This window comes from Capra hircus, chromosome 9 (assembly GCF_001704415.2).
Source record: "Capra hircus breed San Clemente chromosome 9, ASM170441v1, whole genome shotgun sequence".
Lineage (NCBI taxonomy): Eukaryota > Metazoa > Chordata > Mammalia > Artiodactyla > Bovidae > Capra > Capra hircus.
In genome coordinates, this window is record NC_030816.1 from 11,347,887 (window position 1) to 11,492,065 (window position 144,179).

At 39.8% G+C, this 144,179-nt stretch overlaps 1 protein-coding gene across 1 annotated transcript; it reads right to left on the reverse strand.

Annotated features, from left to right (window-relative positions):
- RSPO3 (R-spondin 3) lies at nt 15,845-109,576 on the reverse strand. Its single transcript, XM_005684479.2, has 5 exons — nt 108,949-109,576; nt 70,611-70,802; nt 68,718-68,864; nt 62,750-62,947; nt 15,845-17,076 (listed from the first exon to the last, which is right to left on the reverse strand). Exons 1-5 carry the CDS (start codon nt 109,043-109,045, stop codon nt 16,889-16,891), a joined length of 822 nt encoding a protein of 273 aa, XP_005684536.1. The 5' UTR covers nt 109,046-109,576; the 3' UTR covers nt 15,845-16,888.

Below are 144,179 nucleotides of genomic sequence, written 5' to 3' on the forward strand. Positions count from 1 at the left end.
ATTTCTTCCTTGGAAAGCAGATCCAAGGAAAGGATAACTTGACTTTGTGTGGGTCCTGGTCTGAGTTCTCTTTCTCATCTACTAGAGGAGAGCTTTTCCATTGCTTTGCCTCTGTCCCTTTTCCATCTGTAGTTCCCTACCTCCCACTCTGTTCTCAACACACTGAGATCTGGGGCTTCCCTGGTGGTCCTGTGGTTAAGACTTCTGGCTTCTACTGTAGGGGCATGGGTTCTATCCTTGGTTGAGGAGCTAAGCTCCCCCATAGTATGCCCTGTGGCAAAAAAAGAATAAAAATAAAAATTTAAAAAACACACTGAGGTTTGAATTCTATTCGTATAATTTTGAGGAAACAAGTTCTGGCAAATCATGGCAACACAGGGTCTTTAGAATAATTGATTTTGTTGTAGTTTTTGATATCATCATACCTTCTTTTGATTCCCGCCTGTAACTTTTCTGTGTTGTCACTCTGTTTTTTATTTACCTCGCAGTCTTTCTTTTTCTCTGCGCATGTGTGCTAAGTCCCTTCAGACTTGTCCAACTCCTTGTGACCTTATGGGCCACAGCCTGCCAGGCTCCTCAGTCCATGGGATTCTCCAGGCAAGAATACTGAAGTGGGTTGCCATTTCCTCCTCTAGGGGATCTCTTAAAGATCGCTCAGTCGTGTCTGACTCTTTGTGACCCCATGGACTATATGATCCATGGAGTTCTCCAGGCCAGAATACTGGAGTGGGTAGCCTTTCCCTTCTCCAGGGGATCTTCCCAACCCAGGGACCGAACCCAGGTCTCCTGCATTACAGGTGGATTCTTTACCAGCTGAGCCACAAGGGAAGCCCTAAATATTGCTAAGTGTGTTCAATCTTTTTCCTTTTCTTTTAGTGTATTCTGCTCAGATCCACGCACCTATGCCCTCTGGTTTATCTATTAGATAATTACTTCTAATTCGATGTTTCATTTTACACACTCTAAAAGGGACTGACTTGTATTTCAGAATCCCTTGAGTTCATCCCCATTGAATGCTTCACACATTTCAACATCAACAAGGCAAGCAGGCAATCCACTTGTGCCTATGGCCAGTTCTCTGTGTAGTGATACCACTAACCTCAGACACACCAAGAGACACACGGATTCACTTCGCTTGCCAGCTTCCTCTTGTGGCTCCTACTTTCAAATGATGTCTCATATCTATTCTGTCTTCTCCTTCATCTTCTCTGTGCATTAATTCAGGCTCTGTGTATTTTTGAGTTCACTACATGCAGGTCAGGAAGCAACAGTTAGAACTGGACATGGAACAACAGACTGGTCCCAAATAGGAAAAGGAGTACATCAAGGCTGTATACTGTCACCCTGCTTATTTAACTTATATGCAGAGTACATCATGAGAAATGCTGGGCTGGAAGAAGCACAAGCTGGAATCAAGATTGCCAGGAGAAATATCAATAACCTCACATATGCAGATGACACCACCCTTATGGCAGAAAGTGAAGAGGAGCTAAAACGCCTCTTGATGAAAGAGGAGAGTGAAAAGTTGGCTTAAAGCTCAACATTCAGAAAACGAAGATCATGGCATCTGGTCCCATCACTTCATGGGAAATAGATGGGGAAACAGTGGAAACAGTGGCAGACTTTATTTTTGGGGGGCTCCAAAATCACTGCAGATGGTGACTGCAGCCATGAAATTAAAAGACGCTTACTCCTTGGAAGGAAAGTTATGACCAACCTAGATAGCATGTTGAAAAGCAGACACATTACTTTCCCAACAAAGGTCCGTCTAGTCAAGGCCATGGTTTTTCCAGTAGTCATGTATGGATGTGAGAGTTGGACTGTGAAGAAAGCTGAGCGTTGAAGAATGATGCTTTTGAACTGTGGTGTTGGAGACGACTCTTCAGAGTCCCGTGGACTGCAAGGAGATTCAACCAGTCCATTCTGAAGGAGATCAATCCTGGGAATTCTTTGGAAGGAATGATGCTAAAGCTGAAACTCCAGTACTTTGGCCACCTCATGCAAAGAGCTGACTCATTGGAAAAGACTCTGATGCTGGGAGGGATTGGGGGCAGGAGGAGAAGGGGACGACAGAGGATGAGATGGCTGGATGGATGGCATCACCGACTCAATGGACGTGAGTTTGAGTGAACTCCAGAGTTGGTGATGGACAGGGAGGCCTGGCATGCTGCGATTCATGGGGTCGCAAAGAGTCAGACACTACTGAGCGACTGAACTGAACTGAGGACAATTTTATTGCACATAATCAGTCACTCAGTAATATGTGACTATCTGACTTCATGGACTGTAGTCCACCAGGCTCCTCTGTCCATGGAATTTTCTAGGCAAGAATGCTGCAGTGGCTTGCCATTTCTACTCCAGGGGATCTTCCTGACTCAGAGATTGAACTGCTCGTCTGAGGTTTCTTTTGTTCATTCTTTTTAAAAATTCTGTCCTTCTTTGCCACCAAAGTCACCTTTGTAAGCCAACTAGAATGATTCTGTTGCCTTTCTCACAACCTTTCCCAGACTTGTCACTTTTCAGGATAAAGTTCCAAGTCTTTCACATAGCATATAGGGCCATTTGTCATCTGTTCCCTGCTCACACACCCACCAAATCTCTTGCCAGAGGACACAACAGGTACTCGGAGTTCCGCAAACAGCATATGTATGCTCTTTTATGCCAGAGTCTTCTCATGGCCTATGACTCTATCACTTCCTTCCTATCTTGTTTCACTGTCAAAGAACTACAGTAGTCTCCCCTTATTCATAGAGGGTGCATCTCAAGACCTCCAGTGGATGCCTGAAACTGCTGCTGCCGCCAAGTCACTTCAGTCGTGTCTGACTTTGTGTGACCCCATAGACGGCAGCCCACCAGGCTCCCCCGTCCCTGGGCTTCTCCAGGCAAGAACACTGGAGTGGGTTGCCATTTCCTTCTCCAATGCATGAAAGTGAAGTCGCTCAGTCGTGTCCAACTCTTCGCGACCCCATGAATTGCAGCCTACCAGGCTCCGCTGTCCATGGGATTTTCCAGGCAAGAGTATGCCTGTAACCGTAGATAGTATCAAATCCTATATATACTATGTTTTTTTTTCGTACACATACATACCTATGATAAAGTTTAATTTACACATTAGGCACAGTAAGAGCTTAACCATGATAACTTATAATAAAATCAAATAATTATAACAATATACTGTAATAAAAATTAAATGAATATGATTTTTCTCTCTCTTTCTCTCTGAATGTCTTAGTGTACAAACTTAATGCCTTTTAAAATCTTATCCAAGTACTAATCATTCACGGCACCTGTAACTTTTGCAGTTTGAGGGGTCACAGATAAAGCAGCATGAATTTATTTCTCCTTCTTCACAATTTCACAGATAGAAAACTTGCTCTTACCACAGAATTTAGCAACCTCAGCACACGATTTTTTTTTTCTTTCCTTATTGAGGACTTTTACCTTTTCACTTAAAGGAAGCATCTTTCAGGTTCTCTTTGACATATCTGAATGGCCAGCATCACTACTCTTGCGTTGTGGGGCTGTTATTAAGTAAAATGAGGGTGACTTGAATACAAGCACAAATATCATATGATATCACTTACGTGTGGAATCTTAAAAAAGAAAATGAGACAAATGAACTTACATACAAAACAGAAATAGACCTCAGACACAGAAAACAAACATGCTTGCCAAAGAGGAAAGTGAAGGAGGGATTAATTGTTTGGGATGAATATATACACACCACTATATATGAAATAGATGACCAACAAGTACCCACTGTATAGCAGAGCAAAACATACCCAGTATTTAATAATAATCTGTAAGGGAAAAGAATCTAAAAAAGAGTATATATATGTATAACTGAGTCACTTTCTTGTACATCTGAAAATACAACATTGTAAATCAACTATCCTTCAATTTTAAAAAAGTTAAAAAATAATATTTAGAAACACATTGCTGGACTCTACAAAGCAAAACAAAAAACCTTATTGCTAAAAAATGCTAACCATCACCTAGCAAAGCAAGGTGGTCACAAATCTTGCTTGTCAAAACCACACTATCTGTGAAACGCCATGAAGTAAAGTGCAAGAAAGTATGCTTGTATATAAAAACTTACATTTCAGAGTGATTTGGAAATTCTAAGTGTTTTAAACAAAGCACGTAAAAGATCTGATGATGACAGGGACAACTTACAGAGCACCCACCATGTGCCCAGCAAGTCACATCCTTTTTAAAATTTTATTTTAATTAATTTATTCTGCAATCCATACACTATGTTTCCTTTAATCCTGACAACAATTCTGCATAGTCTGGAATGATATACTCATTTTATACAAGAAGATACTGAGAATCAAAGAACTTCAGTTATTTTTCCAAGGTTGCACAGTCTGCCAGAAAGGGATTTAATTGCAGCTCTTTGAGTCTCCAAAGACTGTGTCCTTTCCACAAAATTTCACTTCATCAGGTAACTGCAGACTTATTTCCCAGTGTCCTCCAATGATTCCATCTAACTAGTCATCTTGGCTTTTTCTTCTGCAGCACATTTGGATTTTGTGCTTCATGATGCTGCCAAATGGGGGTCTACTGACTGGGAGAGAAACAGGAATTAGGAGTCACTGAGCAGGTCAGTCAAGGGAACTGGAGGAAGAGAGATGGAAAAATGGCGAACACTGTGGCACACCGCCTCACCCTTGCAGCCATGTTTGTACGTCCTCTTCCTTTCTGTTGAGCTCCGGGATATTTGTTTTTGCTTAAATATGCGTGACTTTGTGACATTTAAAATCTTGTAGAATGGAAAGCAAATGCTCTTTTTGGAACTTGCAATATGAATGTATCTTTATCTTGTTTGCTGTATTTTTGTTTGTTGAAAGAGAGGGAATGGTTAATCATCAAAACTGAGTAAGAATCTCTTACATGTATTACAACTTGTAGCCTCGGTAAATTTGACCTACTGCCCACATTTAACAGTTTCTGATAGAAGAGACTGTAATGTAAAATATCCTTCATGCAGCCTGGCTAAAACTGGCATTTTGGTTAATCAGAAAAAGAAAGAAAGAAAAAAAGCAATGAAATGTCTGATGACTTATTTCCCAGTGTTCTCCAGCAATTCCATGTAACTATCCATCTTGGCCGTTTCTTCTGAAGTACATTTGGATTGTCTCATGATACAGCCAAATGGTATCTTTTTTTAAAATAGGAAAACTGAGTTCCCCATTTTGCTGGTATAGTTTCAGCCACATGTGAAGAATGGAATAAATATGTGTCATCAGGAGCAGACTGTTAGCAGATGAGATGATGCCTCAAACCGTATCTCAGCAACATCCTTTGCCAAACTCTACTCCCTAAGGAAAGAGAAGCAAATGTACTTTTGAAAAACACTTACATGAGATTAAACATCCTTACATATTTGAGAAATATTTATCATCCTATTAGTAATGAACAGGTTTGTTTCATTATTGAAAAGAAAAATCAAGATTTGTGAACTAGGAAGAAAAAATAATTGAGGGTATATAAGCTTGGAATAATTGAACTGATTATTATTTACTATAAAATAGGCATGATGATTTTTTTGAGATATAAAAATTTACTTACAAATTACATATTTCTAGTGCTTTTCTTTCTTTGGCATTGGATGTACCACGCTTACTATGTCACCTACAAAAATTTTATGCGAGCATTACACAAAATAAGCGAGGTGACTCTGGGGCAAGTGTGCACACTTGAGTCCTTAAATTCACTAGAGAGACTCAAGCATTCTTTGTAATGATTTTGCATAGGAAGAGTGTCTGACCAGTTGCTGTCTCTATAAATATTAACCGAACTGAATCACTACCCACAAGTTGGATGCAGTTGAGAAGCAGATGGAACATGGTCTTTTCGCTTGTCATTGCAAGGAGAAATAATTTAATGTAATAACACTTTAGGATGAAAATGTTGAATTTTCCTAGTATAGTACATTGCAGATTTTAGTTTCCTAAGGCAAAAGGGGATTCTTTTCTTGTCTAACAATACCAATAATAATTGGAGCTAAATACCATTTTCATATCTAAATGAAGTGGCTTAATAAGTGAACACTGTTTCAAATAGTAGAAAACAAGAGAGTTAAAATGTCACTAAGCTTAGCTCAAAGACACAATTACAGACAGTATTCCCTTATCTGAGATTTTAAAGTAAAATCAGTACATCTTTGGCTTGTGTTTGGTTAATAATGGAAAACATTTCCTAAATTTTAAAAATGAAGTCCATACTTTAGTAATAGAACTAAGGAAAGTTAGCACTCTCTCTCACCCCATTCCCTCCAAAGCTTTTCCTCCAGATGTTATTTGGTATTTATTTTGCAGTGTTTATTATGACAGTTCAAGCCGTTTATGTTTTAAAGATGCATTGGTCAGTTTATTTATAGAGAGACAGCTTCTTGAAGTCAAGACAATTGACGTGGGTGTGGGTTAAAGCTACCCAGTGCTAGAAAGAATGGAGACGGCTGGTTTCCTCCAGTACGTTCTCTGTCATTTCTTTCATTATGGGGGTTCTGGAGTTTTCTTTTCTTTTTCTTATTTTTTTTCTCAGTCCCATAGGTTTTACGTGATATACCCTGGGAGGAAAAGCTGATTTCCTGGAGCTGTTATCCTGCACAGGAAATGAAAGAAACACAAGGCAGAAGGGGTGACTGGGCCTTCATACATTTGCTTACAATCTGGCTCCAGTCCAGGGTGAAACTGGAAGAGCTGGAGATTTTCCCAAGGCACCCAGGTTGGAGTGCAGTTCGTCTGTTTGGATAGCACCGCTGGTGCTTCTCGAACCAGGCTCAGGACTGGGGGGTGGGCAGTAGGTGGTTGTGAGTGTGCAGTAGGGCTGGATCAAGGCTGTGGAGGTTTCCTGTGCTGAACTATGCTGTAATCCTCTCCCTTTGTGTGTTGCAAAATAAAACGATATTAAATTGCAAAACCGGGATGAGAAAGTTCAACAAAGTTCTCATTTTTCTCATTGTGATTACTTCACTGACACTTTGACAATATTGAATGACATTAAAATTTTTTTGTAATGTAAAACAGCAATTTTTTTCCCCAAAGATTGCTTTTCCTTGCCTTTGCTTTCTTGAGTTCCTTAGAACTTTCCATTGGGAAGTCTAGATAGGAAATACATCTACTGACTGAGTTTGTGGGAGTGCAAGCTCAGGAAATGGCAACCCATTCCAGTGTTCTTGCCTGGAGAATCCCAGGGACGGGGGAGCCTGGTGGGCTGCTGTCTATGGGGTCGCACAGAGTCGGACACGACTGAAGCGACTTAGCAGCAGCAGCAGCAAGCTGAGGGCAGTGGCAAGTGGAAGCTGGGGGCGTGGCACCCAATGAAGTCTGGGGAAGCACTGAGGACCGTTATGGCTTAGGGCTGGTGTGGTGTCTTTAGAACGACAATGCAGTACTTTGTAGTAAGACTGAAGCTTTGTCTTGCAAATTAGAATGTATAGGGAATTTCACTTTTAATTATTTTCCTCTCCTTTAGCAGTATGTGTCTTTCCAAGCTTTAAGAAACAACTTAGCAATGAATTTGTTATCTCAATTCACTTTTAACTTAATATGTGAGTGTTGTACAGCGTTTCAAGTAACACAGGGAAAAGCAAGACAATATGCTACTTTTCTTTAAGGGTCTAAAATAATCTTACACAGGGTTAGCTCTCCACTTGAAATGCTACTCAAAGGTATATTTTATTTTTTTCAACCCTTTGAAGCACTGCTTAAATAGTACTTAGTTACGTTAGTTCAGTAGTGATTATTATAAAGAATTTTCCTTCAGAACTTAAATCACTCTGATTCTTTGTAAAGTTAGACTTCTGTATTTTCAAATTTTCTTGTTTTTTGGTATCAAAACTTATAAAGTTATATAACTACAAAGGCAATAATGTTTTCTTATCATTTTTACAAGCTGGAAAACATTAATATTTACAACAGATGCCAGGGATGGTAGAGCAATTATCGCAAAATAATATAAAGCTTTAACTTCTTCATATCTGGAGATGATACATTTTAAGAGAATATATAACTTATACACATGGAAATACTAAATCTAATTGGGTAGCCCTATTGGTCCCTCAAAGCACTGTTGCTGTTAGCTTTATAATACGGATGGCAGAATCTATCTTTTGATTATTTATTCATTTAAATGATGAGTCATAAGTGGATGGTGCTATTGTCTGAACGTGTCCCCTTCCAATTTCATGTCTTGAGATCTTAATGCTTGTTGTAATGGTATTAGGAGATAGGGTTATTACGTCATGTGGATGTAGCCCTCATGATTGGAATTAGTGCCCTTGTAAAAGAGGCTCCAGAGAGATCCTTGGCCTGTTCTACCACAAGAGGTCCCAACAAGAAGGTGCCATCTATTAACCAGAAAGTGGGCACTCAAAGGTGAGGTGAAAGTCATTAAGTCATGTCCGACTCTTTGCAACCCCATGGACTATACATGCAGTCCCTGGAATTCTCCAGGCCAGAATACTGGAATGGGTAGCCGTTCCCTTCTCCAAGTGATCTTCCCAATCCAGGGGTTGAACACAGGTCTTCACCATTGCAGCAGGTTCTTTACTAGCTGAGCCACCAGGGAAGCCCAAGAATACTGGAGTGGGTAGCCTATCCCTTCTCCAGAGGATCTTTCTGACCCAGGAATCGAATTGGGGTTTTCTGCATTGTAGGCAGATTCTTTACCAGCTGAGCTACCAGGAAAGCCTTAAGTGGGCTCTAACTAGATACCAAATCTTCTGGTGCTTTCATCTTGAGTTTCTAAACTCCAGAACTGTTATTTACAAGCTACCAGACTTAGTTATTTTGTTATGGCAGTCCAAATGGACTAAGGCAGATAGGAAATACATCTACTGATTAGTTTTGTAGAACTGTCCCACAGGTGACTATATCAAACCTGAAACAGCTGATGCTTTTCTACAGTCATTTCTCTTTAAACTTATTATTCCTTGTTAATTTAATTGCTTAAAAATTATCTAGTTGGCTGGTTGTTTTGAGGGGTGGAAAGGGTTGAGGCAATAAAATTGATATTGGCCCTGAATTTCATGTTGCTTCAGCCTAGAACAATGGCTATGACCAAACAATTTATTTTGAAGATGTGGAAAGGATAATTTTCATAATAAATTTGAAAAATCTGGAGACATGGAATAGCACATTCTAACGATCTCTTCCTTTCTATAAATAGTAGCATTTTGGATTTGGTTGGATCATATGGGATTCCAATTAAGCTGTATTCTCTTGACCCTTTCTTTCACATGTTGCATATTAAGCTATGCTTTAAATATTCCACAGTCAACAAGTGGAAATATTGGTTTACCACAATAATTCATTTCCCCTCTCCCACCCTGAAAATGTCAACATTTAAAGGAGACTAGGATGGCAATCAAGAAAGTTAGGATTTACTTGCATGAAAATGATTCACTTTTCTAAACTGACTCTGCTTGTCTATGTCTTTTTTGGAATCATAAACTATTCTCACTGCTGGTTTGGATAAAACTATAATCTATTTTCCTGTAGTGTATGGTGTGTTCTTGTTATGAGTCATAATCATTTTTTTCTATGGGAAAAAGATGAGTAGGGGCAAACTTCGTGATAAATAGGATCTGTTTCTAAACAGTTATCACATAAAGACAATCCCTAGGATGTTAAATACCAAGTGTTTTTATTTTTGTTTTTTCTAGTTTTTATTTTTATTTTTGTACTGTGTCTTTTTGACTCATGGCATGCAGGATCTTCCCCAACTGGGGATCCAATCCAAGCCCCTTGCAGTGGAAGCATGAAATCATAACCCCACTGGGCTGCCAGGGAATTCTTAGTTTCCTTTTGTTTTTATTTTATTAAACTACTGCTTTAAGAAGTGTAAAATAATGTCTTTCCTTAGTTTTACATTGAGCAGAGGAACTTATTAAACTATGTCTTCTCCAACTTATTCCAAGATTAATTTTTAAATCATTAGGTCATTTTTTCCCCTTCTCAAACTAGCCAACCAAAAAAAACAAACAATCAAGTGAAGTATAGTACCAAAGCAAGGGGAGAGGCCACAGTCCAGGATGACTGACATTGCCATCAGGAAGAGCCCAGTGCCCCATGCCCTAAGGCTAGGAATGTGGCTTTCTTTTTTTTTTTTTTTTGATAACATTCTTGGGCTGATAGCTCAGCTGGTAAAGAATCTACCTGCAATGCAAGGAACCCTGGTTTGACTCCTGGGTCAGGAAGATTTGCTGGGGAAGGGATAGACTACCCACTCCAGTATTCTGGCCTGGAGAATTCCATGGACTATATAGTTCATGGGGTCAGACACGACTGAGCAACTTTCACTTTCACTTGGGGAGAAGCAGTGAGGTAGTACATAGCTGTCTGTGAGTAGAGTTAAGGGCCCCCATTCTTCTGGAATCATACATTTTCTTCTATTTTCTTTTTTTCAAACCTTGAGGCTGTCATGGCCAGATGGTTGAGTGAGCTGTTGAAGAACCTTCTGCCTCTTGGGAGGTTGGAACTCGGCAAGAGTGTGGATGATCCAGGGACAGAGAGCGCACAGGGTAGCACCAATGCACTCAAAAACGTCTCCAGTGCAAAATTAAGATTTAGTGGGAACTCATGTTACTGTGTCTAGGCACCACAAATTTGACAAAATGAAGTGGTGTCCCCTTCCCCATTTTTGATGGAGCTCCAATGACAGCAGCTATAAGGAAACCAGAGTGAAATTGAAAGTTGCTCAGTAGTGTCTGACTCTCTGTGACTCCATGGACTGCAGCCCATCAGGCTCCTCTTTTCATCGGGTATTTCTGGGGAAGGATACTGGGGTGGTTTGCCATTTCCTTCTTCAGGGGATCTTCCCCACCCAGGGATCCAACTGGGGTCTCCTGCACGGCAGGCATTTTTTACCGACTGTGCTACCAGGGAAGCCCCAACAGAAAAATAAGCCAGAAGGAAGGCTGCGTGCTGCATTCTCAAATATGGGGTCTGTCAACTCAGGAATGAGTGCTTTTATTAATCCCTTCTTGGGAAGTACATGGATAATTTCCTCTAAAAATAGTCTCGAGTGTCTCAACAGTGTGAGGAGTGGAGAAAGGCAATCTGTTGCTTTAGCTAGTGACTGGCTAGCAACAATAGTAGCTTGTATATTTACTGTGCTTTGTAATTTCAAAGCACTTATTTTATTACAAAAGTAGGCGTCTCTGCAAAAATTTTAATGGGTTGTTAAGTGGGTTGAAAAACTCTATCTCTTGCTTCAAATCTACTTGTGATATGGAAACTTGATAGGGATAGCTAAAATAGTAACTGATGTTAATGGTACAAAAACCTTTCCAATAAGAATGTGCTAATTTTCTATTTTTAAAAGTAAAACTTAGTCTTTAATAGATTATTCAATATTTTTGATTGCTCAATATCATTTTGAACAATATTTTTCATTGCACAGACTGTAGATATAGAAGTATAAGGTATTTTTCAAACTATTTATGGCCATTAAATTCAGTCTTCTGCAATTATCATGTTGCCAGTTTTCCAGCTAATAAAATATTCTTACTGGTTGAGATTCTCTTACAAGTGTATTTTCACGACTATGGGGAATTCCCTGGTGGTCCAGTGTCTAAGACTCTGTGCTCTCAGTTCAGGGGACCTAGGTTTGATCCCTGGGCAGGTGACCAGATCCTACATGCAGCAGACTTGGTGCAGCCAAATAAATAAATAGTGACTATGAATAAAGCTATGGTCACTCTATTTGCCTCCATCTTTACTTCCCTCCATTCATTTCTTCTTTCTTTTCTTCATTTCTTAAAACCTACTTATATGATGGATATGCTGCTCTTTGAATTACTGGAGAGACAGGATGGGCAAGAAAAGACGTGTGGCAACTGAAACAGCGATACTGAATGTCTGAAGTAGCTAGGGGAAAGTGAGGACTCATCTGAAGGAAGCTGTTCTGGCATTTCCAATAGTGAGAAAGATCTGCTGATGCTTATTCTCATGTCATTTTAACTCTTGACAAGGACTCAAGGGAAAGATAATAGAATTGGCCAATATCCTGCTTACACCGAGAGAGAACTGGATTGAGAGTCATTACACAGTAATAAAGAACGGCTATAGCAATCCAGGACTTTCCCAAGGAGCCATACTTGCCATTCCTTTTGTATATGAATGCTGGTCTTCTTCTGAGGGCAAATAATTCTCATTTTTCCATTTCCCTCTGAGCACACTTGAATCCTCCCATCAAATCTTCTACTAGCCAGCCCATAGACTCTTTGGAGCCCCCATCCCACCCCCGCCCCCAACACACACACCTACAAATAGTCACATTTGAGTTCAGATTCAGAGTTGAGTCTTATCCTGGGCTAAGGCTTCTGTGATTTGACTTCTCTGCTTCTTCTTTATGAGCTACTAGTTCAGATTACAAGAAAATACTCTTATAATATGTTTATGGACTTCTTTGGAACTAAGAATAAACATGATTTTTTTTTTTTTTTGGTCACACTGTACAGCACGTGCAACTTCCCTGATTAGGGATCGAACACATGCCCTCAGCAGTGGAAGCATGGAGTCTTAACCACTGTATCACCAGGGAATTCCAAAGAGTTATGAGGCATGGGAAGGAGCAAGAGCAGAGCTGAAGTGACTTCCAGGCTTATTGATTACTGCTTCTGTGACTTTGGGTGCTTCTCTGTGCTCTAGTTTCCTCCTTTTAACAACAAATATATCAATAACCTGCTCACTGTGCTTTGGAGATAATTACATAATATAATTCAGTCAAAGGATAACTGGTTAGCATGAAGAAGGTACAGACAATTTGGGGGTTTTGTTTCTTTTTTCTAATAAATCAAGAGGTAAGAATATAATAAAAATGATCACACATCTACTAAGTTAGTGGCTTGAGAACAACCTGGAGGGGTTGGTCACTAGGTTGGTAACAACCTAGTTGGGGAGGGAGGTGAGAGGGATGTTCAAATGGGAGGGGACATGGGGAAACCTATGGCTGATTCATGTTGATGTTTGGTGAAAGCCAACACAATACTGTTAAGCAATTATACTTCAATTAAAAATAAATAGGTTAAAAAAGCAGGTGAAATGTTATTATTTGCAACAGAAAAAGTCTCAGTTGATCCTACTGCCATCTTTAGGTAATCTTATTCTTCAGTGGAGGATGAATTTATATTGGCTTCCAGACTAACTCTGTGTTATAAGAAGTAACATATCAGCTTAAGAAAGAGGCCTTGTCTCCCACTAATTTGCCCAGAAATAGTTGCAGCTGGACTGAGATAGAGTCTAGTCAGTTCCTCAGCGTCTTTATGCTCATTTATTTTAAAAAATGCATAATTTCAAGAATATGTGATTTCTTAATTTTAACAAATCCAAGACAACACCTGTGTTTACATTTTGGTTACTAATATTCATTTCATTTCCACTGAATCCTACAGATATACTTATTCCTGGAAATTATTACATTAATTTCCAGGAATAAGTAATTCCTTGATGCAATAATTTCAAGGAATTACTTATTCCTGAAAGTTAATGTAACAATTTCAAGGAATTACTTATTATGTAATATGAAATAATGTATTTATTATGTAATAATGTACTTTATTATTTATTATGGGTTCGATTATTATGAAATAATGTACTTATTATGTAATAATTTCAAGGAATAAGAAATTAATGTAATAATTTCAAGGACTAAGCACACTTATATGGATAATATCACATATTAATCAGGACAAAAATGGACTTATATGTGTGGCTTGTGGGATTAGTTATTTTTCTTGATATTTATTATGTACAGAATAATTATTATATTGAGTGGTGAAACTTCTAATTCTCATCTAAGAGCCTGTACATTTCCACTTTTTGGAAAAGCAAAGTTGGGGAACCCAGAAGGACACTGTCACTAATGAGGGGTTATTAAGGACATCACCTTGAACTAACACAAAGGACAAGGCTTCCCTGCCAATGGTTATCTCCAGACCATCTCTTTCATGCAACACATAAGAAATGAGGATGCAGAGCAGTTAAGTAGTTTGCCAGTCGTTAAGTAGTGCCAGCTATCTATGACTGGATAGAAAAAAGACCTCCTTTCTCTCATAAAGTAGAATTTGGAGACCAGAACAGGCGTGTGGATCAAACACAGATTTACTGCAGATTGCTGCATTCCCTTCATTTTCTTTGTATCTAGACTTTACCAGCCATCTGTCACCATTAACAGTTTACCAGATCTTAGAGACAGAATCAGAGCAGAAAGTTAATGCCTTCAGTGACTAATACAGGAATTTTATCAGAAGTCAAGCAGGAGATTTTCCCAAAGTTGAGTAGGCTGCTAGTTTGAAGATGATAATGATTTCACGTGCTTTAAAATCTAATTACGTGTGGATTAAGAACTGCAGTTAAAGTTGTTTTCTTTGTCTTCACTTCTATTTCACCCAATGAAAGTGAAAGTGAGGTCACTCAGTCGTGTCCGACTCTGCGACCCCGTGGACTGTAGCCCACCAGGCTCCGCTGTCCATGAGGCTCCGCTGTCCATGGGATTCTCCAGGCAAGAATACTAGAGTGGGTTGCCATTTCCTTCTCCAGGGGATCTTCCCAACCCAGGGATCGAACCCAGGTCTCCTGCATTGCAGGCAGATGCTTTAACCTCTGAGCCACCAGGGAAGCCCATTTCACCCAATATGTAACTATAATGCTGGTTTTCATTTTTTTTTCCTTTGTAATAATTCTACTTGTAATTATGCGCTGCATCAGAGATTTAGATTATCTCCCATTGTCTGGGGGCCACAGAGTAAAAGTCTGGAGTCAAAACACCTGGGAAGACATGATAATCATTTGCCACAGTTGTTGTGTCCTGGTTTATTTCACCTTTTCTCAGCATTGCATATGCAGGTGTAGACCTTCTCAGTCATTGCTTGTTGAAAGGATGAAGACAATGGTAAACACAGAGAGTACACAAAAATCATTTGGCCATATAGGCTTGACTAGATAAGATTGAGGACAAAGATGGTGATAGAAACCACCTCTAAGGTCTAGAAGATGGGACTATACTTCCACCTAACACAACTCTGTAAGGAAAATGTTTGTTTCTCCTTGGTGACATAAATTTTGTAGTTGAAGATTGGATTATTTTTATACATAACACATTTCACGTGGACCAGAAAAGAAAATACAGAATAAGAAGCAGGAACACATCACTCAGAAATTTTATATCTTGGAAGAGGAAAAGAGAATTAAGGCAAACGGCCCACATGAAGAGTATAGTTTGTGGAGAAAGAATGACCAGAAATTGGCAGCTAGAAACCAGACTCATTGCCAGCTCTTCAGAAAGCAGTGCTCTTTAGAGGGCTAGGAAGACTGGTGAACGGGTAGCTGTGTGTCCTTCCATTGCGACAGGAAGGTTATGGTGGGTCATGAGAGTCTGTGGCACCTGTCTCCTCTTGCCCCAGGCTGGCTGTGGCCTCTCTGAAATACTGGTGAAGCCTCCAGATAGGGTGACATCAGTTCCCCAAAGAGATCCAGAGACTGAAAAACATGCAGAAGAAAAGGCCAAATGTTCAAGACGCCGGAGGAACCGACATATAAGAAAAGATACAAATTTCGAAGCAAAAAAGGGGGAGTAATGAAATCATTTAGGGAGGCCCCTGTAGCTATAACTAGAATTTTTTTAATCACAATAAGAAAAATGGGATAAATATCTTCTAATACTTTATAAGTAAATTTCCATCAGCTCAGATAAGGCTGGACTCCAAAAGCAAACACCGAGAAATGTAATATGTTCTGAATTCCATAGGATACACAATCCTCTTTCTTATTTCAGGAATCTCTCAGAGTAACAACTTTTTAATAAAACAAACAATAAAATGAACAAAACTTTAAAAACTATCAACAAATATATTTATTGTGGTGGCTTTCCCCCCTATTAGATACACTTTGTTAGAAAGTAGTATCCCTTTTAGTTCCATGTGGACAATTAAGCAGGTAATAAGATTGTTTTTCCCCCTCCCAGTTGAGAGAGAAAGAAAACACATGACTTTGCAAACATGTTATATTTTCCTTGCTCTAGTTTTTGTTTTCTATGAAATCAGAATTTTCTTCTAATAAGTATGATTTTGTTTTTGGAAGTAAGTTACAGGTACATGTTTACAGACATATAACCCAAGGGGTAGCAGAGGCTGAACCACACAGTGCGGACATAGACTGGAGACCTGTTCCAGGTAATCACAACCCTTCACAGTTTTGTAAAGCACAAAAATCATCTCCAGCTCTATGGTTTAGTCCACATTTTGCCTTCCTCCAAGCCCATACAGTATATCAATTCTGAAAATATGTGCACTCTCATGCTTCTTGCAGAAGGACAAATGAGGGCAAGAGAACCAAGCTTAAAACAATTGTTTCCATGGTGATAATTCCTATGATTCCAAATGCCAGGCCCTAATATCTGAGCACTCCCTAGATTTCCTGGACAAAACAACACTGTCCTTTGAAAGGTGTTTCTCTCCTCTGATCTCTGGTTTCTTTTGAAGGGACACAGCATCTTTCAGTTTGCAGAGCTGTCATTTGCTTCTTTAAGCAATAGCTTGAAAACATGACTTTACAGGGAGAAGATGGTGCTTCTCAAGCTGTTATCATTAGGTTGTTACAGCTTCTAGCCTATTGATGATTATGTACAAAATTCCTTGTCTCTTAAAAATGCACAGAAGCACGTAAGATAACCATTCAAAAGCATCCCTTCTTTGGACTTTTGGCTCTTTGTTGTTAACTATGCTTGTATGAAGAATATAGCGACTATCTGGAATGTTGTTTAGACTGAGCAGTAACTGACACGTTGTCCATTTGTGGTCCTAACGGCTAGAGCACCTGTCCTGGGCATCTGGTGGAGATAGCAGCATTACGAGTTTACGACAATCTCACGGGACCCTCTAGTGTACAGTGCTGACGGATACCGATTTCTGTTGTTTATCTTGGACCTTTCGTTTCTTCTGCTGCTGTTTGTTTTCTCGTTGCTCTGGAGTTTCCCTGCTGGGCTCCAGACCTTTGTTATCAGGTATTGCATCTTTACTTTCTTCTTTATTAGGTTTTTTTCTCTTTCTCTCCCTTCCTTTTCTTCCTGAAATGAAAGGAGACACCTGTTAAAAAGCATTTAGTCATGTTCAGTTTCATTTTTCAAAGTTTTTAAAGACAAGTTGAATTTCTCTTAGGTTGCATACCACGCCCATAGATACGAAATTATCCCCTATTTAAATCATTCATCCAGTTAGTTTTATGAAGGCTGTTGTACTATACTTTAAGCAGTGCAAACATGAAACACATGCACATATGATGACATAATTAATACTTGATAGTTCTGAATTCCAGAAGGTTCTATTGCTGTCAGTTTGGTATGAGTATAATTTTACGTGATAGCTATTGGTGGATAATTAATATAAATTTTTGAATAGATTTCTGGTGGCTCAGATGGGACAGAATCTGCATGCAATGCAGAAGACCCAGGTTCTATCCCTAGGTCAGGAAGATCCCCTGGAGAAGGGAATGGCAACCCACTCCAGTATTCTTGCCTGGAGAATTCCATGGATAGAAGAGCATGGCAGGCTACACTCTATGGGGTTGTAAAGAGTCAGACAAAATTGAGAGATTAATACCTTCTTTCAAGAAACTTACTAATGTGTATATGTTATCTGACTCCTATAAGAGGTTCTATTTTGTTTTCAAAATTTTCCAAGTAGCAGTTACCTATTTGCATTCTGTCCCAAAGAAAGGCAATGTCAAAGAGGTTAAAACTACTGCACAGTTGCACTCATCTCACACGCTAGCGAAGTAATGTTCAAAATTCTCCAAGCCATGCTTCAACAGTACGTGAACCATGAACTTCCAGATGTTCAAGCTGGATTTAGAAAGGGCACAGATCAAATTGCCAGCATCCGTTGGATCATTGAAAAAGCAAGAAAGTTCCAGGAAAAACATCTACTTTTGCTTTATTGACTACGCCAAAGCCTTTGACTGTGTAGATCACAACAAATCGTGGAAAATTCTTCAAGAGATGGGAATACCAGACCACCTGACCTGCCTCCTGAGAAATCTGTATCCAAGTCAAGAAGCAACAGTTAAAACCAGACATGGAACAACAGACTGGTTCCAAATTGGGAAAGGAGTGCGTCAAAGCTGTATATTGTCACCCTGTTTATTGAACTCATATGCAGAGTACATCATGAGAAATGCTGGGCTGGATGAAGCACAAGCTGGAGTCAAGATTGCCAGGAGAAATATCAATAACCTCAGATATGCAGATGACACCACCCTTATGGCAGAAAGTGAAGAACTAAAGAGCCTCTTGGTGAAAGTGAAAAAGAAGAGTGAAAAAGTTGGCTTAAAACTCAACATTCAGAAAACTAAGATGATGACATCTAGTCCCATCACTTCATGGCAGATAGATGGGGAAACAATGGAAACAGAGAGAGACTTTATTTTGGGGGGCTCCAAAATCACTGCAGATGCTGAGTGCAGCCACGAACTTAAAAGACGCTTGCTCCTTGGAAGAAAAGTTATGACCAACCTAGACAGCATATTAAAAAGCAGAGACATTTCTTGCCAACAAAGGTCCATCTAGTCAAAGCTATGGTTTTTCCAGTAGTCATGTATGGATGTGAGAGTTGGACTATAAAGAAATGTTTGACTATGACTATGACTTAATAACCCTATGGTATTAGCCATGAGGGCAGGAACTTTCTCTCTCTCAACCAAATGAGTAGATGTTTATTGAAGTATACTGGATTCCATGAGAATCTTGACCTTGAACAGGGTTTGAAGCACAGATTTATTCAGATACACAGTGTGAAACATTTTAAAAAGTGGAATCAATACAACTTTAAAGGTTTTGATGCAGGAAGCATAGTGAAAGAAAGACTGGGGCCAGGACGAAGAAATGAATTTCATTCTATTGGCCTTGGGTAACTGTCGGCAGTTTTAGGAGAGAGTAATTCCATCAGTGGGCTTCCCAGGTGGTGTTAGTGGTAAAGAACCCACCTGCCAATGCAGGAGACATAAGAGAAGCAGGTTTGATCTCTGGGTCAGAATGATCCCCTGAGGATGGCATGGCAACCCACTCCAGTATTCTTGCCTGGAGAACCCCATGGACAGAGGAGCCTGTCAGGCTATGGTCCACAGGGTCACAAAGAGTCAGACAAGACTGAAATGACTTAGCATGCAATTTGATCAAAGTGCATGAGTCTGGCACCACATTAGATGAATTGTTTTTAAATTTCAAATTAGTATATTAGCTATATTTTATTATTATGTTAACATTTTACACATACAACCTACATTGTAAAGTAATTTTGGGGGCATGGTTTAGCAATCTCCATTAACACACATATCCCAGCGAAAAATTACTGATTCAAATCGATACAGTAAGTGAAAACTAAGAACCAAGTATACCTGGGTGTGGAAGAAATTCTGATTGGGTGTATCCCTACATACTGAGTCATGCAGAATCTGAAATTAGTTTCAGTCTACAAAAAGTCATTTTGAACAAAAGTATTTTCGAGAAATTATTTGCATGGGAGAACCAAAATATTTTCACATCCTGAAATAGGCTGCAAATATTGAATTCAGTGGTTTGGCTTTCCTTTTCTTGAGCTCTGGTTATGGAATTCTAGGAACCAACATTATTAATACTGTATATGTATGCTCAGCCAACACAGTCTCCTTCGATTTTATGCCACAGCTAGCTTTGTCTGAGACTATATTTATAAAGTCTTCCAGTTATGTTGTGAAAACTTGCCTGTTGGGCTCAACATAAAAATCTCCAAAGTTTGGACTTTAAAAGGAGAGTAAACAAAAATAAGAATTCAGACCACGTAAATCAAATATCATGCAAATTATTTGGGATATGTAGAGAACAAAAAATATTAGAGTTGACTATTACGTCTAGGGCTGACTAGTCGTATAAAGATTCATGAATTTCACCATTCTTTTCACTTAAGAGACTATTGCTGGATTGATAAGATTTCTATAGAAGAAATTCAGGGTGTTTTCCTTTTTTTCATGTTGGCTTTACACATTTTCAGTGCTGATATGAACTTGGTAACTAAGAGAAAACTGAAAAGCTAATTTATTGTCTTGCATGTGTACTATAATTTTCATAAATCTGTACAAACTGAAAGAGAGAGATGCTGGTTTTTGTGGTATGTGGTTGATTTTCCAAAGAACATGGCTGAAAAGGTTAGATTACATAATATTTCCATTTGAAGAGCATTTTGGAAGTGTTCAAGTTCATCTCTAAAAATATCATCAGTGAAAATCATTCCAAAGTTCCATAAAAACTACTGACCCTAAACAAAATGTTATTTTTATGGAAATCATCCAAAAGTTCAGTGTTTGACATTGTTCTCTTGATGATGGTCCAACATTTTACAGCTGTGATCCCAACCATAAAAAATATATAGTTTCTTTCTTGGTCATGGATTGATTTATATGTTTGCTAGCTACATGTGACAACATATTCAACTTACAGTGCATTTCTGCTTATTAGAAAACTGATATGATTGTTTCTTAACACAGGCAGAAACATTCTTGGAAGTGGCTTGAAACCAGTATTAGAGTTTTATTATCCAAGGAATAACTATTTAGTCTGGGTGGTGAGTGAAAGGGGAGGCTCTACTAAAGTAACAGGAAACTAGCATGTTGTACGTTGTTGTTGCCTAACAGAGGGCTCTTGCACAATAGAAAAATGAGATTATTATTTTTTACAGGCCATGTGTTAGTGGTTGGAAATGCTAACTATCCTTTTGCATAAGTAATATGTTTTCCTCTTGTCCAAGAAATAAAAATGCAGAAGAGTGTCTCTAGTCCATTAAAAATCACATGCAATTTGGGAAACCCTGTCAGGTTTTCATTAAAGCGGATTTCTTTTTCTATGCTGCTGACTTTTCATTGATGTGGGCAGGAGTTATTTTATACATTTTTTGGTGATTTTGCAAACTATGCATTCCAGCTATCAGAGTCTTACATATACATTTGTGCTTTGTCATTCACTGATTATGTGTGTGCATGCACCCACGTGCACCAGAATTGGGTTGTAGAGTGCTCCAATGATTAAAAGAATCTTCATCATGCTTCCATGTCCCAGCTATGAGGGCGGGGTTTGGATAGAAACCATCAAAAAGAAATTAGTCCTAGCAAAGAAGTGTAACGTTTAAGAACATTAAACACTACATTAGTCAGAAAAACATGGTGTTCAAATTCTAGATCTGCCACCAGCTAGTTGTGTGACTTTTGATAAGTTGGTATCTCTTGGGATTAATTGTCTGATATTTAGAATGGGGATAATCATTACCACTTGCTGAACTTTTTAAGGGTGCTTGTAAAGCACTTAGCATAGTACATGGTACATACTAATCATGGGAGAAATGAAGGCTACTGTTATTAACTCATTACACAAACAGTAATTAAGCCTCTATCCCTGCCAAGGAGTGTGTTAAAACCGGGAGATACAAGTGAGATATGGAGACAGATACAATAAATAAAGCCGCACACTAATGCACAAATAGTAGCGTGCACAAGATCTATTGGTTGCAGAACAAGGAAAGCATTGAACTCTGCCAATGGAGACCGAAAAAGACTCCCCGGACGGGGTGATGTTTAAGCTGAGCTTTAAAGAATTAATGAGAGTCCGCCAGGCTGATGAGGGAAAAAGGGCACAGCAGGCAGTGAACAATATGTCAATGGCATGAAGGCATGCAAGGACATGGTGAATCTGGGGAACTGAAGTAGACTTCCTTGGTTTGATCAGAGCCTATATATAGTGCATTACCCAGAGAAGCTGGAACGACAGACAGGACTCGATTGCCATTTTGGGAGTTTGTTCTGAGGACCAGTGGTACTGAAAACTGGAGAAGGGCAAGTGTCAGAATCTGAGAGCAAAGCAGAATTTGGGTGTTTCTGTGACTAGTTTAGAAAAGGCGATTTTCTATTTCAGAAACTTCTAAAAGTAATAAGAATCCATAAAGTGAGTATGGTGATGACTGGTATCATCACCATACCATTTGAGCCTTGACTTTGAAGAGTAGCTAAAATTTAGCCTAGATCTCTGTGAAGACCATATAGCCACATATTATTCAATGTTTGTTGCAAATCATAATTCAGTAGGCCAGTGACATTTTTGAGATTCTGAAGTTATTTTCTATAAATACAATACTGGAATGGGTTTCCATGCCCTCCTCCAGGAGATCTGCCCAACCCAAGGATCGAACCCCAGGTCTCCTGCATTGCAGGTGGATTCTTTACCGTCTGAGACACCAGGGAAGTCCATGAATACAATAGCGTATTGTCACTTATGTAAAGATCTCCTAGGGCCTTCTGCAAACCGGGTTTCCAAGCACAGATGACTTTGAAAAATAGATTCCTAGTGCCACTCCTGGAGATTATGAGTCAGTAGTTTTATGATGTGCCCAGGAATTAACAACATGTTCATTCCCAGTTGATTCTTCTGTGCAGCTACATTTAAGAACCATAACTAGAGATCAAAAGAAGTCCAATGTTCTCAAACATGTGCTTTCAAAAAGTTTATTTCATGTCACAGCATTGATAATTTAATTTCTTATACTTTCCCATGGATATCCGGTATGTTTTTTTGACTTACTGTAGCTATTGATTTTTAAGTCAAGTTTTCTAATTAGGTACATTTGGAACAGGCACCTATATACAAGATAAAAATTAGTTGCAGATTGTCTTTTTAAAATATGTTTAAAAAGAAGTATGAACTGAAAAGTAAATACATTAAAAAAGAACAAAATAAGTGGTCTTGAATAGTATTTCCTAAATTGTGTATTACATACTTTAAGTTCCAAGTAAAAATAAAAACCACAGAAAATGCTGTTATATTTTTAAATGTAATAGGGTTATTAATGAAAGAATCGTTCTCGTTAGAATCACGAATAGAATTTGTTTATTGAGAATTACTCAAATTAGGAATATCAGTTCACAATTTTCAGGGTGTTTAGAAATATCTGTGTATAGATCGTCATAAAAGCTGCTTCTTGGTGAATTTCTTGCAAGGTACCACTAAGGGGAGCTATTGAGCTTTAAGTAGCTCAACTTCCAAGACTAAGTTTTCTCAGAAAGCTAAAAATGTATCCCACACTCTATGAACTGAGGACTAAATATCACAGAATCTACGATCAAGCCAGTTAAATGAGTATCTCATCAAAAGTACGAAATTCATTGTTAGGTAGTTCTCTTAATTTGGTATGGAAGGAAATTCATTTGAGAAGCCAAGACTTGATACTTTTAAAAGAGCGCAAATGATGTGAAAAAGGAGTTAATCTGATGATTTTTGGACCTAGAGTTGAACCTGAATTTCATATATAGAGGATGAAAATTCTAATTTTTTCCTTTTTTGTGAAGACATCACTGAAGAAATTTCGCAAAGGAGGGGAAATTGCTACAGTATGACTTCTTCAGCAAATATGATCTATTGTGTAAATACATATTTAAAGGTCTTTAAATTGTGGGCTATATAAACACAGGACAGCTTGACCTAGTGGTGCAGAACAGAGCTGAAAGTCAGCAAGGCTAAATTCTTTCTCAGCTATATTTTTACCAAGTAGAACTGACTTGAGAAATGCATTAAAACCTTTTGGATTTTTGTTGTTTAACAGAACAGAAATACTTATTTCCTTTCTATTATTTTAACCTAGGAATTTATTTCAAATACAGTGCAAATATGGTATAATGGATACTTAAAATAGGCAGATGATGTCTCCAAATGGAAATTTAAGCTACTTGTTTTATCTACTCTGTATAGTTGATCCTTGAACAACACAGGTTTGAACTGCACAAATTGACTTATACATGGATATTTTTCAACAATAATACTACAGTACTACAGCTTCTGGTTGGTTAAATCCCCAGATGCAGGGGAACCACAGATATGGAGGGTGACTATAAATTATACTTGGATTAACCCTCTGGAGTTGTATAATGGTCAACCATTGTTTAACACATGAATTAGTTCAATTGTATTTCCATTTAATTTCCAAGATGCTTCTGAGTAATTATTTACAGAAAAATAATTTGATGTATCATTACATACTCTGCTAAATGCTGTAATTTGAGAAATTATCTTGAGCCCATTTTTTGCAAAGATATTAAGACTGAAACAACATTTTGGCTACCAAATGAAAAGGGTTAATATAAGAGGTGTTCATCCATTGTTAATGGAAGAAAATGAAGAGAAACTAGAGAGCCTCTTGATGAGAGTGAAAGAAGAGAGTGAAAAAAATGGCTTGGAACTCAACATTCAAAAAACTAAGATGATGGCATCCATCATTTTGTGGCAAATAGAAGAGAAAAAGTGGAAGCAGTGACATATTTTTTTTCTTGGGCTCCAAAATCACTGCAGATAGTGACTGCAGTCGTGAAATTGAAAGACATTTGCTCCTTGGAAGGGAATCTAAGATGAACCTAGATAGCATCTTAGAAAGCAGAGACATCACTTTGCCAACGAAGGTCTGTCTGCCACAGCTATGGTTTTTGCAGTAGTCATGTACAGATGTGAGAGTTGGACCATAAAGCTGAGCGCCAAAGAACTGATGCTTTTGAACCATGGTGCTAAAGAAGACTTGAGAGTCCCTTGGACCACAAGGAGATCAAACCAGTCCATCCTAAAGGAAATCAGTCCTGAATATTCATCGGAAGGACTGATGCTGCAATCCTTTGGCCACCTGATGTGAAGAGCTGACTCACTGGAAAAGACCCTGATGCTGGGAAAGATTGAAGGCAAAAGGAGAAGCGGGTGGCAGAGGATGAGATAGATAGCATCAGTAACTCAATGGACATGAATTTGAGCAAACTCTGGGAGATAGAGGAGGGCAGAAGAGCCTGGTGTGCTGCAGTTCATGGGTTCAGAAAGAGTCGGGCATGACGTCATGACTAAACAACAACAACAAATCTATTTATGCCCCATTCTTTTGGGGATTCTGAAACAAGACTGTCCTGACTATAAGGTACTGAGTGTAAATTTTCAGAGGTTAAAGAAGATAAACCCAAGCTTCCTACCATGGCACCCAGCACACTTATCCTCTGTGACCGGGCCCCTGCTTATGCAGTCATCAACTTTGAAGTCCTCATCCTGCTCTTGCCAGTCACCCCTGCACATCACTCACCATAACCCACAATGCTTACAAATCCTACTGATGCATTTCCCTAGAATGCATTCTCTAGTATCCCTGGATCTAACTCAGACTTAAGTGCTTACATGTCACACCTTCAGAAAAATCTTCCCCATTCTTGTAATCTTTTCCTCTGCTGGATTAATTAATTATGTCTCTCCTCTCTTTGCTCCTTAAACTCCCAATTAGTAATCCTATTGTAATAATCAAGATGAAGTTGACTTAGGCTGTCTATTTTTAGAAATACATTTTGCCACTCTTTCTACTTTTTGCCTATCTATTCGCCATGAAGTGATGGGACCGGATGCCATGATCTTCGTTTTTTAAATGTTGAGTTTTAAGCCACCTATTTCACTCTCCTTTTTCACCTTCATCAAGGGGCTCTTTAGTTCCTCTTCACTTTCTGCCGTTAGAGTAGTATCATCTACACGTCTGAAGTTGTTGATATTTCTCCTGGCAATCTTGGTTCCAGCTTGTGATTCATCCAGTCGGCATTTCACACAATACACTCTGCATATAAGTTAAATAAGCAGAGTGACAATATACAGCCTTGATGTACTCCTTTCCCAATTCTGAACCAGTCTGTTGTTCCATGTCTGGTTTTAACTGTTGCTTCTTGACCTGCATATAGGTTTCACAGGAGGCAGGTAAGGTGCTTTGATATTCCCATCTCTTGAAGAATTTTCCACTGTTTGTTGGGATCAACACAGTCAAAGACTTTAGCGTAGTCAATGAAACAGAAGTGGATGTTTTTCTGCAAGTCCCTTGCTTTTTCTAAAAGACCCTGATCCTGGGAAAGACTGAGGGCAGGAGGAGAAGGGGGCAACAGAGGATGGCATCAGTGACTCAATGGACATGAAAACTGTCAAACTCTGGGAGATAGTGAAGGACAGGGAAGCCTGGTATTCTGCAGTCCACAGTGTCTCAAAGAGTTGAACACCAGTGAGCAACTAAACAAAAACAATAACAATTTTTAGAAATAGTAAGAGTAATAATTATAGATGACTACAATTTAATGAACATGTCCAAGTGCCAGCCATACTCCTAAGAGCAAGTACTGTGTCTATAAGTTCTGTTATCACCTCCATGGAGAGATGAGGAAAAACATCTTTTCAGATGAGGAAAAAGATGAGGAAAACCACTGTGCTTCTCTGCCTTCACATTCTATTTTGACAGAGCACAATGTGACATGACATCCTTGTATTCTTATTTTATTTACACTGAAACTGATGAGGACAAAGAAACAAAAAAAGAAAATACAGTGTCCAGGTGTGAGCTAACACAAGAAAACACAGAGGTGCTGTAAAGATGAGAACATACTTCCTTGACCTCTTGAAATTCCAGTTTCCTGAGCACCCAGTTGCTCTTCAGAACCTAAGAGTACTTTGCAGTAGATGCTTTGTGTCAGCACGTTCATTTACACCGTGCGTTACAGGCTTCTGTTTTATTGCTACAAGTCAATTTTCATTATTTGCACCCCTCTCACGATCATTTAGAGGTGACGTATTGTATACATGTAATTTGGAAATCATTTATGTATTTCATCATTCATATGTAACTTAGAAACTTCATTTGACCTTTAAAACTACTATTACACTTTTAACATTCTGATAGAATTCAGCAGAAATTTTTATATTTAGCTACCATTTAATATCAGATAAAGAGGAAGAAAAACTGTATGAATTCAAATTTCAAAATCCCACGGAGGTTTGAAGGCAGTTCTATTATCAATAACTTCATTTCATGGCAGATATCATAAATAGTAATATTAACAACTTTTTAGAATCTATATATTCATAATATCTTAGCATGATGAACTTGCTTTTGCCAAAGCAAGTATGTTTCTTATTGATTGTTGTTAATAGGTCTTCATGGATTTTTTTCTCTCCTTCAGTTGTTTAAGTAGTTTCATTACTCATTGAAGATATAGGGTCTGAAATTTTGAATTCTGGCTCCATGTCCCAACTGAACTTTTCTTATGCCTTTCTCCCAAGGTAACTCCAGTCTATCAAAGTGCTTCTGCTGCCCAGAATACTACCCTGTAGAATTTTTGCACTCAAAAGGGGCATTAACTTAGAGTCCAAAAGGGCCTGTTAAAGATATTGAATAGTGCATATTACGATGCCCTCTTGTTGTAAGTCATCAGTATTAAAAATAGTTTAAAAGTACAAGGAGAAAAAAGAACCCTCAAATGTGTTACTATTTGCAATACACACAATTTACCCACTATAAAAGTAAAGTGTATCCTGTATTTTATTTTACAATCTTTAAACAATATAACAGCATTACAATTTATATTATATAGCTATTTTAAATTTAATATTCTTTTATGTGGGCTGATTTCTTTTGAATCAACTACCCTTGTTTGAAAGTTCATTTGAAATTAGTAATTTCATTGTATTTTTTTTTTTTTTAGTGCAAAATTTCTTAACTTGACTTTGAAATTCTACCCAGCACATTAGGTTAGATTACAAAATTCTTGAAAACTAAATCATGTACAATTTATGTGTCAGAAGTTTCTTGATCTAAGCATGTTTGCATAGTGTGTTTAGAACGAGATCTTGGGTCTTATACAATTTTATCTATTGGATAAGCACGTAAACATTCCGATTTTCATTTGCTGTCAAAGAATGTGTTGGTAAATTTCAGCTTTAAATCAATTAAATTTGGTTCATTACTTCTACCATGAAATTCACGACTAGTTTGTAAAATTACTATTACGGCTCTCCTTAGAAAAAATTGACTCTGGATATGAGTTTTGGATTGTTTAACATACTGTTTGTGAATTTATGAGCATATGTGTATATTGCTTATCTTCAGAAATTTAGATAGTGATGTGGCTAGTACCGTTATTTCAAAACCTGTTGAAGCTTGCCTTGTAGCACTGTCAAGAGTCCTCCCTGAAATTTTCAGTTGAGATCCTTCTTCTGAAAGTACTAATGACTATCTCAGGGATGAAGTGATGTGTCTCTCCTGGTTGCAGCGCTCATTCTCTGCCTTGCTTCCCTCAGGGCCCACCCTCAACTCGTGGTGGCTGCTAGATAGCCTACCACCTCATACAGCAAGGTAGAGAATATATGTGAGTCTATGGAATGTTTTCATCAATTTTTGTTCATATCATCCTTAAAAACAATCGAGTGCAGCCATTTAAATATGAAAAAAACACCCAGTAGAATAGCCTCTTAGAAAACTCCTACCATATACATATTGCCAAACTTGAAGTATGTAAGATAGTATTACAGATAGGATTTCTTGCAAAACTATTTTAGAGCAGAACACACAATTATCACCCAGACTATATTTTGAGTGATTCCTTTAAGAAGTATGAACAATTAATTCTTTAACACTTCATGATACTTAATTAAAATTTTTTTCACTTTTGTGATAAATTAGTTTTCTTAATTTGTGTCAATTAAAATTTTAAACATAACAGTTTTAATAAGTTACTAGTTAACAATAAGTTGAAAATAAGTGTAGAGCGCTTAGAAAATCTGAGCCTTAAAAATGTTTTTTCCTAGTGAATTTTCATTTTCTTGCTCTAAATCTTTCTGAGTTGACAATCATGTTATCTCAGTCCCCACAAAACATGTTAAAGTAACAATTAAAAATGCTTCAATATGTTGACTTACCCAATTCATTTACCTTAGAAGATCAGAAACCTCAGTTATATCAACATTTGATTCTGAAAATTAACACTTGATATTTTAAACTGTTTTACATCCTTGCATATTCCTCTCGAGAGGGAACACAGTGATAGCGCATTTTTGCGTAGAGCTTAGGATAACACTGGTATTTGAATTTTCTTTTTTTTCTTCAGCTAGGTGTGTAGGCTCACAGTTCAGTTTTTCATACTTGAAATACAGGTTCTGAAATCTTTTTATGGTAAATATCCACCAAATGCTTTTTTTTTTTTTTTAAGAGAATCTCTAAGCCAAGAGCACTGTCTTCATCTTTGATGAAATATAACTTTCCAATTAACAGGAAAGTCCTCCACTTCAAAAGGCTGAACAGAATGCTACTTGAAAATTCATTCCAGCTGGTTAAATTAAAGAACTGAAATAAATCCAAAGAAAGAATATTCTCTTGGCATTTATCATTTGATTCTCATTTGGATAAATTTCCATTTGCTCCAAGAACTTGTCTCGTCTCAGAATTTTGTTCTTCTGAGACAAAAAAAGAAGTGTTGATAGGCATGTACTGTACTTCCTCCCTTACCCGGACTGTCTACACGGTTGCACTGACAGTTGGAGATGGCCTCATACTTGGTGACACATTTGCAGTGATTGATTATACAAGATGTTGATATTATTCTAGTCTCTTTCATCATTTTATGTACCAGCTGACTGTGCTGTCTAATTCTCATTCTACCACATCCCACTCTTTCCTTCCTTTGAAGCTTTTTACTGCTCTATGGGGGAAAAAATGTAACTCTAATCCAGAATTACATCACAGGGGGAAAAGCAACTACCAAGTGTCTCATTTAGCATGTGCTACTCCACATTTTTAGTAAAGATGTCACACTCTTTTATAGTCATAATTTACTCTTTTCAGAAATGTATTGATTACTTACGTAAAGCTCATTTTTTAATACACCTTCAGTACATCCTCAAATATTTTCACTTTTCTTTTTTGTTATAGACTTGATGCTAAACTCTTGACTTCTTAACTAGCTTGGAAAACATAGAAAATCCCATGTAGCCTTTACTATATTAAAATGTGTAAGAAATAAATTTTCTTCATTCATGCAAATAAGATCATATGGGGCATATTTCAGCTTTAGTAGATAACACAAGCTGTTTCAGTTCTTTTTCTCTCACTGTTGGCACAAAGATCTGTTTTTGATTAGAAATACTTTTCACATTCATTTTCATAACCAACAAGATAGCACCTTGTAATTATTTCATCAACAGTGGTTACATATACTTGAATGGAATACAAACAATTTAATTTCTTTAAGTTTTTAGCAGTTGAGTATTCACTCATCTAGAAATATCAGTCCAATAATTAAGCGAGATTGGAGACCTGGGTTTGCTCACTGCATTGGGAAGATCCCCTGGAGAAGGACATGGCAACCCACTCCAGTATTCTTGCCTAGAGAATCTCATGGACAGGGGAACCTGACGGGCTACAGTTGGACATGACTGGACAACTAACTCACTCACTCACAGTAATATTTTACCGCATCTCACTTTACAGTTTTTCGTGGTGCTTCCTTTTTCACTGTACTGATGCATGTTAGGGTGGAAAGAGTCAGGAGGGTGGACACATGTGCAACAAATGTGTGCGTATGTTTTTGTATATGTATGAATTTATATGCACATATTTATTTATAGGTCCTTTTCCACTACAGATGGAAAAGTTCTATCTTTCGGGTGGATTTAAAAATACCAATTCAAGACAGAAAGCCTGTTTTCCAATTTAATTTTCAGTAAGTCTAAAAGGGGATTTAGCCAATTAAAAGAGTCCTTCAGAAACTCAAACCTTTAAAATTAAGAGACTCTGCTAGATTATACGTGACTTTTTTTTTTTATCAAACATTTTCCATATGTTAAATTAAACTTAAATTAACTTGCACCCTTTCTTTTTTTCTTTGAAAACTTTCAAAATGTTTTAGGGAAAATAGAATATGGTGCCCTTATATGCATCTGATTAATGCAGGAAAATTTAAAGAATTATATTCATTCTTCAAATACTCTTTTACACGTGGACTTTCTCTCCTAATGTTGGCGTTATCATGAGAAGCCCAATTTCCCTCTTCTTTCTTCATGACTAACTAGTTCATTTCCTTCCATTGTTTTGATCGGGTTTCTAAGTGTACATTATATGTATTTTATATATATATATATATAATCTAATGAATTCTGACCTATATATTTCTAGGCCCTTTTGTAATACAACATGATGATATTGAATTATATTTCTATTTTTTGTAAAAGTAGTTATATTTTGTGTGTATATATATATATTTCTATTTTTGTAGTAGTAATAACTGAAAATATGATGGACTTATCTTGTAGAAACTCAACCTTAAATCTGCTTCCCTATAAAAATATTTGAAAAGAAAATACAAGTCACAGAATGGGTTATTTTGGGTGGGGTGGGTAATGTTGGGGTTTCCAGTAGTGGGTTCCTAATTCATTTGCATAATTCTGTGCACAGAGAACCTGGAGGCATAGGGAGGCCTCCATACCTGGGTACACAGGTAAGCGCTGCTACCATTGCTCTGAAGAATGTGGTAGTTTGCCTTGCTCTTTGTCGCAAGCCTCCTGTGCACAGTAGTGACTCAATACATATTTGTTGAAAAACTAAGTGAAAATATGAATGATGCTCTTTTTTTCTTGATTTAATGCCTGTCATTCTATTGAGGGAGAGATGGGGAAGGGCAGGCATGCACAGAGATACTTTTGGTGTTATTCTCACACACGCAAGCATGCTGTGAGTGAGTGAATGAAGTCACTCAGTCGTGTCCGACTCTTTGTGACCCCATGGACTGTAAGCCTGCCAGGCTCCTCCGTCCATGGGATTTTCCAGGCAAGAATACTGGAGTGGGTTGCCATTTCCTTCTCCAAAGCATGCTGTGATTACCCAATATTTTGAACAACTTGTCTTAATGAATGACATTTTGGAGTCCTCTGCCAGTTAGGGGCTTCCCTGGTAGCTTAGTCAGGAAAGAATCCGCTTGCAGTACAGGAGACTTGGGTTTGATCCCTGGGTCGGGAAGATCCCCTGGAGAAGCAAATGGCAAATCATTCTAGAATCCTTGCCTGGAAAATTCCATGGACAGAGGAGCCTGGCAGGCTGCGGCTCATGAGGTCCCAAAGAGTCAGGCATGACTAAGTGACTAACCCTGTCACTTTACTGCCAGTTAGCCACTTCCATTTCAGTATTGGTTTCAAGTGAGAACAACCCACTCCAGAGAGCTACATCATGGTTGCAGGGAACTGATTTTGATTTGTCATGCTCTAAAAGATCATCTTTGGGACCAAACTGATGATTAATAACTGCGGTATCCACAAGGCTGCTTCAGAAGAGACCTTAGAAGTCCAGGGTGCACAGAGAGATTACAGAGGATCCGACTGTCTTCTACTGTGAGGAGGAACTTAAATTCCAGAACAGTTTTAGGGATTTGAAGGCTCTAAGGTTTCACTGAAACTCGGAATGTGGACCAACTCTCAGCCCCAAACTTGGAAACAGGGCCTAACAAAAATGTTTTCTGAGGCTGGAGAATAAGAGGTGGTTAGGGAGAGAGACAGAGAGGGGAAACAGAGGAGGAAGCGAAGGGAACTGACTGTGAAAAGTTGAAAGATGGCAAAATAAGTTTTTTCTTCAAATTATCTTCTATAGCAGGCATAAATGATGTGTTATTTGGTGGAGATGGGAATGTAGTCTTCTTCTAAAATAATGAAAAATGACCCTGGCTTATCTTGGCCCAGTCTTGGGCCCAATCTTTTGACCTGGTACTACACAGTTGCAGAAGCTTGATTTCCTCTTGAGTTTTGAATGACTGTGGTTCTTGTTGTAATCCACCAAATTCTGCATTCAGTGGAATTCCACTGTAATAAAGGGCCATTTGACAATACGATGATACTGTCAACTGAGGAGGGTGTAGCAAGGGCAGCAAATGGCAAGTGTAATGCAATTAACCAGAGAAAGTCCTGGAAAGACTTAAGCCAAATGAACTGCAAATGAAAGAAACCGTGACAGTTTCTGAAGGAACGAACGCCCTCTTCCTCAATCTCCACGAAAATGAATATTTATTGTTTAATTGAGTATTTAAGAATCAAATAAGAAGGTCTTGGAAATAAAAAGGCTGAATGAAATAGCAAAAAAAAAATGTTTTAAAGGAATAAACAGTTTTTAATATCTCATGTTTTGTTTTTTTATTTTCTGAGAAAAATCTTCTTGTATCCCTGAAGACCACTTGAAAGTATAAAGGGAAAACGTGACTAATGATTGATATAAAACTTTGTCTTATCTCCAGGGGATTTTTAGGAAAAAGGATAGTGGTCAGGAGGTGATTGAAAATGCTAGGAATATGGACTTCCCTGGTGGTCCAGTGATGAGTTTGCCTGCTGATGCTGGGGACACAGGTTCAATCCTTGCTCTGGGAAGTTTCCACATGCTGTGGGGCAGCTAAGCCCATGCATTGCAACTGCTGAAGCCTGAGTGCCTAAAGCCTGTGTGTCGCAACAAGAGAAGCCACTTCAATGAGAAATATGAGCCCTGCAACTGGAGAGTAGCCCCTGCTCACCGCAGCTAGAGAAAGCCTGCATACAGCAAAGAAGACCCAGCACAGCGAAATATTATTATAACAATAAATATTAATAATGATATTAATAAGTATTAATGATGTTAATAAAATATTAAAACTAATTTTTAAAATGCTGAGGAGTCAAAATATTTAAGGAAGGCAGGAGTAAGGCTGGCAGATTTGTCTCTGCTGGGCTAGGGCCTGGAGGGACAGGAAGGAGAATCCTTCCTTTCCCATCACATCCTTTTGCTGTTGTTTCGTCACTAAGATGTGTCCGACTCTTTTGTGACCCTATGGACTGTAGCCCGCCAGGCTCCTTATTCCATGGGATTCTCCAGGCAAGAATAGTGAGTCGGTTGCCATTTCCTTCTCCAGGGGATCTTCCCAGTCCAGGGACTGAATCCATGTCTTCCGCACTGGCAGGGAGATTCTTTACTGCTGAGCCACCAGGGAAGCCCTGGGCGTCCTTAATCAAGTACATTTTTGGATCCTGCAAACTTCATCAGCCCTTTTAGCTCCAGAAGCCTTGAGGAGTGAAGCACAAAAGGCTGTCTTGTGGGCAGCTTTCCCTGAGTATGAACAGGTCTGGGTGTGGGTGATGATTCTGTCCTAACAGAAAACAATACCAGTGATTTCTAAAAATCAGCAAATATTTCAGAGCTCATCAAATGCTCTAATAGATGATTTTCCCTATTGCTTACAACACACAACAACTACTTGTGTTCTTTAGGTATGCTGATATATTTAACATTTTTGATTCACACCTGGATTAATCACATATTTTACTGTACTAGTTGTTAAGTGTTTTGAAATTCACTCCTTGCCTATAGACATCCTTCAAGATACATTTCAAAGGCTGCTTTGTCCATGAAGTCTTCCCTAGTTATTCTCCAGAAGGTGAGCAGGGATGCAGCAAAGTCTAGCTTGTATGACCTTGGACTTTGAAGTTAGACAGACCCTAGCCTGATTCCCTGCCAAACCATTTAGTCATTGTCTATGCTTGGGGGATGTTACTTAGACTCTCAAGACCTCATTTAAAAATATGTATGAGCTTAAAAATATGTGTGGTATTAAATTAAATGTCAAAGATGTGAAATGGGTGTCAGAAAATGTGAATTTTGTATTTGGCTATGTTCCTTAGCAGCTATGGGACCTTAAGTGAAGCACTTTCTGCAATTTAGTTGCCTCATTTATAAACATGAACAGATAATTCCTCTTTTTCTCACTAGTTGGGATAGATGTGAGGAACAAGTACTTAGAAAATTGAAAAAAATTATCATTATATACGTTATTTATGGTTATAAAGTTATAAGTCCTAAAATATTATGATGATGGTGGTGGTGCTCTCTATGAAAATACGAAACAGTGGAGTAAACCAAGTCACCTTTGAAAATAGAAAAGCTCTAATATGACTAAAATCAAACTTCAGGGGCACTTACTTTTTTAAGACTTTTGGTGGATGTCCTTAACCCACTCAAGTCCATGTTGTTGTTCAGTCGTTCAGTTGTGTGTGACTCTTTGCGACCCCACGCATGGCAGTACATCAGGCTTCCCTGTCTTTCACTATCTCCTGGAGTTTGCTCAAATTTATGTCCATTGAGTCAGTGATGCCATCCAACCATCTCATTCTCTGTCACCCCCTTCTCCTGCCCTCAATCTTTCCGAGCATCACTGTCTTTTCCAATGAGTCAGCTCTTTGCATCAGATAGCCACAGTATTGGAGTTTCAGCTTCAGCATCAGTCCTTCCAATGAATATTCAGGACTGATTTCCTTTAGGATTGACTGGTTGGATCTCCCTGCTGTCCAGGGAACTCTCAAGAGTCTTATCCATCATCACAGTTCAAAAGCATCAATTCTTTGGCACTCATCTTTACGGTCCAATTCTCACATCTGTACATGACTACTGGAAAAACCATAGCTTTGACTATATTGACCTTGTCAGTGAAGTGATGTCTCTGCTTTTTAATATGCTGTCTAGGACTATGACTCAAGTCCATGTGCTTTAGTAAAATTAAAAAAAAAAATCTTACTTCTTATATGTCTCTCAACCTTGTTACAGTCTCTTCATTCTCATTTAGTTCAAGCTTCTTACCATCTCTAGAGTATAATTTTGTACAACTAGGGACATTGCATTTTTTTTTTTTTCGCTTTCAGATGTTTCCTACCTTGCTGTCAGGTTACCTTCTTATAGCATAGAGGGCTGCTCTGCCCTTCTCGTTGGTCTCTTGTTTTTTTTAATCTCCCTGGTTCCTGTACTTCCAAAGTTGGGAGTATATGGTTTAGAAGGTCCTTCAGAATCTGACCCCAGTCTGTTTTATAGAGTGTCATTTTTTCCCCCCCATTCGCCTTTGATTTAGCTGAAACCACATGTGTCATGATTATCTGATCACATCATATTCTTTCTTGCTTTTGTGCCTTCGATGCTGGTCCTTAATAGAAAGCTTCTTTAGCTAGAAAAATTCTACTTGTTCTTCAAGAACCAATTATACTTTATCTCCTCTGTTTCCAGAACACCCAACCCATCTGTCTATTTTACCATTATTTGTTTACAACCAGCTCTCACAAGAAATTGTAAACTCTCAAGTAAGTCTCATACAGATTTATGTATCCTCCTTGTCATTTTCGCTTCTTGACCTAGGATGGTTTCTGGAACACAGTAGTTACTCAACTCATAAAGTCAAATGAAAGGATGAATAGGCAGTGTTCAGTGACAGAATCCTGCAAAGCTGGGCAAGCAGTAATACCGCAAAACTTAATCAACAGAAGAGTCTGACAATTCCAGTCATGAAAACAAATTTTCTTATAGGACATCAAGCTTATTTTTCAGACTTACTTTGCTTTTGTCACAATGATACTGCTTTGTCAGTTTCTTTACGTTGTGTTTGGTAAAGGAATCTTTGTTTTTGGTGATGGTGTGATCCTATAAATAAAACTGTTCTATATGAGGAATGGCATCATCATGTCACTTCAGCTGGAAGCAAGGCTTACTCATGGTACCGTTACATCCAGCTTTCAATTTTCTAGGCTTCAGTTTGTCCTCTGATTGATATGCACAACACATGCATGATGAGTTAGAGATGATGGATTTAGTCACATTTTCTACAGTCTGTTTATGAGAAGGATTAACTTCTTTTTTAAGTCAGTGAGGATAGTCAGAGGGGACACATAGAGTAATGAAAGAACTGGACAGACGGCTGAATCTGTCAACAATTTCTTATGGAGGAAATCATCACAGTGAGTCTTCACTTCATAAAAAGGAGCAATGCCAGTTAATGTTTGGTCCTTGGCTTGGTAATCATTTATCCAGGGCCCCTTCAGAGAGCATTATGTAAATTGGTGGGGGGGGGGCTTCAAATTTATAAGTAGCATGGCTTGTTTTGTTGGAACAGCTCAGTGGAAAGCAGAAAAAGAGCCTCCCAAAGCTGTCCGTGTCCTAATGCTGGAGACTATGAATATGCTGCTTTACAAGGTAGATGGAATTAAGGTTGCTATTCAGGAGACTTTGAGATGAATAGAATATCTGGGGTTATCCAGGTAAGTGTAGTCTAATTTCACGAGTCCTTGTGTATGCATGTTCAGTTGCTTCAGTCATGTCTGACTCTTCATGACCCCGAGGATTGTAGCCTGCCAGTCTTCACTGTCCATGGGATTCTCCAGGCAAGAATACTAGAGTGGGTTACCATGCCCTTCTCCAGGGGACCTTCCCAACCCAGGGATTGAACCTGGATCTCCTGCTTTGCAGGTGGATTCTTTGCTGCTGAGCCACTGGGGAAGGCCTCATGAGTCCTTAAAAGAACTTAAAAGGAAGAGGCAGAAGACAGAGTCAAGAGATATGGTTAAAGACTCAACCTGCCATTTGTGGCTTTGTAGATGGAGGAAGAGGCCATGAGTCAAGAAATGTGGGCAATCTATACAAGCTGGGAAAGACAAGAAAATGAATTCTCCCTTAGCACTTCTAGAAAGAGATACTGCCCCTTGGACACCCTGATTTTAAACTGATTAGGCATGTACTGGTCTTCTGACATAAGAGAATTGTAAGATGATAACTTTGTGTTGTTTAAGACACTAAATTTTGGCAGTGATAGAAAACTAATATGAGCCCAAACTTTGTAATGATTTTCTTATATTTCAGCTCATAAATATATGCCAAAATGGTTTTGAAGGCCATTGTTTTGCTATTTAAATGCTCTAGGAAACTTGAATGGATCATCTTGGTTCTGAATAACATCTCGCTTGTCTACACAGACTTTTAGAACATAAGCACCATACGTTTCATTCTGGCAACTTTCTTTCTGGACATTTGGAGAAACTGAATTTACTGATGATCAAGTGAAAAATAGTAGATCAAAAGCAGCCAAATGTCAGAAATACTAATCTCTAATATTTATCCAGTTCTTGTGAGAACCAAAAGTTTGCTTCTCCTGAAAACGATCTGATGAATTTTAAGACAAAGTTGTAAAACAAGATGGGTCCTTTCCATCTTATTTTTACATGTATGGTGAATACATTTTCTGCATCAATTTGTGAACAAGGATTCCTATTAAGCAGAAAATCATCTGGAATATATCATCTGCAAGACCAGCTTTAAGAGAAATGAAAGAATGTAAAAACAGGGAGATTCTTTAAGAATGAAATTATGCCTTCCTCCAAGCACCCACACGAGTGTGGTTATAGAGCTTCAGGGAATTTATTCCAATGTTTTCTGAACTCACAGTGTTCATTGCTTTACTTCTTCCTATCAGAACCTCCTGAGGTCAGAAAGTTTTGCCCTTTTCAGAGACTTTTTTCAGCCAGTGAAGGCTTCTGAGCTAACCAGAAATCAAAATGGGATGCTGCATTATGTCAGAACTGCATGTTTAGTCTGCTTTCTTAGAAATAATCAAGAAAAGTTAGATGTGAAAAGTCACAGATGTTCCTTTCCCAGCAATATTTTCATACTTTTGAAGCATACTATGAAAAAATTTAGTTGCAATCTAGAACAATATCTATTTTGCATATCTACATATTTTATTGATTTATATAAGTTAACTAAAGACAAATATATTTTGGAAATGTCTAAGATTATAGAATAATATGATTATATCATATATAATATGTGATGCAAGGCAATAAATGTTGTTTCATGTTGATGTTGACCCTTAACCCAGCATGTCTTTCTTTGAAAATTCATAGGAAATAGATATTCTACTGTTTATTCTGACTTACGTGAAGTGTTAGTCACTTAGTCATGTCCGACTCTTTGTGACCCCATGGACTCTAGCCCACCAGGCTCTTCTGTCCATGAAATTTTCTAGGCAAGAATACTGGAGTGGGTAGTCATTCTCTTCTCCAAGGGATCTTCCTGATCCAGGGATTGAACCTGGGTCTCCTGTATTGTAGACAGATTCTTTACCGTTTGAGCCACCAGGGAAGCCTATTCTGACTTACAGTTGAGCATATTTATAGCATAGAGAATATTTTTCATTTATTAGACTTCCAATCATTTTAGGAAAGTCTTTGAAGAGGTACCTAAAAACTAAGTTGCCCAAAATTTAATCATGTTACTTGTCTTTCATTTTTATTATTATGTGAGAAAACAGGGCTCAAATTTAAGCTGCCTTAAGACATATATTCTGTTTTGAGTTTAGTAACTAAGCATGTGTATATATCTTAGAGAATCTCAAAGAGTTTTTGTAACATTTAAAGTTGTTGTTCAAAAAAAAAAATAAAATAAAGTTGTTGTTCAACCCAAATTCTACAAAATGTCACTACTTGTCGACTTAATGTATAATCTACTGTTTAAAAATACATAGAGTGAAATAAAATTAGTTAACATTTCAATATTTGAATTAAAGATAACTATAGACTCTTTCACAGAATGTAAAGTCCTAGAGAAACAGTTAGGTAAATACCTATTAATATTCTATGAATGCCAGATTCATTAAACATGTCATTCTATTTCAGAAATGAGTCAAAGGACTGTAACCCACAGTATGAGGCTAATACTAGTGAAATAAAACTTATTATTCTACTCAATCATTGAAAAAAACTCAGCAAAACCCCAAGAAACAAAAACAAAACTTTAAGACCACTATTTGGCTGTCTCTCACTCCTTTCCCTGGACACCCATTAAATAATTGACTTTTGAGGAAAAACAAACACATTTGTAAAAAGTTTGGCTTCCTGTGAGTCCTTTCTCCCGTTGTCTTTCATCTGTCTTACTCAAGTTATTAGAAAAAAAGAGAGAGAAAGTAGATGCAAATCTTCTTAATTTACATTTTAAAAACTCCTTTTCAGTTCCTGCTTAACCAGTTTAGTTGTTCACCCAACTCTGACTATTCATCTTTATAGTTCTTGACTTACTAGTCACACCTTCTCAGAAATTCTAATAGAATATAGAGTTCAGTTCTTGCGATCAGAACTTATTACTGGCATGGAATAGTTGGTGCCAACCATAAACTAATTTCAGGTTATGTTTGTATCCACGTCCTCTTTTTGACAGGGCACTATCTTCTGCTCGGAGCAAATATACAGGTCCTGCCTGCTGGATGGCCAGCTGGGTTTAAGAAGGAGGCAGGACCTCATGGTGGATAGATACCAGATGAATGTGCCTCTTCTATACAGCTGAGATATGGAATTGTTGTTGGTGAGCATTTGGTACAATCTGGTAGCTTGAAAGGCTGGGAATTCACATTCGTGAATAATTCACATTCGTGATAATTTAAGCAGATTTTAGTCTCACTGGCTTATTCCCAAGAATTGGGTAACATGTTATAGCTTTTGATGATTTGTTGGTTATTTGTTATTCTTCTAAATTCCCAAAGAATGAGCAAAATATCCAGTGGGAATACTGACGTGAGCAGCACACTCAGCAGTCACTTTGTGAGCCATCAGCCGTGGCACATCACGTTAAAAACCCCCAAGACAGGCCAGTTTTTGGGTCAGAACTCTCTCCAGTTAGAGGAAGGCTCTACCATTGAGAAAAGAACAAGTTCAAAAGAAGTCTTGGTTTAAAATTTAAGGTTTGAGAATCTTAGTAGGGTGGAAGCGGGTGGAAACAGGTAGTGTTTGTTAAAAGTAACAATTTGCTGCCACAGAGAATCATAGGGGTTATCAAGAGTATTGTAATTCAGCAACAAGGAATTCATATCTTGTAACGAGTGTCACCTGAGTCAAATGAAGATAAACTTGAACACTTTTTTGCGTGCTGCATTCCATGGGGTCACAAAGAATCGGACACTCCTGAGCTACAGAACTGAACTGAAACTTTGACTTTTATTTGAAATTAAATATATATATAAATCCTAGAGTAGAATATTTCTTCTTTTATAACATATCTTGAGGTTTTTCACTGTCCAAACCATGGATTATTATAAATTCATCCTAAATTACTTTCTGGTGATTCCTAAGATAAAGTGCTTTCCACCCCACCCCCCTTTCCTAGATATTAAAACACATTATGTTCTTTTAAAGGCTTATTCCCCTCATGTGTTTGGCCATATTAAGAATACTCATGAAAAATGGCTGACCTAAAATAAAACAAGTGGGATTCCAGGACTCAAAGAAGCTGATAGTTAGGAGTGAGCATTTAGGTCTATTCACACACACAAAAAGGAAATAACAAGTTCCCTGACATTGGAGCGTCAATTTCTTTTGTTCCAGGCTTGCACTTCAGCTTCTTTTTCTGCTAAGTCATTGCTTTAACTCCCACTCTGAGATTAATTGCATGACCCTTGGAGATGAATGGTCTTCTACTTAATCTTAGCCAATGCAATCTGGACAACCTCAGGGTTGGTGAGGCTCCTCTTGGGTGGTTTTTCATTTGTTTTAGGAACATTAAAGTATCTCATAAATCTATATTTATTATATTGGTGAGTAATCTATTATAATTAAATATGAAATGCTGAAGACAATGTTAAGGTAACACTGGGGTCACAAACACGCTTTTTATGGTGGTTTCATGGCTGCAAAAATACTCTGGAATTTGCTTTTGTCTTTATGTCTGCATCTGTTTAACATTACGAAGCATCCAACAGCATATCATTTTCAAATGGGCACTTTGTGTTTTAAAATAATAGTGATCTTTTTGATTATAAATACACACTGCTTAAAACAAAAAATTTAAGATGAATCTTGGAGGGAATATGGCTAATTCATTCAAAATGAAGTGTCTTCACTCACCAGTATTAGAAAATTTGGTAAGCCAGTCTTAATAATAACATATTTATGAATATTCAGGGTTTAATATTAGATCTGTTCCTATTAGTTTTCAGATTGAGACCAGCATGGAGATAAAAGAAATTAAGTAATAAAAAAAAAAATTCAGCTTAAGTATGTGAATTTGAAATCTACGTTCAGAACAAACTATGATAAATATGCTGAAATTGACCTTTGCAGTATCATCAGGGAGAAAGAGGATTTATTATGCAAATTAATACTGAAACAAATGGTTGGTTTAGAAGTGTTTAAATTATCAAAAAATATAAACTTTTCCAGTCTTTTATATCATTTACAAAAAAAAAAAATTCATCTTACCAGGAGGTATTATTTGATAACCAAAGCAGCTCTCCTAACCAATTTTCCACTTGACTACAATAGGTCAATCACGCATTTGAGGAAAGTGTCACAACTGCATATCGTTCAAACATGTTCTGTAACTCACACCAGGAAAGCTATTTCCTTGGATTTTCTGAGGTTTCAATATTTAGCAGATGCAACCCCTGCCCCACCCTCCACTAACCTCAACAAAACTAAATACCGTGCTTTGGGACTTTCTCTTCAGTAAAAGGACTCAATTTTCTAAGTCAGACAGATGAACAAACCAAAACAAATAGGCATACCCAAAGATAAGAGACACTGTCAATTATAAGGATAAAACCAAGAGTCAACAAATAACTCATACTAGGAAAATAAATGCTAGAGGAAAAATGAATTATAGAACATAATGAGAGTGAGGCCATTTCAGTAAGCTGGGAAAATTACTACTTTTCGTCTTTGAATGTGCTACAAAATCTATTCACTAAAGAGTTTTAAAATTGCATAAAGTTTCATGCAGTTGTACCTAAAGTCAGGGATACAAAGGAGTTACTCATAATGATTCCCCGGCTAGTTTAACACGTTAAGATAAAGCTGCCCTGAGCAAGCTTCTTTGTAAATCTAAACACTATTTCTATCAGACATTCTTCCAAATTGGTCTAGGAAAATTTTACTGAGTACTTCAAATGGAACTTTATTGTATGGCTGATAATAAATACAAATAGATCAAACAATGGACTTTGTTAAAAACAAAACGTAGTTGGTGACTACATTTCCAGTTCTCTTGACTCCACATGTATTATTTTAATTATTTTTTAGCACATGCGTACTTAACTTTTGAGGAGAAGGAAGTAAGACTAGTTACATTCTAATGGTGCCAGAGAATATGGTGGCATGTGTGTGTGTGTGTGCATGCTAAGTTGCATCCAACTCTTTGTGACCCTATGGACTGTAGCCTGCCAGATTCCTCGGTCCATGGGATTCTCCAGGCAAGAATATGGGAGTGGGTTGCCATTTCCTTCTCCAGGGCATCTTCCCCACCCAGGGATCAAACTTGCATTTCCTGCATTGACGGGCAGGCTCTTCACCACTAGCATTACCTGGGAGGCCCTATGGTGGGAGTGAGGTCAAGTTGTAAAGCCATGGTCTTCATGTTCCCACAGGACAGCGGAAACAAAATAAAATCCAGCAAAGAAGCAGTTTCATAAAGGATCTATCACCCTGCTTTTTTAACATCCCATGTTTCCCTTGCTCTCTTCACACGTCTTGTTGTTTTCCTGATGGGAGCATATCCACCATTCAAAAATGAGATCAAATGAAGTGTTTGTAAAAACACATGGGCAAGGCCAAAATGGCAAGCACCAATTTGTTCTTATTTCCATGAGGCCATCCTTGAATTCGAAGATGTCTAATTATGTTTCATGTGCTCTAGAAGGCTTAATAGATCACTAGTAGGTTTTACCGCATCTTAATTCTGAAAATCTGTATATAATTGAAAGGAAACATATTCCATGTGTTTCTGACTAACTTGCCATTAAGCTTATTTTGTGAGCTCAATTTCATGTCTAAAAAATATTTAAAAGCCTCTTTAAATTGTTAAGCTTTTGCCAAGAGCAAGGTATCGCAACCATGCACACCATTAGAAGTGGGCTGGTCTTCGACAGCCCAAACTAAAGTCTGTAAATAGATACCTAATAAAGCTACTAGAGGAAATATATGCTCCCATCTTTTTGCAAACAAACAGCTTCCTGCCCTCTTTTTCCCTACCTGGAGGAACATGCTATATATATAATTATAATGTTAGAAATAAACTCTTCTTCTGTAACAGTCAGTTTCAAAGTTAAGCTACTATATTCTAGGAGGAATTTCACACCATAGCCCTACCCTCAATCTCACGTGCCTTCAGCAGATGTCTAGAGCAATTGAGAGCAGCATGTGATTTTTCCATACAGTCGTGAGCTCCCAAAGAACAAACCAAAAGTCATGCTGCGTCTGCTTTACTCCTGCACGCCCACTGTGTTCTCTCTTGGAACTCTATCCTCGTGCAGCTTGCTTCAGGCTTGGAAGCCTCCTGGGTTGGGAACTTTGCTCCACGTCTGGCATATTCACTGGTTCACACGACACTTCGGAGACATATATATTTTGTAAACCAAGTTGCAAACCTGAACCTCTGAAATATATTTTTGCTTTCGTGAATTTCATTTTATCTTGTTATTTTATAGTAGTTGGATGAGGTATTATTTTTCATAACCTTTTAAAAACCCAATCTTTATTGGATCTTTATTAGGTTCCATATTTAAACACAACCCAGTGGAAATGGCATCTAAGGCATTTAGAGCCTGAAGGTAACAGACTATTGACAGACAGCGTCTTTGTTTAGACAGTGTGATGCTGCAAACATAACCATTTACTCCATTTGAATACGATGTTAGCAATTTGTGAAAACCGTTTGGCTTTAAAACAGCAGTGTGATTTGAGGCAAAAGGCCAATTTGCTCATTAAGTTCAAGTTTGTTCTTTGAACAACAGAATGATTATAAAACAGGAAAGATTTAGCAGATTTCGTGGTAGAAATAGAAGGTTCTCAATTTCACCAGCAATAAAATGACAATAAGAAATAATAACTAATGCCAACCACATGTGGGGTGTGTATAATTTTAAAAGGTCAGAAAAATATAAATAAATGGTCGTCCTGAACATGTGGCAAAAATGTTGAAAAACATAGCGTAGAAAGAAGATTGGATTAACAGACAGAATATCCACATTCTAGTCCTGAATCATCTATTTACTAGCTAACACTCTTAAGGTTGCTATAAACTTTTTTCAGCCTCAGTTACTTGAAATGTCACTGATCTTGGAGTCAGGTCTGAGTTTGAGTTCTATGTCTGTAGCTTAATATGTGTGATTTATAGTCACCTACTCACATGCATCTGGTCCCATCACTTCATGGGAAATAGATGGGGAAACAGTGGAAACAGTGTCAGACTTTATTTTTTGGGGCTCCTAAATCACTGTGGATGGTGATTGCAGCCATGAAATTAAAAGACGCTTACTCCTTGGAAGGAAAGTTATGACCAACCTAGATAGCATATTCAAAAGCAGAGACATTAGTTTGCCAACAAAGGTCCGTCTAGTCAAGGCTATGGTTTTTCCAGTAGTCATGTATGGATGTGAGAGTTGGACTGTGAAGAAAGCTGAGTGCTGAAGAATTGATGCTTTTGAACTGTGGTGTTGGAGAAAACTCTTGAGAGTGTCTTGGACTGCAAGGAGATCCAACCAGTCCATTCTGAAGGAGATCAGCCCTGGGATTTCTTTGGAACGAATGATGCTAAAGCTGAAACTCCAGGACTTCGGCCACCTCATGTGAAGAGTTGACTCATTGGAAAAGACTCTGATGCTGGGAGGGATTGGGGGCAGGAGGAGAAGGGGACGACAGAGGATGAGATGGCTGGATGCCATCACTGACTCAATGGACGTGAGTCTGAGTGAACTCCAGGAGTTGGTGATGGACAGGGAGGCCTGGCATGCTGTGATTCATGGGGTCGCAAAGAGTCGGACACGACTGAGCGACTGAACTGAACTGAACTGACTCACATGCACCCAGGTGGCTCAGTGGGTAAAGAATCTGCCTGCAATGAAGGAGGTTCAGAAGACTCAGTTTCAGTCCCTGGATTGGGAAGATCCCCTGGAGAAGGAAATGCAACCCACTCCAGTATTCTTGCCTGAATAATCCCATGGACAGAGGAACCTGGTGGGCTACAGTCCAAAGGGTCAAAAGAGCCAGACACAATTGAGCGACTAAGCACTCAAATGCAAAGTCTCAATTTCCTCATTTTTAAAATGGAGTTGATAATAGAAATGCAGAGGTACCTGAAATAGTTAGAAGAACTACATGAGATAATTATGGAAAACTGCCAAGATTTAGACAAATCATACTGTTAAATCACAAACCCACCAGAAAGAATATATGTCAGTGGATATGGTTATTGGGTTTGAGTAAAAGATATACAGCAAGGATATACAACCTAACCAAATTATTTTCTAGCTTTCTTGCCTGGAGAATCCATGGACAGAGGAGCCTGATGGGTCATAGTCCTTAGGGTCTCAAAGAGTTGGACACGACTGGAGCGACTTAGCATGCATGCAGGCAAGGATACAACCCAAGCAAATTATTTTCTTTGGCTTTTTGAAAAAGGTAATTTGTGGTCCACTATAATTACTGGAAAATCCCATGGACGGAGGAGCCTGGTGGGCTGCAGTCCATGAGGTCGCTAAGAGTAGGACACGACTGAGTGACTTCACTTTCACTTTTCACTTTCACGCACTGGAGAAGGACATGGCAACCCACTCCAGTATTCTTGCCTGGAGAATCCCAGCGATGGGGGAGCCTGGTGGGCTGCCGTCTATGGGGTCGCACAGAGTCGGACACGAATGAAGCAACTTAGCAGCAGCAGCAGCAGCATAATTACCTCGGAAAACCATTATTACTTCTTTAACAACTAGAAGTCTCATCTCCATTTTAATCATTTTATCCAGTTCCCAGGAATAATGAAACTAGGAAACAGACCTACTCCACCTTACCCCTTAGTGTCCAGCAGTGAGAAAATTCTCTTCCAGTTGTTGTGCAATTTAGTGGGGCTCCATGGAATATTAAGATTTAAACCAACTCAGAATTTGAATTTTTTAAATAAAAAATCGACTATAAAAGGTAAGTATGTTAAACAACCTGGTTTTAGACTGTAATATCAACAATTAAGGGTTTATTAATGATTCTTAAGTCTCCTTTCAAGAGAAATGTAGGTTTGTGAAAGGCCTTTTAGTTTAAAGGAACAGAGTTTCATGGCAAATCCAATATCTAATATCATGAATTAAAGACGGTTTTATGTTTCCTATGGAACTTTGGGTTTTTGCAGTTAGAAGATTCTGGATCATGTATTGGTAGTTTTATTCTTTTCAATATTCCAAATACATATATTCAAGTCCTTTGGGTCTTAAACTAACTTATTTTTTTAAATTTAGTATTGCACACACATTTTTAGTTAAGCAATAAACATCTGTCATCTGCCATTTATTAATATTAATTATAAATGGTCAGTGGCTCATGGGATCCAAGTACAGCAGCTGAGATTTTTCTACATCTGACCTCCTTAGAGTTTATATAAAAGTGTTCAGAGTAGTCCTCCTAAGCTCCTAGCCAATTTAAAGCTGGTTTGTAACCTAGTGTTTTCAATTCTGCATCTAGCAATTAAAAAAAGGAGAAATAAATAACAAAAAAACTGAAAAAAAGCATTGTGCTTGGGGATTAGATGGAACAAATAACAACAATATGTCCTGGGACATATAACAAGGGACAAATAACTGGTCATAGCAAACACCCTCTTCCAACAACACAAGAGAAGACTCTACACATGGAAATCACCAGATGGTCAATACCAGAATCAGACTGATTATATTCTTTGCAGTCGAAGATGGAGAAGCTCTATACAGTCAGCAAAAACAAGACCAGGAGCTGACTGCGGCTCAGATCCTGAACTCCTTATTGCCAAATTCAGACTTGAAGAAAGTAGGGAAAACAACTAGACCATTCAGGTGTGACCTAAATCAAATCCCTTCTGATTATTCAGGGGAACTGGCAAATAGATTCAAAGGATTAGATCTGATAGAGTGCCTGAAGAACTATGGACAGAGGTTTGTGACATTGTACAGGAGGCAGGGGTAATGACCATCCCCGAGAAAAAGAAATGCAAAAAGGCAAAACAGTTGTCTGAGGAGGGCTTGTAAATAGCTGTGAAAAGAAGAGAAGTGAAAAGCAAAGGAGAAAAGGAAAGATATACCCATTTGAATGCAGAGTTCCAAAGAATAGCTAGGAGATAAGAAAGCCTTCCTCAGTGATCAATGTAAAGAAATAGAGGAAAACAACAGAATGGGAAAGACTAGAGATTTCTTCAAGAAAATTAGAGATACCAAGGGGACATTTCATGCAAAGATGGGCTTGATAAAGGACAGAAATGGTATGGACCTAACAGAAGCAGAAGATAGTCTTCATGACCCAGATAACCACGATGGTGTGATCCCTCACCTAGAGCCAGACATCCTGAAATGTGAAGTCAAGTGGGCCTTAGGAAGCATCATTACGAACAAAGTTAGTGAAGGTGAGAGAATTCCAGTTGAGCTATTTCAAATCCTGAAGGATGATGCTGTGAAAGTGCTGCACTCATTACGCCAGGAAATCTGGAAAACTCAGCAGTGGCCACAGGACTGGAAAAGGGCAGTTTTCATTCCAATCCCAAAGAAAGGCAATGCCAAAGAGTGTTCAAACTGCCGCAAAATTGCACTCATCTCACATGCTAGCAAAGTAATGCTCAAAATTCTCCAAGCCAAACTTCAACAGTACGTGAACTGTGAACTTCCAGATGTTCAAGCTGGATTTAGAAAAAGCAGAGGAACCAGAGAGCAAATTGCCAACATCCGCTGGATCTACTTTGGCTTTATTGACTATGCAAAAGCCTTTGACTGACTGGACAATTCTTCAAGAGATGGGAATACCAGACCAGCTGACCTGCCTCCTGAGAAATCTGTATGCAGGTCAGGAAGCAACAGTTAGAACTGTACATGGAACAACAGACTGGTCCCAAATCGGGAAAGGAGTACATCAAGGCTGCATATTGTCACTCTCTTATTTATCTTACATGCAGAGTACATCATGCGAAATGCCAGGCTGGATGAAGGACAAGCTGGAATCAAGATTGCCGGAAGAAATAGCAATAACCTCAGATATGCAGATGAAACCACCCTTACGGCAGAAAGGGAAGAAGAACTAAAGAGCTTCTTGATGAAAGTGAAAGAGGAGAGTGAAAGTTGTTTTAAAACTCTACATTCAGAAAACTAAGATCATGGCATCTGGTCCCATCACTTCATGGCAAATAGGTAGGGAAACAATGGAAACAGTGAGAGACTTTATCTTTTTGGGCTCCAAAATCACTGCAGATGGTGGCTGCAGCCATTAAATTAAAAGACACTTGCTCCTTAGAAGAAAAGCTATGACCAACCTAGACAGCCTATTAAAAAGCAGAAACGTTACTTTGTCAACAAAGGTCTGTCTAGTCAAAGCTATGATTTTTCCAGTAGATATGTATGGATCTGAGAGTTGGACTATGAAGAAAGCTGAGCGCTGAAGAATTGATGCTTTTGCACTGTGGTATTGGAGAAGACTCTTATGAGTCCCTTGACTGCAAGGAGATCCAACCAGTCCATCCTAAAGGAAATCAGTCCTGAATATTCATTGGAAGGACTGAGGCTGAAGCTGAAGCTCCAATACTTTGGCCACCTGATGGGAAGAACTGACTCATTTGAAAAGACCCTAATGCTGGGAAAGATTGAAGGTGGGAGGAGAAGGGGGTGACAGAGGATGAGATGGTTGGATGGCATCACTGACTTGATGGACATGTGTTTGAGTAAGCTCCAGGAGTTGATGATGGACAGGGAAGCCTGAAGTGCTGCAGTCCATGGGGTCGCAAAGAGTCAGACATGACTGAGCGACTGCACTGATCACCTGTTTAACCTCCGGTAGAAAATGAGTGCATCAGTTCATTAACACTACAGAGATTTTTGTTGTAGTACTAAGAGCAAAAAAGAGGAAAACGTTTTGCTATCTATGTGTACTATTGTGGTATATTGGTAGTATGCCATTCTGGTATCTATACATGCCATATCATGTATACACTTACTGACATTAAAAATAATCCTTTTGTGAAAATTAACCAAAGACAATAAAGAAACAGCAAATCCAGAGTTGAACTGAGATGTTTTGGTTGTCAAACTAGTTCAGCAGTGTTTTACTTAAGTAGGTTGACACTGTGTGTATTAAACTACTCTGACAACTGTGAGCACAAGAAGAAATGATGAGTCTATGAACAGATAATCCTTTGAAAATGGAGGAAACCTGCATGAATGGAAGGAAAGGGTGATAAGGCAGGACACAAAGCAAGAGGTGGGACACTAAGGGCGTGAAAGAGGGGAGGAAGCCAAAGGTCCTAGGGAGAGGATTTAAACAGAAAAACTCATTTTTCCTACACATTTCAAAGAAAAATTAGAAAAACTGGACAAGTGTGCATCCACCACCAGTTTGTCTAAGAAATACTTTAGTCACCTGCATCTTAACTATTGAAACAAACCAATCTGAAACGAAACAAAATTCCTTTATGAGCTTAGTGTTGGTTGGAAACCAGAGGAGCATAATATCAGACATTAACAGTTTTGTACTTATTACTTTGAAGAATATTTCACTATTTCGTATGTCTACAATCCATAAAAAAATTTAGCTATCTAATTAGCATTCTTCTATAAATTAGGATAATCGTTTTTGCTCACAGGTTGTAATTAATTAGATATGTATACATTTCTATGACTCATTTTCAGATTTATCAACTACTCATATTTTCCAAGTGTGAATTCAGTATACTGATATTTCCTTGCCTAAAATGTGATATTATTTAAAAGAAAAAAATCAGTGAGGTATTTCCTGGTGGTCCAGTCGTTAAGTATCTGCCTGCCAAGGCAGGGGACACGGGTTCAATCCCTGGTCTGGGAAGATTCCACTTGTTGCTGGGCAACTAAGTCTGTGCACCACCATTACTGAGCCTGAACTTCAGAGCCCATGAACTACAGCTACTGAAGCCTGTGCACCGAGAGCCTGGGTGCTTTAACGAGAGGAGCCACTGCAGTGAGAAGCCCATGCGTCACAACTAGAGAGTAACCCCTAGTCTCTGCAACTAGAGAAAGCCCGCCTGTAGCAATGAAGACCCAGGGTAGCCAAAAAGAAATTAAAAAATAATTAATTTTTAAAAATCAATGAGAAATGAGTGCCACCATGTTTCCAGCCATTAGTTTTCACATAAGACAAGAGTAAAAGGGATATCTCATTTTCAAATGTACATTTTGCATTGAGATAGAAAACATAATTGGACTCTGTTCACAAACCATTTCCTAAGTTTGATCTCTTGCAAAAATTACAAAAGTTGGCTTTTCCAGCAGAAACAACAAATAAACAAAACAAGCTTTTACAAAACATATTTTTCAATTATGGCAGCTTGGGCTCACAAAGGATAGAGTTATGACCGGGTGGTGTATACACAGTATAAACACAAGAGTTCAGTAATTAAGTTTGAGTTAATCTTAAAGTTCCAGTGGCCTGGTGCATAATCAAGCAAAAGGTCATTACCCATACTGGTACATTTCACACAGAACACTCAGCTGCTAGAAATGGAAATGGACATGTCTTTACTTTAGCCTGCACAAATCAATTCCAGAAACCATTCATATGAATAGTGGAGTCTTTTTCTATTCATTTGAGAGCCCATTTATTCACAAAGAAAGGTTTATAGCAAACCAGAAAAATCAGAAAAAAAATCATTTAAAATATTAGCATTATGCTGGGCATGCTTGTCTAGTCTAAAACAGATGAAGCAAAGCTTTGGTTACACTTTTTTACTTAAATGTTTTTTTTTTTCCATAAATAATATTGGATAGGGATTACCCTATAGAAGAGTACAAGCTTTTGGGCTTCCCTGGTTGCTCAGATGGTCAAGAATCTGCTTGCAGTGTAAGAGATCTGGGTTTGAGCTCTGGGTCAGGAAGATCCCTTGGAGAAGGGAATAGCTACTGACTCCAGTATTCTTGCCTGGAGAATTCCATGGGCCGAGGAGCCTGGAGGGCTAGAGTCCATTGGGTTGCAAAGAGTCAGACACGGCTGAGTGACTAATATTTTTTTTCCACCCTATAGGAGAGTAAAAAGCTTCTTAATTTTGAGCTTTTTTTTTTGGAAGAGTATCATGTGCATCTGTTGTTTCTTCAGCCTAGCACTCTTATTTCTACATAGAACTGCCACTCAACATGGCCCATGTGTCCCTTGGCTTCAGCAGTGGGCATGTGACTGAGGCAGACCAATCACAGCACTCCATTTCCTCTGCTACAGTGAGGGGCTCAAGGGGAGACACATGAGTCAAGCAGGGTCAGTTTGCATCTTCCATGTGATTGGATGAATGGACGCTGAAAGAGAGCTTACTGTCCTTTTGGACTGAGAGCAACCTGGATGTAGACTTAGGGCTTCCCCAGCCAAGCTTTCCCTGTGAGTAGAGACAGACTCCCTGTAGCAGGGGAGACCAATGCCAATAAACAAACACAAACAGAGGCAGGATGAATTGCAATGGCAAGAAGGAGGAAAGAAGATGTATCCAATGATATTGTTTGAGCACTAGAGCAAGGTGTGTTTTCAGCCAATAGGTTCCTTTTTGCTTAAGTTAATTTAACATCTGTCATTTTTAAATATCCTAGTGAGTACACAGAGGGTAACAGTGCTTGGTGAAAAAGGACTATCAATGAAGGATAAATACTCTGACATAAACTGTTTTACTCTTAATAATGACAACATTTGCAAATAATTTTTTAAAGAAACTTAAAAACAGTAAGAAAAGTGATAGAAAACATTTCCGATTTAGGACATGAAGAATGAGGTGCTTTAAGCAAAAGGAAAAATGAATCAAATAGAAAATAAAATGGAAAGTGAAGTACATGTGAAGGAGAGCAGAAACTTAGTAGAATAATGGGTTTTGAAGAATTTATACTCATTTTGCACATGTTACTGATAATAGCCCACTGGTGCCAGCCACTGCACTAGAATTTTATGCTTGGGTTTGTCCATCAGTACAAAAGTACACCATAATCTATTTGGGGTCTGCTTTGACAGCGATGTACGAGAATGAAGCCATTCAAGTGATCTTTCATGATGCTAAAAATGATAGGGTTTTAATGTAAACAAGTTTGAGAATGTTTCTGTTTCAGTGAGGTCAGGGAATTTCATTGTTATATAGTTGTATTGGCTTGGTGTTGTAACCTTGGTTGTATTGGCCTCTTGGGAGGCGGGTGGATGGAGGTAACTAGTCTTTTCTGCCAGGCTGTTAACAATCTACAAACTTAGTCTGTAATGCTTCTATGAAGTTACCGGAGTAGATAAAAAAAGAGAACAAGATAATAATCTATGGAAATAATAATTCTTTTGTGCCTTCAAATGTGAGGTGATTTCTTTGCCAAAGAGGTTTCAGCAACACCAGCAGTTTCAAGGAGTGACTGTTTGGGAGGTGGGAAGGAGGACAGGAGCATGAAAGGAGGAAGTGTCTTTTTTGCTGGAGAAATGTTTACTTTGTAATTAGCAAAGGACAAGAAGGCCCTTTTGGAAACTATACTTGGGGGTCCAGAATTTAAATTTATGCTGATGCTCTCTGAGGTTCTCTCTAGGGAACCCTCCTCATTGGCAGGGATCTCAGCTGGCTGGAACAGGCTGCACACGAAGCCAAGGTCTCGGGGTCATTTCTCCAAAGGGCCCATTAACTCAGCTCTGTTCCACAACTACAAGCTGTACCTTTAACCCTACTCAGTCATCTCACAAACACACATTAGCACATCGACACGGTGGTCACAGAGAAAAAGACTTGCCTATAGACCAAAAAGAAAAGCAGGCAGAGATAGTTCGTTTTTGCCAGCATAAACAAATGTTTTTGTAAATGCAAACTAATGAAACTGCAGCTACTGACAGAACAAATCACAATGAAAACTGTCCACACAAGTGGATGCTACAAGCGAGCTGATCACTGATGGCCTTTGCTCTGTGGCCCAATATAAACCATGGCGGGCTTCCCCAGTGGTTCAGTGGTAAAGAACCCCCTACCTTCCTGTGGAGGAAACGTTAAGAGACATGGGTTCGATCCCTGGGTGGGAAGATCCCCTGGAGGAGGAAAAGGCAACCGACTCCAGTATTCTTGCCTGGAGAATCCCATGGGCAGAGAAGCCTAGCAGGCTACAGTCCACGGGGTTGCAAAGAGTAGGACATGACTGAAGCGACTTAGCACACACACATAAACACACTTAATAGAATAAGAGATTCATGATAGCTGGGACTTCTGTCTTTCCTGTCCACTGCTATTGGGTTGGCCAAAACATTCTTTCAGGTTTTTCTATAAGAGTGTGTGGAAAAACCTGAATGAACTTTTTGGCCAACCCCAAAAGTGCTTAAAGTGCCTAGCATAAAGCTGGTGCTTTAATAGATATGTGTTGAGTGTATGAGGGTTTCTTGACTGGCCTTTTTAAAAATCATTATTAATATTCCTAGTCTTCCCTTTACAAACTGGAAAGTACAATAGAAATAATCTCCTATATACTATCCCCTGTATCAACTGTTGAGTGTGTTTTTACAAAGGGAGACATTACCTTAGACAGGAAGAGAATGCTGAGTAAAAGAGCAGTCACACTCATCTAACTACGAACAAGAGAACGACCCCTGGGGCAGATGGACAAAAACGGTTACAGTTCTCTACCCATCCCTGTATATGCATACCAAATCACAAAGTAACTCTGGGGACTTCTCCCTGCAAGAGGGGATATCTGTTTCTTTAACTCTTGAATCAGGATTGGCCTTGTAACTTGCATAGACTAACAAAACACGGTGGAAATAAAATTGTGCCAATTCTCAGCACATACTCAACAGGACTGCTTCTCTTCCTCTTAGAACATTATAGAATTCTTGGCCACCCTGAGGATGATAGAAATAGCAGTTTCCTCTGTGCTCAACAAGTCTACCACATTAGGGAGCCAGCCAGAATTGCACAGTGGATCCCAGCCCACACTGCCCATCCACATTTATTGTTTTAAGCCTATATGTTTGGGAGTTATTTCTTATGCAGCAAAAATGAACTGAAACAGTTTCATCCCAACACACAGGATGTAAACAATGGCAAGATCATTGCCTTGTTGGGGTTGAAGAATGCTTTGTATACTATAACTACTACTTGATTCAACATCCTGCCCAATGTGCACTATGTTACATATACCAATGGGTTGAAAGCATTAGATATTTATAAAAATCACAAAAAAGAAATCTCAGAAAATATAGGCATTTTCAAAAATAATTTGTTATAAAGAGTTAGTATAAAAACCATTTTAGAATAGAGATGCTGCAGTGTATGTTCCAACACACTGGTGAAGCCTAAAAATGATTCTTCTACCAGCAGAGACTGCACAGATAATAGTGATACTTAAGTATTTCACACTGTGAATCATGTCCATTGTGACTTTTGACCGCTATGAATAGCCCTCAAATCTTAGAGAACCTACAAAAATGGAATGGTACAAACTTGGTATTAATTTTAATGAGATAATAACTTGGCTAAATTATAAAAAATAGTACAGTACCTGGGATTGCAAAACATGAAATGAAAGGCATCTTACCTTCTGCAGAACTTTTGCGTTAACAGAAGTTTAAGAATATACAATGGAATTGTATTCAACTTTTTCATTAACAGAGTTTAAGAATATACAATGGAATTGTGTTCAAAGCAAGAAACCTAATAACTGTCATTTCACTTTTTTTCAAAATCTGTCTAGGTGCTGGATGTGATCCTTCAGTTCCATTATTACAGAGGGGAGTGAACTGTACATATATAAAGGAGCTTAGCATGGTCTTCACCCCACAAACCTGGGCAACAGATAATGCCTGCAAAGATCCTGCCATTGTAATGTCAACGTCAGAGGAATCAATGAGAGAAACTGGGGCCTATCACAGAGGCAATAACACTCTTTTAACCATATGGATAATAAATTTGGACACATGGCTGTGGAATTGGCAAGTTGATTTGATGCTTCAAAGATTAGGTTGGAATTGGCAGGAAAGAAACAAAGAGGCGTAAAAGTTGTATAATATAGTGAAGGAAAAAATACATAATCAAATAAATCAGTGCATAGGCCATGAGTGAACGTGACTGAAATGGGCTGGAAGATGAGCCATGTTTTTATGGGGTCTTTAGAGATCAGAAACAGCAGCACACCTGTATTAATACTAAAAGCCCCAAATTTGTATTTGGTGATAACATATACAAACTGTAACCTTTTGGTCAGTAACAATGGTACTCTAAGTCTAATTTGAGTATTTATAGAAAAGATTTTGAAGTATTAGGCTGAACTCTAGTGGAAGTGAAAGTCACACAGTCATGTCCGACTCTTTGCGATCCCATGGACTGCCTGGCTCGTCTGTCCATGGAATTCTCCAGGCAAGAGTACTGGAGTGGGTTGCCGTTTCCTTCTCCAGGGGATTTTCCCAACTGGGAATTGAACCCAGGGCTCCTGCATTGCAGGCAGATTCTTTACCAACTGAGCCACTAGGGAAGCCCATGAAATTGTTAATATTTGACTATTGACAAGCAAAGTAAGAGCTAGTCCCTGGTGGCTTAGATGATAAAGAATGCAGGAGACCTGGGTTTGATCCCTGGGTCTGGAAGAGCCCCTGGAAAAGGGAAAGGCAACCCACTCCAGTATTCTTGCCTGGAGAAGCCCATGGACAGAGAAACCCGGCAGGCTATAGTCCATGGAGCTGCAAAGAGTCGGACATGACTAACATACACACATTTATGTGAAAGAAAATGGCAGTTTCATATGGTTTAACCGACTAGACAGGAAAGTATTAAAAAACAGAGATGACTATAGTCACATAATTAGTCTTGATGAAGAGAGCTATGGGGCTTTACTGGTGGTCCAGTGGTTGGGAATCCTTCTGCCAGTGCAGAGGACACGAGTTTGATCCCTGAGTTGGGAGGATACCATATGCCGTGGGGCACCTGAGCTCGCACACCACAGCGACTGAGGTGGAGCTCCAGAGCCCACGTGCTGCAACCACTGAAGCCTGTGCACCCAGGGCCTGCTCTCCGCAAGAAGGGAAGCTGCCGCAACAGGAAGCCAGTGCGCTGCAGCTAGACGGTAGCCCCCGCTCGCCGCAACTGGAGAAAGCCGTGTGTAGCAACAAAGACCCAGTGCAGCCAAAAAAAAAAAAAAAGAGCTAAACAGTTACTAAACAAATGACAGGCCTCTCCACTGGGGACATTAAATGAAAAGCTGGGTTTAGCCTTTAAGAGAAAGGCCACACATTTATATTAAGGACCATATCTCAGAGTGAAAGGCATTATATATTTGCAAGAGATTACTTTTCTTAGAGGCTTTAAACACAGCTAAATATTTTTGTATGGTACTGGAATATTTTAAATTCAAAGTGAAAGTCACTCAGTTGTGTTGGACTCTCTGGACTTGTAGTTCACCAGGCTCCTCTGTCCATGGAATTCTCTAGGCAAGAATACTGGAGTGAGTTGCCATTTCCGTTTCCAGAGGGTCTTCAAAATCAGGGATTGAACCTGGCTCTTCTGCATTGCAGGCCGATTCTTTATTATCTGAGCCACCAGGGAAATTGGGTGGCAAAAACTTCCCCTCTGTTCCACCAAATTGTTCTTGTTACCAAAGGTTTGCACCATGCACAGGTTTCCATTGGTGGCAATGAAATCTTGCCTTGGTTGAATGAAAACTTACATTTGTCCTTCACACAATCTCAAAAAACCATTTAGGTAAGGGGCTGACTAGACCCTAAAGAAGGATCACAAAGAGAAACTATTGAGTTTACACCAGGGTTTCTCCTCTTTGGCACAGTTCAGTTCAGTTCAGTTCAGTTGCTCAGTTGTGTCCAACTCTTTGTGACCCTATGAACTGCAGCACACCAGGCCTCCCTGTCCATCATCAACTCCCGGAGTCCACTCAAACCCATGTCTGTTGAGTCAGTGATGCCATCCAACCATCTCATCCTCTGTCGACCCCTTCTCCTCCTGCCGTCAATCTGTCCCAGCATTAGGGTCTTTTCCAATGAGTCAGCTCTTCACATCAGGTGGCCAAAGTATTGGAGTTTCAGCTTCAACATCAGTCCTTCCAATGAATACCCAGGACTGAATTTTTGATGTGGGGGGCTGTCTTGTGCATTGTAAGATATTTAGCAGCCTTGCCCCATTAGATGCCTGTAACATCCTCCTCCTCTAACTGTGACAAGAAGATGTATACACTGGGGAGCAGACTCACAACTGGCTGTAAACCAGTCTTTAATGCCATCCTTATCTCAGCTCTCTATTTTGTGGAATTTTCTCTGACATGTCAAAGGGCCAGTGTGCTGACTGTGTGCAGGGAAAGAGCAGAGGGCACTCACCCTCCAATGCTTAAACAGGATGAGTGTCTGCAGGCCAGCTGGTCCTCCTCCATGAGGTGAAGGTGGTGAGAGGACATCACCGAAATTCTCTAAGCCAGTTGGCATCCTACAATTTTGAGCTAATGAAGCCTTCTATTTGGATTTTGAGAACGGTTCCAAAAATTTTGGCTAAATGTCTTGTTTTGAATTTGAATGAATTTTTAATATGAATCCTTCCTGTAGAAAACTCAACTCTTCATCACTGGAGTGGTTGTTACAAATATTTTAAGAAGTAAACCAGAGGACAGAGGCGCAAGCCTGGGAACAAAGTAGATTCACTTTTTATTTGCTTTCTTTTTAAAAAACTAAATATGCTGTAATTTTAAATATAGTGCTCATGATAAATATAATGCATGTGTATAATATTGGTATTTAAAAACATGATTAATAACAATTTGTAAGTTAACTTACAAAACTTTTCTTCTATGTAAAACCTAGTAGAATTTTACAACTGGGCTTAATTTTGGGAAGGCACATAAGGTGACCTATAGTACGTTCAAATAAGGCAATAATTCCCTTGCTTGTTTCTTCCCTGGAAATGTCTGGATATTTTCATTTATTTATATTTTAATGGAATCCTTTTCTCCTTCTCTGCCAAGAAGGATGCTATTTCTTTCTTTACACCAAGAAAGTAGACCCTGTCCCCATTTTTTCCATGACTCTGTTCTCTCTCCTTTCTATCCCAAGATTGTGTACTATATGTAATTAATTAGGATCTTGTTCATGCAATTCACCAAAGGACAAAATTTCTTTCATTCTTTGTAAATTTGTTCAAAACCCAGTATCTATCAGAAATTCTCTTCAGTTAATTAAAGGAATCTACATATGATTGGGAAACATTTTGGTGATCTTCCCTTCTTTGCATCTACTTTCCACTGCAAACAAACAAAAAAATCACTCTTTTGCATCAAATGCAAACATATATATACTTCCCTGCTCTGTTTCACTTCCCCTTATTTAAGATGGTTACACCCAATATATCAAAAGAGTTAATAAGTATAATTTGGAAACCATTAAAAGTGCCTTTTCTCCTTGCTTATTTCTATTTCAAATATATTGTTTTAAGGCATATGTGATACTAGTATATGTTATGTTAGCCCTCATAATCTCTTAAAACACATGTTACTTATCTGTGACACTTCAGATATATATATAATTTAATTGAGCTATACTCAACTAGAAACTCCTGCAATAGTAATAACATCTTATAAAAAATTATAATTGATGGAGAAGTTAAGAGTGATTAAAATGCTGCATGTCAGGTAAAAGGAAATAATCCTAAATGTGCAAGCAAGTAGTATATCAGACAAAAGTTTAAATTTGGGGCTACAGAAAAGACATTTATCATCTCGGATTAACTTATGATAATTATTCTAAGCATGAGAAGAATATCAGTAAGAAAAATGTATACATGTGTAAGATTTTGCAACCAACTTTTCATATATATATGCGAAAATTTCATGTGTATAAATATCCATCTTACAACGTGAGTAATCCATTCTGTTACTAAAATCTAGTTCTTCTTATTCAGCTTCTTCTTTGTGTACATTTTGAAAAGTCATTTCTGGATTTTATCATTCTTCCCTGGAGACCTTGCCTTTGGCAATTACAACACAGCAGGAGAAATCCTGAACACATGCTCCATACCTTTTCCAAATAAGAATTATCTACCTCTGTCTATTGTTAACCTCTTAGGCAGGGATGATAGATGTAAATTTAAATTCAAGATTTTCAGGCTAAATTTTGTTTTATAAACCTTATCTTTTAGCTTACTCATTTGGAAATGCTCAGCCGTGAACCTAGGAGATGTTATTTTGTAAATCTACAAGCATTTAGGTGCAGCTCAAGCAACAACTATTCTACCGGTAGGATAAATCGTATCTTCATCACTTTATTGTGTTTATATTTATCATTTTATTGTATAGCTCTGAGATATACAACATAAATGAGAAGGCTCTGGGTAGTAGTATGATTTTGATGTGATTTTTGCTAGAGTGGCAAGTTCAGAAGTCATAATTACTTTTCTATTTGGTTTCTTCATATTCAAATAGATATTTATTTGACATTTGAGTTATTATTAAGAGAAGTTAAGAAAATCAATAGATTAGAGAAGTTAAGGAAAGAAAAGTGGTTTCTTTCCTATGTTAAATTTCTAGATAGGCTACCTGAGAAAATACTTTTGACAGACATAGAAAAAATGAGTGAAAATTAAATAAAAATGGAACTGAATCTTGAATTTAATTATACATGTAATCCACACTTCCTACTTGGTATCCTATTGATTATCAAATTTGGAGAAGAATAAAGAACCTAAAATTTTCTAGTTGTATAAAGTTCTCATTGTAAACATAAAATGTCATTGTATCCTACTTAGAAGGGAAGAAAAAGGCCAGAAAGAGACTTTAAGTCAAGCTTGTGTTACAGGTTATTGTTTTAAACTTCTTATGGCATTTATTTTACTCGCTGCTAGTCTAAAACCTAACATTTTTCAATGTTAATGTTTAAGTCAGTGCTAGCAAAATATATTAGAAGACTATTTTCTCAAATAAAAGAAATAAAATATATTAGTATCTAATTTATCTATTGGATGAGGTTTTCTTCACTTATATTTTAAAAGCAAAGTACACTAAATACTGATTAGTAATGTAGAATCTTTGTGGAAAGAATAATACGAACAAAGACCACCTGTGAATCATTAAATTTCAAGAAAATTTAGTAAACATAAGTAAATGTACGGCTATGGGAGCTTACCAACAAGTAAGAGTGATGAAATATTTGATTTCCAAATCCAACTTTTAAAATCTAAGATGTTTTAAATTAATTGGTAACAAATGTCAGAAAGACCTTTTTCACTAGCCAACTTTCATTCCTAAAACCTAATTTTAATCAAAACCTCCTATAAATTTACAAAAGTTTGAAATTTCCTTTAAAATGATCCATGTATTCAAGAAGTTTGTCCCAGTAACTATTTGATTACTAATGGCAACGGCAGGCTGTACCCATCCTGGTGATGGTCAACTTGGTCTTTTGGTACAGTGAGGACACTGCAAAGGATGGGTGACCCAAGTTCTTTCTTGTGTGAGCAAAGTTAAAGTCTCACAGCACTCTCTTCTGTGTTTCCATTGAGTTTTTTCACACACCAAGTCTCCCTTCATATATGATACTATGATTATCTGCTTAAACTTATCTCAAACCTCCACTGGACTCTGAGTGTAACTTCAGAATAGAGATGGTACCCTATTTAGTTGAGAATCCCAAGTGCTTAGCACTATGTGTGGCTATAAAGGAAAAATTCAATAAAATGATGAACGAATGAAATAAGCAAGGGAAGTTCAACTATAGAGTCAGCCAAGCTATAGCTTGGCTACATTAATTTTTTCAATTAGTTAATTGAAAGGATCATTTATAGACTCAGCAGATTACTACCAATAGGTACATAGCATATTTGTAGGCAGTGGTGCTGGGGATAAGCAAGAAAGATGGAAAAATTATATTTTAAAAGTCAACAACTGCAAATCTTCTAGATAGATGTTTAATCACCAGAAAGCATCATATTAAATGATAAATGAGTTTTCTTTGGCTCTAACAAGACTTCAGAACAAGCCCTTACACAGAGTTATTTAGTATTGATTTGGTAGGCTCTATAATCTGATATACTGCAGATGGTGACTGCAGCCATGAAATTAATAGACGCTTACTCCTTGGAAGAAAAGTTGTGACCAACCTAGATAGTATATTCAAAAGCAGAGACATTACTTTGCCGAGTCTGTCTAGTCAAGGCTATGGTTTTTCCAGTAGTCATGTATGGATGTGAGAGTTGGACTGTGAAGAAGGCTGAGTGCTGAAGAATTGATGCTTTTGAACTGTGGTGTTGGAGAAGACTCCTGAGAGTTCCTTGGACTGCAAGGAAATCCAAACAATCCATTCTGAACGAGATCAACCCTGGGATTTCTTTGGAAGGAATGATGCTAAAGCTGAAACTCCAGTACTTTGGCCACCTCATGAGAAGAGTTGACTCATTGGAAAAGACTCTGATGCTGGGAGGGATTGGGGGCAGGAGGAGAAGGGGATGACAGAGGATGAGATGGCTGGATGGCATCACTGACTCAATGGACGTGAGTCTGAGTGAACTCCAGGAGTTGGTGATGGACAGGGAGGCCTGTCGTGCTGCGATTCATGGGGTCGCAAAGAGTTGGACACGACTGAGCGGCTGAACTGAATTGAACTGAATATGAAAAAATCTGGGAATAAATTGTCATTAATGCTTGTATTATGCTAATAAAATATACAACTTTTAAAACATGTTTTGCTATAAAAGTTTAACACCTAATTGCACTACTTTGATGTGTAGGAAATGAAAAAAGGAGTAAGTGGATGGCTGGTGTTTACCAGTCTCATGTGTGTACCAAATGCTGTTAGATTTTGCATTTCTGAGGCTTCCCATGAGTTTGCCACGTACTAGGAAAATGCGTGATAGGAAAGATAGTGGCCCCAAAGGAAGATACAGACATTGATACATTATAAGGCAGCTCCTTCTCCAGGATTCATTTAGCACACTTGTGTGTAAAGTTCTGATATCAAGCTCCATTTTTAAGAATCACCACCTCAAGATTCTGTACTTTACAGCCAACATATTGTTTGGTATACATTTTAGACACGAGTGATCATACTAAATGTTTCCTAAGAAATAGTGAAATTTGCATCAAATCCTGTGGATCTAACTGAGCACATGTTGTTAGTATGACTGTACCTCGTTCCCCCTTTGGACATTTCTTCCTTTGCACTGTACACTTCCTCGCCTCACTGGTGGGGGGACACAGGTTACCCTTTGCTGACGGATGCTGTATTATTTCTCGGACCCGTGTTTCAGTTCCTCTTTTGAAGCCGCATGTTTTTCCTTTCTTTGTGCATGGACTCCAAGGGCTCCATTCACTGGCCTCACAGTGCACTGAAACAGAACACCAGAAACAGCCTCAGTTCACTCACACATAGTTTCACAATTGTTAAATAAACAAAAAGTCTTGCTTCCATCAGTGCTTGCCCAAATTCTGAGCAGAAATCCTACAGAACGAAACTGGGCAAGACGACCTAAGGGAAAAGGGAAAGGCAGGAGCAGAATGTTTCCCCCTTTATAATCCTCATATTATCAGGTAAACTCACTCTTGCATTGGGTTTACTTTTCACTGTAGATTTTAACTCAGGCATTAATGTAATTACAAGTAACCAGTGCTTTATAATTTCTGGAGCACTGCTACAATTTATTTATTTGTGTATGGCTATGCTGGGTCTTCGGTGATGCTTGGGGGCTTTCTCTTTGGTCTCGGCAAGCTGGAGCTACTCTAGCTGTGGAGCATGGGCTCTAAGGGCACACGGGCTTCGGTAGTTGTGGCACGAGGACTCAGTAATTGCAGCTCCGGCTCTAGGATACAGGCTCAATAGTTGTGACACATGGGTTTAGTTGCTCCGTGGTACATGGGATCTTCCTGGATCAGGGATCAAACCTGCGTGTCCTGCATTGGCAGGAAGACTCTTTACCACTGAGCAACCAGGGAAGCCCTGCTACAGCTACTGATTGATCCTGACCAGATGATGACTGCAGCCAAGAAATCAAAAGATGCTTGCTCCTTGAAAGAAAAGCCATGATCAACCTAGACAGCATATTAAAAAGCAGAGACATTACTTTGCCAACAAAGGTCTGTCTAGTCAAAGCTATGGTTTTTTTCAGTAGTCATGTATGGATGTGAGAGTTGGACTATACACAAAGCTGGGCACCAAAGAATTGATGCTTTAGAACTGTGGTGTTGGAGAAAACTCTTGAGAGTCCCTTGGACTGCAAGGAGATCCAACCAGACAATCCTAAAGGAAATCAACCCTGAATATTCATTGGAAGGACTGATGCTGAAGCTGAAACTCCAATACTTTGGCCATATGATGAGAAGAACTGACTTCTTGGAAAAGACCCTGATGCTGGGAAAGATTCAAGGCAGGAGGAGAAGGGGATGACAGAGGATTAGATGGCTGGATGGCATCACTGACTCGATGGACATGAGTTTGAGCAAGCTCCAGGAGTTGGTGATGGACTGGGAAGCCTGGTGTGCTACAGTCCATAGCGTTACAGAGTCAGACACGACTGAGCAACTGAACTGAACTGACTGACCATAGCTTGCTAGGTTAGTCATTCTCAAGAATTGATTCTCAAAGTTCATTGTGCAACAGGATCACCTTCAGTGAGGGCTTGCTAAAACAGGAATGTTGGACCTGTCCCAACCCTGAGTTTCTGATTCAATTGTCTTGGGTGGGGTCTGGGAATTTGCATTTTTTATGATACAGGTGATACAGATTTGCAGGTACTGAGAACACACTTTGAGAACTTCTGTACGAGACAGTGGTTAAGCTAAAGATGAATCCAGGTCTTTGGCCTACAACTCACTGCCTTTGCTATAGTGCTACAATACTGTAATATTGCCAATTATTAATTAGTATAGATCAGGCATAGCAGTGTCTATTTTAAGTGAATTCCAGGTCAATTTCAGCTGATAAACTGCTTCTAGAATTCACTTGACTGGCTTGTTTCTAGGATGAATTGATATCCTTTTTCTAAAGCTTCTTTTGTAGAATTTTTTCCCTTTTTCTGTATGTATCATCTTTTCAATCTTGGCTTTCCAAGGTCTTTCCTATAACATATTTTTGCACTTATAAAAATATGTACCTGCAAGGTGATATTCTTATATTTATGTTCATAAAACTTCCTGACTTACAACAACTGAAATGACTTGCAACAGTAACCCTTTCAGATGATATAAGAGTCTCTTTCTACAAAAACAAATTCCCAGTAACCTTTTTTGCTGGCTTCTGATGTAAAGAATCCTTATTTCAGAGCAGAATACTATTTTTTGCACAATCTCAAGAAATATAACTTAAATGTTTCAGAAATTTAAAACTATTCATAATACATTTTTTTCACATGCTTTTTTCAGTTACTTTCAGATATCTGAGTGCAACACAGAGTTGAGTGGAAATGGATGTGAATTTAAGTTTCTATGAACTTAAATGAACTTTACTGAGCCACTTTCAAAAGAGTCTTCATGCTCAGCTATACTGTTATAATATTGGCTAAAGAATAGAGCAACCAAATCATTTAATGACATCATAATCTCTTGCCAGTTAAGGTCATATCTCTGATCCCATTTATTACTCATTAAAACGTAGGGAAGCTTTAGTATACACCAATAAAGATACCTCCAAGAAAGTAAATGGAAAAAAAAATCCAGTTTGTGAGCTGTAACTTTGTCCAGTGTTCATTTAATGCCAGAACTATGAGTACTAAATTAGAAAAAAAAAAAATTATATGATGTGGAAATGACCCAAACTGTAGTGCTTTTGTATAAGAGCAAAGATGCTCTAGGAAAAAGCATATCTAGACTTCAGAGAAACAGATTTTAAAAATTACAACATAGGTAGCTTCAGTCAGATGACAAATGGTTCTAAAAGTGAAATTTTACTGACAGCCTTATATTATTCCATTGAAGAAGGAGGAGGAAAAATAGTCATAACTAACGAGTTCACACAATAAAGGGCTCTAATACAATAAGATAGTTTAAAAATATTGAGAGAATAAGAAATGAGCCTTTAATATTTGTGTGCAAAAAGTATTTTTGGAAAAAACAGCAACTTTGTTGAACATGTAAAGACAACAAAAAGGGTGATTTAAGTAATATTCAGATGATTAAATGAACAGTGTAGGTCTGGGGCACTATTTGGTTAAGAGGTAATTAAGGAAAAAAACAGGACTGCTCAACTCTGCCTTTCTTCTATAGTCTCCATTAAGAATAATCTTAACATTGGAAACGTTTGACTGTTCACTAATGAAACAAGTGTCTCAAAGATGTAATTAGCTCCTTGTCCCCGGAAGTGGTCATGGTGTGGTTGAATCACCAGCCTGGAATGCTGTAAAAAGGATTCTTGAAATGGAGAAAAGTTCAACTGAATGTTTCCCTAGTAATGGTCTTACAACATTATTCACGTCTCATTCTTGTTGTCTGACTCCATAGCTCCAGAGGGAATGCAGCAAGGCCATATCCTTCACTGCTCACTGTTTGGAGCTAGGTGCTTTCCTTCTATGACTACTTGAACACCAGCTGTCTAAGAAGAGCGATGCCAGTGGCAGAATGACAGTGCAGAAAAGAGGCAAATATTTGGAGCACAAAGGGTAAGTAATAGGCCTACTGAAAGATTGGGTTCATTTGACATTTTTGCTTAATTTGACCTGCCATCCACGAGAAGTGGATGTGTTATGACGTAAGTCTTTCACCCTAGCTCTGTATGAGGGTAGTGTTTTCTCAGTTTATGACGTGCTCTCTCCATTTAAAATCTACCTAAGACACAAGTCATATGGTGCAGATTTTAGCAAAGGGAGAGATGAGACACATCCCTCAACCTCTGTCCTAGAGAGCCAGAGTCAAGGTACTAATTATAGCCATGACAGTAATTCGCATTGCGTCCTCGGGATCACTGCTTCAGCTCGCTGGGTTCTAGTTTTCAGATTTGTTAAAGGAACAGCCTTTAACAGCTCTTTGTGATCATCAAGCAGGTTACCATTTTTCATGAAATTCTGAGGTAAACGCATGGGCACGGCCAACACACTGCTTGTAGGCCAGATAGCATGCAATCGGAGGCATGCCTCAGGGAGCAAGCAACAAAAGCCAGCTGAGGACTAAAGCAGCTGATTTGCCTATTCCTATGTCAGAGGTCAATTCCAGCAGTCCCCAGCCTTTTTGGCACCAGGGATCTATTTCACAAAAGACGATTTTCCCATGGGCCAGGGGTTAGGGAATGGTTTTGGGATGATTCAAGTGCATTACTTTTTTTTTTTTTCTCTTTATTCCTATTATTATTACATCAGTGCCACCTCAGATCATCAGGCATTAGACCCCAGAAATTGGGGACCCCTGATTTATACCGATCTATTCGAGAAGCCAGATTCACCAGATGGCTTTTAGATTGCTAAGTGAAGTGAAGTCACTCAGTTGTGTCCAACTCTTTGTGACCCCATGGACTGTAGCCTACCAGGCTCCTCCCTCCATGGGATTCTCCAGGCAAGAGTACTGGAGTGGGTTGCCATTAGATTGCTAACCCCTATTCTAAAATATATACATTTCTTAAATTTAATTGTGTTACCAATCTTTATGTAAATTACTTTGCATAAATTACCAGGAAGCTTTAACAGCTAATCCCACAGTCAGATGTTAAATGCTCTCTCTGATAGGAAAGCATTAACAGATTTAAGATGAATGGCCTTTGAAGGACTGATGCTACACCTTCTACAACTGATAAAGTCTTAAACATTTACCCCTTTCCTAGGTAGAGCAACACCACTAACTTTCCAAAACTCATTCTGAATTTCTGTCCTTGAATATTCCACAGAACTGTTTCCTATTTTCTCCACAGTTTGGAAGTTATTACCTCTAATCATCAGCCCTCAGGACCTACAGAGAGACAAATGTGAAGTGCATTCTCATGTACCTTTTACTCAATTTCTAAGTTATTTTTCTGTTTTTCTTGACTAGAGGGAAAAAAATAAAGACCCAACCAAATTGAGCCATGAGCTGTTTCAGGAAAGTTGTTTCCCAGATGCTTCTGAAATTCTCTTTAAAATATCATCTGTTTGTTTCATTCGTACACAAACTTTGTTTAGAAATAAAAGTCTCCTATGGATCTGAAATGGTTAAAGCGCCACTTTAGAGTTATTACTCCAGTACTTTAGACTCTAATGGATCTGTCTGTGGGGACCCCAGGCGTGTCCTGGAGACTATCTTGTACTGAATCAAGGGGACACTGGTGTGCATATGCCAACATCGCTGAAGCATCAAAGGTTCCTGCAGCCCTTGCCCAGGGGATTCTGAGATTTAGTATGCTGTTTCCCCATTTGGTTGAGCATCTGCTCCCCAACTGTTCATCAAACTTGTAGCTGTAGTAGCTGCCCACCATTTAAAAGAGGGAAAATATAGCCTGACAGTGATCCGTTATTTAGACAAACAACTTGTCTGAGGAACCTCCCCTCCAAGAAACTCAGCCTGCAATTAATCAGACCCTGGGACTGTGTCCGTCTGTCAGTTTGAGTAAGCCCCAAATCCTCTTCTTGTCTCTGAATACCTGTGCAAGCAGAGAATTTCAGCAAAGTAGTATGAGAGAAAAAAGTGTGATTTTTAAAAATGTGATTTATCGTATCCAGTTCTTTAAATCTTTGATCCATTTACTGAGTATTAATGGGCTGGATCCAGAGAATATGTTTCCTCCTTTTGGAAAATAACTTTGGTCACTGGTTGACATTAGACCCAGGTGGAAACTCTTAACCTAAGTTGGACGTGTAGTTCAAGATTAAATTTGTAACACACACACACATATATATGGAAGTATGTGTGTGTATACTTATACATTGCTATAAGTAAAACTTCATTAAATAATGATACAAAATAAGTCTATATCACAATAGTTGAAAGAGTTGTCGACAGTTCCTAACAAATAACGGGGCAACCACAGGTGTTAAATTTACTGTAATACATGTTGAGTAAGGCCTGTTAGGATGTTATCTTTGTACAGGAGGGAGTGAGCCTCTAAGAGGAACCCCTCAGGTTCTTGTGAGGCAGGATTCTGAGCAGCACTTCCACGGAGACTGATGCTATCAGCTCTGATGTTTCTTAAATCTCCTAAGTCCTCACCAATACTGACGCACTCCATGGTGTGGTTATTGGCTTCCAACCCTTCTGGGCAATTGTCAAGGCACTTTCCAAGGTGTAAGTAAAATCCACTTTTACACTTTGTGCAGAAATTTTTGTTGAAACAGGTATCACAGTCAGCTTTGCATTCTGAAAACAAAAAAAGAAAAGAGAAATACACTTCCATTATTGTGAGTTAACTATTTTATTTTGTGGGTCCAGTTCTGTATGCTTCCAACACTGGCACCTGCAACTTGTGTGTTAAACACACAGCCTCAAAACTATTTTGCCAAACAGAATTCAGGATTCCTCCATAATCATTTAGTTGATGTACATCAGTCATTGATTTCAAAATTGTTGTTCTTATTGCCTTGTGAAAAAAAATTTTGACAAGAATGCTTATAAGACTGCATGTCTACTTCTACTAAATGATAGTAAAAATGTTTTATTAGAACTTTCATGGAATGTTCTACAATATTGCCTTCACGCCGCTCTTGAGATTTCTTTGTTCGTTCACCAAATATTTGATTGCCCATTGTGTGCCAAGCACCATTCTAGATACAGGTTGATGGCAGCAAATAAAAGAGAGGGAAAGTCTATTCTCCATGATGCTTATATTCTAAGAAGGGAGAGGAGATCAATAATGATAGTTGACCCTTACATGGTGATTACTGTGGGTCACACACTGCTACAAGTATTTTACAATATTAAGTCATTTAAACCTTACAACAGCCCAGTGAGGTAGCCCCTATTCTCTCATTTTACAGATAAGGGAACTACGGCTCAAAAAGGTTGTGTCATTAACTCAAGACCGTGGAACACAGTGGTCTTTGAAACTAGGCAGTCTGTTTCAGACTTCTTCCAGAGTGACAAGTGCTCTAGAAAAAAAAATTAAGACACACATAAAAGGTAGGAAGAAGATACGAAAAATGACTGGTAAGGGGAAGAGGTTGATTATTTTGGATAAGATAGTCATGGAACGCCTCTCTGAGAAGATGACATCTGAGCAGCATCTTAAGTGAAAGGAGAGAGCCAGCCAAGTGAAGGTGTGGGCAAAGAGCTTTCCAAACTACCAGACAGGGAGTGTGGAACAATGATTTCAAAAGCCTTGAGGTGAGAAAATCCTGCAAGCAGACCGGTGAAGTTTGTGCAAAGTGATTGAGGGGCAGTCATAGGAGGGAATTTGGAGAGGAAAAACAGGGCCACATGTGGTGTATGCTGGAGAAGTGCCGTGTGCTAATTCATGTTTTGAAAGGTTCCTCAGTCTACAGTGTGGAGAGAAGACTTTCAGGGTCTACAAGAGAGGTGATCTGAGAGTGTTTCCAACACTTAATTCCAACTGATAAGTCAATATTTCAGTTGTTGTAATGGAATCCTTTTTGAAGCAAGAATAGCTGAATTACTGAGTCATTAAATACTTGGATTCCGTGATAGCAGTGGGACCGCAGATGGCATTGGTGCTTGCCATATTCTTATACAGGTTCAATGAATAATCACCACATTCTCAGTTTTGTTTTTTACAATGAAAAAAAAAAAAAAACCAACAACAAAAAACACCTCTCAAAACTGGAATATTTTTTAGAGTAGTGAAAATTTTCCTGCCCTGAGGGCTAAGTTCAAGTATGGTTTAGTCTAATTGTCAGGTAAAGACTATTATTTACTTAACATTGAATATTACAAAAATGCTAGAGGCCGTTTCATATCTGGAAAGTACCCCCAGTCAGTTCAGTTCAGTTGCTCAGCCCTGTCTGACTCTTTGCGACCCTGTGGACTGCAGCACGCCAGGCTTCCCTGTCCATCACCTACTCCCAGAGCTTGCTCAAACTCATGTCCATCGAGTCAGTGATGCCATCCCCCAAGGATGAGATAAAAACATAATTTTGTTTAGGCACTTACTTGTACACTTATTTATATCTGGATATCGGGTTCCATAATATCCACTTGGACATGAAGAGAGACACACTCCAATCTGCTTCATGCCAATTCTTTCCAGAACAAAAAATAGTTTGGGCTTACATGACAAACAGCCATTGTAATCTGAACACGTTGCACAGCCTCCTTGGCAGCCTTGACTGACGTTAGGATGCACTGGGGGGACAAATGTAGAAAGACAAAAATAACAGTTAAATCATAAATATAGAAGTTCAATGACGTTCTCTGGGCAGGATACACATGTTCTTTTATTAGCTTGCAATTTGGTGGTAATGGGTGAATGAGTTCAGAATTTTTCCCTCTCTTTTCTGTGATCTGGTGTTTCCCTTGAATAGATACATACATTGTATTTACTTTCAAAGTTTTAAAAATGTGAGCATTTGAAAAATAAGAATATACTGCCTCAAAATATTTATAGATAATATAAATCAAGTGGAAGTATGCTTACTGAACTAGTGTCCCAGTAGATTAGAGATGAGAATTTTGTGCTCTTTCATTGAAATCAGTACATATTAGTTTTGCTTTTCATGTATGTGGTGGATGTATCTAATGTCTTCAAATAAGGATGACAACATAGATTGGGAATTAACTGGAGAAGGAACATTACTTTCTAGGATATCTTTTTCAAACTCTGGTGTATTAGAAAACACAATTTTACTCTTTGATTCAAAGCAAATTGACTCTGAAGCTCTGTAGCGATTTAGCACCTCACTCCTTGCCAATGCTTTCCTGAATCATTTCTGCTCACATGATATTTACCAGCTGAAGTTTATATAATGGTGAAAATGATTTACCTTACCAGTAGTTCCACGTGGATCATAATAATATTTATTATAAGTTGTGTTCAATATTTGATCTGTTAGGAGAGAAGTCATAGTTTTTGTGCCCTCATCTTTCATTTACTTAAGTGAAATCTACATTTGGTGAGGACATGACCAGTCCATTCTAAGGGCTGCTACTACACATGTTCCTGAGAATTCCAAGATTTCTGAGAGTCACCAACATACGTGGTGAGACAATTCATTAGCAAGATTGAACAAATATAAACAAGCATTTGGAAGATTCATGTTTACTTGAGATCTTTATAACTTTAAACCTTTTTTAAATGACTATTAACTAGTTATAGACACTGTGTGTGAGCAGATGGAATTTGCTGACTGAGGGGCATCTCTCATGTAGCTAGTGTTTGGGATGATTTTTTTCTTCTAATGTATTCTCTACTCAAATACAATATTAACATCTTTACTGTCCCTTTAGGAGTGCAGAAGGGAATCATCCTGACCCTAAGAGAAGTAGGGCTGATGCACAAGAGTGCAAAGGCATCCCTGTGTCTCTCTCTCTTTTGTTGGTGGTGGGAGGGACCTTCAATTATTAAGTCTGTCTTCACAGTGATGTTTGATTATTGCAAAGTCCTTTACTGCAAAAACAAATCCCATCAGGCTTAGTTAGAAGGGGTACACATAAACCCAATCAGCCTTACCACAGGGGCGCATGGGTTAGCTGCTGAGAGGTCATTCAGTTGACCAGCATCCTCTGCCTGGAGGAAACCATCCCTGAATCAGCCACAGGAACCACAAGCAGCTCATTCTCATTCCAAGACATTTTGTAAATAAACTGAGGAAATGTGTGGGGGAAGGGAAGTCTGCTTTTCCTGTACATGCTCCTCCATGGGGTGGGGCGGACATATAAAGTGGCACAGGAGGTTTAGACATTACAGGACCTGGGGGACTTGTAAGCGAATACTGCCTTCCAAGGAACAGAGTCATTTTTCATGCCAGTAACTCCAGTATTGGAGACTTACAGAAAATGTGTACATATTTTAATCAGGGAAAGACCCTAAAAAAGAAAGGGGGTGAAAACTCCATGTGTTTGGAATCAAACTGATCCATTTCAAAAAGTGATAGTTGTAGGTAAAAACCTGTAAAACCTTTCATAAAAATTATCCCTGGAAAAATAGACCTCAGTTTGAAAGAAAGTCATTTCAAGCTCAGGGAAGCAAGTGACTGTATTTCAATGAAGATGGACTGGATTGGTCCACGTCAATGTGTCTCTCTGTCTCTGAGACACAGTTGCTTGAAGGAACACAAGTGTAAGTTTAAGCCCCTTGAAACTTTTGTCAATTATAAGGTTAAATAGTTACAAAAAATAAACATGATTTACATGATCTGAGCCTCAAAAATGGATATACCTTGAAATATATTTTATTTAAAAATTTGGGTTTTGAATGTCTGGAAACTTCTGGAAGAGAGATCTCTGTATGCATCCCAGGATTAACAATTTAGCCCCAAATTATGAAATGTGCTACAGTGATCTCGCTCAACTCCCTCTTTAAAACTTTTACTGATGAACTGTAGCACATTCGACTCACACATGGTACTACAATTACTCTTTTTTTCCCCATATTTTGCTCTTTTGAGACAAAAGCTTTTGACAAAATAGTGTTCTTTCCCCCAATTTTCTTCACTCCACTATCACACTGTGTTAATTACTTTGGCGAAGCCATTTAGGATATTTTCTAATTATGAGGTTTAATACCTACAACTTTGATCTGCTTTTGCAAGGTTCTGACAACATAGTTTTGAAAAATCAAAGATGTAATTGTTCTAACTGGCAAAGAAAATACCTGTTTGTTTTCAATCAGAGAATTTTGAACATGGGCAGCTACAAATAATGGCAAACTTTACTTATTCAGGAGGGGTTAAGTATTATGCTGTGGAAAGTAAGAAAAAAATAGAGACTACAAAGTTCAGATTCTATGATTCTAGATTCTTTTATAGTTGAGTATCATGACATTTTGCTTTCTTGAACCCTGTATAAGGATCACTCAAGTTATGCAGTTAGTATTACACAACTGGATACAAATTTCCCAAACTTCATCTTAAGGGAAGAGTTTTTACTTTTTATATGGAAACCACAGAAAACTTTGGTCTGGATTGACAGTAACAACCCTTTCGGCCTAAAAATCTTATAATACTAAGAGAGAAAATAGAACTCTACTTGTCATGCTGTTCATTTCCCCCCCACTCTTGTAATACCTTCATTTTCTATTTCTGAATCATTTCTTTTCAAACAATGTTTTGTATTATTATTTTATATGAGCACTGGAGGGATTGGTGGTGGTGAAGTTTCAAAGAATATCTAACGTTTGAACTTAATCTTAGAAAATGTATCGAAGTTAGCGGTATGTAAGAGGCCATGGTGGGGCCGGAGATGGGAACACCACATTAATTTCCATCAAGGAGACTGGCACGAGTTCCATGCAACTGATGCTGAACTAGTAGTGAATGGAGGTATAAGGCATATCAAGACAATTTTGAAGCACAGGATAGATCTAGGTTACAAAACCCCTTGTGGGCTCTCCCAAGGAAATTATTCTGTAGACTTGGAGGACTTATACCTGGTGAGTGATATAACCACATCTGTGTTATCATAGAGGGGAAATTTCCCTGGCAGGCATGGAAACTAGAAGACTAAAGCAATGATCAAGGTAAAAAGACAGATGAAAGCTTAAAATACAGCAGACGTAGTGTAATGTGGTGAGGGAGGGATTCATATTCCAAGGATACTTGGGAGGTGGCATCAATCAAATATATTGAGCAACAGAATGTGGACTGAATACATAAAATAACTTGTGTTTTGCTTTTTCGCCAGTAAACAGAATGGAAAGGGACTACTAACTAAAAGCCTGCAGTTAGAGGGAAGGGCAAGGTACACAGAATAAGAAGGTCTACAAATATAAACATGGTTGGGGTCTTTGATTTTGCAGATTTTGTGAAATATCCAAGTAGTCATGCTTAGTAGATGGAGCTTAATGTTGTGATGGTTCCTAGAGATGAATGTGGGAGTCCTTTAATTAGAGAAGACATCTTGAAAGGGGGAGGTTGCCAAAGATGCCAAAAGAAGGAATAGTAGTCCAAATAAGGAAGAGAAAAAGATGTATAATCAGCTAATTTTAGTAATAGGGATTCCCTGGTGGCTCAGTGGAAAAGAATCTGCCTGTCAATACAGGAGATGTGGGTTCAATCCCTGGGTCAGGAAAATCCCCTGGAGGAGGAAATGGCAACCCACTCCATTATTCTTGCCCGGGAAATCCCATGGACAGAAGAGCCTGGTGGGCTACAGTCCATGGGATTGCAAAGAGTTGGACACAACTTAGCTACTAAACAACAACAATTTCAGTAATACTTTGTATTTCTATATCACTTTTGCTTTCAAAGCATGCATCTCAGAAGGCTAAATTAGCCACGGAGGGACTCCCTAGCTGGTCCAGTGGTTAAGAATCTGCCTTCCAAAGCAAGGGACTTGAGTTTGATCACTGGTTGAGGAACTATGAGCCCACATGCCACAACTAGAGAAGCCTGGACACTGCAACAAAGACTCAGTGCAATCAGTAAATAAACAGATAATACAAGCATGGACATTACTGTTAGTAAGGACAGAAGTTATCACAATTACTTATTTTGGAACCCCAGACTAAGAACTCAATGAAATGCTGTAAGCTACTGGACAAATAGTTTAGATCCAAGAGTAGATCTTAGCTTCTTGATACCTACCAATCTATTTAGGACTTCTCAGGTGGCACAGTGGTGAAGAATCCACTTGCTAATGCAGGAGACACAAGTGATGTGGGTTCGATCCCTAGGTTGGGAAGATCCCCTGGAGAAGTGAAATGGTAATGTACTCTAGTATTTTTGCCTGGGAAATCCCATGGACAGAGGAGCCTGTGGGCTACAGTCTCTGGTTGCAAAAGAGTTGGACATGACTCAGAGACTAAACAACAGCAAACCAACCTATGTACATATAAGCAAACTTTAGACGTGTAACGTGGATAAATATAAAGTGAAAAATGGGCAGAATTCATGGAAACTCTAAATCGGGACCTTCTGGTTATGATGCATCAAATACATGGTGAAATTTGTATGACTTTTCCTGAAATTGGGAAAGAAGAAAGTATCTTTTCTTAACTTGTATATGAAAGTTAACTATGACGAATATATCTTAATGCATAACAGACCAATTTTCAGTGTCTGAGCTGTCGACACTATCTGTGTAAGTGACTTCAATTTCTCTAGCTGTTAAACAAACCTTCCTACTGTTTCTTGGTTTGATAAACTTACAATGCATAACTGATGCAACCATTCCTAAAGGCTCTTGTCATGAGAGCCAATTCAACTTTTTAAATAAAATATCCAGAACATGGAGTTTTAAACAGTACTGTGCATTTGAAAAATACACGCTTTATATTAGTGTTTATGATATACAAAACCAACTGCAGCATTGGAATCTAAGTTTGTTTCTTTAACCGTTTAAGTGTAAGTCAACGATTTTTCCAACTTTGTGTGTTCATGCTAAATAGCGTTAGTTGTGCCCAACTTTCCATGACCCTAGGGACGGTAGCCCACCAGCCTCCTCTGTTCATGGGCTTCTCTAGGCAAGAATACTGGAATGAGTTGCCATGCCTTCCTCCAGGGGATCTTCCCAACCCAGGGATCTGAACCTGTGTCTCCTGAAACTCCTGCATTGCAGGGGGATTATTTACTTCTGAGCCGCCATGGAAGCCCTTGCCTTACTTTAATTCCCTTCTAAAGCCCCAATGCAAATACTAATCTGTATTTGTTATGCAGAAGGAATCTACTGTAATTGTTATACAGAAGGAATCCATTATTGTTGTTCATGTCCAGTTACTCAGTCCTGTCTGACTTTGCAACCCCATGAACTGCAGCCTGACAGGTATTCCTGTACTTCACCATCTCCCAGAGTTTGCTCAAACTCATGTTCATTGAGTTGGTGATGTCATCCAATCATCTGGTCCTCTGTCATCCCCTTCTCTTCCTGCCTTCTATCTTTTGCAGCATCAGGGTCTTTTCCAATGAGTAGGCTTTTCGTATAAGGTGGCCAAAGTATTAGAGCTTCAGCATCAGTCCTTCCAATGAATATTCAGAGTTGATTTCCTTTAGGACGGACTGGTTGGATCTTCTTGCAGCCCAAGGGACTCTCAAGAGTCTTCTCCAGCACCACAGTTCAAAAGCATCAATTCTTCAGTGCTCAGCCTTCTTTATGGTCCAACTCTCACATCCATACATGATTACTGGAAAAACCATACCTTTGACTAGACAGACCTTTGTTGGTAAAGTAATGTCTCTGTTTTTAAATATGCTGTCAAGGTTTGTCATAGCTTTTCCTCCAAGGAGCAAGTGTCTGAATTTCATGGTTGCAGTCACCATTCATAGTGATTTTGGAGCCCAAGAAAAGAGTCTTTCACTGTTTCCATTTTTTTTGCCCTCTATATGCCATGAGGGCTCGAAAATCACTGCAGATGATGACTACAGCCATGAAATTAAAAGACATTTACTCCTTGGAAGAAAAGTTATGACCACCCTAGACAGCATATTGAAAAGCAGAGACATTACTTTGACAACAAAGGTCCATCTAGTCAAGGCTATGGTTTTTCCAATAGTCACGTGTGGATGTGAGAGTTGGACTATAAAGAAAGCTGAGCACCGAATAATTGATGTTTTTGAACTGTGGTGTTGGAGAAGACTCTTGAGAGTACCTTGGACTGCAAGGAGATCCAGCTAGTCCATCCTAAAGGAAATCAGTCCTAAATATTCATTGGAAGGACTGATGTTGAAGTTGAAACTCGAAAACTTTGGCCACCTGATGAGAAGAGCTGACTCATTTGAAGACCCTGATGCTGGGAATGATTGAGGGCAGGAGGAGAAAGGGACAACGGAGGATGAGATGGTTGGATGGCATCACTGACTCAATGGACATGAGTTTCATAAACTCCGGGAGTTGGTGATGGACAGGGAGGCCTGGTGTGCTGAAGTCCATGGGATAGCAGAGTTGGACAAGACTGAGCGACTGAACTGAACTGATATGCCATGAAATAATGGAACCAGAGGCCATGATCTTCATTTTTTGAATGCTGAGTTTTAAGCCAGCTTTTTCCCTCTCCTTTTTTACCTTCATCAAGGGGCTCTTTAGTTCCTCTTAACTTTCTGCCATAAGGGTGGTGTCATCTGCATATCTGAGGTTATTGATATTTCTCCCAGCAATCTTGATTCCAGCTTGTGAGTCATCCAGCCCAGCACTTCATATGATGTACTCTCCATATAAGTTAAATAAGCAGAGTGACAATATACAGCCTTGACGCACTCCTTTCCCAATATTGAACCAGTCTGTTTTCCATGTTTGGTTCTGTTTTTTCTTGATCTGCATACAGGTTTCTCAGGTGGTAGGTAAGGTGGTCTGGTATTTCCATCTCTTTGAGAATTTTCCATAGTTTGTTGTGATCCACATAGTCAAATACTTTGACATAGTCAATGAAGCCAATATTTTTCTGGAATTCTCTTGCTTTTTTATGATCCAACAAATGTTGGCAATTTGATCTCTGGTTTCTCTGCCATTTCTAAATCCAGCTTGTACATCTGGAAGTTCTCAGTTCACATGCTGCTGAAGCCTGGAGAGAGTTGCCTTGCCCTTCTCTGGGGGATCTTCCCAACCCGGGGATTGAACCCAGGTGTCCTGCATTGCAGGCAGATTCTTTACCATCTGAGCCACTAGGGAAGCCCAATAATTGATTTTAAATGAACTGCAGCTATGAACATATAGTAAAGAGATCAGATTTTATATCACATACATTCTGAGGATGCTTCATTAATTATGAAATAAATCATTCAAAATAATATAATAAAGGCTTCCCTAGGGGACTTCCCTGGTGGTCTGCTGCTTAAGACTTGGCATTCCCAATGCAGTGGGCATGGGTTTGATCCCCAGTTGGGAAACTAGGATCTGGTATGCTACAAGGCTCAGTCTCTCTCCCTCTCTCTCTCTCTCTCTCTCTCTCTCTCTCTCTCTCTCTCTCTCACACACACACACACACACACACACACACACACAAAGTTTTCTAGGCACCATTTACTTCAGTTATCAGTTCACTTAGAGAAAATGCAGACTTTTTTCCTGCCTAAGTAAGAACAGCAAATTTCTATCATATCTTGAGACTTGATTGTTATAGAATCATTTTTAAGTTTAATGCAATGTTTTGGTCACAGAAAAAGAAGTTCCGTGGTTCCTCTGGAATGTTTGGCAATATTCACTTTAAGAAAAGTCTAATGCTAAAAATTTGAATAACTTGGCAGTCTCTTTCAAATTTTATTGATTCAACCCCAGAAAATGTTGAAAGTCAATGTTTCTTATTTATTCCTAAGTTAAATCTTTTAGGGCAGAAGTGACTACAGTTAAGATCTCTAGAACCATTTGGGCAACTTGGGACTATTGGGTATAACATCAAAATATCAAAAGTTGCTTGAATAAATATGATTACTTATTGTACATATAAGTACAATACTTGTATACATAAATATTTGTATGCTTACAATGTATACAGTTGTATACATACAATATTTGCATACATACTTAAATAATGATATCTGGATGAACAGAGGTCTAGCATAGTCATCCATTGTTATTTTTGACTAATAATTTGTTGAAAGAGTGACATGTTTATCTATACACACATATATATTCTATTGTTGAAATACTGTGTATCATCTGATGATTTTACTGTTTTTGTATACCAATGTTTAAATCATTAAATGAATTAAAATTCACCTATGCTATGTAAATATACAAATGTACACTTGTTTTTGTGTTAGACACATGACACTCACACATCCTATTTGGTCTTTTATTAAATCAATATTACAGACATTAACTGACATGAAGCAGTTAAAATAATCGAGTCCGCCACATCTTTTATCCCAGTGAATCAACTTCTGATACTCTGAAAGTCTGTGCCCAGACCAATGGGTTCACAAAATTCCTAGCAATCTCAGAGAGGAATGTATTCACCAGCTGCTGAATATAGCCCAGTGAGGACTCCACCGTTATTATGTGGGAAACATACTGTTTTTAATGGAAACTATTTCTTTGAAAACTTGGAAGATCTTTCTCTTTCTCTTACTGAATAATAATTTCCTGAAGGGACTCTAATATTTATATTCTATAAATACTTTAAAATAAAACCACAGCAATAAAACAGACCTAACATTAAGTAGCAATTAGCTAGACTTTCCACTAAAATCAAGCCAGCTCAAAATATTAAGAACATGGCTAGCAAGTGATGGCAGATATAGATTTCCCGAAATCTAAGATATGATGAATATTTGGGACTAGATGCCAAGTTGGTGGCCAATGACTGAGCTTTGTCTATCCACAGGCTATAGAATCAGAACTAGAAGTGAAAGATGAAAGTAGGTTACATCGTGTGTGTATATGTATATATAGTAGTACATGTAGTACATATGTACTACATAAAATATTACATATAACATTGCATATGTTATATATGCATTATATATCATATGTATGTGTTATTATATATAATATATACATATATCTGATATTATATACACATGTATATAGTGGAGATCAGTGTTAAGGGTTTTAACAAAATTTTCGGATAACTTCTATGTGCCCAACACTACACACGGTGCAGAAACCATAGGCGCGAATAAGACATCTGGCTCCCAATCTCATGTTGTTAATCAGTTAATAAGCAAGTCAACAAAGAATTAAATGCTCAAAGATTGTGATGAGTGTTGTGAAGGAAGTAAACAGGTGGATAAAGCAGAAAATAACTCTGGGAATCTACTTTAAATACGGTGTTCAGGAAAGGCCTCTTTAAGAAGTTTACCCTTTAGTAAACCGGGAGGATGAGAAGGACTCAGCCCTGAAAACCTGAGGGCCAGTACCCCAGGTGGAGCCTCAGTCAGCACAAAGGCTGTGGGCAAGAACAGGGCACAAGGACTAGCCAAGGGGAAACCAAAGAGGGTGCAGTGCTGTGACTGGTATGAGACAAGGCTAGGAAAGGAGGCTAAAGCCAGATCCTACACACCCTTAATGACCAAAGTAAGCAGCTCAGATTGTTTACCGAGACCCTTTAGACTATGCATTGCTAAGTAAATATCAGAAGGAAAGGAAAGAACACATTTTTGCCTGATTTAGTCATCCACTTTAATTTTTTGCTAATTTTATAGGTTATAGAACAGAACCAACATCTTGTGTTCCACAAACACAGGTTTTCTTACTAAGTTTTATATTAAAGGATAATGTTTTAACTAGACATAACTTAGGAATTTACACTCAGATTCCAATCTCCTGTACATTGTTCTGCCTGTACTTTGCTCTTGGGAAGATTTATTTCATTTTTGTTTCTCCCATCTCTCTATAGCAGTAACTTTAGTTTTCTTTGGGCTTTTACATTTTCATTCTACTGTACTGGAGTGTGTGTGGGGGGAAGGGGAGGGGGCCTTGGTAGTGGTGAGGAGAAACAAAAATGTTATGAAATATATAAGATGCCATAAAATCAAACTCTAAAAAAGTAAAACATTCTGCAACCTTGCATATAATCTTTTTTTGTGTGTTTTTCTGAATTCTTGCCATTAGTGACACATACTGACACAGTCTAATTTAGAACAACAACATTATCGTTTTCACTTATGATCTAACCTTCCTTTTAGAATCCCACTATTATTATGAATTAAATAACCTAAGGGCTAATTCCAAAGTTGATTCTTCAAATGCAGTGAAAACCATATTAGTTTTCATGTGACCTACCAATAGCTGTAGTTGATGCTGAAACTGCAACAAAAGGCATTTGTAGAATCAAAAATAGTGGAATTTTTTTCTCCTTAACTACACGTAGAAAATCTGTCATAAAGTTAATGCACTCTGCTATGGGTGTAATACATAAGGTACTGAATCAACATCTCCAGCTGTTGCTAAGAGCGGGAGAGCTTCCCCTTCTCCAAGTGGCTATGTTCCCAATGGAGGTGAATAGAGGACAAGACGGCCTGGATGGGGGTAACGGAGACCCAGATTCTGTAGAGAGCTAGGACCTGTTGATGAGTTAGTGGGTGGTAATAGCAGCGTTTTTCATGAGACAGATCCAACAGTGTTCATCCAACAGTGGGAATCATTATGTGCTCTGGTCTGGCTGAGCCATTCCTCTTTTTTTTTTTTTTTTTTTTTTTTTTAGGAGAGAATTAATTAGAAATCAACATAAACAGAAAATGTGATAGTTTAATGGTAATGAATCTGCATGGGTGTGATTCCATAACTACTAAGTTTGCATTCTTGAATGAAACAAACTTCAGTTTGTGCTAAAAACAAACTCCACTTTGTTATATTAGGAATAAACTTGGATCTTCTCACCACATAGCATGCTCAAGTAGCATATCTCATGCTGAAGTCTTAGCATAAGCAAACAGCAGGCAAGGGACTTGTGGTATTTTAACAGGCACAAGAAGATGTGCAAATAGTGGGTATACCATTAAATAAATCCAGCTTTATGTGTGACATCTGAAATCCTGAACAGGAAAAAAAAAAAAGTGGATTTTTTCCCCTATGTTCACAAAATTGCTGACACGACAGAAGGTGCAGATACGCACCTTTGTGAGTAGAATGTATTTTTGTACTTATGTGCACCACTCAGTTGGAGAAGGCAACGGCACCCCACTCCAGTACTCCTGCCTGGAAAATCCCACGGATGGAGGAGCCTGGCGGGCTGCAGTCCATGGCGTCGCTAGGAGTCGACACGACTGCGCGACTTCACTTTCACTTTTCACTTTCATGCATTGGAGAGGGAAATGGCAACCCACTTCAGTGTTCTTGCCTGGAGAATCCCAGGGACGGGGGAGCCTGGTGGGCTGCCGTCTATGGGGTCGCACAGAGTCGAACACGACTGAAGCGACTTAGCAGCAGCAGCAGCAGCAGCAGCACCACTCACCGTGGCACTGCCTCAGTCAGAAAAGGGGCTTCCGCAGTTCCTAGAGGAGCACAGGGACTGGGAGGAGGAGAACTGGCTTTGGACTTAAACAGAGTTGACATTTACTAGCTGGAAAACCAGAACGGACGTCTTCAACTAGGTATTCATTTAAACGACTGAGTTTTCTAAACATCCAGACATGGGGCGAGTTGGTGAACATTCAAAGATGAAGAAAACCAATAATTTGTGTCGAAGAGTTCACAGTCTGATTATTTATTTAGATAGACAACAGATGTGTAACCTCTCTGAACCTAAGCTTCCTTACCTGCAACCTGAGAATATCTACCTGATGGACATGGTGGGAGTGGGGGGGGGGGGAGGGAATTAAGTTAGAGCATTTGGAAGCACCTAGCACTGTTACAGGTGTGTGTGCATACGTGCTAAGTTGCTTCAGTTGTGTCCCACTCTTTGCAACCCTATGGACTGTAGCCCACCAGGCTCCTCTGTCCATGGGCTTCTCCAGGCAAGAACACTGGAGTGACTTGCCGTGCCCTCCTCCAGGGGATCTTCCCGACCCAGCGGTGGAAGCCACATCTCTTATGTCTCCTACACTGGCAGAGTTTCTTTACCACTAGTGCCACCTGGGAAGCCCACTCTTATAGGTACTTACTACAGATCAGTAAGTGTAAGACATTTAGTTTTACCTGAGAAGTACCAACCACATTCGTGTCTTATGTCCACTCTTATTCAAGGCAGCTGGGAGCTTTGGTCAATAACTCCTCTTCAAAAGCCTCAAAGCAAGGAGACAGGAGATTTGGGGAACCTTTAAGAGCCAAGGATTCACTAACAGTCATAGAGAGGGGCTACTTTTTCAGGACTGCAGACACAGCTTTTAACGAATATCCAAGATGCTCTTACACAACATGCTGAGCAAGAAGTCCTCCGGGACTCTAGCAACCCACTGAAGACAAGAACCTGCTTAAACCGATGGGAAGATTTCAGGCATGCCGTGGGAGTGGTACCAGAATGATAACAGAGAACCTGAAGGTTCTAGAGTATGTCCAGACTCACGTCTAGACTAAACTTCGCTATGTGTGAAAATGACCTGGAGAACTTGTTAATAATGCAGATGCGTAGGTTTCACTCCAAAACTCTTTGATTTGGGGAATGAAGAGGCGGGCTTAGGTAGCTCCATTTATAACAGGCCCTCTAGGTGAATGTCATGCAGATGATACTAATATCATACTCTCAGGATCACATCACGGCCATCCTCCCAACTAGGTACTTATTCAGTGATTACTGGAAATTCTCTACTAGGGACTGAGAGACAAAACATGGTCCCTGGCTCAAGAATTCTATAATACCATAGTAAAATAGTCTGTTTATATTCTGAGGGCTATAAATATATAGTTTAGAAATGAAGTAAGCAGACATTAAAAGGTAGGCGCAATTACTGATGGTTGAGGTATTTGAAGATTGCAGAGAGCAATTAGGAACATGGGACTTGAGGGAAGAGAAGAACTTAGGCAAATGGAAAGAGAAGGAATGTTATGAACAGAAGTATTCATAACAGGAAGATAAAAAGAATATTTGGGACAATGGTGAATATAAAGCTGTGGAATTTTAAGGGGATCTTAGAGCTCTTCCTTCTCTCTTAAATTTCAAATGAGAACACTGACATCCATAAAGCTAACCAGCTTCCAGCTGATAGAATCATAAACCTTTGGAACTTTAGAGGGATTTAGTTCAAGCCGCTCTCCCAGAAGAGTCTATTTAATCATGTTTAGTAAAACAAATCGTATGATATCTGGGGGCAAACAACATAATTATTTTACAGCATCCCATCATATTGAACATATTAAAACGTCTCCCCACAGTGAACGTAAATCTGTCTTTCACAAAGTTCACGTGCTTAGCTGCTCAGCAGTGCCCAGCTCTTTGTGACGCCATGGACTATAGCCCACCAGGCTCCTCTGTCCATAGGATTTTCCCAGCAAGAATATTGGAGTGGGTTGTCATTCTCTTCTCCAGGGGGTCTTCCTGAATCAGGGATTGAAGCTGGGTCTCCGGCATTGCAGGCAGATTCTTTACCGTCTGAGCTACCAGGGAAGCCCTCATTTGACAATACTTCTCAAGTAATCTAACATACCAAATGAACATAATTAGTTAAATATCTTTCTTTGAGGTGTTTTAGGGACCCTTTGAAGCATACTATTAGGTTGGAGCAAAAGTAATTATGGTTTTGGACCCTGAATTTTAAATCATTATAACTAGGCTCAAACACATTTTTATTAATCAAAATAGGAACCATTACAATCAACACATTTTTGCCAATGAGAAATAAGTTTGTTTCTTCCTATAGCATAAAAATCCATGCTTTGGGATTCGATGAACTCTTGGAAAGCGTTTTCTGAGTCCTGTTGGTGGTGGAAGCATTTTCCCTGCAAAAAGTTGTCGAGATGCTTGAAGTGGTAGTCAGGTGGCAAGAGGTCAGGTGAATATGGTGAAAGAGGTAAAACGTGGTAGCCCAACTCATTCAACTTTTGAAGCACTGGTTGTGTGACATGCAGCCAGCTGTTGCTGTAGAGAAGAACTGGGCCCTTTCTGTTGACCAATGCCAAACTCAGGTACCACAGTTTTCAGTGCATCTCATTGATGTGCTGAGCATACTTCTCAGATGTGATGGTTTCACTGGGATTCAGAAAGCTATAGTGGATCAGAGAAGCAGCGGACTACCCAACAGTGACCACGAACATTTTTGGTGCAAGTTTGGCTTTAGGAAGTGCCTTAGAGCTTCTTATCAGTCCAACCACTGAACTGGTCATCAAAATTCACTTTTTGTCACATGTCACAATCCAATTGAGAAATGGTTCATTGTTGTTGTGTAGAGTAAGAGAAGATGACACCTCAAAACAAGTATTGGTTTGATTTGTGGTCAGCTCATGGGGCACCCACTTATTGAGCTTTTTCACCTTTCCAATTTGCTTCAAATGCTAAAGAACTGTAGAATGGTTGACGCTGAGTTCTTTGGCAATTTCTGGTGCAGTTTTAAGAGGATCAGCTTCGATGAGCCTCTCAATTGGTCTTAATCAACTTTCAATGGCCGGCCACTGCACTCCTCATCTTCAAGGCTCTAATCTCCTTTGCAAAACTTCTTGACCCACCTCTGTACTGTATGTTAAGTAGCAGCTTTGGGGCCAAATGAATTGCTGTTGTTGCAAGTTGTCTCTGCTGCTTTATGAATCCATTTTGAACTCAAATAAGAAAACTGCTGAAATTTGCTTTGTCTAACACCATTTCCATAGTCTAAAATACATATAAAATAAACAGCAAGTAATAATTCATTAGCAAAAAACATAAAGCAAGAAATGCACATTAAAATGATGTAGAACATAACCACATTTTAAGAATGTATTCCAATATCAAATGGCAAAGTTCAACAAGACAAAACCAAACTTACTTTTTCACCAACCTAATATCATAAACCACACTCTATATGCTTTCTGTTTTCCTTAAGACAGTTTGTCAGACTGGTGCCTAGGATGGTAGGCTGCAGTCCATGGGGTTGCTAAGAGTCAGCCACGACTGAGCAACTTCACTTTCACTTCTCACTTTCATGCATTGGAGAAGGAAATGGCAACCCACTCCAGTGTTCTTGCCTGGAGAATCCCAGGGATGGGGAAGCCTGGTGGGCTGCCATCTATGGGATTGCACAGAGTCAGACACAACTGAAGCGACTTAGCAGCAGCAGCAGCAGCAGCAGCAGCAGCAGGGTGGAAAGATAGATAAGACCTAGGAGTTTCCAGTATGGCTAGAGATTACAAACTAGGTTAAGCCAGCATGGTAAACTCTGTGTACAAATCACGCAGAAAGCAAACACCTAGTTGGCAGACATTACATTTGAGCTGGATTTTGAGAAATAAGGAGAAACGGGGTGGGGTGGGGGGTTGAATTTAATTGTAAATGTAATCTGTGTGAACTGTTTATGGCCAAATCCGAGACATGCTCTAATTTGGTTCTAAGTGAATCCTCTCTGATGGTGAAGAAGAGATGCACTGGAGAAGGGAGACTCAAGTTGAGGGAGTCAGTAGGATGTTCTGTTCTGTATCTGGTACTGCTGTCAGCTCAGTTAGTACAGGATTAATAAGATGTTAAAAAGAAAGCACAGATCTTAAAGTTATTGCCAACGAAGATGGGCAGGACTGATGGGATCTGACAGTCAGTTTTCAATGGGCAAATGAAGGAATAATACATGTTGAGTTGGGGGTTTCTAACTTGGGAAGCCAGGCATAAAATGATGTGGTAGCTGAGATATGGGAATTCAGATATCAAGCCAGAAGGACAGGTGGTGAGGGAGGGAGGAAAGTAAGTAAAAATGATTGTTTTATTTTGAGGTCCTGGGGCTTGGACTTGTTTTATTTCTCTTTGTGTATCCCAAAGCCATAGCGCAGGACAAGGCATATTAACGGGTTCACAAGATAGCATAAAGAATAATACCCTAACCCTCTTCATTTCATTAAAAAGAAAATTCAAACCCCAAAGAGCAAGAGCTGAGGTTTATGGAGTTTGGTGTCTTGACAAGGATCTCCTAGCATTAGTGGCACTCTTCGGGGTTTTTTTTTTTTTTTTTTCTCTTTTTTGGTTTGACTGGAATGTAAAATTTATGGAGAGAAATAGAGGGGAGAGACAGTTAAGACTAAACATAGGAAGCAGGCCAAGGAGTTGACCATGACGATAACAAGGATACATCATGGTTTTGAAAGGTGACGGGACTTTAGGAAAAGTGGTTCTTGCATTATATGAGTTCAGAACACAAAGCTGGGAATCACAGTGCTTGTGATCCAGCAGTTTAATCATTACACCTGAGCATGTGAGAACTTAGGAATGGAAGCTAAGAGTTCTCCAAAACCAAAGAGAGCTGAAATGCTGACACTAAGTGTAATTTCTTACAGGATCAATATCTCATTACATTTTCCAGTGTTTGAGATCATTCCCTGATATTCATTTCCCTGTGATTAGTCATTGTGGAGACAGGTCTTGGAAAGTTCAGTTCAGTTCAGTTCAGTCGCTCAGTTGTGTCCGACTCTTTGTGACCCCATGAATCGCAGCATGCCAGGCCTCCCTGTCCATCACCATCTCCCAGAGTTCACTCAGACTCAGGTCCATCGAGTCCGTGATGCCATCCAGCCATCTCATCCTCTGTCATCCCCTTCTCCTCCTGCCCCCAATTCCTCCCAGCATCAGAATCTTTTCCAATGAGTCAACTCTTCGCATGAGGTGGCCAAAGTACTGGAGTTTCAGCTTTAGCATCATTCCTCTCAAGGAAGTCCCAGGGCTGATCTCCTTCAGAATGGACTGGTTGGATCTCCTTGTAGTCCAAGGGACTCTCAAGAGTCTTCTCCAACACCACAGTTCAAAAGCATCAATTCTTGGTCACTCAGCCTTCTTCACAGTCCAACTCTCACATCCATACATGACCACAGGAAAAACCATAGCCTTGACTAGATGGACCTTAGTCGGCAAAGTAATGTCTCTGCTTTTCAATATGCTATCTAGGTTGGTCATAACTTTTCTTCCAAGAAGTAAGCGTCTTTTAATTTCATGGCTGCAATCACCATCTGCAGTGATTTTGGAGCCCCCCAAAATAAAGTCTGACACTGTTTCCACTGTTTCCCCATCTATTTCCCATGGCGCGATGGGACCGGATGCCATGATCTCCATTTTCTGAATTTTGAGCTTTAAGCCAACTTTTTCACTCTCCACTTTCACTTTCATCAAAAGTCTTTTTAGTTCCTCTTCACTTTCTGCCATAAGGGTGGTGTCATCTGCATATCTGAGGTTATTGATATTTCTCCCGGCAATCTTGATTCCAGCTTGTGTTTCTTCCAGTGCAGCGTTTCTCATGATGTACTCTGCATAGAAGTTAAATAAGCAGGATGACAATATATAGCCTTGACGTACTCCTTTTCCTATTTGGAACCAGTCTGTTGTTCCACGTCCAGTTCTAACTGTTGCTTCCTGACCTGCATACAGATTTCTCAAGAGGCAGATCAGGTGGTCTGGTATTCCCATCTCTTTCAGAATTTTCCACGGTTTCTTGTGATCCACACAGTCAAAGGCTTTGGCATAGTCAATAAAGCAGAAATAGATGTTTTTCTCGAACTCTCTTGCTTTTTCCATGATCCAGAGAATGTTGGCAATTTGATCTCTGGTTCCTCTGCCTTTTCTAAAACCAACTGAACATCAGGAAGTTCACGGTTCACATATTGCTGAAGCCTGGCTTGGAGAATTTTGAGCATTACTTTAATATTGCCCAGAGTAGGAGCACAGACACTTGACTGTTATACCTCTGATATTCTATCTTCCTCACTGGATGAAAGAAATGTTCCTGTGGTCCATGACAAGTGATCACTCTCCATTGAGACTATAGAGCCAAAATCTTTAGTAACAAAAAGAGATCCAAACTGGTTCATTTTCCATCATGTCCCCAATAAGCATGTTACTTTGGATACTGTATCATCAGAAAGCTCTCGGTCAATTTTAATCAGGAAGCTAATTTCAAGGTCCTAATTCATGATCTTATATACAACAAAAGTAAATTATTATAGACAATGAAATAAAAAAATAGGAAAGCATTTTATCTTTAATAATTTTATAAATTAATATATTACTATGAATCTTTAGTTTCTTTTAGCTTATAAGGACTATTGAGGGAGTCATGGGTTTAGAATTTTATTCTTAGATTTAAAAGCATTTTTGTTCATTCTTTAAAATGGTCCCCCTTTTGGGGTATCCTTTTCCCTCAGAATTGCCCCACATCCCCCCTTCCAAGATGAGCTCACGCTTGGGTATTACAATGGGAAACGACCTTAAAGAACCACCAATTCACCTTATCAATCAGTAAGAATAATCTCATCCATAACAAAGATTTCCCCTAATTCATATGCCTTTGTTGTCAGACTCAAAGAAAATTTTATTAATAGTAGTAATTTCACAGGAAGATAAAAGAGGATTCTGCCAATGCAGGAAAGGCTATAAACGTAGTAAAACAAAAGACCTATTCCCCTGTAAGAAACCTGAAGCTGAGGTTTGCCACTTACCACCTTTATGATGTTTATACAAATCACTTAACATCTTTGAGAGTTATCTGTAAAGGACAGTAAAACCTGCTCTGCTTATTTCATAGGGTATTGAAAAAATCAAGACAAATATGAAAAAGTGCTTATAAGTTCTACAAAATTATTAGGTTGGCCAAAAGCTCGTCTCGGTTTTTCCACAAGATGTAAGATGTTCCATAACATCGTATGGAAAACCCTGAATGAAATTTTTGGCCAAGCTAATATATTGATGTGTTATTGTTAATAATGGGCATGATGGTACTCTACCATCTCAGGGCCAGATTTGAACTTACCATTCCCAGGAATAGAATAAGAATACATTTGATGAGAAAACTGACAACTTTATTTTATGGGAATATGTATAAATAAGTTATTTTTTTTTAAATTGTGTCCTCTTGTGAGTCTTGTTACACTAGGGACTTTTTAAGGTTTAGATGTTGGAGTAAGAAAATGAAGAGATTGTGAAATAAATAGCCAGTGAACAGATGATTTTCTTTGAAATGACCATTAATTAAACAAAAAGGAAATCAGATTGCTGGAAGATCCACAGAGCACTTCTCTGGAATATCAGTCCTTGGAACCATCTGCTGTGCGGTGTTTGGTGTTACAGAATGGCCACAGGAGTTGTTTCTACTCTTGGCTCCACTGCAAAGTGAGTTTGGTCAAGTAATTCACTTCTCTGGCCTTTCTTTTCCCTCTTAAGTTACATAAGGGAATTATGCCACAGACATAACTTCCCCCAATCTTCCTAGCTCTTAAAGCATGTTGTACACCTAATCCGCGTGGCTCTTTCTCTAGCATTCTCAGTTTCAGTAAATGGTTCCACCCACTGGCTAGAGCCGAGCCAAGCACCCTCCCCGATCTCGTCTCAATCCCTTCGCTATGAGCAGAGCTCACATCTTCCCATTTCCTGCCACCACTTTTACTCCTGTTGAGCAGTGACAGAGGACTTTTCAGAAGAGCAGCTGTGATCTTATCAGGCCCCTGCTGTAGCGACAGTTTAAAGGCTTCTATTCCGCTTCCCAAGTAACCATTTCTGCTAGCTAGCCCAGTTTACTCTTTCAACCTCACCTGTCTAAGAAGGCGTTAGTAGTTCCTCAGTAGCAGGAAGAGAGTTTCCCTCACTTCAGCCTCTTCTGACCTTCTTGGTTAATGGACTTAATGAAAAGCAGAGTGAAATGGCGAAGACAGTGCTTCAGTTTAGAAGATCTGGGTACACACTTAGCTCTACCCTTGCTGACTATGTCATTTTGATCTGTTTCCTAACTAGTTTAAGCCTCAGTTCCTTCATTTCTAAAATAGTTAACTGTATATTGATATTGCATAAGACTGGGGTGAAGGTTACATGAGATAACACATATAAAATGCCTGAGGGTCACCTCTCTTTATTCAAAATCCTTCACAAGTTAGTAATAACACACAGAAAAGAAGTGGGTCATGTGATTTTCGGGAATCTGAATTCTGGCAACTGATAGACTTAAAGCTATCAATTGATGTTAGGAAAGATCCCTAACAGACTTACATAGAAACCCAAATAACTTGTTGACATGCATTTGCCACACTGGTGCCTTAAGTATTAATAGAGCCAATTGTATGGTCCATGTAGTGGTCAAAGGTTCCCATAAAAGGTTTGGAAAATGCCTCTGAGATATGAGCAAAAATGCACTATGTTTAAATACACAATATTTTAATGTTTGTTTGATAAAAGTGATTCCAGTTAATGAACTAGTGTGAAAGTTCAACTATAGAAATTGTTCAGTGCCAAAAAAAGAAATTCACTCAGCTAAACCACGCTGCTCCATTACAAGCTTTACCTAACAATGCCAACCACTTTTATGGTTTGCATGGCAAACTTCCTATGATTGTCACAAAGGTCATGCTAAATGATGACTCCTATTCATCGGTCATAAATTTTCAAACAAGAAAATACCAGGAGACTCAATAAATTCCAGTGTTTTCTGTTGATCTGTCTTCTACTTTCCTGTGTTTTTTCTTACAGTATGTCTACTATCCTTATTTTCCAGAGAAAAGCCTGGGTGCTCATTAGGCTTATTTGTAAACAATTTGATTTCCAGTTATATTTGTGCAAGCCTTAAAAAAGAAAAGTTATACAGCTTAGAGTGCTTAACAGTTCTCATTTACTGTAAGCCAAATATTGTTTAATTCTGGCTTCATGTTTCTTTTTTCCTTAACCACTGTGATGTGCTATGAAGGCAGGTTTCACGTGTGGTTTGCTCACTTTTGTAACCTCAGCACATACTAAATGTTCAATAAATAACTGTTGAATGAACAAACGAATAAATTTATGCTGTTTTAATACAGGCTAAGTTTAATTTCAACTTTTCCCCCAATAGAACTTCTTTTCCATTTGTTGGTTTTTAAAAATATGATCTAAACAACCCCATGAAGGTACTAAGAGAAACTTATGCTGCATTCAAACCCTAACTCCATATTCTTGACGTTTTGATGAATAGTTGTCAAGTTTAGAGAATGCTACAAAGAGCAAAGGGAAAGTTCTTTGATCTTACTGTCACAGGGACTTCAAGATCAGTCTCCTGCTTTCAAATAAAAGAAAGATTAAAAATCAGATTTTATAATGGCTGCAACTGAATCACAGACTAAATGATTTGTCTAAATTATACAGCAGAGTGTTAATCAGACGTCAATGCACCCACCCTCCACTGTGGCATTTCTCTAACCATAGTCCAGACTCACAAAGATCAAGATTCTAAAAAGCCAAGGAAAAAGATATTTTCCTTCAATGAAGTTTATCAAGTTTCCATTTCATCTTCCTTAAATCTCTTTTTATTTTCTTTGCTAAATCATCAACAAATACAGGATTCAAGTGGGATCCAACTGGAGACTCAGCATCAAATGGTTGTCATAATAAGTTAGACTCAAAATAAGGAGGAGTAAAATCTCACTGTAGATATTTTAATAATATTCTTTATAGAGCATTGCTTTTCTAAAGTGATTTTCAGCAGAAAAAAAATCCTATGGAAAGTGAAGAAAAATCCTACTCCTATAAAGAAGAAAAAATTACATATACTAATAAGAAATCTTAGATTGTGACTTATCAGTATAGAAACTGAATTAAAATTCTTTGCTTTTTATGTTTTAATGTAGGCCTTAAATCATCAAGGGAAGGTGGCAACAACTGGTATAAAGGATGAATACCTTTTTTAATCAAGTATCGCAGTAATCATCAATATAGTGGAATTAATTTAAAATTCAGTCAGTGAGGCCTCCAATGCTTTCAATTACTTAGCTGGGTAATCCCCTAGTATATAAAACACTTGAACATGCCATGCAAATAGGAAAGCACAGAACTGGACTAGTGCTCTTCCACCCATTGAGGCTAGGGTACCACCCTGTTTTAACAAGTGATATTTGATATAAGCATTAGAGCCTAGCCATTATCCTTTTTAGTAGTTCTTGAATAATACAGAAATGAGAACTTACATCAGATGGGATCTCAGATGTATGACTTAATTTTGTTGGGAATATGGAGAAATAGCTAAGAACTGTATTTGATCAAAAAATACAGGGTTGATCAAAAAATCTGCAATTGCCCGTCACTTTTTTATTAAAAACACCAGTAGCCAAGTTTTACTATTCTCAATTTAATTGAACTCATTTCTCCTACATTCTGTGTACATTAAAACATGTCATCTCTCTGGAGATAACTTAAAATAATATTTTGCAGCTCAGGTTACATAGAGTTCAATCTAACTCTTGTCTTGATTTTTTTTCCCCCTTCACCTTTTTCTCTAGTGTCCCATATTGGAATCTGTGCATCAGATAGCATAAGGCTTGTTGTTGCAAACATTAATAAGATCTATCATTCGGGAACAGTTACTTACACTTTGTTTCATCTCTAATGGAAAGGATTTCTCTAAATATTTACACCAGAACAGTTGTCAGAATGAATCCTGCAAAATTGCTGGCATACTCCCAGGAGCAGGGAGCTGGTGTTAGGGGGAGGGGAGATTCCTGGTCCTTGGTTGTCTAATCCTAAGCAGTCCTAGATTTTCAGGAAGCTTCTTGCTGGAACATGAGGGGTTTGTATTAACAAAAAGGTACTTCAGTGTGTAGACCAATTCAAGTGAAGTATCTGAACAGCCACTTTCATTTATTGCTCTTGTAAAAATGGTTCTCCATTGGCTTTAGGTTTAAAGTAAAAGGGACGGTTTAGGTTTCAGAGACACAGCAAAAAAAAAAAAAAAAAAAAAAGTGTATGACGAAAGAATCTTGTACAGGAAGTGTGAAGAAACATTGAAATCATTTTATGCAATGGCCCTTAAGGTGCTTTAATATATAGAAATGTCTTGTTCCCTCCATGAATTGCTAGGCGAGAGAGTCAGCATGCAAGAGTTAGACAGGAGAGAAGTGAAACCTGCCAAGATAAATGTAGCAGTGTTTTATAAATTAACTCCGCTGTCTGTGTGTTTGTTTTTTCTTTGGAAGAGCCTAAAATTAAAGCTATTCGACTCATCTTAGTAATGGTTTAGAATTTAAGGAGTGGATGAGGAAGTAAGTTTGGGCTAGAAAGGGCAGAGAAAATATCCTGCACAGGAAAATCTCCGCAATTTTCACTTGAAATGTGTTCTTATCTGGTGAATGATGGTATTTCTGCCCCCAAAGTCTATGAATGAAGTAGTTTGGTTAAAAAATGATTCCACAAAGGTTTCTAGGTTTGTAAGCACGCCATTATAGTATGGGCAGTTTATTAAGCTCAAAGGCAAACGGTTGACAATGAATTCGAGAAAGTCAATGAGATGTCCATGTGGGTACTGGAAACAGTAGAAGCAGCCTGAGATGGTCTAGAGCTACTCTTGCTGGAAATCTCCCTTATTCTATTGGAAATTAAATGTTGAGGTATGGGCACATAATGCTCACAAGTCTGCAAACACATTCGAATTAGCGCCGGCTCCTGGAGGCTCCATGCTCGGGAGAACGGTGCATGCTACTGATTGTACTAGGGCCAAGAATGCATTGACATGATCCTGCAAGTCTAGCTGGCTTCCAAGGGAATCCCACTGATCTATGTTAAAAGCTTGGATTTACATCAAGCTCTGGACAGAACTGGAATGCTGGATGGATGTCTTAGAAATATGCTACAGGAGACACTGCCTATTTTAAATTACCTTAGTCTTTGTGGAGGGGGCTACAAGTTAACATCTTAATATTGGCATCAAATGAGTGTGAATTGAGACCGGAGGGGCTTAAGGACACGACCTTTGGGCTTTACTTCTTGTTACCTAATAGCAATGAGGGTCCTTTTAAACTGAGATCGACAAATAGGTCATACACTGGAAAATAAGACTGAAATCTGTAAGAGACAAATCTTCAGGGACTCAATGAAAAGTCAAACTGTTAGTTGCTTAGTTGTGTCTGACTCTTTGCGACCCCATGGACTGTAGCCCACCAGGCTCCTCTGTCCATGGGGTTCTCCAGGCAAGAATACTGGAGTAGGTGGCCATTCTCTTCTCCAGGGGGTCTTCTTGACCCAGGGACTGAATCCAAGTCTCCCACATTGCAGGCAGATTTTTTACTGTCTGAGCCACCAGGGAAGTGGCTCAATATGTGGTCCTTTAGTTTGTGGCCAGGCAACATTCAGGTTCAGGTTCAGTTCAGTCGCTCAGTTGTGTCCAACTCTTTGCAACTCCATGGACTGGAGCACGTCAGGCCTCCCTGTCCATCATCAACTCCCAGAGTTTACTCAAACTCATGTCTATTGAGTCAGTAATGCCATCCAACCATCTCATCCTCTGTCAGCCCCTTCTCCTCCTGCCTTCAATCTTTCCCAGCATCAGGGTCTTTTCCAAGGAGTCAGCTCTTGCATCAGGTGGTCAAAGTAATGGAGTATTAACTTCAACATCAGTCCTTCCAATGAACACTCAGGACTGATCTCCTTTAGGATGGACTGGCTGGATCTCCTTGCAGTCCAAGGGACTCTCAAGAGTCTCTCAAGACTCTCAAGAGTCAGGCAATATTAGTATATATCTTAAGTATTTAATGGCAGAAACTACATGTCATCAAAAGGTATGATACAAGTAAGCACATTTTGCTACTAAATTTCCAAAAGTTAAGATTCTTCCATTCTTAAATCAGCTCATGGTCAAATTTAAGACCAAAGAAAATAAAATACATGATTTCACTAAACTGCTATCATATTGATAGCAGATCATGATAACTCTTTGGCAAAGGGCATAAGGTCAGAGTTTACTTGCCCAGTGTTACCTGGAGATTGCCAGTTGCCACAGAAGGCTGGCAAGAATAACATTCTGACTTCTTGCCTTTCTGTGGATTTAAAAAAAGCAATATCACCCATCCACATGTTTAAACAAAGAGAGATTCAGGTCACAGGAGTCTAAGGTTTAAGATTACAGGAGTACTGAAATATACTGACATCATTCTGAATCATAAAAGAATGTCAGACTTACCACATTTAGGACACTGATCAGTGGGGACTCTATCTTTGTTCAACTAAAGATCCACTTGAGGTGACAGAGAAACCTTTCTGGGTATTTGAGGCAATGCCAATAGTTTCAAAAGTGAACTTTCACTGAGATGATTCAGGATAGATACATATGTGCTACTTGAATATTTTCCTATAGCAAGGTTTAACAGTCTTCTCCCATGCTAAGTTGCTTCAGGCACGCCTGACTCCTTGTGACCCTGTGGACTCTAGCCCTCCAGGCGCCTTTGTTCATGGGGTTCTCCAGGCAGGAGTACTGGAGTGGGTTTCCATGCCCTCCTCCAGGGGATCTTCCCAACCCAGGGATCAAACCAACTTCTCTTACATCTTCTGCATTGACAGGAAGGTTCTTTACCACTAGAACTTCTACTTTCTAACATATTGAGAGCTTAAAATTAGAGCACCACTTAGCTCTTAATAATTTTGACTTAGCTACTGACAGTGCCACACCTCAAAATGGCATTGTTTTCAGTAAAAGAAATCCTAAGTTTGCTCTTGGTCTTTTCCTAGCTCTGGAGGTTTTACGGCTCCTATCCTGTGTAATGTACTTCTATTTTCTTATTTCCAAATATTACTTCAGTAATGTTATATCTAAATTGACCTTAGGATGTTTACAAAGCTCCTTTCCCTTCCCTCCCCATCCTAATCGGACACCTCTTGTACAAAGACTCAGGCGGCATTCCTTGAGTTCTTTTTATCTACTCAGGAAGGGAGGAGAGCTTGCAGTGGTGGCAGCTGGGGCTCTGTATGTGTGGTTTGCCCTCATGCAGGCAGAAGGTGGTTTATAAGATGACCGTGATTTGCACTGGGCACGTATACTGGCGGCATGTTTCCATCTCGTGCATGCGTAGCGTGAATAACCTATTGAGGAAAAAAATTGGTGGAAAAGCATTGTTTTCTGGTGGGCTTCCTGCTGCCTGTAACTCATGATTGCTCCCAATCCCCAGGGACAAGTAACTAGGTCTGACCACGGAGCAATGGCTCAAGCGTGCTGTGATGACCCTCTGCCCCCAAAGCCTGGCTTTCCTCAGTCTAATTGCTTTTGGCAATTGTGGTTATTGGGATTTGGCCTAGTGACTCCCTGGAACCCAAATTCTCCCAAGGAGCCCCCTTAACAAGCAGAATTAAGTCTGACAGGAAGCCCAGACTTCCACTTCACTTTTACATGGAGTTTTCCCTGGTTTATGGCAAGGTCTGAACATCGTTCGTGGGCTAGAAAAGAATAATAAACAAGATTTAATGAAGATAACCACTTGAAGAAAAGCACATTAGGGGGGAAGTAAGAACAGCAAATTCAAGAATAAACAACTTACTGCAAAACTTCACCCATTAAGATGGAGTTAAAACTGTGCTGTTTATAGTAGTTTCATTGATCACCAGTAGTAGTCAATCTAAAGTTAGTCAGGAATTGTAGAAATCATAAAAGAAAAAGATGTTTATTTCTTATGAGAGGCTATTTCCTAACCATTTCGCTTTTCCTGAAAACAAAGAGGACTCTAGGGCACAATCATCTGGTAATACATGAAAACAGTTGTTTATGATTCTGCAGCTCTGAAAAAACATCTTTGGTATGGCTGATGCCTCATCTTCCATCCTATTTACTGGCTCCCTCACCCCTGCTGTAGTTCACCAGCAAGCACCCTGACTCCTGAATCCACTTCTCTTGGCAGCAAGGCTCCCGTCAGGGAAACCAACAGCAGTGTCTGTTACGCCCTCCAACATGCCCCACTGTGTGCACTCTGCTATCTCTCCTTCGACTCTCTGAACAAGACAATTCTAAATCACATGATCTTGGCTGCACCAGTCAGTGCCACAAGTTTAAACAGGACTCACCTGATTGACAATCTGGGGCTATCAGATAAACAAATGCTTTACATTTTAAAGCTACTATCTGTTCCGTGACACAGATCTCATCTCTTAACATAATCCCTAGAAGTCTATTTTGTTTGTCTAGCTCTCAAGAAACGGGCATTGTTTTCAAATTGTTGAGTTGTCAGTGTTATCCTCAGATGAAGGTTTCCATAGAACTTTTCAGTTTTGACTGCATCTTAGCATCACCAGGATTGCTTTTGAAAGTGCAGATGTCCAGGTCCCATCCCCAGAGATGGTTGTATCTGGTCTAGGGTGGAGCCTGACTTTTTTTTTTTTAAAGATCCCCAGGTGATTCTAATTTGAAGTTAGGGTAGAAAATCACTGTACCAAGGCCCATAAAGCAAGAATTCAGGGTGGAGGTTACTGTTAATGCTCATGGTAAAAGGAATATAAATAAGAGATTTTATGAAGCACCATAAAGATAACTTTTCTGGATAACAAACACTAGGCAGTGAAATATCTATTGTGGTTATAAATTACATAGAACGATTTTGATATTTAACTGCAAAATTACAGACTTTGCCCACATTCTCATGCCTTAGTTAGTGTTCTCTTGAATTGCACACCATAGATGGGAAGAATAATCTTCAAGTACTTCATATAAACTGTGCTATTCTATTGCTTCTAAGCAACTTTCTATGTTTAAAAACTATCAGTAGGGCAGGTTTAAGAAAGGAGAGGAAAAACAACCAAGAAAGGAAAGAGATGCGGGAAAGAGTATTAGAATACCAGAAGCAACCTCTGGAGTAAAAGTCTGAAGAAGGCTTGTGGTTTGTTAAATGAGGAGGAAGAGATACTAAGCAATGAGAGTAAGGGAAAGAAAAAAAGTAGGGTAGGGTTTGAGAGCCCCCGTCCCATCCCCTGCCGTGATTGCTTCAAGTACGCCAATCCCAACAGCTGAAGTGACATGGAAAAATCAAGGAAGGCCATGAGCTTTGAAGTCAGTCCTGGGCTGGAATCCCAGGTACCACATCTTACTCAAGTGACCTCAGGCAACTGATATGAGACTATTGGCACCTGTCTTACAGGTTAAGTGTGAGCACTCAGTGAGATAATATTTGCAAAAACATCAAGGACAGAGTCTGGCACCCACATGTGGTTAAAACACAGCACCTATTAAAATCATCATCGTCACATTACTCACTTTAATAAATAAATACAAATGCACGTTCAGACAGAATGCATGTGAATATAACAGTGGTTCTGAGGACCATAGCTGCCACAAGGATACACACTTTGTCATAACATTTCACCTCTTCTTATTTAAATGTGACTGACTCTGCCTCTTCTTACAGGACAGCCTTTGACGAGATGACCGTGTTCACATACGTGCAGTCCCATTGTATGAGGGCACATAACAATGGGAAAATAGCTGCTCTTTTTCTTACCAGCTAATCAAGCATATGTTAAGAAAAGGGTGTTCTAAAATAAGCATTTCACAAATTATGTGATTTTATATTGTGTGGTGGTGGCTTGTATTATGTGGTTATAAAATGGGGGCTGCTTTACCACTTACTCTCAGGAATGTGCTTTGTATTGGGGTATAATTATAAATGTGCTTACCAGCTAGTTTTCTAAGGGCAATTTTTGGGAGTGAATAGGGTGCATTGAATTATTGTGTATTCATTTTAGAAAGAAGTTTTAAGGTAACTAAATCTCAATCTTATGCCCCTGTCAGTTACTCAGAAGAACAGGCATGCTAGAAAATATATCCTGCTTCCTGATACAGAAGACCCAACTTGACTAGGAGAAGCAAGCAAAGGCATGGGACCTGGTTGTTACTGAGTAGTAGTGTTAGTCACTCAGTCATGTCCAACTCTGCGACCCCATGGAGCCAACCAAGCTCCTCTGTCCTTGGGATTCTCCAGGCAAGAACACTGGAGTGGGTTGCCATTCCTTTCTCTAGGGGATCTTCCCAATCCAAGGATCGAGTCCAGGTCTCCTGCATTGCAGGCAGATTCTTCGCCGTCTGAGCCACCAGAGAAGCCCTAACTGGTTGTTACTGAGGCTAGACAATTACTCGGTGGGCGTGTTGCAGAAGCAGTTCATGTGCTACATAGATGGACTGAATTTCTTCAAGTTTCAATCCATTCTGAGAATTTGTGTTTTTTAAATTTTATTTTTAAACTTTTTATTGGGATATAATCGATTAACACTGCTGTGATAGTTTCGGGTGAACAGTGAAGGAATTAAGTCATACATATACATGTACCCATTTTCCCCCCGACTCCCCTCCCATCTAGGCTGCACGTAACACTGAGCAGAATCCCATGTGCTATACAGTAGGTCCTTGTTGGTTACCCATCTTAAATATAGCAGTGTGTACATGACCATCCCAAAGTCCCTAACTATCCTTCCCTCCCTTCTTCCCCACTGGAGAATTTCTTATTTTAAGAGAGTGTACTTTGAAAACTCTGCTTGAAAGTAGAATACCATGAGTAGATGCTAGATCCAAGTGGAACGATATAAAAAAATCTCTTTTACTCTTTAAGGAAACATCTTCCCTTACTATAAACTTTTTTAGGTCCCCTAAGATCTGTGGCAAACTAATACAGTGCCACAGTTGATGAGACTTTCAAGTATGATTTTCAGTTAGAAGTCTTGGCAATGTAAAATTAAAGCTCCTGATACCAGTGACCGCTCTCTTATGTGCACAAAAAGGGCATATATGTTGAGAATGATATATTAGGCCCCTTAAAACAGATGAAGTGAAGTGAGTGAAAGTGGCTCAGTTGTGTCTGACTCTTTGCAACCCCATGGACTGGGACTATACAGTCCATGGAATTCTCCAGGCCAGAATACTGAAGTGGGTAGCGTTCCCTTATCCAGGGGATCTTCCCAACCCATGAATAAAACCCAGGTCTCCCGCACTGCAGGCAGATTCCTTACCAGCTGAGCCACGAGGGAAGCCCAGATGAAGCGCCTTGCTTCTCACCAGATCTGAGTCCTTTTACTCCAAAGTGTGGTGACAAACAAGGCTCTCTTCCTCTTTTCCCTTCATACGCACTCTGCTCAGTCACTGTCATAACACAGGGCCTTATCACTTAAACCTGGGTCACTGTAATTGCCACTTCCACCCCCAGCACAGGCCACTTCTAAAAGCCTGACATGTAAGGGAGTTCTGAAGCATCTCTCTGGTTGGGATTCCAAACCAGTTCCCTGTGACTCTTATGTCTAAGGACAAAATGAATTTGCTGAAGATGGAGTGTGTGGACTGATGCTACGGTCATAGTCTTCTGGCTCTAGAAATTGTGATGGGGGGGGAGGATGTGTGGGATACCATAATTAATTCAGTCTCTATGTTGATAAGTTACTTATTAATCTTTATAAGATGAAATTACAAAATCACTGCAGATGGTGACTGCAGCCATGAAATTAAAAGATACTTACTCCTTGGAAGAAAAGTTATGACCAACCTAGAGAGCATATTGAAAAGCAGAGATATTACTTTGCCAACAGAGGTCCATCTAGTCAAGGATGGACAACCTAACTGGTTGTTACTGAGGCTAGACAATTACTCTGTGGGCATGTGGCAGAAGTAGTTCATGTGCTACACAGATGGGCTTTTCCAGTGGCCATGTCGTGGATGTGAGTTGGACTGTGGTCATGTATGGATGTGAGAGTTGGACTGTGGCCATGTCGTGGATGTGAGAGTTGGACTGTGGTCATGTATGGATGTGAGAGTTGGACTGTGGTCATGTATGGATGTGAGAGTTGGACTGTGAAGAAGGCTGAGCACTGAAGAATTGATGGTTTTGAACTGTGGTGTTGGAGAAGACTCTTGAGAGTCCCTTGGACTGCAAGGAGATCCAACCAGTCCATTCTGAAGGAGATCAGCCCTGGGATTTCTTTGGAAGGAATGATGCTAAAGCTGAAACTCCAGTACTTTGGCCACCTCATGTGAAGAGTTGATTCATTGGAAAAGACTCTGATGCTGGGAGGGATTGGGGGCAGGAGGAGATGGGGACGACAGAGGATGAGATGGCTGGATGGCATCACTGACTCGATGGACGTGAGTCTGCATGAACTCCGGGAGTTAGTGATGGACAGGGAGACCTGGCGAGCTGTGATTCATGGGGTCGCAAAGAGTTGGACACGACTGAGCGACTGAACTGAACTGAACTGAAATGAAATGAATACTTCTTATATTCATTTATATTCGTCATCTACTAAACTTAGTTAAATAAGATAGCTAAGTTTAGAAGAAATAACTCCCCACTTCCGCTCATGCTTCATGCTCTTATACCAAAAGATTAAAGGTTGAAGAGACTATAAGAATCATTTAGCTCTAAATTTTTAACCAACCCCCTCACTTCACAGATGAGGAGCTGAAGCTTTGTGTGGTATAAGGGCTTGCCTGGGATATTCAGATATTACAAGCAGCGCTGGACCTAGGACCCAGGTCTTCTACTTCTCAGTCTTATTCTCCTTCAGTGATGTCTTAGGTCTCCGTCTCTACCATGGATTTATGTATGTTTGCTGTTATCCATCAAATTATTCAGGTCAGAAGGAAGCCTAATAAAGTAGTAATTTGAAGACTGGGTTGGATACTTGCATAAGGCATAAAGCATAAAGAGAGTTAAAGGCCATTAAATATGTATTTAGTTGGGCAATCATATCCTTTAGTACCATTAAATTTTCTTTAAAAACTTTCAGAAGAATTTTAGTTACAGCAGATGGTAACTAGCTCCCTTGCCAAGATTACAAATAAGGCAGAAACATTCTTATCAGATAAGAGGCACCTGCAAACATGTCTTTTTTAAAATGAGTTTTTGAAATTATTCAAACTTTTTATGGTTTGAATAATTGTGAATAGTGAGGAAGTGGGAAGAGAAGTTAGGTAAAAAGAATTCAGGCCTTGTGCTTAAAAGTTTCATGTTGTTGAAATACCCTCAGAGCAGAAAGTGGGATTTCTTAATACTCAGTGGCATCATCAGCACCCCTACCATCCTTGAGAATGGAACATTCCATTCTTTTCAGCAGTGTTGGATAACTACTTTAATCAGAATACTAGAATAACCCTGAATGGAAAGATTGATGGACAGAACTAAATAAATAGAAAAAATGGACAGCATCTTTTACAGCTATGTATTTTATACTTTATATGTTTCTCTGCTATATGTTTGCTAAGATATAGCTACAAAGCATTTCAAACTTACTAGGTTGGCCAACATACGGTAAATTTAAGACAAATCCAATCATTTTAAACCTTAAGAAAAAATTCACAATTAAGAAAGCAACCCACATCTTTCCTCAAAATCAAAAGCAAGGCAAAAACAAAAAATCTATATAATTTATGATGCAATGCTTTTACAAATGATCATTCTCAAAAAAATGCCAGTGTACAATGCACTGTTCAGAGAAGAAAAAGTCCTAACCAAGTAAAACATATAATTTCAACACACTGTCTTACATGATCCTTACCATGCTCTCAAAACTGAATGATGTTTTCCTAATGGTAACCAAAGTTGATTCTTACATTTCATGAAACATAATACCCACTCTGATGGCATTTCAAGAATTCACTACTTGGAAAAAAATGTTTTGGGGGCTGGGGAGAGTGAATAGTAAGGAAGTGGGAAGAGAGGTTAGGACAATGTCCAAAGTGAAACATTTGGATAGAGATAAAGCAGGGGGAAGATGATTTAGAAAACTGTTGTATGTGGAATAGTTTTATTTTTTGACAGTTTATTCTTGTAATTGCAGAGGGGTCATGTCATCTTACCTCTACATAGGGATCTTACAGCATACAGTATTCTATCAATAATACATACAATTTAAAAGAATGATTGCATTTTTTTAAAGAAAAGATTAACCATTTAACTAGAAATATTTGAAATAGTAGCAACCTGGAGATCTCTGTTCAGATTGAAATAGCCTCAAGTGATCAGATGACTAATAAACTTGTTTTGCAGTAGTGTGGTGAGAGTTTCTCCATAATTTGAAAATCAAAATTAACTACATATTGTAATTCCCCATTCATCACTTTCTGGGGACCCAACTTGTAAAATATTAAATTCCAGGAAATATTTAATGGAGAAACGATTGAACAAAACTTATTTACTTACAAGCTAAAAGGCCATTCGTATTTCATGCTTAAAAAATACTGAAGTAATGACATTGATCAATTTTATGCCTATTATATTGTCAATGACTTTACATAGAATAACTTGGGACTAAAAAGACAATATTTAAAAACTATCATACTTAATACTCTTAGTAAAATCATTCTATTGAAGTGATCAAGGATTAAAATAGTACGACAAAGAGATATTTTAAGAAACAATTTTGATAGTGTAATAATGATTAAATTAGAATTCACAAAAATAGATCTTTGCTTATATTTAGATGTTGCCATCACTGCTTACTTAAGAATTTGGGGCTTTGATTTATGAATATATCATACGATATGTTGCAGAATATATTTTCTCTAGCAAATTTTACTCATCTCTCCATCCATTAAACAGTGTTTCTCTCAAAAACAAGGTAGACTGGTAACAAAAGTGGACAAGTGAAAAAATGCACTGTGGTCAACTTCCAAACCAGACACACTTTCATCCAAAATTAATATCACCAAAAGTATAGTAGAATGAACAATTTTTCTGTCTTACAGTTAACCTGTTATTTCCCCAGTGAGTTATATAATCATCAAGAGTGTATCATAATTTCAGAGAATGGCTCAACAACCAAGATATCATGAGCAATGGCCACTGTATTCATCATTTTTCAGTTTGTCACCATTAAAATAATTTTTCTTGTGTTCTTACTCCTTTATTTCAAACATCTTTATGAAATATTAAAAAAAATTTTATAGATTGTGCAATGGGAGCTTGGTAATTATTATGCATACAATGGCTTGTCAAAATCTGGATCTATCTGGAATCTAAGCAATTAAAAATGAATTAATAGATGGCATCAAATAAAAAAGGATACCATAATGGCATCTGTTGTTTCTCACAATAGTATTCTGGCATAATATGAACCTAAATGTCTTCCTAATAACCAAATAATATATTATACTTAGCAAACTATCAGGTATTTAACTCTTTGACACCAATCATTAATGTATAATACATAGAAAGAACAGTTCAAAAACGTCCAGTCAACCATAAGAGCTTATTCTCCAAACACAGGATAAATGATGGTTTGGAGATAATCAGATTTATTATCTAATACTCCTGACATCTACTCTCAGACATGGATTAGCATATAGCATAATAGCAGGAGACAAGTTCCATTCAGTATCCTACAGCTTTGTATAGATTACTTAGCCTCTGTTTCTTGGGTTCTTTCCCTGTAAAATGGGTATATTAATACCGGCCTCTATACCTCAAGTGGCTATATAGGGTCCCTAGCAAGCAACTCAAGTTAAAAGTGTGGTACAATTGTATGATACTGCGGTTATTATGGCAAACACAACCTTTACTTTTGTTAGCAGATAATCTAGAATTCAGAAGCTAACTCTATCAAGTAGCAAAGGCTGGGTGGGAAATGATTTTAAAACTGGATTGAGGATTCTTTATGTAACATCCTCTGAAAACATTTCTGGTTGAGGACTGTTGAATGAGGATTGCATTCCATGTTTATCTTAAGTAAATTCAACTTAGCCAACTCTAGGAGCTGTATATGAATCCAAGTAGATAATAAAGTTATTGGGTATTTTTTCATGCATAATGCCATGGTGGTGGTGGTTCAGTTGTTAAGTTGTGTCTGACTCTTGTCATGTTATGGACTGTAGCCCACCGGGCTCCTCTGTCTATGGGATTTTTCAGGCAAGAATACTGTAGTGGGTTGCCGTTACCTTCTTCAGGGGACCTTCCTGACCCCTGCTGGAACCCACACCTCCTGCATTGCAGGCAGATCCTTATCCATAACGCAATAAGTATTTCTTAAAGTATCAAACTCCTGTTTAAAATGTTTCTTTTATAAAAGGAAACAAGAAACTAGTTTAGAACAAAGTAGAGTTAAACGGTATACCAGTTGCCTGAGGGAAAACGGGATTACTGATATAGCTGCTTCGCTGGTGGCTCAGAGGTTAAAGCGTCTGCCTCCAATGCGGGAGACCTGGGTTCGATCCCTGGGTCGGGAAGATCCCCTGGAGAAGGAAATGGCAACCCACTCCAGTATTCTTGCCTGGAGAATCCCCTGGACGGAGGAGCCTGGTAGGCTACAGTCCACGGGGTCGCAAAGAGTCGGACACGACTGAGCGACTACACCTTCACCTTTACCTTTATCTCCATTATCTGAGGATTAGTCATGGCTCCTTATACTTGATAATATTTAACACTGCAAATGAATTTTTTTTTGCAAGAAACTTTTCCACCAAAACATTCAAGAGACCGCTTTAAAAATTTTGAAAAATAGTTCTCAATTTTCTATCATTGGTTAAGATTTTAAAGTTTAGGATAGTGAAGCTATTTAACTCTAAGGACAAAATGGATACCCTTAAATACTTTAATTGTCTCTTGAAGAATAAAGAGCAAAGACTGCTTCTTTCTAGAATACCTCTACTACCTTATTTTTCATTTAAACAACTTTTTCCCAGTCTCTACTTGAGAAAACTTTTTTCCCCAGAGATTTTCCAAACAATGAGTATGTGAACATGCAATCTGACCTTGAATTTCTGGATTTTTTAACAAATCTCTCTCTTTACCCTCTTACCCTTTCCCCATTCTCAAAATAACCGAACAAGCCCCATGCTACACCTGCCAAGAGAATCTGTCTCCTCAGAGAACGCAAGGGGTCGCCCCTCTCCCATAATTGCACCAGCAAACCCCAGTAGCAAAGGCAAGACTCAAGCGTGAAGGAGCAAGGAGCATCCCCTGCTAGGGGAATTCTCTCCCGGCCCCACACCTACAGCACAATCGGAATTTCAACACAGTTCCACCCACTTCGTCTCTCATCCCCGCTGCACAACAAGAGGGCGCCTTTGACTTGGCCTTGAGACGATGAAGGCAGATCAAAAAGCAGCTCGTCTTTAGACTCTGTAAATCCTCTCCAGTTCAAGCCCAGAGGTGCATCATCCCCCTCTGCTCTCAGAAGACTTGGGGCAGCACCGCTATCCTCGCTGGGGAAGTGAGAACCAATGGGTGGTCAGCTTTCTTGCCGGTGCCTTTCATCGCTAACAGCCCTCCCCCGCCCCGACCTCGGAATCGGAGACAACTCTGACACGCAAGACCCTGTCCCTCCCTTGCAATTGTGGGGCTCCTGGCCCTGGGATCCTCGGTAGGGTGGAAAAGGGTGTGAGCCATGGACGCCGGGTGGGGTACTGGCTGGAAGATGGGAGGGGAAGGCAGGAGGCTGCACTTGCGCCTAGCATCTCTTTCTCGCCATCGACCTGCGGGAGAGACTCAGTGCCCTCGAGCCGGACTCTGCAAGAAGGGGACCTGGGGACTGCCAGGAACTAGGGCAAGGCTCGAGTCCCAAGCCATTTGTTTCGTGAGGCAGCCGCAAGGCTCGAGTGGAAGGGTAGGTGGAAGAATTTTGAAGACTACAACCATTCAGAGGCCAAGAAAAATAAATCGGATGCCCTGACATGTTTAGATTAGGCCCTCCTGCCCCTTGCTACGCGATCCTAGAGGCAGTGAGGCTGGGCAGGAGCCCCTGGAGCTTTGGCTCAGCTATGTTTTTTAAAGACAATTTTCAGGTGAATCAGACCTTGTCTGCTTTAGGCAAGCGGCACAAAGGGGGCTTTCAGGAGACCCTCACATCCAGGGACAGGGCACAAGTAGCGGCGGAGAAGCGATTACTAAATCTCCATCTCACACAAACCCATGCTGTGTCTTCTGCGCTGTTACCCACGCTTACCCCGAGGGGCTTCGCGGGCCAGCGCTGGGAGCTGGCTCTGCGCACCGGAGCAGGCGCCGCCAAGCGTCATTGACTCCCGGGCGGCGGAGGTCTGAGTTGGTCAAGGCAATAGCCTCGTTCTCTGCGCCCCGGGAAGCTTTCTCCCTCCGGGTCCCCGCCAGCGCTCCCTACACTGGAGCTCGGGTCGCTCCGGCTCTAACTGCGAAGAAGGGACTCCCCACTTCTGCACAGAAGCCAGAGCGCCCAGCGCGCCAGGCTTCCCGAGAGCAAGAAGTGCCTTTCTCGGGTTTGTCTCATCTATGGAAGACTCCACCTTGAAACAGACCAAGCCGCGATGGAGGTGCCCTTAGGGATACCCGTTTCATCCCAGCTATGGCACAGTCCTAGGAAGGCTACACCAGCCAACCTTTCCGAGTAACTGGAGTCAGGATAAGGGGAAGCGAGGAGGGGAGCCAGAGTCTTTAGGGGAACCCCATCCTCGGTATGTGTCTGCCCCCCGGGGAACCCACTTGAAAGGGCCTGAGACGGTAAAAGCCCTCCCGGGTGACAGGCAAGATTGTCACTGGAAACCTGGCACCCTTGGCTCCCAGTGGCTGGCTCCGCATCTCTCGCGATCCCCCGAGGCGTACGCCGAGCGGCTCCGCCAGCGCGCAGGCAAGCGAACCCAGAGCGCCCGGCGCGCCCTACAGTTCCACTCGCGCGTGGTTGAGGGTAGCGGCAGCGCAGGCGCTGGCTCTTGGTTTCCCGAGGGGCGGGAGAGCTCTTCGCGACCCCTGCGCCGAGGGAGGACCCCGCGAAGTCTCCCCACGCGAGGCGGCGACGCAAGGTGAGCGGGCGCCGCGGCCGCGCCTCCCCCGGCGGGCACTCAGTGGGTCAGGGGCATCCCGCCAGCCGGGCGTCCGCGACGCCTGGGGGCTGGAGGCTCCTGTCCCAGTCTTGGGAGGAAAGCACACGTCCCCTGAGCTGGTCTTAACGAAGGAGCGAACTTTTCCGCTAACCTGCGGTTATGCGGGCGCCGGAAGCACAGGAGCGCCGGGTCCGCCGGACTATGGCACCCAGGAAGATGCGGGGCAAGAGGAGCGGCCGAAAGGAAGGCGTGAACCACCGGACCCTAAACTGTTACCTCCTCTCCAGGCGTGGGGTGTGGGTGGGAGGACTGCCGCCGCTGTGAGCCGACTCAAGTCAAGGAAAAGCGACCCGACAGGTGAACGCGGCGGGAGGGAGCAAATGCGTAAAAAAGCCTGCACTTACTTCTTCGCTGGCGCCTTCCCCGGGAGGCGTTTTGGCTGCCGATGTATTCCATAAAGTTCAAAATGATAAAAAACCAAGAAATCAGTCGCAAGTGCATAGTAACCCAATAATGTTTCCCTTCCTTTGCTCCTTTTTTTTTTCCTTTTGATTGTTAATTAAGATTGACTGTTTCAGAAATACACGTAGGTGTTAGGCGTATGGAGAGAGCAAGCGCTAACCCCAGCTGCGGACAACTTCTCCACTCAGATCCGACAGGCGAGCCGGGATGGCAAACGCAGTGGGGTCGGGTGGTCAGGGAAACCAACTATTGTACTTTCAAACTGTCCGAGCCCTGAGCTGCGGGGGCTCCCGTGCGGTGGCTGTCAACGCCGCGAGTGAGGGTTCCAGAAGCAGCGAGCGGCCTCGCCAGGGTGGCCGCAGGTAGCATGGTGCGCCGCGGCTGCGCGGGATCCGGGCGGGCGGTGGCGACGGTGGCGGCCCCTCGGGCTTTAGAGGTGGCGGAGGCAGCGGCGGGGGTCCCGGGAGCGGAGGGGAGCGGGCGCCGTGGGCACCGCGGCCATGGCCAAGGGCCGGCGGAGAGACCCCGAGCTGCTTCTGCCGTTCGCAAGCAGGAGCCGCTCCACTGGTGGAGGGAGGGAAGGAGGGAGGCCGCGAGGGAGGGACAGGGCGAGGGAGGGGGAGGGGGCGGCTGCGGGGGGCGGGGGGAGCCTGGGGGCGGGGAAGGAAACTGCTGGAGCAGCAACCCCGAGCGACCTCAATAACTTTCAATTTCAAGAGCGAAAGAGGGAGCTGGAAAAGTACAGGCGTCGCGATTTGGCAGAGGCACGGGAAGAGGCGCCTAAGGGGTCCCGGGTCTGCGGCGGAGCATCTCTGGACGCGGCGAAGAAGGCGGGAGAACGAGAGCCCGGGGCGGGGGGAGCCGAGGAGGCACTGCGGGCGCAGTGGAACCCCTCCGAAGGGCGGCTCTCTCGGGGAGAGGTGGGCGCGCTCCGGCTGCGAGTGTGGAGGTGGAAGGTCCGGCGGCCGCGAGACCACCCCGCCCCTCGTCCCCCCTCCCTCCCCGCCCCCCGGGGCCGACTCCCGAGCTGGGCGGGTCTCCGCCGCCAGAGGCCGGGCGCGCTCCGCTCCTCCCGGGGGCCGAGCGTCCCGGCTCCCTCGCGCCTCGGCTCCCGGAGCCCGCGCGCAAGCCCGGCCCCGCGGCAGCTCGCTCCTCGCCCTCCGGGGCAGATCGCTGGAGACTTTCAGGCTACGGACGCTTTCCCCGTCTTCTCGAGCCCCTCCTCTTGTTTCTCTCCTTTCCTTTCTTTCTTTTCAATAAAAGTCGCTGCAGTTGGTCCGGCGCAGGGCGGGTGGTCCGGAGGAATTTCGGTGGACACTCGCGGTCACCCTGACCGCCCGTTACCTGCCCGACGCGGGTCGGACTCAGAGGTGTGTGCTCTCACACACCGTTTGGAAGTTCAACTGTGCTGCGACTTTCTCCCAAAGGGAGTCTTTGCCGGGGCTCTGGAAGATTCCTCCTCCCCTCGGGCAGTTCCCTCGGCAGTCAGCTCGCCCTCGCTCTGCGCCGTTCTCTCTCTCTCTCTCAGTCTTCTCGAGAAGATCTCGTGTGCAATTTGGTTTCTCATCTGGGGGACTGGGAATGATCTTGGGAAAGATTTTCCCAACTTGGGCAGGGGGAGGAGGAGAAGGTCCGCTATTCCCGTTCCCAGGGCAAGCAGGGGTCCTTGGCAGCGGAAAATAAGGTTCGTTGTTCTCCCGCGCCTTCGCCCCCCTCCCACGCCCCCCCTCCATCCGAGATGGGAAAGTTGAGGGCTGGCCCTTCAGAGCAGGGTACACTCAGGCTCTTATTAATCCGTGGTAGCTTCCCATCTCTTTTCTCCAGTACCACAAGTCGGAAGAGCTTCCAGTACTTACTGAAGAAACTGAAAGTCACAAGCTCCCAAAGTGATTTTAATGTAAATGTGTCCTCTGTGCTGTATTACTCAGACTGTCTCCAGGGTTCTGCTCTATGGCCTTACAACTTCACACAGCCCCAGGCTTCTTAGAGGTGGCTTTGAAAAAGTCCCTGATTCATGGACAGCTTGCTAATGCTTATGCTCAAAAATTTAGGTTTAGAAAATAGCTAAAGCCTTGCAGAAAAACAGTAAGATCTGTCTTTTCCCTTCTTTTATCCATTTGTAATCCTTCTTAGTGGATTGCCTTAATTTATATGTTGATGAATGAGAGGAGGAAAAAAAAAAAGTGATTGCTTCTATCCATCCCATTTTGCAAGCTTGCAATGCTTCATTCAAATTGTTGTGTGTCTATGAAGATGTAGCTGTTATTCATCCCCAAAGTGAGGAGATGAAATGGCCTGGAAGCAATAGGAAGGGAACATGAAATAAACACTGCTGTGAAGGTGCTAAAAATTAGAATCTGAGAGACTGGCCTTTCCTTGTGAATTCCTTAATTAAATATCATCTATTACTTTACATACCTGTATGGGAATTTGAAGGTAGAGAGAGTTTTCTTTAGGTTCTTTATTCTGCAGAAAACAACAACCCATCAAGATTGTCCTTTGCGATTTATTTTGAAGATTGTCATTTGCAACATTTCTCTTTCTATGGTGGAGCTGTATTTTCTATACATCACACACACACACACACACTCCCTTCCTTAATCTGTTGCATAATGTCCTGTTCCAAATGACTGAGTCTATTACTTTGAACCAAAAAAGTTGCAGATAACAGGACAATTCCAATACTGATTGTCCAAGGAAGAAGCTACTCTAGTTTTCTGTGCCCCCCTGGGCCAGCCTTGCTTTCCTTCTTCCTTAATGCCTCAGATCCTGAATATCTGTACCATAAAACGTGGGGATTTAAAGGCTGTGGGAGGCTCCCTTTGAAAAGGACTCCAGAGAGGGCTTTTCTAATCCTAGATACTTTAGCCGGATGGGGTGAGGTTGCAAAAAGGGGATGTAAAAAAGCAATTTGGCGAACAAGTTCAGGGAAATAAATACGAAGAAAGACATTTACTTTTCACTGTGTGTTGTGCAGACATACGTTCATTTGGATGAGGGCAGGAATGGCCCTGTCAATAAATAAACAGACACAGTGAGAAGCTACAGTTCCTGAGCCATCCCAGAAAGATGCAGTGGGCAGGAAAAGCTTGTCAAGGAGTAAGTGCTGCTCTGAGGAAACATAAGGAAAACATTAAATAAATGGCGAGTGTATTCTTTCTCTCTTGACACTATGTGTTAGAATAACTTTTTCCTGATCCACGTTATCATACTATTAAATGCGTATTTTCTTTCCTGGCTGAGTCTTATGTCCCCTCCACTGTCCTTGCAGCTTATGGAAAGCTTGCCGTGGCCTATTTTGCACAACATAGTCCTTTTTTTTTTTTTTTTTTTAATCAAGAAAACGATACTCACAAAAGCATGTGGCTGCTGATGGATTCTAGGGCCCAAGCCTAAAACAAGTTAAAAGCCACAGGCTTAGCCTAGAAGTCAACTTTTGCTTGCTGTCTGTTTTTTTCCAGAAAACATTAAAGTTCCAGGGAGTTTAGATAACCAGGAGTTTGAGTCAGACCATGAGGACAGAAGAGTTTTGGACAAAGATAGAGGGTTAAACACATCCAGACTAGTTACTGCAACTTCTCATCTCTCCTTTCTTTACTTCCCCCACCAGGCAGTGACAACAGTAACAAGTTATTTTTGTCCCTTGCAGCAGTGGCACTTTAAGGAAAGAAAATGATTGTCATATTGTTGAATCCATACTGCAAATATGTGAAGGGGTGGGGGGTGGTGCAGTGGCGACGGTGGTGGAGGCGTGCTCCAGAAAGAGAGAGCAAGCCCAAGAGTTTGGAATGGGACATCACTGGTAGTGATGAGAGATGTTTGGCAAAGTTCGGGCTGACATCAGTCATTATACCACAAAGCTAACATGCAGACCCTGAAAACGCTCAGCTCTCCAGTTACTCAGATCTGGAGGCATCTGAGTGAGTTAAGTCAAGCAGGGTACTGCGGGTGGGGTCTGTGTAACTGATGCAGCTGGAAGTCACTCCTGAAACAGAGAGCAGACAGCAGTATTTAAAAGCCATTGAAATGAGTAGATGAAGGAAACGACTATTTTTAGAGAGACAAACAGAGGAGACAGAATTATTATAGCAATTTAAAAAAATGATTAAATGGTTATATAGCATTAAGAACATGAGAAAATCAAGACCCATGATGAATTACTTTCTGTCAATGAGGAAGAATGTTCTTCCTCCCAGATGAAGTTAGGAGACACTTAGAAAGTTCTGGTGAGCACCATCTGGTGTAAGGCCTTCCCAGGTGGCACAGTGGTAAAGAACCTGCCTGCCACTGCAGGAGATGCCAGAGACTCCAGTTCGACCCCTGGGTCAGAAAGATCCCCTGGAGTAGGAAATGGCAATGCTCCTCCAGTATTCTTGCCTGGAACATTCCATGGACAGTGGAGGCTGGTGGGCTACAGTCCCCTGGGGCCGCAAAGAATCAGACACAATTGAGGGCACAGGCACTGTCTGGTGCGCCTGTTTTTAAAAAACCTTCACAAATCAGTTGATTACTGGGCTCACTGAAATAGTGAATGTCTGGTAGTACTTAATATAAATTATTTGCTGCCTCAGAAAATTTTGTTTGACTGCAGAATGTCAATAGAAAGAGGCTGTGTGTTGTGATAAGAAGGGCAAGAAATCTCGGGATCAAGGTGAGTCCCTTGTTCTGGATTTGTTGTTGTGTTTCAGGTTTCTTTATCTGAAAAATGAGGGAATCCAATCATCTGCAGAGTCCCTTTTAGCTCTGAAAATAATGGCAATATATCCAAAACAGAAAGACATGCTTGTAACTGCAAATGTCAACGCTATTTCTAGTTATGTGACATCACAGCTTTCACTTACAGAATTATGTTGAACTGAATAGGTCCAGATTTAGAAATCTGCCTGTAATTGTGTTGATTTTCTCGAAATGCCTAAGCTCTTACAAGAATCCTAGATGACTGGCCTGGGCAAGTCAGATCCAGGACTAGTTTCATCTGTCTAGATGTCTCTAGACTTGGGGACAAAGAGGAACACATTTTAATCCTGGATTCTGGGCACATGCCTGGAGAGATTAGGGAAAAGTACTTCTATGCCTCATTGAGTAGTACTCAATCTCTTTTTGTTTTTAGGAATTTTAAGTGGGGAAGGCACACGGATTTCACTGAGTGTGTGGTCTTTCCTTTTATTCTGTGTTATTCCTTTCTTTTTCCTACTCCTGTCTTCGGATGAGGACTGATATCCATGTCTCTTTTGTCCCAGGAAATGCTCCAGGAAGTCAACGGTGAAGCTTGAGTGGCTGTGGTCACAGATTTCGGTGGAAGGATTATTGTCAATGACATTCAAATCCTATAACATGTCGTGGGCAAGGCCACATGATAATTTAAATGAACACCTTTTTTGCAGTTGCTCTTGCATGTGTTATCTCAAAGCAGCCTCAAAGCACATGATTTCATAGATGAGACAACATAAGTCAGAAAGAGAAAGTTGTTCGCTTAAACTTATATAGACACTCTTTGGTTATGTCACCCTCAAGAGCTATGTTCTCTGCTCTCCCTGACCCTGAGGTTGTTGATTTCTATGGACTTTCTATGGACCAGAACTTTCTTCCTCTGGTTCCTGATTCAGTTCGGTCAATGGGACCACCAGGAGGAGATCAGAATATGGGAGGAAAGAGTGATTCTTCTCCTTCTCATCTTCAGCATCATTCTAGAAGAGGCTGTATCCATAGGGGTGACCACAGCTCTGTCAAGCAGCTCCATTTCAATGGCCCTAGTTCTTAACCAGGTTTCAATAACACCATTGACTCTCCCTGCCTCTTTACCTAGGAGTGAAAATGGCTAGTTCCTGGGTGTCTTAACATCGCCTGTTGTTTCCCTTCGTTTGTGCTATCATAAATAGTCCTTCTTGTAAAAGTATGTTCCAAAAATTCTTATGGGGTTCCAGACTTCCCTTGTGGTCCAGTGGTTGAGACTCTGTGCTCCCAATGCTGGGGGCCCAGGTTCGATCCCTGGTCAGGGAACTAGACCCCACATACTGCAACTAAGAGTTCACCTGATGTGACTAAAAGCTCCTGCATGCCATGACTAAGACCTGGTGCAGTCAAACAAATAATATTTTTTTTAAAAAAAGAAACAAAAAACAAAAACACCACCTATTCAAAAATTCTTGCAAGGTCCCTCCCCAAGTGACACATAAGTGTCAGAACTGAGACTGGAAACTAGGTCATCTGACTTAGTCAGTGCTTTTTCTACCATGTCATCAGCCCTATCCAGAGGAACGTACTCTGATTAAAACTGAGGTGGGTAAAGGGGCGGATAATAGGGGAAGTTGCAGGGTTCCAAGCCAGGAAGGCTTCTGACGTAAACAAGCAGGCATACAACAGATTTTGGAGCAAAGTTGTGGGTTAAACCAGAGTGAATAACTAGAATCAGAATGGCAATGAGCAAAGTGAAATTCATGTACAAAATTATACTGGGCATCAGAAGTAAGATGATTACGCAGGAAAGGTAAATCAGGTACTCATTTGTTCCGCAAGTGTATGTTGATGGTGCCTCCTGTGAAGGACAGCGGGCTGGACAAGGAGACAGAGATTCATGCATGGTCTTTAAGACAGAATGTGGAAGTGATGACCGTGTAGGTTGTATTGGCATTCTGGTTAAAAACAATGTGATGGTTTATGACAGAAATAAAATGGCATGGAGAGACACATAAGGGCATGTTCAACAAGCTTTAAGGAAATGTCTCATTCAAGCAGCTCTATTAAGAAGCAAAACAACATAACAAAAACAATCTCTCTCCATCTATATATTTACCTGTTGCCTCTGGTTTACGTTAGTTGTTAACCAATACAATTAGGTAGCTGATTTTGGTCAACTGATCACCCTTATGTCAGCATTCACTGAACATATGGTAAGCACCACGCTAGGCTCTAGAGATACAAAACTCTGAACACTAGGACCTTGCCCTCAAGTAGAGAACACTCAGTGAAGGAGCGTGTGTGCTAAGTTGCTTCAGTCGTGTCTGACTCTTTGCGACCCCAGGGACTGTAGCCCACCAGGCTCCTCTGCCCATGGGATTCTCCAGGCAAGAGTACTGGAGTGGGTTGCCATGCCTTTCTCCAGGGGATCTTCCTGACCCAGGGATCAAACTTGAGCCGCTGTCTCCTGCAGTTCCCTGCTTTGCAGGCAGATTCTTTTCTACTGAGCCACCAGGAAGTCCCTCAGTGAGGGAGAGAGCCACATGCACCATGAAAGCTTCCAGGAGATAAATGCTGTGTGATAAGGCTGGTGGCGTGTTGTGGGAAGAGGAAAGAGAAACAATGCTTTGGGGGAAGGTGTGGTGTGATAAGCTCTGTGTCTAAGATGGGCAACATTTAAAGGACTAATAGTGAATCTTAATGCAGATAAGGAAGGATTCCTTCCCTTGCTTAGACTGGCCCTAACTCAGAGGTGGAGGGATAAGCTCTCCTTCTATTTTGCTCTGTGAAGGTCGGTGGTCAAGGTTGGCTGCCTGCTTGCTAGGGAGGAGGCCATGCTCCTGGAGTGGTATCAGGCCTCCTCCTCTTCCAGAAATTCAATGTGGCTCAGTATTGACTATGTGGGAGTGCTGTTAATGGCTGATACCTATGCAGGGGTCTTTGTGGGTTAATGATTTGACCAGTTTATTATAGCTGCACTGTGGGTGGATTTCACTCATGTGAGAAAAATGACATTTCATTTCTCCAGTTTCTTATAAGTATTTTGAATATATTTATAATAATCACCACCAACAACAAATGAAAGTCAGTCTTCCTTGGGGTCTGGCTGCTCCCATTCTCCTGCCCCACCCCCACGTTCCACCATTCCATACACATTCAAATATTTCTTTGCAACATGTTCTCTCAGACGGTGTTTCGGTCACCCAGCTTTGCCCAGACGTCCCCTGCTGAGTCTCATCCACTGGCTGATCTAACCCTCCCCTGCTTCAGAAGCACCCTACTCTGAAACCTAAGTCTAATTCACACATTAGTGATCAAGAATTGACTTAGCTCTGCCACTGTCCCCTTCTTCTCTTCCCTCACAGAAGCCTTTCTTTCTAGAAACGGATTTTGATTTCACATTGGTCTGGGGGGTATGCCCCAGATATAGGGATTTTAAAACCTGTATAACGAGTAGAAAAGTTTCCGGTTTGCTGGTGGTTCTGGCATGTGGATGCTAGCCTGCTTTTGACTTTTTCCCATTTGGCAGGTGGGGGAGATAGTGGAGGACGGGGAAGCCTGGCATGGTGCCGTCCATGGGGTTGCAAAGAGTTGGACACGACCTAGCCACCTAACAACAGCAACAGAGTTCCAGGACACTTGTAGGACAAAAGTTTGGACTTAAGTCTATAAGTAGAGAGCTGTGATCATTTGGAACTCATGGAGAAAAAACTTGTTGGGGCATTGCAGTCTTGGGAGGAGTCATAAGAACTTCCCTACATGGAGGTAACTCGAGCCTGTTATTTTCCTTCCCTTCTTTCTTGTCTCACGGGCCAAGATAAGTGTTTCTTAAGATTTGTGAATACAGCCTAGAGAGCTCTTCATTAAAAAGAAGAAGTGAAGTGAAGTGAAGTCGCTCAGTCATGTCTGACTCTTTGCGACCCTGTGGACTGTAGCCTAGCAGGCTCCTCTGTCCACGGGATTCTCCAGGCAAGAATACTGGAGTGGGTTACCATTTCCTTCTCCAGGGGATCTTCCTGACCCAGGGATCAAACCCAGGTCTCCTGCACTGGAGGCAGACGCTTTACCCTCTGAGCCACCAGGGAAAGCCCCTCATTAAAAAGAACCACTGTTTAAATGCCTTCTTCCTGAGAGCCTTCCTTTTGCCTGCTAACACTGACAAATGGACTTATGTTCGTGCCCAGGAACGTAAGGAATTTAATAAGGTGAAGCCACGATCTTTACTCCCTCGGTGTTCATTGATTTTCCAACTTAAGAATGGCACGGTGATTTTGCCTGACTTTATGGTGAATTTTCATCATCTGTGGTCATAAGAATTAATATTTTTAGTAGCACATAATTTATGTAAAATATGGTGTCTTTCATGTTTTTGTTAAAGACATGTGGTATAGTAGTTAGAAATCTGATGCCAGCTGAGCTTCTAATAGATAAGTAATAACCTGAGGATGTCTCCCTCAAGTAATTATAGAGTATATATAGCTTGCTTTACCATTTCCTTTATGTGTGCTCATGACTATATATTTTTTCACCTGTTTAATCCCATTGCTGAAATTGTTCGCAACATTACGTATACTACTTGAAATCATCAGAATTAAAAATTAATTTTAAATGCACATACCCCCAAGAAAGTTAAGGACAAGTAAACTATGTTAATTAGGTTGTTTTTTCTTACCAGATCTCTGACATGTGGCAAGGGAAGATCAGCGTGTGCAGGGCATTATGAAATGTGAGTGTGTGGGAGGCACGTCTAATAAGGATGCTCAGTGACTACGGGAGGTTGGAAAGTAAGGGCAGGAACAGAAGCTGCAAGAAAAAGCAGCAGAAGGGGAGATGTGACTGTTTCAAGGATGAACTTAGTTTTCTAGAGGTGAGCAAATGAAGCGTTAATGAAAATTTAAGTCAGACACCTTCTTGCAATCCCCTTACCACAGGAGAAGATTGTGTCAAAGATTAAACAATGGATTGTCCTAAAAATAGTTTTGACAAAATGAAGCCTTCATCAGACTAGGTCCCTGGGGGACTCTGGTGGCCAGCCCTCTTTCTCCCTACCTGTTGATGGCTGTGTTGGACATGCAGCAGGAGTGAGAAACAAAACTTTGTAGTTAGTGGGCTACTCAGATTTCCCTACAGTCAGATTTTGATTCCTTCAGTCAACATAGGTCCTAGCATATGTGAATGAAAATAAGTGTGCAGAAGGAGAATAAATTAGAGAATTAAAATAGACAATTTCGATAAAAATAATAATAATGGATCATTTACAAGGTAAGATTCAATAGTTTCTTACTGATAATGGGCAAAATTGACTGAAAGATTGCATAGCTGATTCCCTGGAGTAGGCTATGTTTGCTGTATACACATTTTAGAGAATTTGAAGGATCTGGTAGTTACTCTAATTTTTCACATTGGCAAATATTTCGCTCTAATTCTATGACTCCTGCCCTCTGAAGTGCACTCCTTGACTGTGCTTGTGGCACTTTGGAACACCAAGCCCTAAGGGGCTTCAGGATTCCTGTGTATACAGGGCACCATGCTGCGACGGCCATTAGATGGGAGCTGGGATACAACCGAGAAACCTGTTGGCAGTAGAACCTGAGGCAGAATGCTTAAGGATTCCCTGAGACTGCACTGTTGTTAAAGACCTTGGTGGGAGGGATTTCCAGTCTTCTTTGCAAGCTTAAAAAAGTTCAGAACAAATTTTATTTCGCTCTAATGCAGCTTATGGGCTTCCCGGGTGGTGCTAGTGGTAAAGAATCCACCTCCTGGTGTAGGAGACATAAGAGAGGTAAGTTAGATCCCTGGGTGGGATGATCCCCTGGAGGAGGAAATGGCAACCCACTCGAGATTTCTTGCCTGGAAAATCCCGTGGATAGGGGAGCCCGGAGGCCTGCGGTCCATGGGGTCGCAAAGAGCCGGATACGACGGAGCAACTGAGACTAACGCCACTTACACCAGCCTGAGGCTTCTGTCCTGAATTGAAATTTCAAAGACAAACCAAAAACTGCCCAGAAGCTGGTAACACTTCCAGTCCTTAATGAAAATGTTTGTTTAATTTGACTTGCAAAATTCGTGGCGTTCTAGAACCGGAAGTGCTCTTAGAGATCACCCAGTATATATTATTTTATTTTGTAGAAGAGGAAACTGAGGCCTGAAAGATTAGATGACCTGCCCAAAATCCCACTGGCAAAGCTGAGGCTAAAGCCCATCCCCTCTCATTTCTAGGATGTTTTTGACCACACCAAGATTCTGCATGTAGTTTCATTCAGCATTCAGTGTTCATCACTGTTTTAGAAATTTGTATCCTTTTGTTTCACGTCAATAGGGTTAGAACAGCGCATTCATTAACTAGTTCCTTTTTGTGTGTACTCCCATTTATCCAATGATCCTTTACTACCTTCTTTGGAAATTGTATTGATCCTCATTACTACTTTCAAAGGAAGAACTCTTCATACAGAAAATAGTACAAATTTACCAATTTCGTTGGGTTTAACACTTTAATTCTGATTCTTTGAATATTTCTTCATAGACTTTGCAAGATCTAGGGTCAGATGAAATCCGGATATAATAGAAGGGAGATCTAATATTTCTGTTTTTATTTTCCTGAGGCCCATATTTGTTTTTATAATATAGGATTCTAATATGAATTTGCTATACAAGTGGCCCTGTTTTTTCAGTTGCACTTAAGGGGAAAAAAAGTATAACTTCCACAGTTAAATAAGGCCATGTGTTTATTCCATGTATTACCCTATACTTGTACTGATGAAATTGTCATTTATTTTCAAATTAGTTCCATGTATAAAAAAGTCACTTGGATTCTGCTTTCCCACTGCTGATTAGTGAGAATACTGTGTCTGCCTTGTGAGCAATAAACATGAATTTATTACTCTTGTGAAAATCATACCAAAGAAATGATGGACCTAGGTCCCCAGGAACTCATAATTTAGTTATAAAGAAGACGTAAAGAAATATAAGAACCATGAAAATCTTATGCTCTGGATATATTCTTATCCCTAGAAAAAGGTTACTCTTTAGGCTACAGAGAAATGAGAAGAACTAGGTCAGTCAGTCAAGGTGTCAGTGTTTGAAGATTTGGGTGTTAAGCCAGATTTTGAAGCAAATCTGATGAAGATATAGGGAGAGGGTAGTTCAGGTGCTAATTTTTCTCTCTCTCCTTTGAGACTAACTGAATGACCCAGTCTGTGCACCTGCTCCTTCAGAACGTTCAGGTTCTTTTTCAGCAGCAATTCCTGAGAGCTCAGTTCCACCGACTATGTAAAGTGCTCTGGCATGTTGTCCCATTCGTTCACCTAATTGTTTTTCCATCGAGGCAGGTTGGCAGGTTATTCTCAATCTCCCCCTCCATGCTATTAGTCTTACCCACCACTGGAATCTAAACATATAAGTGACGTGTGTAGGGGAGAGGGAGAAGGGAAGGAGAGGCAGGTGGCTAAGCCTTAGCTCTAGCTCTCGCTCTGTTCCTGAAGATGTCAATTTAATAGGCCTTGCTACTCACATGTGGTCCACAGAGCACCACCCCAGAGACCACCTTATTAGAAATGCCAAATCTCAGGCCCTGCCCGAGATCTGCTGAAGCAGTCTACTGAATCAGTTCAACCATTTTCCTAGGTGATTTGCATGAACATTCAGGGTTGAGAAGCTGCTTCCCAATATAGTCATTTACGGGAGCTTTTCAAGGTACTTCCCTGGTAGCTCGGACAGTAAAGAATCAGCCTGCAATCCAGGAAACCTGAGTTCTATTCCTGCATTGGGAAGGTCTCCTGGAGAAGGGAATGTCAACACACTCAAGTATTCTTGCCAGAAGAATCCATGGACAGAGGAGCCTGGTAAGCTCCAGTATCTGGGGTCACCAAGAGTCAGATGTGACTGAGCAAATAACACACTTTCAAAGTACTAATTAGTGGGCTCTATTTCAACATAGTGAAATCAGAATCTCTGGTGATTGGGCATCTGTATGATTGAAACATTTCCCGGGAGGTCCTAGTCAGTGCTTCTTCTTGTTCAGTTGCTAAGTCATGTCCAGCTCTTTGTGACCCCATGGACTGCAGTACACCAGGCACTACGGTCACTATCTCTCGAACTTTGCTCAAATTCGTGTCCATTGAGTCGGTGATGCTATCTACCAATCTCATCCTCTGCTCCCCTGGTCTTTTGCCTTCAGTCTTGCCCAGTGTCAGGGTCTTTTCCAATGAGTCGGCTCGTCACAACAGGTGGCCAAAGTATTGAAGCTTCAGCATCAGTCCTTCCAGTGAATATTCAAAGTTGATTTCCTTTAGGATTGACTGGTTTGATCTCCTTGCAGTCCAAGGAATCCTCAAGACTCTTCTCCAGCACCACAATTCAAACGCACAATTCAAAAGCATCAATTCTTCTCTATGGTCTTCTCTTCTTTATGGTCAACTCTCACATCTGTACATGACTACTGGAAAAACCACAGCCTTGACTGTGAAGAAAAAGTAACATCTCTGCTTTTTAATACGCTGTCTAGGTTTGTCTAGCTTTTCTTCCAAGGAGCAAGCGTCTTTTAATTTCATGGCCACAGTCACATCCGCAGTGATTTTGGAGCCCAAGAAAATAAGACCTGTCGCTGCTTCCACTTTTCCCCCTTCTACTTGCCATAAAGTGATGGGACTGGCTGCCACGATCTTAGTTTTTTGAATGTTTAGTTTTAAGCCAGCTTTTTCACCCTCCTCTTTCACTGTCATCAAGAGGTTCTTCAGTTCCTCTTCACTGTCTGCCATTAGAGTGGTATCATCTGCATATCTGAGGTTTTTGATATTTCTCTTGGCAATCTTGATTCCAGCTTGTGCTTCATCCAGCCCAACATTTCGCATGACGTATTCTGCATAGAAGTTAAACAAGCTGGGTAACAAGATACAGCCTTGACGTACTCCTTTCCCAATTTGGAACCAGTTAGTTGTTCCATGTCCAGTTCTAACTGTTGCTTCTTGACCCGTATATAGTTAGAACCAGATATGGAACAACTGAGTGGAGACAGGTAAGGTGATCTGGTATTCCTATCTCTTTAAGAATTTTCTGAAGATTTTTTTTGTGCAGTCAATAAAGCACAAGTAGGTATTTTTCTGGAATTCCCTTGCTTTCTCCAAGATCCAACAAATGTTGGCAATTTGATCTCTGGTTCCTCTGTCTTTTGTAAACCTAGCTGCTACATCTGTAAGTTCTTGGTTCGTGTACTGCTGAAGCTTAGCTTGAAGGATTTTGAGTGTTATCCTGCTAGCATGTGAAATGAGTACAATTGTGTGGTAGTTCAAACATTCTTTGGCATTGCCCTTCTTCTAGTCAATACCCTGTATCCTTTTACCAGATGGTAAGACAGAATAGACCCACAAAGCAGGGAGGTAAACATGGGAAAGAGAGAATATGGGATAAGATATATGTTTCAAAATATCTGATAGGGTCTAAGCAGAGGTATACAAAAAAGATCTTCATGACCCAGATAACCATGATGGTGTGATCAGTCACCTAGAACCAGATATCCTGGAATGAGAAGTCAAGTGGGCCTTAGGAAGCATCACTACAAAGCATCACAACAAAGCTAGTGGAGGTGATGGAGTTCCAGTTGAGCTATTTCAAATCCTAAAAGATGATGCTGTGAAACTGCTGCACTCAGTATGCCAGCAAATTTGGAAAACTCAGCGGTGACCACAGGACTAGAAAAGGTCAATTTTCATTCCAATCCCAAAGAAAGGCAATGCCAAAGAATGTTCAAACTATCACACAATTGCACTCATCTCACATGCTAGCAAAGTCATGCTCAAAATTCTCTGAGCCAGGCTTTAGCAGTATGTGAACCATGAACTTCCAGACATTCAAGCTGGATTTAGAAAAGGCAAAGGAGCCAGAGATCAAATTGCCAACGTTTGTTGAATCATAGAAAAAGCAAGAGAGTTCCAGAAAAACATCTACTTTTGCTTTATTGACTATGCCAAAGACTTTGTGTGGATCACAACAAACTGTGGATAATTCTTCAAGAGTTGGGAATACTAGACCACCTGACCTGCCTCCCGAGAAATCTGTATGCATGTCAAGAAGCAACAGTTAGTACTGTACATGGGACAACAGGCTGGTTCCAAATTGAGGAAGTCAGTCAAGGCTATATACTGTCACCCTGCTTATTTAACTTATATGCAAAGTATGTCATGCAACATGTTGGGCTGGATGAAGGACACGCTGGAATCAAGATTGCCGGGAGAAATATCAATAACCTCAGACATGCAGATGACACCACCCTTATAGCAGAAAGTGAAGAAGGACTAAAGAGCCTCTTGATGAAAGTGAAAGAGGAGAGTGAAAAAGCGGGGCTAAAACTCAGCATTCAGAAAACTAAGATCATGACATCCAGTCCCATCACTTTATGGCAAATAGATGGGGAAACAATGGAAACAGTGAGAGACTTTATTTTCTTGTGCTCCAGAATCACTGCAGATGGTGACTGCAGCCATGAAATTAAAAGAAGCTTGCTCCTTGGAAGAAAAGCTATGATCAACCTAGACAGTCTGTTATAAACCAGAGATATTACTTTGCCAACAAAGGTCCATCTAGTCAAAGCTATGGTTTTTCCAGTAGTCATGTATGGATGTGAGAGCTGGACTATAAAGAAAACTGAGCACTGAAGAATTGATGCTTTTGAATTGTGGTGTTGGAGAAGACTGTTGAGAGTCTCTTGGACTGCAAGGAGATCCAACCAGTCCATCCTAAAGGAAATCAGTCCTGAATATTCATTGGAAGGACTGATGCTGAAGCTGAAACTCCAATACTTTGGCCACCTGATGCAAAGAGCTGACTCACTGGAAAAGACCCTGATGCTGGGAAAGATTGAAGGCAGGAGGAGAAGGGGACAACAGAGGATGAGATCATTGGATGGCATCACCAACTCAATGGACATGAGTTTGAGCAAGCTCTGGGAGTTGGTGATGGATAGAGGAGCCTGACGTGCTGCAGTCCATGGGGTCACAAAGAGTCGGACAGGACTGACTGAACTGAACTGAAGCAGAGGTGGAGGTGGGTGGGGCTCAAATCAGTTTGCATCCCCTTATCTTAATCAAGAGTCATTGCTGCACCTAGATCAGTGAATGATTTTCAACAACTCTGAATCTCTTTGTTTGGGAAAGGGGTGGTGCTGAAGGTAACGTTTCAGAGACGATAACCAGAGTATATAGAGGAAGACAGAGAGCAAATCAGAATGGATAATGTGACTGAGAGTCTTTGGATTCAATAGGAAAGTAATGAATAGGCGTTCTTCAGTACTGTAGAAAGCTATTCTGTGGATTTCTTTTTCTATTTTGTCACCAAGTTGAGGAATACTGACTTCAAAAGTGTGTAGTTTTTTTTTTTTTATTGCTGACACAAAGGGCAACAATACTTTTCTAATACTGGTGTGGATATGATCCTTGCATTGATTCAATACATCAACCATCTTGACGTACAGCACCAAACTGGTATCTAAGATGAATCCTTCATAGGATTGTTAGTTGTCATTCAAGACCTTGTACCCATTTATAGAATGATATAGATTTTATTTGTTTTATTTTTGTAGTAGGAAAATACTGTGTATTTTAAATACCTACATAGAGAAATGTGCAGAGTGCTAGGTGCTGCAGATGGAAAGAATATTAAAGGATACCACCCCTGCCTCTGAAGGGCTTAAAATTCATTGGAAGTGGGGGGAGTGGGATGGTCAGAGCTTGTATGCACGAAAACCTAAACAACTGTGAAGCAGAGCACATATTGAAAGCCAAATGGGAGATTCAGAGAAGTGCTAAAGAAGCTGGGGGTTCTCTGACGCTTGTGGATATTATGCTTTGGGCTTCTCTCTCTAAAAGATGTCTGTGTGAACTCAGAGACTTATTCTATTTCATCACATTTTCTCACTTAGAGCTTTAATAATTGTTTAACTTCTCTTAAAAACAATTAGCTGAATGCAAAGGTTTCTTAGGTGTGTCTCTGGCGCTAAGTTTAAAGGTACTTCAGAGACACAATGAGTTATCTTGCTAAACTTGAATATCTCGGGATGTTACAAGACCTTAAGATAATTAGCCTTTGTAATATGCTTCCAAACTGGACATTTGGCAGATAACTATTGTCCTGCCTTCTCCTTCCAGCAAGGGGTTGTGATTTCCCAACAAAGGCAGAGGAGTTGCAAAACAGCAGGACTTTGCTACAATTAGTAATTAATGAGGTGCTAAAAGTGCCAGAGCAGAGGCTCCCAGACGTGGTGTGTGACTCAAAGGGATAAGAAGCACCCAGAATTTCAAACAAAAGTGTCACTTAAATAAACAGAAAGTCAAGTGAGTCCAGTCTGTGGAATGGGAAATGGTCTATTGACATCATGAGTGATCATACAACTGTGTAACACAATACAATAAAGATTAGTCACTGCATTTTGCAACTTATGAAAAAGTTTTTTTCCTCCTCTGAATCCTGCAGAAAGTGAGCAGTCATCTGCTTTGCAGTATTCAATGAAGTCAAAATGAACTCTTAATGTACCGTAGTCTTCAAATAAATAACCAATTCGTACAGGTTCTCACCAGCATGACTTTCCTCTGCCTCTTTAATGTATATTAGTCAATCAAGTTAATTATTAATATTAGTTGACAGGCCAAAGTACTTTACTAACTAGTAGCCAGAGACCCAAGGCCTAAAGAGAGATTTCTTTACTGATAGGAGCTTTGTTGAGAGGGAAGAACATAAGGGTTGCTTTGGACCCTAAGAGTTGCCTAAAGTGGAATATGTTTTCCTGTAGAGTTCCTACGTAAATTCGGATGAGTATTAAGGCATTTTCAAATTAAGATTTTATGGTTCCTTCAGGAATTACCTGGCAGTCCAGTGCTTGGAACTCCATGCTTTCACTACCAGGGCCTGGGTTTAATCACTGGTCCGGGAACTAAGATTTGGCAAGCTGCACACACGCTCCCCCACCCCACCACCCCCTGACCCCTCAAATGCACTATTTAAATTTTGGGGTGGTAGATAATAAAATAACATTAAAATAGCATTTACCAACCTAGAATAGCAGAAGTTCACTAAACAGGTCACTAAAATATCTATCTATATCCATAAATGGGCTTCTTTGGTGGGTCAGTGTTAAAGAATCACTCTGGCAATGCAGGAGACTGGGTTCGATCCCTGAATCAGGAAGATGCCCTGGAAAAGGAAATGGCAACCACTCCAGCATTCTTGCCTGGAGAATCCCATGGACAGAGGAGCCTACAGTCTGTGGGGTCACAAAGAGTCGGACACAACTGAAGAGACTAAGCATGCACGCACACATACGTAGACGTACTTTATGTAGGGTTCCTGCTGTAAAGAACAGAAATGGTTAGATGCAATTTGATTATCCTAGCATAAGTATTATTCCTTTGAGGGGTTTCATAGTTACATCGATTGTTATCAATGTATGATACTTAATGTTTCAATGACCTTGAGAAAATTTCTCTCTTTAACAAGCCTACTTGACATTGAAAATGCAAAACAGGTGAAAGAAATCTCTTAAAGGTATCCAAATGTTAAGATATTAGGAGAATTAAGCAACTCCCTGATTTTTGTTTTTGCAGTATGGAACTAATACATATATATCTTGCCATAATAAAATGCATAACATTTTCACATTTACAAGTAACTGTATGTTCATTATACATGTGAAAAAGCTGAATATATTTGAATTTGGTTAGTGAACTTTAATTTGTAGAAATAAAGACTTCAAGGTAGGTTTACTTGATAGCATTTATTAAATGCTAGCCCATTGGAAAAAACCACTAGCTGCCTCACACTAAAGTTATTATTGGGAATTTGGAATTTTAATACTGAAATCACAAAGCCAGTATTTAATGACTTGACTTTAGAGATCTCTTGTCCTGGTACCAGCAGGTTAGAGATATAAATCAATAGTTCACTCAGGAGAAACATTTTAGCTCTATCCATTAAGAATAACGGAATTGTTATGGCTTTTCTTCTTTAAGAAACTTTGTAGATTTTGTGGGGGAAGGGGAATATTGTATCAAGAGCTTTTCCTGCTTTAAAATGTGTACTGAAAAAGAATTCACTAGATCAAGTCTTTTCCTCCAACATACTCTAGAGGGAGTCAAATCTAAGAAAGTTATACTTCCTGCATTTCAACTGCTATTGGTTCTTTTTAGAAATTCCTTTTTTTGGTGACATCGTTGTTTGGCCCTCTTAGTTAATAAAGATCCAGTCCAGGAGGTGATGAGAACCTGGAGCTAAGGAGGCCAAAGTGGGGACTGACTACCTATACGAACCAGGTAGCATCTTACAGAGAAAATATCCTGTCCTTCGTTACAGACTGCATGGGTCAGCCTGTGAACTGATGCATGTTTTGGCATGAATGGGTAGGTAAAGAGTGGAGTGAGAAAGTATTTATGAATCAGGGAAATTCTTCCTTCCAGGTAAACATATAAGCTCCACTATGAGTCTTAACATTGCCATTAATTAGCTGTATGAAGTTGGAAATGCTATTATCCTCTTCAAAAGTCAGTTTTCCAATTCTGCTAAAATAGAGCGTTGAGTTAAAATGATCCAGATCTAAATTTTATGATATTATTTCAACAGAAGATAGTTTACCATTTGTATAAAAGCCTGCCTTGAAAATCTGAGAATGAGCCAGGAACTTCTAGATAAATTGTGGATGTCCAGTGTTTTGTTCTTAAAATACTTGGACCATCACTGAACGTACATAACTGGACTACATGTTCTTCTCCTAAACACTTATTGGGCTCTTTGCTCCTTTTATGGCTTTTTTTTTTTTTTTTTAATCTGGAATTCCTCCAGCTGCTCTCTGCAACTATAGAAATCCTATGTGTTCTTCAAGGCCCTACTCAGCTGATGTGTGCTCCATGAAAAACACCTTGTACCTCCCAACATTATGGGAGTGATTTCTGCTTCCTCTGAACTTTCTTGGCATTTTGCTTTCATTTTTCTTCTGGCATTATCATTTTTTATCTTGCCTCATAATTGTTTTTTGGACGTGGCTTACCTCTTCGTGCTCAGTCGTGTCCGACTCTTTGTGGTCATGTGGACTATAGCCCACCAGGATGCTCTGTCCATGGGATTTTCCAGGCAAGAATAGTGGGGTGAGGTGCCATTTCCTAGTCCATGGGATCTTCCCTACCCAGGGATCTTCAGCGCATCTTAAAGCTCCTTAAGTGTAGATCTGATTATATTCTTCATTTTAAGTAGCATGACTGGCTCATAGGAAATGCTCAAATATTTACTCAAACATGAATAAAAGAATGCTACTGAATAAAAAAAAACAAACAACACCTAGTTTTGGAAACTTATTTAAGGAGACATGGAGTTCGTTTTAGTATCACTAATTGCAATTCTTCACGTTTCCTCTTTGAATGCTAAGACAGCTCCTACATTTTTTGAGGAAATAGTTTTAGGAAATTTTCTCTTTAGGGATCAAGGGAGGAAAAATTATTTTGAATATCTTTTTCTGGTGTACTTTACATATTTATTTCTAAGAAATTATAGTTTTGATTTTATTCTCTGGCAGCTATAAGTTGGTATTACTCAAAGCAGATTTTGAGTGAATGCTTTTAAGATCTGCAAAACATTTTCATATAGTTCATTCTTGTAAATGTAGCCCTTGGGGATGAGGGGTAGCCAGCATTTTTCTCATCAGATACCAATTTATTTCCATACCACAACAGGCTCACATCTCCAAGTAGAACTGGACGTGAAATTAGAAATTCTTATATTTAGTACAAAATGTGTATAGACTTTTGCTTCACAGTTTCTTAATCATTGCAACTTTGATTTCTGTTATTATGCTTCCGTCTTTTCCTCCTGTTTCGATTTCCACATTTTGTTTCTTCCTTACAGCCCACAGCTATGACAAGATATTTATATACTAGGTTTTCAATACATGTTTTATTTGTTTTGATTCTTACTAGTCATTTTCCTCTACGAGGGAGTGCAATTTTATCCAGGGAAATGAGTGATGCATGTAGAATTTGTCTTTCTTTTTTTTTTTTTTTTTGATAACTTGCAAAATTACCTGCCTTCTTAATGGCCTTTTTCATCACAAACTTTTCATCCTGTATTTTAGCTCTTCTGTATTTCTTTCTTCAAGTGGCTACCATTTCATTCCTGTTGGCCATCAGCTTACACTGTAGGATCCCCTCCCTTGGTATTGCAAAGGCATAAGTCCCTGATGATAAAATATTGAGTGGCAGGGTTGAGATTTCTGGACCTGAGGGCCTTGTGCCTCATCCTGTCCTTCACGTTATCATACCATGAACATTTAAGGCTTTATCAGTGGGTGTGGCAGAGTGTTATTCCTTCTACCCTGATGTTGAATCTCTTTCACTTAGGCCTGCTCACCTCTGAGCTCTGTGCAGGGCTGAAGGCAGAGTTCTGATCCATTCTTTTTAATTTCTATCTCATCCTTCCGCCACAGTTCTTTGTGCCTCTTCTGGACTGGTGTGATGACCAGGGTAAGAAAACTTTATCTCCACTTAAATATGTATTTTAGAAAATTACATCTTATATTAATCGTAGTATCATATACTAGAATCAGAAGTGTCGAAAAGGTTGATGTTAAAGGCCAGGTTGAAACAGTATTGTTGTAGGAAGAGGGACCCCTTCCAGGGCCTGATACTGGGCTCTTGTCTAACACTCAGAAATGAGTTGTCCAAGGGGACCCATGTGCTGACAAAGCAAGAGACTTTATTGGGAAAGGGCACCAGGGTGGAGGGCAGCAGGGTAAGGGAACCCAGGAGAACTGCTCTGCCGCATGGCTCGCAGTCTTGGGTTTTATGGTGATGGGATTAGTTTCCGGGTGGTCTTTGGCCAATCATTCTAATTCAGAGTCTTTCCTGGTGGCGCACGCATTGCTCAGCCAAGATGGATGCTAGCGAGAGGGATTCTGGGAAGTGGACGGACACGCGGTGTCTCCTTTAGACCTTTCCTGAACTCTTCCGGTTGGTGGTGGCTTATTAGTTCTGTATTCCTTATCAGGATCTCCTGTCATAAAATAACTCATGCACATGGTTACTACGGTGCCTGGCCAGGGTGGGCGGTTTCAATCAGTGTGTTTCCCCTAACAGCATTAAAGAGGGATAAATGCCATTTGCAAAGATGAGCTCTGGTAGGAGTTCATAGCACTCTGTATTTGAGTTCTGTCCCTTGGGTTGATGTTTTGTTCAACTGATTTTTTTTGGTGTTCCAGAAGGCTGAGCAGTGTGGAGTGTGCAATATCTAACATAGATTGCAGAAACTTTGTGATAACTTATATTCCAGGTTAATTTCTAGGTCTTCCTTGTAGAAGGAAGATGTTTTCATTTAAAAAGCAAACTATTGATATGGCAGAAAACAAAACATATTTTTATCCTTTACATCAAAAATCTGAACAGAATTTCATAATAGAGATAGTATCATCTATGATTTTAGAGGCTTAGTTTCTGTGTCTTCTTTGATGATTCCTTTTGCAGTTTAAGGTGTGCCTTTAAATGATAGAGGAATATTTTGAGTATTAAAGCCATTGTGACTCTACTAAGGAGCAGCTGGTTCTCTGCCCTCATAAAGTGGTTGGTGTCTTTCTCTTCTCTTGATTTCAGAGCTGGCTTGGATTTCAGGCTGGCACTTCATGCTACTGATAATGATATAAGTTGCTGGTAAAGTATAACATATATATGGCCAATATTGATGAAGTGAACATAATTTTTATGATGTTTTCATAGCATTGAACTGCTCTCAATATTTCAGGATGGTAGATTTGTGTCATCATCTCCCTTCCTTTTTTTATTCCTTCTTCATTTCTTTTTAATGGCTGAAAAGTATAGATTAACTGACAAACTGATGTGTTCATGTGTACTGGACCCAAGTCTTTTTCGAAACTCTTAAAATGAATGACTGATAAAACTAGTGCTTGAATATCTTGAAAGAAAGACACTAATGTCATAAAAATGTTCAGAATCTAGAACTAAACACATCATAGCTAATGTGTTTATCTATAAAGATATATAAACAGGCAGTGCCAAGATCATTCCTTGGGAAAAAAATTAGTGTCCGAAGAGAAGTCTTCATAGCAACCTATGCATTACTTAGAGTCATAAGTCTTTGCTTTTATCCTGCATATATGGTTTTTTATCCTTCATATTTTATGTTTTGGGGTGCAGCTTATATCAAGGGTAGCAATGATGACACAGAAAAAAACTATCTTTTAACTGCAAAATTTCCTGAGGGTAAATGGTTGGGACTTTGACAACATATGTAAATTTCTGTGGTGCAACAATTATCTCAAACATTTAGATATGGCTTTGGGAAACCCACTAAATGTCTTTGAAGTTGGGAAGAAAAAAAGATTAAGTTTCATTTACAATAATGCAGAAAAATATGTAAAATATTTATTGGGAAAAAAGTTATGTTGCAACAGAGGCATAGAAATAAGGAGCTTGTCTTAATCATAATGAGCTCTCTTAAAACCTTATCTGAATTATTACTGGTGGATTTCTCTTGTTGCCTTTATACTTCTGCTCAGTTTCATGCCAAGACTTTAAAAAATGCAAAACATATAGGGAAGTAAAGCTCTCGAAGGATCTTCTCCGTAAGCCGGAGGATTCGCACTCTCCCTGTGCTTTGTCTCTCCTCACCCCATCAAAACATCTCCACGCCACTGTGGTTTCCACGATTTATAAAATGACAATTTTTTTCATATTAGAAAACAGGGAAATATAGCCATGTTTCTACTACTATAGACAAGATGCATTCCATTAAAAATAATTAAGTGAAGCATTTAGATTCAAACTTCCAAATTAGTTCTGGCCATTAGATTTTTATGTGTAGACATCTGTATTCATCTGCTCATTTGGGGACTAACTTTTTCTATGGACAGTTGGAGATGTTTTACATTAAATAAAATTAATATCTCTTCATTTATGTGCTCTGAGAGGTCTCAGAACTGATGAGGAATGTTTTTCCAATAAATATTTGGGTATTGATTTGTTTGCTTTAATACTGTGTATTTTTGCCTTTTAATAGGGAGGTTGACCATTTAGCATAATTTAAATCTTTCTTTTTTAGTATTCTGTTTGATGTTTCCTGATTCTGTGTTCCTTTGGAGTCTCCTTTTACTCGTGATGAGTTATATTTTGGTTTTGACTTGTCTAGGGATTTGGAAAGTAAGCATCCCATTTTAAATTTTACTCCTGCTTAACTAGTAGAATTAAAATACTTTCAAAAATGCTCTAGTTTATTAGTGTCTCTTATATTGGAGGTAAACATATATTAATAACTTATTTGTTCAGGTTACTTATTTTTATTTTTGTAATTACTATATTTACATAATTAGTATATCTGTGGTAGAATTAAATACTCATGTATCTTCTCACATTCACCTGATGCCATGTACTTCTGGGGTCTTGGCTGTTTGCTCAGTGGAGCTCTTTGACCATTACACTATAGTGTTGCCTCGTTCCCAAATATCACTTGTTGTCTCAGATTCCCCTGGCAAGATGGCAGATTTTACTGCACCTGATGGTGGAGAGCTACAGCAGCAGATAAAGCAGGCTCAACTCGGTTAAATGCATGACAACTTTTCCTCTTCCCACTGGTTCTGCTTTCCGCTGAGCGCTGAGCAGTGGACATGAGATATGCCTTTCCCAAAGACTCTTCAGATGTGATGACTAATACAACCCAGCAGGACAGAGGAGTTAACTTGTGAAGGGATAGTTGACCAGTGAGGAATAGGAGATGAGAGAGAGCTGATTCTCTAGTTCACTCCCATCTCATCCCCAACTATTGCAGCGTGTGAACGGATGTTCCATGTGGCCTGCCAGGACATGGCCCCAGCCACGCTTTCCTGTGAAGCTGTGCCAGTCCCATGTTGTTTTTGCTTCCTTGCTTCCTTGTCTCATCTGCTGGTTTCTCTCATTCATTCTTATAGCCACTGATTGCATTCTTTTCCCAAGTGAAGCTATTAAGATTTAATCTTTAACTTAGCCTCTGTTTATAGGAAATCTTGGTTTTGACAGATATATATTTGTTTTAAGTTAAGCCCTATATTGAAATATAAAATGTAGGAATTAAAAAAATAATTCCTATGTTTTTTCATTTTCTAGATTTAAAAAAAATTGGGCTATTTATTCTATTACTGAGTTGTAAGAGTTCTTTCTTTTTTTTAACTCTTAGTTAAAAAAATATTTTTTGTTTACTTATTTACTTGTTTTTGTCTGTCCTGAGTCTTTGTTGCTGTGCAGGCTTTTGTCTAGTGGTGGTGAGCAGGGGGCACTCTCTGGTTTTGATGTGGGACTTCTCACTGTGGTGGTCTCTCCTGTAGTGGAGCATGAGCTCTAGGGCACGTGGACTTCAGCAGTTGCCATGTGTGGGCTCAGTAGCAGCCATTCACGGGCTCTAGAGCACAGGCTCAGTAGTCATGGTGCTGGGGCTTAGTTACTCAGAAGCATGTGGGATCTTCCCGGATCAGGGATTGACTTGGTGTCTCCTGCATTGGTAGGTGGATTCTTTACCACTGAGTCATCAAGGAAGCCCCGCTTTTCCAGACTTTTTAGTAAACATTTTCATATACTTAGGACAGATGGTAATACATATATATATATATATTTTTTTCTCTCTCTGTGGAGTTTTGTAAGAAATGAAATTATCTTGTATACATTTTCCTGAGATTTGGTCTTTTCATAAAGCCATGATTTTTGGACATTGTTGTATGCCAGTACATTGTGTTCTATATCATTCTTTTAAACACAGTATTCCACAGTATGGATGAACCTAAAGGTCTACGCCATTCCCTTTTAACTTGTGTTTACATGCTTCCAATTTTTTGCTGGTACACATAACGTTGCAATAAAAATTTTGCAGGTGCTTCTATGTGCTATGTGTCCATGTTCACATATTTCTCAGGGATACAGAAGTTCTGAGTGAGACTGCTGGAGATGAATGTCATGCACATTGTAAATTTTACTGGTTACTCCCAAATCCCACATCTTCCATCATCTGCACATATTTTTACTGTGATCAACTTCAGCAATTTTCAAACTCAACAGCGCTGGATAATATAAATCTTTATGCCAAGCCCATATGTGAAAAAAATTTCATTGTTGTTTTAATTTATATTTGCCTAATTAAAGAAGACAAATAGCTTCCCATGTTTTCCCAGCCATTAAAATTGCTTCTTCTAAAAGTGCCTGCTTTTATTCTTTCCTCATGATAGCTTTTGGGCCCACATGTGTTATAAACTGTTATGGAATATTTCACTCTTCAGCCTTTCCTGCTACTGAGGTACTTATTTTTCATAAATACTGACTTTTATGTAAGATTATTAGAAAATACTTATTTTTTCATATAGTTTCTCATTAGGTTTTATTATCAACTATTTCAGTTTGATTCTGTTAGCAGAAGGAGAGTCTGAAGACCCTTCCTCCTGCTGCCATCAGTTCTTGTTTAGGACACAAAGAAGAATCTAAGGTCTTAGCCCTTGCAAGTAAGTTCATTAACAATAAGGAAAGAAAGAATAGCTTGCAAAAAGTTGGACGGGACCAAGTGACTGAGCAGACACAGAGAAAGAACAAAGAGAACACTGCAAGAGAGAGGTGGACCACGCCGAGGTAGTCAAATGGCGCTGGAGGGCTGGGGTACAGAGTTTTTAAGGCAAGGTTATTTGCATAATCCAGGGGGTTGTTGATTGACAGCCTTGATTGACCGCTGCAGGTTATATAACAAGATGCTCTACTGTAGCTGTCCTTCCCATGATTCAGTCTATTATAACTAGATGTATGTACTCAAGGAATAATTGTGAGCAGTTAATGAATCCAATGGCCACCAAAGGTTACTTTGAATAGTGTGAGGTTTGCGCATGTGTTAGAGTAGGGAAAGTCTTGCCAGTGAAGATGTTGGGGATGGTTTTTATGCCTTCTCTGACTATTTTTGGAGTGCTGGCAAGGGCCTGTTAAGGGTGGGGCTTGCAAATTGCTTGGTGGGATTAGGTAGCTCTTGGACAGTTAGCTGAAGGGGCCAACTCTTGTTGCTCTCAGCTAACTTCCTGCCTATCCTTAACAGAGTTCAGCACTTATAATCTTTCTAAATAATACGATTACTTATGAAGTTTTGATTTTAAGCTTTCAGAAATCTTTTTAAACTTCAACTTTTATTATTACTTTATGACATAAGCAATTATAAACTACAAATATGGAAATTCACAAGGATAAAAACACTTTCATATATGTTAATATTTGTTATATAACTTTTAAAATATAATGATATATATATTTAAAAATGACATATAATACCTGTTATTTTATAATTTACTTTTCCACAATTGTATGATGTAAACATTTCTTAAACATGTCAATGTATTTTTTGATAAGTATTACAAGGAAGGTATGCTTCTGAACCTTTAAATGGCTTAAGTTGCTTTCACAGATGAATACTAATTTGTCTGAATATTAAATTATTGGGACAAGAAGTTTTCCCTTAGATCTTTTTGCCAGTTATTGTTACAGAAAAAAAATTTATATCAGCTATTCCTTTTGTTTATAGTCATCATGTAAATTTCTCGCCTAGGTTTATCTTTATGGGTAATAAATCCACATATAACTTTTCAAATCCCTTATCAGTTAAATTCTCTTTTTTATGTGACTTTTTTCCCCTGGATATTATGGCATGAAGTGAAGTCGCTCAGTTGTGTCCGACTCTTTGCGACCCCATGGACTGTAGCCTACCAGGCTCCTCTGTCCATGGGATTTTCAGGCAATAGTCCTGGAGTGGGTTGCCGTTTCCTTCTCCAGGGGATCTTCCCAACCCAGGGATCGAACCCGGGTCTCCTGCATTGTAGACAGACGCTTTACCATCTGAGCCACCAGGGAAGTCCGTACCAACTAATAATTAGCAGACTTTTACGTCAAACGGCCTCAGTTGTAAGTCTTTCCCTGTTTGCTTGGTGATCTTGGGCTAGTCACTGTTTCCCTCAGTTGCTAAATCTATAAATACGGAATGGATTGCTGGCAGAACTGAGAAAGTGGGATGCATGTCAAGTGCTTTGAAAGTTTCTCTGCATGTTTTAGGTATTTGTTGCTTTGCCTACACACCACCATTCAGTCTTTTCTTTTTTCAAAGTATTTGGGAAGACGCTTCAGGTATGTATATTACATCACTGATTTGATTTCTCACAGAGGTGAATTTAAATTCTGTTATTACATTTTAGTTTAAGAAAGTGATCTCTTCTTACCTATTTCCTTGTTTTTCATATTCTGCTGGTTTTCCATCTCTCCCTTATGGGTTTCTCCTCTGTTTCATAAATGTTCTAAGTCCTTGAGTCTAAAATAAAGCACCAAATATGCACATCTTAAATATATTTTTTCAAAGTTGTCTTTCTTTCACTGGGCCTTAAACTTGATGTAACTTCTCCCAGGTTGTCATTGCTTTTTATTTTTCTCCAGAAGTCCAGTTTGCTTTCTTTATTTTTGTTTTATTTTTCTATTTATTTACTCTTGGTATTTGCTAACACATTGGCTGTGTGCATTGCCCTTGGGATTCAGAGTCGATTTACTTTAGTGATGATTAAGTCTACCTCTCAGACTTCTGGCCTTAATGGCTGGTTAGTACAGGGAATTCTTTCTCAATTTTCACTAACTGCAACTGTTTATCTAGTGTCACTATAAAAAATTTGATCTGTCTTTATATTTCACTGCCTGCTATATGTCATTTTGAACACATAAGGAAGGACATTAAAAACTACAATCTTCAATATACTCCACAAATCTTGTCTGTTCAGTTCAGTTCAGTTCAGTCGCTCAGTCGTGTCCGACTCTTTGCGTCCCCATGAACCGCAGCACGCCAGACCTCCCTGTCCATCACCAACTTCCAGAGTCCACCCAAACCCATGTCCATTGAGTCGGTGATGCCATCCAACCATCTCATCCTCTATTGTCCCCTTTTCCTCCTGCCCTCAATCTTTCCCAGCTTCAGGGTCTTTTCCAATGAGTCAGCTCTTCGCATCAGGTGGCCAAAGTATTGGAATTTCAGCTTCAACATCAGTCCTTCCAGTAAACACCCAGGACTGATCTTCTTTAGAATGGACTGGTTGGATCTCCTTGCAGTCCAAAGGACTCTCAAGAGTCTTCTCCAAAACCACAGTTCAAAACCATCAATTCTTTACCACTCAGCTTTCTTTATAGTCCAACTCTCACATCCATACATGGCTACTGGAAAAACCATAGCCCTGACTAGATGGACCTTTGTTGACAAACTAATGTCTCTGCTTTTTAATATGCTCTTGTCTGTAACTATGTCTGAAATGTAAAAATATCTTATTTGTAAGAATTATCCTTTCTAGAAATAAATATGTCATTACTACTGTGTTTACATTCTATCCCTACCCAGCTTTTCTAGAGTTTGCAGGATTAGACCAAGATGTAGAAAGGGAGGTCTCTGGTGATTTGGGAAGTGGAAGTGAGAAGAAGCCCTTTGCCTGCTTCAAAAACCTGCACCTACCATCAGGGATGGGCTTCCCAGGTGGGGCTAGCAGTAAAGAACCTCCCTTCCAGGAGACATGAGAGATGCGGTTTTGATCCCTGGGTCAGAAAGATCCCCTGGAGGAGGGCACGGCAACCCACTTCAGTATTCTTGCCTGGAGAATAGTGTGGACAGAGGAGCCTGGTGGGGCTACAGTCCAAGGGGTTACAAAGAGTCAACAGGATGGAAGCAACTTAGCACACACCACCAGGGATATTTAGGTCTTCCTTCTGGATGGTACACTTCACATCCAGTGGATTGTGATGAACTGAATTACTGTCTAAAGACCCACTAGATGATTTGACACATGGTAGGTACTCAACGTAAGAAATCTGTATGAGAAAGCATGAGAAATCTGTATGCAGGTCAAGAACCAACAGTTAGAACTGGACATGGAACAGCAGACTGGTTCCAAATCGGGAAAAGAGTACATCAAGGCTGTATTTTGTCTCCCTGCTTATTTAACTTATATGACGAGTACATCATGCAAAATGCCAGGATGGATGAAGCACAAGCTGGAATCAAGATTGCTGGGAGAAATATCAATAACCTCAGACATGCAGATGACACCACCTTTATGGCAGAAAGTGAAGAGGAACTGAAGAGCTTCTTGATGAAAATGAAAGAGGAGAGTGAAAAAGTTGGCTTAAAGCTCAACATTCAGAAAACTAAGATCATGGCATCCAATCCCATCACGTCATGGCAAATAGATGGAGAAACAGTGGAAACAGTGAAAGACTTTATTTTGGGGGCTCCAAAATCACTGCAGATGGTGACTGACTGCAGCCATGAAATTAAAAGACACTTGCTCCTTGGAAGAAAAGCTATGACCAGCCTAGACAGCATATTCAAAAGCAGAGACATTACTTTGCCGACAAAGGTCTGTCTAGTCAAAGCTATAGTTTTTCCAGTAGTTGTGTATGGGTGTGAGAGTTGGACTATAAAGAAAGCTGAGTGCAGAAGAACTGATAGTTTTGAACTGTGGTGTTGGATAAGACTTTTGAGAGTCCCTTAGACTGCAAGGAGATCCAACCAATCAATCCTAAAGGAAATCAGTCCAGAATATTCATTGGAAGGATACTGAAGCTGAAACTTCAATATTTTGGCCACATGATGTGAAGAAGTGACTCATTTGAAAAAACCCAGATGCTGGGAAAGGCAGGAGGAAAGGGACTGACAGAAGATGAAATGGTCAGATGGCATCACTGACGTGATGGACATGAGTCTGAGCAAGCTCTGGGAGTTGGTGATGGACAGGGAGGCCTGGCGTGCTGCAATTCATGGGGTCACAAAGAGTCGGACATGACTGAGTGACTGAACTGAACTGAACTGAATGGTGAATGGCGAGATTTATCAGACTTCTAGCCATTTCATACTGAATTACCTATGTATGTTTCAGAAACATTGCTCTGGTATCACCATGGCAGGAGCATTGATAGGAAGTGAGGTTGAGGAAGAAAGAAGAGTCAGTAGGATACATTCACAGTTTTAACCCCAAATGACAAAACTGGAACATTCATAAGAAGATTACAGAGAAGAGGGCTGTGCACCACCAGTGGATTCTTAACTGCTGAGCCACCGGGGAAGCCTTTGTTAAATTTCTACTGCACAGCAAAGTGGATCAGCTATATGTGTACATCCCCTCTTTTTTGGATTTCCTTCCCATTTAAGTCACCACAGAGCATTGAGTAGGGTTCCCTAAACTATACGGTAGGTTGTCATTAGTTACCTATTTTGTACATGGTATCAATAGTGCAGACGTTTGTATTTAGATTTTATTTGCTTATTTCCTCCTCCCCTAGGGCTGCTTCTCCAGATACTAAGTGCAGACCATATATGACTGAACATAAGGTGGCTTTACTCTCTGATGCAGAGGGTGTTAGGATAGAAGGACATTGGAAAAAATGATTACTCAATTTTCATCCTTGTTTCCTAGTAGATCTGACACAGATTTCTTAGCTGCAGTTTCTGTACAGCCTCTGTGTGCGTGGTGAGTCTCTCAGTTGTGTCCAACTCTTTGTGACCCTATGGACAGCAGCCCACCAGGCTCCTCTGTCCATGTTATTCTCCAGGCCAGAATCCTGGAGTGGGTTGCCATTTCTTCCTCCAGGGGATCTTTCTGACCCAGGGATTGAACCTGCATTTCCTGCATTGGCAAGTGGACTTTTTAGCATCGAGCCACCTGGGAAGCCCATAGATGTCAATGTAATAATTGTCTTGTGTGCAAAAGCAGAGGTGGCTGCTGAAAGGCTAAACCCAAACAGTAAGTTTATCAGATGACTATGTGATGCTGATTGATGGCTATAGGATGGGTCTTCAATGCCTGTATTATCTCTGTCCTGAGCATGCTATCTGAAACTTTCCTTGAATTACTTTCTTTGGATTTACTTAACAAAAAAAGAGCAACCCTCATGATGGCAGTGAATTCACAATAAGATAAGAATGACCCAGCTCCTCCTTTACAAGGTGAGAAAGAGTGACCCAGTGCCGAGGCATGACTGCAGACTGGGGATCGTAGTAACTGTTGTATAGAAAAACCACAAGTCATTATTGTTACTCTATTTTAATTCAAGCTAGTTTTTATATTTCTGCTGCTGCTACTGCTGCTGCTGCTGCTGCTGTCACTTCAGTCGTGTCCGACTCTGTGCGACCCCATAGACGGCGGCCCACCAGGCTCCCCCGTCCCTGGGATTCTCCAGGCAAGAACACTGGAGTGGGTTGCCATTTTCTTCTCCAATGAATGAAAGCGAAAAGTGAAAGTGAAGTCGCTCAGTTGTTTCTGTCTCTTCGCGACCTCATGGACTGCAGCCCACCAGGCTCCTCCATCCATGGGATTTTCCAGGCAAGAGTACTGGAGTGGGGTGCCATTGCTACTTTAATATTTAATGGAAATGCATGACAAGAATGAGCCTAGCCACTTGTGATTTTGCGTCACTTCCAACTTTATAAAAGTACAGTAACAATTTTATATACATGTAAATATATATAATATATTTTATTCTGATAGGTGAGATCACTTAATAAATGCGGCAAGTTAAACCAACTCACAACCTAAATATTTTTGTTGGCATGGCAGTATGTGTTTGTTTCTATGATGGTCTGTTTCCAAAGATAACTGTCTACTTTAAGTTCCTTAAGGGCAAAGATTTTGGTTTATTCATCATTGGGTACTCTGTGCTGAGTGAAATGCTTTTAATATAGTAGGTCATCAATGACTTTTATTGCATAAATAGCAGAAAGTGAAAAATGAGAAACTAAAAGGGAAATGACAATTTAGAACTTATATTCTAGGGGAAAACTTCCATTGATAGAAATAAGAGACCCGCTTACTCAGGGTCCTAGCATGCATTCCTGAAAAAACCAAAACCATGAATTCCATTGTGTAGTGTTTGAAATAAACAATTCCTCTTTTTTTTATGACACTAAATCGAGGAAACACAGAAATCTGGTCTTGGATAATTTGGTGTGGCCAGAAAGATGACTTGATTCATAACACAAATTAGTTGGGATGAGTGTGATATTTCCCGTGGTCTATAAAACCTTAGTCCTCTGTCCCCTCATCAACAGCTTTTTTAGCCATAATGCCTTTAAGTAGGAGGACTTGTTAGACCACAGACTTCCAGACTCAATTTTTGTATATCCTGATGAAAATTCTCAAATTTCTCTGCTGAATGTAAACATCTGTGTGATGTGTTTAAACTGAAACTTACTGAGTGTTGGCAAGCTTTGCTGAAGTGAATAGGGTGGTACATTTGTGTGGATGGAATTGTTTGGGACAAGGAAGTGATAAAACAAAATAATCTAAGCTTGGGATGCACTAGCATTAGAACACAACCTGTCCCGTCACCTCCGTTCCTTCTATCTCCTCCCCTCCTGGACTCCTTTTGAATTTACTGACCTCTCTGACTAAAATTCAATGTAATTCCCTACATTTTGTTTCTTCCTTTCTATTTATATAGTATGATCCTTCATTCTCTCTGGTTACACTGCATCTTTCTCCAACTATATTCTAGGATGACTGACCCAATCTAGCCATAATGCCAATAACATATAAAAAATGAGTTAAAAAATTCCAAGAGACCTTTGTAAAGGGTACCATGTTAAAAGAAAAAAAAAAAAAAGAAGTACCATGTAAATATAGTTCATTTTTCCTCCAGTTTTTAATGAAAGGCTTACAGTGCTGACCTGGACCAATGAATGTTGTAGATGTGATGACTGGAAAACAACCAGTTGGTATAATTATGAATGATTACCATTCGCGCCTTGCAAATGTACTGAATATATCAAAGACATAAATAAAGATTCAGTGCAAATTGGAGTAGAGATCAAGAAAAACTGAGGTGAAACTCAAGGGGGAAAAGTCATAGGATTTGGACTCTTCTTTCCATGGAATTCTTTAAGCAAGAATACTGGAGTAGGTTGCCATTCTTTTCTCCAGGGCATCTTGCCAACCCAGGGATTGAACCCAGGTCTCCTGCATTGCAGGCAGATTCTTTACCATCTGAGCCATCAGGTAAGCCTCTTTCTAAATCCAAGTTTTATCAGTTAAGAAGAAATCTCATTTAGTATGTTAGAGAGAATGTACTCAATGTTTCTTTAGGTATAAATGGGTTTCTTTTCAGTAGTTATGCATAGGCCCCTTGAAGTAAAGTTATATAAAGCCAGTATTTTTGGTGTATAAAATATAATAGACAGCTACCACATAAGGTACATACAGTGGTTAGTTTAAGCTTTCAAACTCTTCAGAGTTTATGGTAAAGAATCACTTTTCACCTGGAGGCAGTTAACAGAGATAATTCTTTTATAAGCAAGTTATTTTAAATTAATCTTTATTCTGTTTGAGATTTTGTACTCCTTGCAAATTAAGCTAACCTGCCATACTTTTATAGATGCTGGCAGATGACACAGGATTCCTGCTTCTGAGACAAAGGACCTTATTATCAACAACACCAAAGCCAGAGTATCAAGCATTTTCTCGTGCTGTTTCCCCACACCCTATTCTTATTGGACAGTACAAAAGATTAGGTAATACTTGTCCATGCAGTGAGTTGTATTAAAGGAGAAAGGTCCTGAAATTGGGAAACCTGAATCTTTTATAATGGACAGTAACCATTCTTGCTCTTTACTCTGAAAAGGGACATACTTTTTATTATACGGGACAAAAGACAGATCTGCTCTTTGCTCTGGTGTGCAACCTGTTTTTATTTTCCAAAGGCTCTTTGTTATACAAATATCCTTGAAAAGAGTCTGTAAGAATGATAGAAACTGCCTCTGCTCCCAAGATGTGGAAGAATGGAAGAGGCTTAAGGAGAACTCTCTCCTCAAATAAAATTTGACAAAAACATGCTTATCCTCTAGATATCTTGCACTTAAATTATTGAGTGATCTGAGAGGCCAGTTACATTTAGTTTCCCAGGGCAAATGGTGCTAAGGTGGCTGCGGAGTGTCCAGAATGTTTGAAGAGAGTTTGACACTTTTGTCTTCTCTACTGGGTAGCTGTGGGGGGTTGGGGGAGGTGGACGTATATATCCAACATAATGCTCTTTTAAGCTGACTAATCTATTTACCATTAGACATCCCCTGTACCACTCTCCCTCCCAAAAAAGGTCCTGGCAGCCTTGCTTCATTTGTTTGTGGACAAGATAGCATTTATCATAAACATTTCACTATATGACAGCATTCACTCTGATTTCTGACTTGCTCACAATCTCTTTAGGTCCTGAGTTTTGCCTTATTTCTTGTCTATGTCTTTACATTTGTTTCTTGGATCTTCTGTTTAACAAAATTCTTCCAATAGTGACTGGTAATCCTTGTGATAAAACTAGTGCTTATTCCTTGGTTTATATCTGCTGTCCAGTACTCTGCAAAACAGATCTCTTCTAGCCAGGCCTCCAAGATTCTATGTCATTCCTGAGAACTGGTCCACAGGCTTGAAGTCCACACCCGGTTTTCACCAGCTTTTATGAAAAGAAGC

Bases quoted from the DNA above. Each gene is read 5' to 3' on its own strand.
- RSPO3 (XM_005684479.2), bottom strand. From the start codon at position 109,045: ATGCACTTGCGACTGATTTCTTGGTTTTTTATCATTTTGAACTTTATG. The intron at 70,803-108,948 runs GTAAGTGCAGGC...TTGTCCCCCCAG, and splicing joins GGGAAGGCGCCAGCGAAGAA to TGCATCCTAACGTCAGTCAA. The intron at 17,077-62,749 runs GTACAGTCATAC...CTTTCATTTCAG, and splicing joins ATGTCCAAAGGGGGAACGAG to GAAGAAAAGGAAGGGAGAGA.